Source organism: Lissotriton helveticus, chromosome 3_1 (assembly GCF_964261635.1).
Source record: "Lissotriton helveticus chromosome 3_1, aLisHel1.1, whole genome shotgun sequence".
NCBI classification, from domain to species: domain Eukaryota; kingdom Metazoa; phylum Chordata; class Amphibia; order Caudata; family Salamandridae; genus Lissotriton; species Lissotriton helveticus.
In genome coordinates, this window is record NC_136061.1 from 853907541 (window position 1) to 854051719 (window position 144179).

Consider the following 144179-nt stretch of genomic DNA (forward strand, 5'->3'; position numbering starts at 1 on the left):
TGGGACTTTCTCAGAAGTTTGCTAACTTCCCAATTTGGCTGATGCCATATCCCTGGGCTTCTTGTTGCTATCACCCTCCTAGTCAATAGTTTGTAGGCCTTACTTACTTAGAGTGAGGGGGTGAGACGGCGGGACCTCCTTTTCCACAAAGCTCTGCATGCAGAGATACCCCTTTTCAGTCTAGAATGGGAACCCTGCTGTCGCCCTTCTCACTGCTTTTAGGCATGATGGTACCAGTCTCTCACTTGCATCTTCCTTTATCTTCTTCAGGAGGCCTCGGGTAGCCATCCTGTCTCTAAAAGCTATTTTATAGTAAAAGCCACTCAGTAAAACCCATCTGAGCAAATAGGAGCGGTATATCTACCTGAGTGGCAGACCCAGCTAACCTAGTAAGCCACTTTTTCCCTAGAATTACTTTATGCAACAGCCTGAGGAGCCACTCAAGCCAACCAGGGTAACCCGATGAATCGTATAAGGCCTGTCACATGCGCACCCTAACAGGTCGCCTCACATTCAGATACAAACAGTACCAACATGCCACTGACACAACCCAGAAGAGTTACACTTTTAGGAGTGGCAATAGATCTCAAAACCCCATCTGACATCATCAAACAAATAAAGATTACAGAATGCCTATTGTCTGTGTTTTTTAGCAATGTTCAGTTTTTTTCTGCACACTGGATAGCTGTATTATGTCACAAGCCCCTCCCCTTGAATTCTCGTGTCCATACTAATACACAAACACATACAGACTCAGGCAACCAGAGTCCCACAGCCAGGCACACTCTCACTAACAGACGTTCACTTCCTCACACTCAGTCTCTCAAACGCACACAGACATTTGCTTCTCTCAGCCTATGACTTGACCTCCCTAAACTACCACGCAGCAGAGGTTATCCTGGCTGTGGGCTCTGCAGCTCTGTCATCTGTCCTCTGTTGCTAGGACCAGACAGGCCTTTTATTCCACTGGGCATTTCCCTGGCAGGCAGTGCCAGATTAAACCCTGTGGAGGCCCCTAGGCAGTCAAGATTTCGGTGCCCCCCCTTGCAAATTATCTCCTAAAACTTTTACATTTTGGAGATGACCATCACTACTGTACATTACACGTACATAGTTTGCATAGGATTCATTTTTACAAACTGACAGCTGCCAGAAGATGAGCTTTTAAGAGACAAACTATTCTGTGAATCTTATGCCTCTGGTTTATGTACTTTTAGGGGCCGATTCCGATTCCGGTCGGAAGGGCTCCGAACCTTGTTCGGAGCCCTTCCTACCGAATCGGAACGTGTCGGCCAGATTCCTTTCCGACAGAGCCATTCCAATGGGCTCGGTTGGAATGGAATCCGACTCGGATTTTCGGATGGCAGACGGTCACGGAGAGCCCATCCGCTCGGAATGCATGCTTCCATTGTGAAGTATACGAGTGCGACCGAACCGCATCGTACTTACAGGGCCGTAACCGACCACAGCAGGTCGGTCGGTTACGGCTCCTGACCGATCCGTCCGACATCGGAATTGGGCCCTAAGTTGTTAATGGGTACATTACATTATTACAGTATTTTCTCCATAGAGGGCCCGATGTAGGTAAATCTTTTTTACCACTTCTTAAATACCGATTCATACCGAATCGGTATTTAAGAAGTGGTAAAAAAGAGGAGGAGAGATGTAGGTATTTCAGATTCGGTAAATACTGAATCGTTAAGATTCGGTATTTACCGATTCTGTAAATACCGAATCGGTAATGCCCATTGATTCCTATGAGCATTGAAGCCCATAGGAATCAATGGGCATTACCGAATCGGTATTTACAGATTCGGTAAATACCGATTTCAGCAAGGGAGCAGGGGGTGTCACTTTGACACCCTCTGGCACCCCAAAAATAGGCATGTGCGCCATGTGGCACACAGACATGCCCTAAGGGCATGTCTGTGTGTCACATGGCACAGGTGTGCATGCACACATGTGCATGCACACCTGGATTCGGTATTTTACCACCCAATTGGATTGGGTGGTAAAATACCGATTCTTAAAGCCCTGTGGCACTCTGACATGTGCCAGCTACATCTGTATTTACAGAATCGGTATTTTACCGAGTCTGTATTTACCGATTCGGTAATTTTAACGAATCGGTAAATACAGAATCGGTAAAATACCGATTCTGTAAATGCATGCCCTACATCTGAAAACCCTAATACCGGTCGGAAACGGCCAAAATCGGCCGTTTCCGACCGGTATTAGGGCTCCTACATCTGGCCCAGAGTCTTTAAAGTAAAGTTTTTGTTTCTTTGAGTTGATTCATTTTTTCCTATCTTTTTGGAAACAATTTAAGAAAGCTTAATTGTAATATTCTTTCAAGATCAAACCAATATTATTTTGATCCTTTGTTTCAGGCCCCTAAAAGGAGTGGGGATCATAGGTCAGTGCCTACTTTGCCTATTTGGTAATCTGGAACTGCTGGTGAACAGCAGCCGGCTCGGGCTGTAGGGCCGCTCCTATTGTTGCTGTCACTTTCCCCAGCTCCCCAAGTTAATTGCAACAGAAATGGATTGCTTCAAGAGAGACAGAAAGAGAGGGAGGCACGGGAACACACAGAGAAAACGGTCAGAGAGTAAGAAGGGAGCATCATAGGAGAGAGAGAGAGGATGGATGGATGAAAAGAGAGAGTGCACGAGGAGACGAAAGGGAGTGGAGCTGATTTGAGCAGTTTTGTCAGCCAGGCCCTACCTGTTACACATCCAGGTTGCAGTCTGCAGCTGTGGATCACTGCCTGTGAGAGATGACAGCCCCCTCAAAGTTTCAGTGGGAGCTTGGCCCAGTGGCCATCTCTCCCCTGAACAATAAGAAGCCCAGATGTGCAGGCCATGGGCCACATGGGGTGTATGTGGCTGCAAGGAACAAGCTGGGGCAGCTGGGAATAGAAGGCGGAAGGACGCTGGAAGGGCAGAGACATGTGCAGGAAGCAATGGCTGTCTCTGCCCCTCCTAGATCTCACATCTTTCTCTCATTGGGTAACCCTTTGAAGACTCTTTGAGTAGGAGGAGAAGGCAAGTACCTGGGACGCTGCATAGATGTGCCAGATCTCATGGCAAGATGCTTTCACACCTTGAGGATCACTGACAGAATATCGAGGAGCAAAATATCGACCTGCCAAAATATCGATGGCAAAATATAGAATGCCAGAATATCAAATTCCTATCTACAAACAGGTAAATAAAAAAATATCGAATCCAAAATATCATTGTAAAAAATACAGTTTGCAAAAATATTAAAAAAATTAAATGTCTAAAAAGTAATGTAAAATAATAAAATAATTAATATAATTAGGTAAAACATACTTAAAAATACTTAAATAACCTTAAAATTAATAAATAATTATTGTAATTTAAAAATAAAATAAACATGGATTGTTATTTTTTAATACATATATACATATTAACTTAATATTATTAAAAAATATTAAATAATGTTAGCGTAGGATAGCGGGAGGGTAACATTTACTATTCCCACTCCAGTGAGTGCAACAGTAGGGAAAGCGTTAGACAGCGTAGGGGTCAAAATTACTATTCCCACTCCAGTGAGTGCAACAGTAGGGAAAATTTTGGATAGCATAGGGGTAAAAATTACTATTCCCACTCCAGTGAGAGCAAAAGTAGGGAAAGCATTGGATATCGTAAGGGTAACAATTACTATTCCCACTCCAGTGTGTGCAACAGTAGGGAAAGTGTTGGATAGCGTAGGGGTTAAAATTACTATTCCCAATCCAGTGAGTGCAACAATAGGGAAAGTGTTGGATAGCGGTGGGGTAAAAATTACTGTTCCAACTCCAATGAGTGCAACAGTAGGGAAAGCGTTGGATAGCCTAGGGGTTAAAATTACTATTCCCACTCCAGTGAGTGCAACAGTAGGGAAAGTGTTGGATAGCGTAGGGGTCAAAATTACTAGTCCCACTCCACTGAGTGCAACTGTAGGGAAAGTAATGATGTAATATTGAAATAAAAATAAATTAATTATCAATGCCAATACATTCTTAATTAAAATTAATTACCACATTAAAAAATATTTACTAATTAATTAATTATAAATACCAATACATATTATTTATTAAAAATTAATTACATATTATTAATTAATTAAAAACAAATTCGTTTTCAATACCAAAAATGGATATGTAATAACAAAATACCAATTAATAATTAACAGTAAATTAATTATTAATACACAAAAATAATTGCAATAATTAATAAATTACAATTAAATTACTTCCCACCCTATTCCCCTATAAACCCACAACCTGCTCTGAATAGTTAACTAATACAAGTATCAATTCATCAATTAATAAAAATGAATAACCACTTAATAAAAATGAATTACCAATTACTAATTAATTAACAATAAATTAATTATCAATGCCAATAAATACAAATAAATAATTACTTAATAACAAATACATTACTTCCCACCCTATTCCCCTATAAACCCACAGCCCGCTACAGAACTAAAACGCAAAATTAAATTAAAAATAATTAATAATTCCTAAAAATTAATATTTAATTTACTATAATTAAATTACTTCCCACCCTATTCCCATATAAACCCACAACCCGCTATGAAATTAAATTACGCAAAAATTAAATAACATACACTTCATTACTTTAAAAAAAATCAAACATATATTACAAAAATAATACATACTTTTAACACATATACTAACATTTAAAACACTATAAAAAATCGATATTTTTAACAACTATATTATGACTGTCAATATTACTCACTTCGATATTAAGAACTCGATAGTTCTTAAGTGAATTTCGATATTCTGCACCACTATATTTTGGCAATTCGAAATTCTGTCCATTCTATATAAAAAAATCGATATTCTAGAAATTCGATTTTTTTTCTTCGATATTGTGACTGTGCACCACACCTTGAGCCTCAGAGAAATTGCCACTTTTGGCAGTGCCTGCCTTCCCACACCACTACCTCATTACACTCCTGGGGCATGCATAATTGAGATGTAATTGAAATCTCCCACTGTAATATTCAGTGCGTGTGTGCGCTTGTGCTTGTGTGTGCCTTACCAGTGTGTGTTGCTTGTTGAACAGCAGAACAATTCAGCAAATTCCTCCTCCATTCACAGGAGCTGGTCGGGCTCTGTCCCAAATGCACGCAAGGGTGAATCCTGACAGCATCATAAATGTCAGCCATGTTCCTGGAAGAGCAATGAAAAACGTTGTTATGGAAACACACAGGGGTGCTGCACCAGCAGTGGTGTTGGAATTTGACAGTAGTTTTAGGCAGCTGACTTCATCACTACAAAAGGTAGCTGACCTCTCTGGTTGTATGCGATTCTAAAGGAAAAACATACTTAAGCAAACCTATTTTCGAAAAAATCTATCCCCTACCCTGTCTCCCCAAATCCATCCTGATGAATGCTCTTCATGTAGAAGACATCATTGGAGTCCCTTTTTGCCAAGATAACAGATTCCTCGCTTCACTTACAAGGATCAATCCTACGATATCCCCCTTCTTCCTTTTTTCTGGCCGCCCTCACTTTGACTGATGTCTCCTACTCTGTGACATTTTTCCTCTACCAGAATCATTACCTCTCACTCATTTACCGAGATATTTCCAATCCACCTAAAACCGTGTACCTCTTTCAGCTCCATTCATCATGCCCCTTCTTTGCCTTCATTTGTGCTGTTTTCTTGTCCTACTTTGCTAGTGTTGAATTTTATTACATGTTTCATGTCATGGAAAGCTGTTTTTTTAACAATGTAGAAATGTACAATAGTGTTGGTGCACATATATGTGGGGCACCTCCTTATTGGAGGGATTTGTGTGCGAAAAACAATGTTGACTTGGGCCCGAAAACACCATAAAGGTGTAGGAATTGTGATGTCTTTATTTAGATGCTATTTCTTCCCAGTCGAGCAGATAGAAAGGTACAGGATTCTTGGAGACAGGGGCTGAGGTTGTTAGAGCATTGCAAGGAATGAAAGACCAAAGCACAGGGTCAATCTGCCATGACTTGTGTGGCTACAGATGTGCATTCTGTGAGGCTTCGAGTCAAGGGCAGCCGCGGCCCGAGGAGGGAGTTCCAGTGGGGCAGGGGAGGGGCAAGGTGGGGGGTGATAAAAAGCGGAATATGGATAATTGGAGGTAAGTAAACAATTTAATTAATAAAAACAAATTTCGTAGCGCGCACTGCATCGCATTTTGCGATGCTGGGCCGGAGTCGAAGCATTGGAGGTGTCCGTATTTCCTGGTGTCGGTGGTGCAGACGCCGCATGGCCTCTGAGGTAGTCTAGTACCCACGAACGGCCTGGTATTGTGAAGTCCAGAGCGTCACCGCGTGAAGATGAGGTGTTAATGTCCCAGCGGATGGTGGTGCTGCTACACAGGAGGATTACCCCAAAGAGCAAGTAATTAACCAGGCCTTCCCATTTGCCTCTATTGCATTGCTGCCAAGGTTTCTGATTGCAGTGTGTGACATTTTCATAATTCCAGTATAATTATGAGTGACATTTCAACGCATATGAGTGACACTATCTTGCGGGCAAAAATCTAGCAATGAAGATGAGAGGCACATATAAATATCAGAAATTCTACCCATTAACTCTCTGCTGGTTTTGCTGCAGAGGAGATTGGCCTCAGAGGACAATGATCTGCTCTCTGAGTTAGACCGGCTGCCTGGAACCGAAATTATGTTTGGGGGGGCACAGTCAGGACTTTGGTAATTGCGACTCAGGGGATAAAACATCCTGCCAACTCCACTTAAGTTTAGGGGCAGGGACAGCCTAGGGCAGCTCGGTAAAAAGAACAAAACTGCCCGTTTCCGTCTGGTCTGCACTTCATGAAACATGAAGCGCGTTGCCGTGAAACAGAGAGGTTGTAAGAGAGAGGGGGAGCAGGAGGTGAGCCCGTGAGTGGTGCACGCACGTGTGCTTGGGAGAGCAGGCTTCACTTTTCAAGCACTGCACTCGTGCTTGTGGCGTGCTGCTGCTCGCTTCCACAAGGTGGATGCCGCCACAAGCACGAGTGCAGTGCTTGAAAAGTGAAGACCGAAGGTTAAAGGTCCTCCTAGAGTAGCGCATGTGCACTGCCTAGGCGAGACCTAAAAAGCAAGGAAAAATTAATTATTTCTCCTCCTTGCCCCATTCTTACGCCTGGTATTACATGGCATTAGTTTTTGGTGCTGCCTCAGCCTTGTAAATCTGGGGCAGCGCCAAAAAGCAATGGGTGTTGCAGTGCCCAAAGCAACACCCATTGAACACCCACTTTGCCGCACAGGACTGCAGGGGAAAGGGGCATATTTACAAGATGGAATTAAGCCATGCTAAGTTGCTTAGCACCAACTTGTAAATATGGAAAACAGCAGTGACCTTAATCTCCCTGTGCACATGGACAGCGTCTGGATACCCTCATGGGTGATAAACGTAACCATTAAGGGGTGTGAGTAGGGCTTTATAATTCCTGTAAAACACCTTCTCCAGAAACCAGCATCAACTTAGTTTTGCTCCACCCAACACAACAGAGCAGGCCCTCAGCAGATAGGGATAATAGAGTGAGGGTGACTGATGAGCGCTCATGTTGCCTAGATGTTACAGGCATGAACCTCAGCAAGCAGAGCTATCCCTCAACTATCTTCTGTACACAGCAGGAAATGAGAACATGCACTACAGTTCTCCCCCTGCACACTATTACCACAACAGTGCCTCGTTCAGGTAATACTGACATGGGTGTTTACATGACTGAGGTAGATTTTCCATTATACCTCTATTACTAAGTTAAGAGGATGACAAACCCTCAGCCGCGTTGTGTGGCATGGGTCACCATCAACTTTGCTCCTGTCAGGGCGCAGGTATAATGTGACACAGGGCTCTACACACTGACGCATTGAACCCAATCTGTCAGTTTGTAGATATAGAACAGTGTGGCGCACTGATTGCAACACCACTGCATAAAAAAAAGCGACATAGCGGCAGCGCAAGGGGCTTGCAAATATGCCACTAAATTTCTACCATTATGACTAATTTACTCTGGTAACTAGGCACACTAGGGTCTTATCCCAGGGAGGTCCATACCGTGAGGACCTAGTGCCTCAACTCACTGTTTTTACCACCTATTGTAGGGCTGTACACCTACTGTGTGAAACACCATAACCACGGCCTAATAGTGTGTGCTGTTATCCTCTTTCGGACCTTTCCAGTAAAGTTCTGTAGAACTGAGAAAAAAACTTTTATTAATTCCCCTCTATCCCAAGGAGTAAAACTGTGGGGAAACTCTATGCACCCCTTAACCTCTTCCACGCTCGTGACGGAACCGTTCCGTCACGAGCCACGGGTGGGCTGTGCTGGTGACGGAACGGTTCCGTCACGGCCCTGCCGCCGCGCCTGCGCGGCGCGAATTCTGCGCCTGCGCTAACGTTCTGAAGAACGGGCGGGGCCGTGATGGAACCGTTCCGTCACAAGCACAGCTCACCCGCAAGCCGTGACGGAGCGGTTCCGTCACAAGCACGGAACCGCCGCGCGGCCGCCCCACCCCCTTAGCGCTGTGGCGGAATAGCCGCCGCAGCGAAGGGGTTAATGTCTTCTGGGTTATGTCAACATATATATGCTTACAAGGCCACAATGGGGCATCAGGACTCTTGTCAGGACAGTGTGGAATGTAACGAGTTTTCATAAGGAGTGCTTGTAGCTGCCAAGCACCCAGAAAACAAATCATATGCAAGTTACCTGGAGGGAGCTCAGTTCCTGTCCCAGCTCCACAACATAAAACCTGCATCTGTGAGTGGCCAGATATTTAACAAGCATTGATAATGCATCGGTTTTGCCTATGTAATTAATGAAGAGCTGATTTCATCAATCATCGTCTGGGAGGGGGTGGAGAGGATGTGGCGCAACAGCCAGAACTGGTGAGTTGAGAGCTGGGAATCATGGTTCGAATCTCGGCTGCGCGGCGCAACATGCTGTGATTCTATGCAAATGACTTAATCCCTCTGGGTGATAAATTGTTATATAAATATGTTGCAAGAGTAAAGGCAAAACTTCATGAAATATAGTTCCACCAAAGCAGATGTTAACAGTATTTCGGTGGCGACAAACTGATAAGAGAAGCAGACGAGGAACAAGCATTGGTAAATATGCTACAGTCAATAGAAATGGAGGAAAGGTAAGTGGCAGTCTCAGGAACCAATTAGAAGCCAGGAAAGAGAGGAGGTGGGATATAAGTCCCTTTTCAGTTTATAGTAAAAAGAATAGATTTCTCAAGCACACCTCAAGCGCTGTGCAGGCGAAACCTAAAAAGCACTAAAACACACTCCTCATTATGTCATGATGCTAAGAGGATGTAGCGTAAGAGTCAGAGCTACCGACTTTGGAGCTGGGGAACCAGGTTTGGGTCTCGGTGTCGGCTCAACATCCTGTGATTTTCGGCAATTCACTTAATCTTCCTGTGCCTACTAAAAATGAATGCACCCTTGTGTAACGTAACTGGTGCTCATGTAAAGCGCTTCAGAACCTTCTGGTTGAGTTTGCGCTATTAAAACTGCAAATCTGAAGCATAGGGATTCAGTGGAGGCTACCTCAGAATGGGGGTGTTGACAAAATTAATAAAATGAATGTACCTTCGCCGCCGCACACCTCTCCTACGTCCTCACTCAACACTTGCAGCACCGGAAGCTCCCAGGCTCCCATACTCTCCCAGCTGATGCAGCGTTGTGATTGGTCTGAGAGGCCTCAGACAACTCAGGCAGTTCCTGGGAGCCTGGGCATGCTCTCCACCGGGCTATAACATGCTAAGTGTGCATGACTGTTTGGCTGGCCCAAGAGGGCCGGTCAAACAGTCATGCGCACTTAGCGAGTGCAAACTACTACTCACTCTGCTCTGGCGAGCTCAGCCCCGCCCCAGCCAGACCTGGTTTGAGTCTCAGACAGAAAAAGAAAATGATAATAACGTCTTTTTTTTATGATTTTCTTTTTTGCACTGCTCAGTGCAGTGGGGCAACGTTCCTCTGCCTTAGCGGAGGTGCCACCATTGTACAGATTTTCTGTTTTCCTGCAGAGATAGTGGAAGCACCTTGCACAAAGAGGGAGCATCCATTGAAAAGGTAAACTATGTTTAACAAACGTGGTTTTTCTGATCTCATAATCCTCACACAGATATATCTTTGGAACTTTCTTTGAAAGAACAGAGGACTTATACGCGGAAGGCTTCATAACAATAGCAAAGAGCTTTTAACTTAGTCCATCTCTCAACAGGGAGCCAATGAAGGAACTTAGTGGGACCGCCCTCCGCTTTATTTGAAGCATTGCATTATGGGATATGATGTTTCAAAAACGAGCACTCAGTTTCCCCTCGGTGGGTGCTTTGCGTTATTGTCCAAATTAAACTTGGACAATAACGCAAAGCACCCACAATAACGCAAAGCAACCACTAAGGGTCAGGAGTCAATCAAATGCTAAAAGCAAGAGCCAAAACGAGTCTGCATTTGCCTTTTGTCAAACAAACCCTGGAAGAAGAGGCGGAAAGCCTTGAAACGCGTCGGCTGAATCATGATATTCTGTCCACACGATCATTTTGTCAGTGATCCACAAAAAACATGCAGTCGCATCTGCCTTACCCTCTCATCTGGGGTTTGCAGTTCCTGTTTGGTAGCCACTTGTCTGATTTTCCAGAAAAGTTATTTGTCTTTCAGTTGGTGGTGCTTTTCTATTGGTCCATTTTCTTGTTTTCCGGTTTCATTCCCTATTTTTTTCTTCGAATTAAAGGCCTGCTTGTCATGCCTTTGGAGTTGCGGAATCTTAAGCCTCTGTTTCCTACTCTAAAACCTTCTGTACCCTTGCAACTTTTGTTGTTTGGGTCAGCTAGGCAGTGACGTCTGGTGCATTGTGAATGTGGTGAGCATAAAAGTTGGGGATGAGTGTAATATCGCGAGTGAGCAAAGCAAACAAGCCCAACTGAGAAAATGTGGGCAGTGGGCTGCCCCTAGCCCCAGGTCCCCCAGATACCTTTGAAAATAAAAAGTGATAATAGCGAGATGGGAGGAGACGTTTTGCTGAGAAAAGGGAGGCGTCAGTGTTAGAAGAAGGGGAATATAAAGGGAAGATGACGATGGGAGAAAGCACAAATCTAAGGAGGAGAGGGGTGAGCAGGAAGGAGGAAGAAGTGCAAGTGATAACTTTGCAAGCATCATGGGCCAAACCTTACATGGCAGCTGCTACCAATGGTCTTGTGCGGATTTGCTCCTGTTACCAACTGCCACAAGATGCACCCTCTTACCGCCTTCTGTCTAGACTCCTCAGCCCACAACCTATCCCTCCTGATGTCAAAATGTACTCCCCACGTCCATGCGGTTCTCTGGACTGACCCAGACTGAGCCAGCCCTCTATCCTGAGAAAGGAATGGAGGAGAGAGCAGGATGTAGACAAGACACACGGGCACAGGGCCCTTATGTTAATAGGTCAGGGTTGACAAGGTTTCCTTTCAAACAGGGAGGTATCAAGGTAGGTGTTAACCAGCACAACAAAGCTGACTTCTATATCTGCTGCAGTGCCTCCTGATAGTGCTTCCGTGTCTCTCTTCAGCACTACACAAACATGCTACCGAGCTCTAATCTCAGCATGCTCTCTGAGTTCTGCTGGCAGATTCCAGGACTCCTCATCTCTCCACCTGTGCCTCACTGACCCCTGGCAGGTACGAAAGCACAGAGCAAAGCATCCACAGATGCTCAACTGGCCCAGAGCAATGATATGCCGACAACTGCCTTTGCCACAGAAGGGACACCAAGTGAAAACTGCTGGCATCAGACACAGCCGCGGCCCGAGCAGGTAAGAGCGGTGGGCCGAGTGGAGGGGATTTCTACGGACAAAGATTTTAAATTATTTATTTATTTACTTTTCCCTCGACATCGTCGACATTTGGAGGGGGTGGTTCACCCCCTCCAAATCCCCCCACCCCCGAACCCCCCCTCCCCACCCCACTCCCCCCAACACAACTCTATTGGCAATGGTGCACACTAAAATGCACAGTGAGAATCAGCAGTTCCTGGCACAGTGCAATTTAAGGCAGTTAGTCGAGAAGCAGGTGAGCGGCCCCTCTTACTGAACCTTTGTGCCTGACTGAATATTAATTGCCCTTGTCCATCTTTGTGTCACCATGCCGACTCGGGTACAGCATTTGTGCACACAATCAGCCTCTGTGCAGCTATGTGTTCATGCTCAACCTTGTACAGTAATACCCACACCCGCATGTGCCAAGGAAACGGGTCTAAAGAATTGAGGCCTGATTCACAAAGGGTCTCTGCACTTGTGGCGGACGCACCCAGCCCTGTTTATTCATTCAAGGGAAATACGTGTGCACCCCTGAACAAATGTGGAACCAACATAGGTTCGGGTGAGCAACTGCATACTTTTGTGCGCTACAACTTTCACTCACTCCCTTCTACACTTTTCCATTGGGAGCAATTGTAATAATGGAGGTGTAAAGGTCAACAAACTACTGACACTAGTTAGGTGACATAAGAATAAATCGCATGGTAGCGTTAGACAAAAAAAACTTCCCGCCCAAAAATCCGCACCTCAGCACAACTCCCCGTGCCACACTGCTTAATTTGGGTTCAGCTCGGCCGCTCGGGTGTTTTCAAAGCCCTGTGTTTTTTAGAAACATCTTAACTGATTCATTTCCAAGTGCTTTATTCAGCGTCCACTAAAACCTACTCTCACTGAAAACTTTACTTCACCCCCAAAATGTCCCATTTTCGGATATTTATGTTCCTGTCCTCCATACCCATAAACCGCCTGGGCCGCTGGGGCTGATAGATGGTGGATGCGGGGTGGGGGTGGTGCTGAGTGGCTCAGTCTGGGGTTGGGTTACAGGGAGCGCTCCCGCTGCGCTGCAGTGACTTGGACAGTCTGGACTCAGAGACAAAACTGACTGACCAGGACACTGGGAAGGGAAAGCGCCTAGGAAACAATATAGCGCTCTCCATGAGTCTCGAAGCACTCCAGCGGGGCAGGTAGATGAGGCAAAATGAGCAAAAGATAGCATATACCCCCACACTGGAATACAAGTGAAGATACACGAGAAAAAAAGGACACTCATGCAGTCAGCATAAGCCTGAAATTTGCCATTCTGGTTTCACACGGTCTCATCTTTGTGGTTCTCTTGTTATTCTGGCTGTCGAAATAACTGCTCACACCCTTACGCTGCCTCATGCTCCGCGCGAGACTAGAGGCCTCTGCATGGCTACTGAGCCAATCAAGACGCTGCTCCTCTTTGCAGCCCCGGACGCCATCGGTTCTCTTCGGGACACTCTTTTCGTCGAAGTGTCCTCGTCGGGGTGACATACCTTTAGGCTCTCTGGGAGCTCGTTCAGAGGCCTGGTCTGGCGTCGGGTGCGGTGTATATGCCGTGATGTTCTTTTATTGCGGTGAGTCGGGTGATGGGGTCGTGTACTATTGGTTGTGTGGGGTCACCTGAGCGGGCCCGCGCCTTTTGCTTTGAGTGTGCGTTCGCCTATTCATCTGTGAGGCCAGGCTTGGCGCGAGGGGTTTTTTCCGGCCACCATGAGCGCAGACTTTATGGGTTGTGTCGGGCCGCCGTGGAGGTGAGGGTTGCGACGCGGCGACGAGATTTCCCCCCTCCCGCACTCTCTCGTTGGGTGCGGGCGAGACCGGTTAGCCCACGAGGCCGTCTGGCTGGCCATTGGGGGTGATGTCCCTCCCTCCCCCCCCTCTCTTATATCCTTTGTGAGCCGGGCGGCTCGATGGCCCTCAGTTGGGCCCCCATGGAGGGAGAAGGTCTTCCGCTGGCGGGTTCCCGCCTGTAACCGAGTGCGAGGGGACTAGGTGTCAGCACATGTGCTGGGCGCATACTATTGTCTCGGCCCGGGCCCTGAGCTTGCCGTCTTCGTCACTCAGGCCAGGCAGTGACCGTGAGATGGACTCGGATGGTCCCTAGCAATCCCGTCTCCCTCCCCCCCCCCCCGCATTGCCCCCGTGTGGGCCTCAATTGAACGCCGCGCTTCGTTGAATTGCATCTTATCGACAGTGTCGTGTATCTTTGGTGCTTTGCTATTGTGTCTATTTTGTTAGGAGATGGTTGGTATAGGGGGTCACCGAGCATAATCTTGGCGGGCTTGCAACCGTGCAACGCTAAACATTTCCTGGAACCGCATTGCTCTGTGTAGGTGGGGGATATGTGTGCCGACAGCCATATTGGAAATTGCTGGACATTGTATGCATGTTATCGATTATTTCATTTATGGTTTCGTTTACATGCGATTGCTTATCCTATTGATATATACCACGTGTGGTGGGCGGTAATTTTGTGTGGGGCAGGTATGCTTTGACGTTCTCTGTCCTGTTATGCTTGCTGAAACCGAGTATTTTGTTGCATAACCTAGCACCCCTCCCCTGTTGCTTGCCATGTGGTGGGCGGTCTCGGTGTGTGATGTCGCCATGTCCGGGTTCGCGTGCCGTTTAAGATTTGTTTCGGCAGGGGATTTGTTTATCACGCTTTGCACGTGGCGGACAGCCATTGGGGTCAGTAGTGTATGTTGTCTCCCGTGCTGATGTCACAGGCCGGATATCGGCAATTCCTTTGGTACCTGTGCGACTACCATGCCCCGCTTTATTTACACGTCAGGCTAGCTCAGTCGGTGGAGCATGAGACCCTTAATCTCAGGGTCATAGGTTCGAGCCCCATGTTGGGTGAAAACAAGTAATTTTTCACAGCTACATTTCCACACCCCCATGCTTCGGTGCCACTACGGGACCCGGCGGCATTGAGCATCGGTCCTTCGGAATCGATGGGAGTCGCGGCTATGACGCCGCTATTCATGTTCTCGTGAACACGTCAATGAATGTCTTTAATTTTGTGGTGTGTGGCGCGATGGGTTAAGCCTGGTTCACCTGCCGGGTGCGGCTGGGTGTTCGGCGGCTGGTTGCACGGGCAGCCGGGTGTCGGTAATATCGGTAGCCGGTCGTGTGGGTTGGCTACACTGCAGGTGGTCGCTGCTTCAGGCCTCATGCAGCAGTATCAGTTTGTGGGGACGCTTTCCAATTTTGCCATTTCTTCACGATTGCAGGCTCAGATCGCTTCCTGCTATCCCGTTCCGCACCCCCGGCGCCTCGCGGTTTCAAGCAGCTTCTACCCCCCCTTCCGGGAGGTCGGTATACTGGCGAAGCAGGAGGGGCAGGTTCAGGAGGGAGCCCTGTGCATGAGATTTGAGTGCATTGATGCAATCGCTCGGTGGCCACAAAAAGAGGTGTTTTATGCTGATTTACAAGTGTCATGGCGTTGGCAGCAGGAGGGATATGCCTTTCCGTGCGCCATGGTCTTAATGGGGCCCATATTTAATCCAGTACGATGGATAAGCCTTACGGGCGCAAATTTGTTCATTGCAGGTCTGATTTAATTTACACGTGGCATTAGATGTGAGCGCGAGGGTTCAGCACATTACGCGCGTAAATGTGTGGGAGCATAGTATCATCGGGCCATAATACCTTCGCGGCCCATTTGTGTTAATTCTTCTTGTAACGCGTTGCGTGGCATTTTCAGCGCGAGGGGTAAGCATATTCTGTGCACAGTTTAGTTTGTGTCGTTCATATTTACAAGGAGGTATGGTATGATTGGGCCTTAGTACATCGAGGCCCAATTGTGTGACTGATTTAATTTGCACATGGCATTAGATACTCGAGCGCGAGGGCTCAGCCGACTACGTGCAAATTTGTGGTTTTGACTGTATTTACAATTGGAGTACAGTATTATGTGCCATAGCACCTCGAGGCCCAATCGTGTGATTTATCCAAAAATTTAACGTGACATTGCGCAATGCTGCGAGACGGTTAGACTGTTGCGGGCGCAAATTCGTTGCTTGAGTCCATTCATAAGTAGTAGCATTGGGCCATATTACCTCAGGGCCATCTGAGTGACTTTCATCTTTCACACTTGGTATTGCTTTCGCAGTGTGTTTACTTACCCTAATCCGTGCGCAGTGGCGGACATTAGTATCTCGTAGCACTAACAAGGGACTTATGCAGTTCGAACACGTGGCGACGCATACTTCAGGGAGAGGTAAGCCATTATGGCTGTAACTTTGTTTTGTGTTCGCATCTCCAATTGTTGTTTCCAGCAGCATGGCGCCATGGTATCCTTAAGTCCAATCGGTGTATAATTAATTTTATTCGTGGGCTTACATATCTCAGCGAGTAGGGTAGGCCGATCACGTGCACTAGTTGCTTGTTCATTCTCCCGACATCTCATCTACTAGGGGTCATTCTTATGGTGCAGATGAGGAACTAAACTACTAACGCACCTACGTCCAGTTGCGAACGAATACTTGCCTAACCCACAAACATTATGATAAGTTAGGTACTTCTGGTTGGCTGAAATATCTTTCCTGGTATTTGTTCCCTTGTACGTGTGTTACGAAATTGTCAAGCTATTTATAAGGAAGGCACTTTGCGATTTCGAATGAGTGTCAGCCGTGACGGTGCTCACCTTCAATACCTGTTACTGCATTACAATACCATCCCACATCGGTGGTACCTTCCTCTCACTTCCCTAGGAACAGGTGTGAGCGCACAAGCCTAATGTCACCAGGTTTGTTTATTTGTAGGATGTGCCATTATGAAACTTTTCAAATTTCATTGTCTCGGTACGCCAATTTGCTCCTGTTTGAGAGCCCGACATAGTGGGAATTTGACGTTAATGTGCAACTTCCGGCCACAAGGGTATCTTGCTATAAGTTGTCCAACCATCCCACTACAATGTGAGGCATTTAGGGGACAGATGACAGGCCCTCGATCATTTATCCAAGAAAAACATGGGATATTCTGCCAGCGTCATCAGGAGTTTAATAGGACAGTTACACCGACGTTGGAGGGTGCGAGGGGTTCATTACAGACTCTGGAAGCGATCCCTGCTTCTATGTCTCTACATCCTATCATGCCCCCCTGTTTAGTAATGCCATACCCTCCAGCTTTACAGAGTATTAGTTGATCCTCTGATTGCGAGCCCGCGAGTTAAGGGTGCACTAGCACGGCTCACTTGCGTACTATTGCTAGTCTTCCAATTAGGTACCACATACAGGTCTGACGTAAGCATTATATTCTGTCTGCAAGTTTCCGCATCTGCAGCATAGTGTCAATTTAGATGGGGGGTTAATTTAATCCTGGCTGGTATCCTCAGCTTTACTACACACCAGTAACTCCCCGTACTAAGTGTTCGAGGTCACTGATAGGCATAATGGGCCCTGCGCTATTTGAAGTATAGATGCTTGGTGACCATCAGTATACAGGATTGTCTTCAGCCCAACAATAGAATTAATTCTTAGTTCTCTGCCAGCTGTTGAATCACTTCTTGAGTAATTTTATATGGGAGTCCTCTAGGGACTGCCTCCTTCTAGTACGTCGTTGGCAGTACAGCCTCAGGCTGAGGTTTCAACAGTTCCCTCCTTTCAGCGAAATGAGTGGAACATTGCAGGCTGGTGACCCTACATCCCACGGAGCAGCAGGTGCTCCTAACTGATGGCACAGTATTGCTGTCTGTCAGATCCCGGAGCCGTGGATAAGCAGACAGACAACAGCAGTAGTGTGGAAGAGCATAGATTAGTGGCATGGGACCTCTCCTTCCCATGGGTTAAATTAACATCGCAGGTCCCGGTCTTGTCCATACAAAGAGTTCATCGCTACCTGGGCCTGGCTGCACCTGCACCTGCTTCCACACTGTGTGCTGGGGCATGCCCCACCCCCCCCCCAATTTTCTAGACTAAGAGTAGTCTTTGCATACAAGTTGCTAACTTTCTTAAGCACTTGACCTGGTGGCCACCACTAGTGCATCCACGGCGTTCTGCCACTTGTCTCCCACACTTCTCCAGCCTATAAGCAGCGCTCTGGCCTTTTCCAGTGTCGGCACCCATGAGCTTTATCATCGGTAAGGCACCGAACATTTGCTATTGTTGTGCCCAGGGTGATCAGCCTTTTGATGTTTAAATTTTGTTGGTGGTTGGGTATGTGGGCCACTTCTGATGTTTAATTTCTTATTGGTGGCTGGGTATGTGGGCCACTTCCGAGTGGCCCCGGGGCCTTGTGGTGGTCTCAACCCTCCCTGCTGGTGGACAGGCCTACCCAGGAGTGTTTGGTTACGCAGGCGTTAGTGCCGCTGGTGCGTCAGGTAACCAATCTTTTCTTGAGTAGCACATAGTGGTGCAAGAGGTTAGATAAGTGTATGTGATTACTAGTTATCCCTGGTAGAAGATCACCTGACAGTTGTCCGGTTGCTGGGAAGATACCTCCACACTCGGGGCAAGTAGAATTACTAGAAGTGTAGGTCCGCCTCCAAGGTGGGGAAAGGTCAGGTAGTGTCAGTGGAAGTGTCCCTTGTTGGGAAATCTTGCTTGTCAGCTTGAAGACACACGCCTTCACCTTTCTCATGCAGTAGGCGGCGTAGTCACTCTAAGCTCTCGTCCACTGTGACATAGAGTTATGTGACGCATGCTTATATATGACGCATGCTTATGGTAGAGAGAGTGTATTCTCGGTACCTGGCTGACTCCTTCCTTGGGTTAACAATGTGAGCCCACCCCCCCCCCCCCTTAGTATAGGAGACCTCTTTCATTTTGAGTTCCTCTTCAGACGAGAGAGGGCCCGCAGTGTTGGGAGGTGTCTTTAAGAGAAGAACCTTTTGGGCCCCACCCTATGCCTTCTTCGGGTGGGGGCGCCCTAGGGTTCGGGCCGTACACCAAATCTGACCTCTGTCGTGTGGGGGCGGTATCGGCGGCCTGCGCCCCCGTGTGTTAGTAGACAGGGTGGCCTGTCACCGTGGCACCCTTCCCGGGCTTTGTGATCTCTCCCCCCTGACAGCATTGCAGCGGGTCGGTGCGGGCTTGTACAGTGATTGGGCACTTGCATCCTGGCATCCTGTTGGGCAGCTAGGACACAAAGTTTATTTTAGTATAACGTCAACCCATTACTCCGGGAATCACGCACAGTGTTGTTTAACACCCTGGCTGCCTGAGGGCTATAAATTCCTTTATGCCCCTCCCAAAGTGAGAAGATGGCCTGACTTTCCATGTCACCAACCTGGTGACCACCACCACCCCCCCCCCCCACCTGGGTTCAGTTTATCATATCCCTCATGAGGGTCGTAAGTCATCAGACAGGCTATCCTCGAGGTAGCATGGACTTGCAGCCGTCTGGCTAAACTAGGGGGCTTGTGATCCCGGCTGTTACCTTGGAAATACTATAGATCACATGTCAGTCTACCTCGCAAGTTCTATCCCAATAGATGCTACGCGCACCGCAGGAGACTTATGCATCCTTCGTGACTTTAGTTGCACAGCGTATACTTAGCAGTTTCAGTTGAAGTTTGAGAACTGCGCTGTGGCAATAGTCGTACATCATTGGGTATAGTTTACTGATGCTTTTTACGAATGTTATCAGCAGGGGAGGTCCCCTTATCTCTTGGGCTCTTTCAGGGGTATTCCTTCTGACCTGGGTCAGTCTACACCATTGCTGTAGGGGAATTTGTCCCCTGGGGTCTTTGCTGACTACTCTCAGAGGGCTTGTGGTGTCAGCGGCCGTGTCATGTTGCAGGTCTGGATCTTACGGGAGCACTTTGTTTCTGTCCCAGCAATCCCTTGCGGGGGTCTTAGTCATCCTTCAGACAAGCTATCTACAGGTAGCGTGGCCTAAGCCGCTTCCAGACTAATCCGAGAGGGCAGGGGATGCCTGCTGTTAATACCCGTGTATATATGTTTTATCCCTGCAATGCCCCTGTGCTCTTTCGAGTATAGCTGCACAAGCGTCATTCTAAGCACTCTTTCTCCATGTCTGCGGAGAACGGCGTACAGCAGGAGTTACTTACTGGGTATAGCCTGCTGACGCTTGTGGTGAAAGGATGTGGTTGAGTTGCTGGGCATGTGCTGGAACACCTATTGTCGATTCAAAGCACCTTCAGCAGTTTGGCCCCTCCTCAGCCTTTGTCATTCACCTGGTAGTATGACTTCTGGTAACCAGGTTAGTGGTATGACTTCAGGTAACCGAGTTAGGTTACTCCCTGGTTGCATAGCCTTAAACACCCGGGGTATCGGCAGAGTAGGGGCAGAGGGGCCTGGGTGACTTCAGGCATGTAATGTTCATGTCAGTATCAGGTCGCTTCGAGGTTGACAGGGTCCACCGCTCCCCTGTTGCTGTGGTCTTGTTCTTAGACCGTTTTAATGCTCTGCAGAGCAAGGTTCAGGTTTCCCTAAAATCTAAGTGGTGGGGGCTGTGAAAGGTTTCCCACAACGGAGGGGCCTGGGATCCAGCAAACACAAGATGTTTCGGGACGAGGTCAAAGGTTACCTCGTGGAGGATGGTGTTCTCTCACGCCCGCAGGCTTTGACCTGTTCCTCCTAGATTTTAAGAAGCTTTATGAGCAGAGGTTGCAGGTAATGAGGAGTAGCAGTGGTGGGGGGGCCTGTGCGGCAGCGGGTACCACCGCACAGGCTGTGGCGGAGTTACTGGGCGATCCGGAAGAAGAGAGGTGCAAACGATGTACTTCAGCGGGCACATAGGGGTGCCAGATCCTAACTTGTATCCTCATGGGAGGTGCAGGAATTCGTGTCGGCGCCCCAGTAGTCCTTCGGGCGGTTGTGGGCCTGTGCAACCGGGGGTTTGCCTAGTCACGCCCCACAGGGGGGCGTGTCAGTAGTTATAATTTTATTAATACAGCAGTTGGGTGCTTTGCCACTGTGCTGTTTGGCTCAACAGGCGGGCAGGTGGCGAGAAGGCAGCCTGCCCGGGATCGCCCGTAATCTTCACCCACCATCATTACATATGTTGTATGTAAATAAACCTGCAGCAATTGTTTCCCAAACTAATACGTTGTCTGTGCATTATTTTGCATGTTTGGGGAACCAGGGGGGCGGGAGACTTCATGTGGCCCTGATGTGACTATGCGCCTGCCCGAGGCCACGCAGTGGCCATTGAGAGGGCGGGCCACTAGTCGCGGAGGGCTGTCCCGCCCCCAGCAGGATGTTAGCCTCCCCTCCTCACTGGTTGGAGGAGGCGGCTGGACGCGAGTCTCGTCCGGGGGCGGCGGGGAGGGGCCTCCGTGGGTACTTAGGTTGCCGCACCACGTTGGAGGGCCTCTTTGCCGGCCCATGTCGCCATCGGTTCTCTTCGGGACACTCTTTTCCCTCCCTTACCTCTAACCCAGAGTGTTGGTGTGGGGGGATTTGTGGAGGTTTTTAATGTGTCCATTTATCGTTGCAGGTTGGAGTTAAGCGGAGTTACTGGGCGATCCGGAAGAAGAGAGGTGCAAACGATGTACTTCAGCGGGCACATAGGGGTGCCAGAGCCTAACCTGTATCCTCATGGGAGGTGCAGGAATTCGTGTCGGCGCCCCAGTAGTCCTTCGGGCGGTTGTGGGCCTGTGCAACCGGGGGTTTGCCTAGTCACGCCCCACAGGGGGGCGTGTCAGTAGTTATAATTTTATTAATACAGCAGTTGGGTGCTTTGCCACTGTGCTGTTTGGCTCAACAGGCGGGCAGGTGGCGAGAAGGCAGCCTGCCCGGGATCGCCCGTAATCTTCACCCACCATCATTACATATGTTGTATGTAAATAAACCTGCAGCAATTGTTTCCCAAACTAATACGTTGTCTGTGCATTATTTTGCATGTTTGGGGAACCAGGGGGGCGGGAGACTTCATGTGGCCCTGATGTGACTATGAACAAAAGATAGCATATACCCCCACACTGGAATACAAGTGAAGATACACGAGAAAAAAAGGACACTCATGCAGTCAGCATAAGCCTGAAATTTGCCATTCTGGTTTCACACGGTCTCATCTTTGTGGTTCTCTTGTTATTCTGGCTGTCGAAATAACTGCTCACACCCTTACGCTGCCTCATGCTCCGCGCGAGACTAGAGGCCTCTGCATGGCTACTGAGCCAATCAAGACGCTGCTCCCTTGCTGTTTTTTTTAAAATAGTATGACAGCAGTTCCAAGATTGGCTAGGGCAGGAATGCTCAGCGCTCCTTTAGAGACCAGGTGCATGAGTTGCTGCTGTGATCCTCCCCTCGGCCGGCTCACAGAGAAGCAGTCTCTCAAGTGTGCATGTCGACTTGAATGGTGAAAGGCACCCGTCCAACTCGACATGCGCACTGCTCTGCAGCGAGTGACCCATGTGAGCCTGCAAAGCCCCACCCCGCCCTAATTCAGGCACCTACCGGAGACTGTAATAAAGCACCGCCGCTGCACAACCACAATAAATACATTTTCTTATCAAAATTAAAGAGGGTGTTGGGGGGCAACGCCCTTTACGCTCCCATAGAGGAACCGCCCCTGCAGATAGGCCTACTCTTGTGTTGGTGTACGTGCAGTCCATTTCAACCTGGGCCATTCCTCCTGCTGTACTTGGAAGGTACAGCCTGGGGAACTCAGCTTGTTTTGCAAATTAAATGATCGCATCAAGATTACATTATAGTGTGCTCCAATTTACAGCAAGTCTAGAATTCCAACGCTCTTAGAGGATGCTTCAAAATTCGTTTTATTCTGCAGGGGTCACCTTTGCTGATTTCTGCTTTCATAATCCTCAGAATTCGTTTTATTCTGCAGTGGTCACCTTTGCTGATTTCTGCTTTTATAGCTTTGTGTGTGGCTGCTGGAACCTCATCTTTCCATAAGCATTGATAAGCACCCTCCTTGCCAAGTTCTTTAGTACTGCATTTTTCATCCAGTTAGACGTTATGTGTCTGTTTCAGTCTTTCCTTTTAAGGGTTGCTGTTAAATATTTGCCAAGGCCAAAGTCCATCTGAATGTCACAGGAGATTTGTTTAACTACTTGTACCTGTTTTTAAGCTGTCATCACTTGCACTGTATAGTTTTGTGTCAATTGCAAGCAGCAGATATGATGTCATCCAAGGTTCATCTGGTCTCTGGGGTTAGGAATGTTATAACCGGGCCGACCTTTCGATTAGTTAGAACATTTATTATTGAAATGATGTGTTGATGTGTTAGGTTATGTAGTCGAAATATTTTTTTACGTTTTTTTGAATGATGAACATTGTGAGATGAACATATATATATACATTTATATGTATGGGGGGGGTATTTAAATCCACAATAAGCGCCTGTATCCTTTCAACACCCCTGGCGCTGAAGAAGGCAAACCGATGCCGAAATACATTCACCACGATGTGTGTTACTTGATTAAAGCTGACTCCAACTGTTCCCCTGTTGTGGCCTCTTCCCTTTTTCGAAGGAGTTTGTGGACATTAATTTAGCGCCTTCACCATTGCCGCGCGTAAGAGGCCCCCCGCAGCACCAAGTTGGCCTTGGATTCACTGGCCTCTGCCTCGGCGGAATTTTGGTTGCATCCAGGTTACTGGAATTTCCAAGGCCCACCTTCAAGCCCGGGAGGAGATGGAGTCACTGACTGCACGCTGGGCGAGGTGGATTTCCAGCCTTGCCCCCGCTGTAAAGATCCCTGTGACTCGGAGGTTGCTGCGGTTTGGGGACTCGAGGAGTGAGCGGAATTCATGGGACACACGGACTTTGGGGGTTTTCAACATCATAGCTCTAAACATCACAGCTTTGTTCCACCGCCCCAATACCTGCCAACAAGAATCTTGCATTCTAGGACCCGTAGGCGCCATGCACCAGGCGGCCCACAAAAGGTATTAGCTCAAGGTATTCACCTGGGGGGGCGGAGCGGCTCACGAGCACCTAGGATGGGCGGGGTATTTAAATCCACAATAAGCTCCTGTATCCTTTCAACACCCTGGCGCTGAAATGCATTCGCCATGATGTGTGTTACCTGATTAAAGCTGACTCCAATGGTTCCCCTGTTGTGGCCTCTTCTCTAGCAGTAAACTACCTAGACCAGAATGCATATGGCAATGCACGCCTATTGGGCGGGACTACAATGTAATCGCTGAAAGTGCGGCGCGAGACTTTGATGCTGTGCTTCCCTTATGATACTAGTGAACAAGTGCTAGGAAGCCAGAAACATGTTTGGTCGTTATCTTCAGCTGTGGAGGTAAAGTAAAGTAAAGTCCACATTTGTAAAGCGCACAATCACCCGTAAGGGTCTCTAGGCGCTGGGGGGCCGTCGGGAAGATTAAGCGAGCTATTGCCCAGAGTCACATGGTGCTGGGCTAACCTGCCGCCGGAGCCGGGGATCGAACCCTGGTCCCCAGATTCCAACGTCAGTCGCCCTGGCCGCGGCGCCACACCTCTCCCACTGTGAGCCTGGTCCTCCTGCAACTTGCCAAATAAAAAAGGTTTGAACACGCACGTGTGCGGAGCCTCAATTGTGGTGCAGCTTTCTTCTGGATATATAGCGTCCTCGCCCAGATCGCGAGGCACCCCGCTGCAGACGAGAAGCTCCAGAGCGCTATGAAGTTGTAAGCGCTAATGGAACGGCGTGACCAGTTTTGGTAGGATTACGAGCAGGAACCCAGCCTCGCTTGTCACAACAACCTACTAAAGGTTTTTAAGAAAATTGGGAGACATTGTGGCACTTCATTACGGATTATACGAAGCAGTAAACTACCTAGACCAGAATGCATATGGCAATGCACGCCTATTGGGCGGGACTACAATTTAATCGCTGCAAGTGCGGCGCGAGACTTTGCTGCTGTGCTTCCCTTATGACACTAGTGAACAAGGGCTAGGAAGCCCGAAACATGTTTGGTCGTTATCTCAGCTGTGGAGGTGAGCCTGGTCCTCCTGCAACTTGCCAAATAAAAAAGGTTTGAACAGTCACGTGTGCGGAGCCTCAATTGTGGTGCAGCTTTCTTCTGGATATCCATACTAATATAACAAGCAATAGGTCTCGCAGCATTAAAGTTTGAGTTATTGGCATTGTGTATGACAATGCGCTGCATGAAATTTTTTAGCAAACTTTGAATTGGTGAGCACTGAGAGTGTGTGTAAGAGTATGCTGTTTTTGACAGCAGTGTGGTAGAGAGTGCAGGAATTTGGGTGACCTGAGCAATGTGGATGATGCACCTCACGCGCGGGTCTGACGCAGTTATTATTCATACAGCTCTGATGATGCACCTCACGCACGGGCGCACAGTTGTTATTCACACAGCTCTGATGATGCACCTCACGAACGGGGCTGATGCAGTTATTATTTACACAGCTCTGATGATGCACCTCAGGCACGGGCTCACAGCTGTTATTATTCACACAGCTCTGATGATGCACCTCAGGCACGGGGCTGACGCAGTTATTATTCACACAGCTCTGATGATGCACCTCAGGCACGGGCTGATGCAGTTATTATTCACACAGCTCTGATGATGCACCTCAGGCACGGGCTCACAGCTGTTATTATTCATACAGCTCTGATGATGCACCTCAGGCACAGGGCTGACGCAGTTATTATTTACACAGCTCTGATGATGCACCTCAGGCACGGGCTCACCGCTGTTATTATTCACACAGCTCTGATGATGCACCTCAGGCACGGGGCTGACGCAGTTATTATTCACACAGCTCTGATGATGCACCTCAGGCATGGGCTGACGCAGTTATTATTCACACAACTCTGATGATGCACCTCACGCACGGCATGGAGCTACACACCTTCCTAGCAAATCCCATCACACACACTTGATCAAGAACCCTACACTCAATACGTCAAAACATAAATATGGGCAGATGTTAGAGTACAGGACTATATAGATCATATCAAAAGCAAGTTGTTTCTAGGTGTCAATGCCGTGCCGGGAGATCCCCGCCGCTCGACATGCGTGGCCGATAACACCGGCCAGATGCCAACCCACGGGCACCCCAAAGCTCGGACCTTAAGCCGTCTGGTATGCTCTCCTGCACCTCCACTGGATGTCCCTAGGTGCCGCCGCTATGCCAGTTGAAGTAGAGCCAAAGCGGGATGCAGGGCAGAGAACAGGACCCCCCGAAGCACGAAAAGGAGCAAGGGGCCACGGACAGATCGGTGGCACCGGGAACCCCCCTGCACCTCAGCTGTCGGTAGAAAGTGCACCCACCTCCTCACAGCTTCACGGAGTCTCGGTGGGGGCTGGGCAATAGGAGGTCAGCAGCCGCCTCCAGCTCCCGTCCAGGCCAACCCAGCGGGGAAACAGTGCATCCGGAGATGAGGGGGCCCCAGCAGTGACTTGGCAAGTCCCCGGATGCCAGTGAAATGGGGGGCACCCTCGCAGTCCTGCAGCAGCCAGGCCTCAGAGTGACAAACAGGTCCAGAGGCCCTCAAAGGGGTGTCTCGGAGGTCGATGGTGGAGTGGAATAGCCGTCATCAACCACCACAGGCGGTGCGGCTGCTGTGGTAGCTCGATCAGCTGCGAGGCCGGGTCAGCCAGGGAAGGAATCCCGGGGAGGCCCTGCCCACAAATAGGGCCTCAGGTAGCAGTCACAGCAACACAGGGGGTCAGAAGCGCCTGGGATCCCAGGGCTCAGGCGGCGGCTGCAGGAAGAAAGGAGCCCATGCAACCTGGACCGCCAACCGACCTGGTGGCCGATACGCTTCCTGGGTGGCCGCAGCCCCAAACGCCTCGTTTCGGCACCGTGTGGAGAGCCAGCAGCGACAGCAAGCCCGGCTGGGCAAAGGAGGGGGCCGTTTCACCAGAGATACCTGGGGCGTGTCACAGCAGCAGCAGGACCCTCCGCCGGGAGGGGGCCCGTTGCGGCCGTCAAGGCCCGTGAGTCACAGGAGGCCAGCAGTCAGTCCAAGCACTGGGGCACAGTGGGCCTATGCTAGAAAATACCCGCCTTCCCTTACCAGCAAAGGTGGAAGGTGTGTCCGCAGTGAATCGCCGCCACATCCCTCACGTTATCGAAGTAATCCGAGCAGATGGTGCACAAGGCACGGATAGGCATTTTAAACATGTAGAGCAGGTCTGAGAGAAAACGAAACCTATCGTGGGGCGGGACTTCCGGGAATTGTGGCCTGCTCAATGGAGCGCGCGTTCTCGTGGCCCGTTACAATCGCTTTCTTGGAGAGGAGATGCGCGCAGCCAGGTCCTGTCTCCTGGAAAGCTGAGCCGCTGACTATAGGTCTCTGGCGATACCGCGCTTTCGCGCGGTTAACGCCACGAGACCTAATAAAGAGAGAGCCCAAACCTTTGAGGCGGGTAATCTCAGGAACCACTGCACCAATCACAACACCCAATACAGCGTTGGAAAGGGCAGTTGCAGCAGAAGGACATAGGCTATGCAGACGCCCCCCATATACATTTAAAAGGTAAAAGAACAGTGCCAGCAAAGTAGTCCCTTGTGGGCGTGTCTGCGTTGTGCTGTGGGCGTGTGCTGGGGGCGTGACAAACACTGGGGCGTGTGGTACGTTCCGCCCTCCATGCCATGTCTCATATTGTATGCTAATCCCACCCTGCTCCCTTTAAATACCCCTGCACCCCATAATCATAACCCACCCTTACTCTTTAAAATACCCCAACACCCTTAAACACTAACCCATCTTAACCCTAAAAATAACCCTGTATCCCAAAACCCAAACCTAGCCCTGAACCCTTAAAATACCCCTGTACCCCAAAACCCAAACCTACCACTGAACCCTAAAAATACCCCTGTACCCCAAAACCCAAACCTAGCCCTGAACCCTATAAATACCCCTGTACCTCAAAACTCAAACCTACCCCTGAACCCTAAAAATAACCCTGTACCCCAAAACTCAAACCTAGCCCTGAACCCTAAAAATACCACTGTACCCCAAAACCCAAACCTACCCCTGAACCCTAAAATACCCCTCTACCCCAAAACCCAAACCAAGCCCTGAACCCTTAAAATACCCCTACACCCCAAAACCCGAACCTACCCCATAACCCTAAAAATACCCTGTACCCCACAACCCAAACCTAGCCCTGAACCCTAAAAATAACCATGTACCCCAAAACCCAAACCTACCCCTGAACCCTAAAATACCCCATGTACCCCAAAACCCAAACCTAGCCTTGAACCCTAAAAATAACCCTGTACCCCAAAACCCAAACCTAGCCCCCCCTGTACCCCAAAACCCAAACCTACCACTGAACCCTAAAAATACCCCTATACCCCAAAACCCAAACCTAGCCCTGAACCCTAAAAATACCCCTGTACCCCAAAACCCATACCTATCCCTAAACCCTAAAACTACCCCTGTACCCCATAACCCAAAACTAGATCTGAACCCTTAAAATACCCAAACACCCAAAAACATATACCTCAGTACCCCAAAACATATACCCCTATACCCATACTTACCTTATCCAAACATTTTTAAAAAACATGCTTTTACCATTCATGCATTTACAACGAATTTCGTTGTAAATGTATGCGTGGTAAAAGCATATAAAATGTAATGCCATGCGTTATAATGGCATTGCGGAGTCATGGTACTTTCGTAATGAAAGTATGCGGAGTGATGGTATGCGGAAAGAAAATTGCGGAATAATGGGTGTTTACCCTCCCCCGGTAAGTACATTGGTGGCACGGTGGCCCACATCTCCAGCAACATACTGATATTTTTTCACCACCCATTTGAAAAATGTACAGGTCTCTCTCATTGATGGCCAGCACCGACATACACTTTTAGACACACCTCCCGCCACAAGTTCTAGAATTGCGAACTTTAGAGCTGGGGAGCTACGTTTGAATCTCGGCATCAGCTCAACATCCTGTGATTCCAGGCAAATCGCTTTGTCTCCCTATGCCTACCACAAATGAATGTGTTCTTCTGTAATGTAAATTGTGCTCATGCCATGCTGTCGAGTTCGTGCTATATAATATTGCAAGGAAAAATAAAGTAGGGAAAATCGAGTTCACACACTACTGAACGCGCACTCTTAAGTGCATCAGCAGTGCACTGTGAATCGGAGCGTTTCACAGGCCTGTCACAGATAAGAAATGCAATCTAAACGAAATCCTACAAAACAATATACTACTGGCCGGCAGCAATTCATACCCGCACAACGTCGGGACGGGCTGCTAGTATATATATATATATATATCGCGGTCAAAGGGGACCCGAAGGGGCATCTGAAATTTTAATCACCAGTGGATTTGGAACGCCATACAGAGTGTCCTGCTTCTCGCTCAGTACTCGGACTACTCTGAGCACGACTCCACGTACCACTTACCTGGGAGTTGTCAGGTGCCTCCTGGGATACGCAGTCCTCAAATCATCAAGGGCTGTAAATGCAAAGTGAGTGCATCATCTGAGGGGTGTGGCGGACTATGCACCAATTGTAGTGCGGCAGGACACATTTAAATGCACGGCGTTTCAAGTCCCCTGATACATCTTGGCGCTGATGAAGGCCTAACAAGGCAGAAATGCATTTGACGAACTGTTTGAAATAAAGAAGTTTCCTCTGTTCCCCGATGTGGCCTCTGCTCTTTTCGTCTGGGAAAAGTTGTTTTGGATATATATATATATATATATATATATATATATATATATATATATATCCAAATCAGAAAGCTGCTCGCTTGAGGAAGGGCCCACAGAAGGTAGATATGCTTCAAATTCTTTATTGGAGGTTGCCGTGTGCGAGTGATGTCAAACTGCTTGCCAATTATCCTTTCAGGTCCGACACGTTTCATGCCTCTCTGCATTTCATCAGGGACAAAGGATTTTGTTTCTGCGTGATGGCGCTGTATTTAATACTGACGATTCAAGTCCCGCCTCAGTGGGCGTGGCCAACAGGCATCTTGGTACTTGTAGTGCTAATTGTTTCCCTAGTGGGCCAAGTGCCATCCGCAGTTATTATAGTCTTAACATTTCACCACAGTGGGTTGCCGCATGAGTTCACTTCCTCGTACTGGCACCATAACTCCTCCAATATCGCTCCTGCTCCAAACGCGATCTCGCTGTTATGCGTGACCGCCAGTCTGTGTTCCAACAGTGGGGCCGTTCCGCGACCCAGGCATGGCCGCAAAATATCCAAATCAGAAAGCTGCCCGCTTGAGGAAGGGCCCTCAGCAGGTAGATATGCTTCAAATTCTTTATTGGAGGTTGCCGTGTGCGAGTGATGACAAACTGCTTGCCAATTATCCTTTCAGGTCCGACGCGTTTCATGCCTCTCTGCATTTCATCAGGGACAAAGGATTTTGTTTCTGCGTGATGGCGCTGTATTTAATACTGACGATTCAAGTCCCGCCTCAGTGGGCGTGGCCAACAGGCATCTTGGTACTTGTAGTGCTAATTGTTTCCCTAGTGGGCCAAGTGCCATCCGCAGTTATTATAGTCTTAACATTTCACCACAGTGGGTTGCCGCATGAGTTCACTTCCTCGTACTGGCACCATAACTCCTCCAATATCGCGCCTGCTCCAAACGCGATCTTACTGTTATGCGTGACCGCCGGTCTGTGTTCCAACAGTGGGGCCGTTCCGCGACCCAGGCATGGCTGCAAAATATCCAAATCAGAAAGCTGCCCGCTTGAGGAAGGGCCCACAGCAGGTAGATATGCTTCAAATTCTTTATTGGAGGTTGCCGTGTGCGAGTGATGACAAACTGCTTGCCAATTATCCTTTCAGGTCCGACGCGTTTCATGCCTCTCTGCATTTCATCAGGGACAAAGGATTTTGTTTCTGCGTGATGGCGCTGTATTTAATACTGACGATTCAAGTCCCGCCTCAGTGGGCGTGGCCAACAGGCATCTTGGTACTTGTAGTGCTAATTGTTTCCCTAGTGGGCCAAGTGCCACCCGCAGTTATTATAGTCTTACAATTTCACCACAGTGGGTTGCCGCATGAGTTCACGTCCTCGTACTGGCACCATAACTCCTCCAATATCGCGCCTGCTCCAAACGCGATCTCGCTGTTATGCGTGACCGCCGATCTGTGTTCCAACAGTGGGGCCGTTCCCCGACCCCGGCATGGTTTATTTGCAAATATTTACAATTGGTAAAGGGACTGTGGAAATGGCAACTGTTGAGATGATGACATGAATAATGTTTATTAAAAAAAAAAAAAAAGAAAAAAGCCCACTTGGGCATTATTGCTACAATCACACACCCCTGCATAAAAACCCTGATAGGTAATGATAATTGGGAAGATTCCTAAGAATCATGCTATATTTACAACTTATCACGAAATTAATGGTACATGTAAATTATAATAAGGATGATTGAGAAAGTGATGTGAAATTTTAACAAACACTGCTCAAAAGTTATTATGTTGCAAATGTTTTCCACGAATGATACAATGAAGTCTGTTTTCTCTGGCACTTGAAAACGAATCACATGTTTATTTAAAAACTGCTTGCACTTCACTGACGGTACTCATGACCAAGAGACCGGGTCTCGAAACGCGTCGAGTGAGTTTTGCTTTTCTGAAAATAAAACACTGCTTAATGCATTTGGAGTCCGTGGTGGTTGTTTCCAAGGAGTTTTGGATTAAAGACAACGCTGTGAACGTATATATATATATATATATATATATATATATATATCCCTTACTGACTGGGCTCTACAAAGGTGTGCTGCTTTAAAACACAGGGGGCGGTGCGGACTTGTGACTACAGGTTTAAAAGGGGCGGGACTTACCAGCAGAGTGTTGCATCACTCGTGGATGCTTTGGGCGCTGACGAAGGCTATCATCTGCCAGAAATGCATCCGCCATTTACCGCAATTAAAAGCCTCCAACTGTTTCCCCTTGGGTCTCTGCTCTCTTTTTCTTTGGGAAGGAGTTCTGTTGCATATATATATATAAATTCACTGAAAAAACCATAGGTTATAGACCATATATAGTTAGGAATTAGCATTTACAAAACCTTATTTTACTCACACAAAACCATTGAAATTCCATATATAGTTAGTTGCACTAACTATATATCGCGCACCCGCAATCCACTGCTGATGATGTCACATATTACATCATTCATGACATGGTCAGTGACATCACTGATGACATCACTGATGACATCTCAAATGACATCACTGATGACATCACTGATAACAACATCCAGTGATTTTTTGTTTCTGTAAAGTTTAAATATGTCTTACATATTGAAGATTGAGTGGATGTGTAAGTGTCTGGACGAAGGATTTAGTAGGTGCATGACTAACTGTATGAGTGAGTGATTAAATGTGTCTCACTGAGTGCATGGGTTAGTGACTAAACTGTCTTAATTTGTGCATCATTATGTCTGTTGTTCTGTAAACTGCTGCATGTGTTGATCAGTAGCTGTATGAGTAACTATATGGGTTATTGATTGATTGCCCAAGTATTTGTATGGGAGACTGAGTGTGTGTGTGGCTGGCTGGGAGGTGTGTGACTCTGTGCAGATCAATGTGTACTTGTATCAATGATTGTATAAGAAGGTAAGTATGTGTTAGTATATGTTTGAAAATGTAAGGTGCTCTATGTTTAACTGTATAGACAAGAAAATGGAAGTGTCATTGATTCTTTACATGACTGACTAGGTGAGTGAGTAACTCCATGGATGAGTGGCAGACTGTGACTGTCTGTATAGGTGTATGAGTGCATATGATAGTGTTGTAAAGATGAGTGATTGTATGTATGAATGATTGTATGGGTGAATGAGTGAAGGTGTGTGTAGACGTAGGAATCAGTGAGTGCGTATGTAGTAACTAGTATTGGTGTGTCAATGGTTTCAAAAATTATACTCTGTATTTAACACTGGGTGAAACAGAGGTTATATTAAAATGTGAGGAGATGCATTGTATTGTCACGTGAATGATATCATCAGTGATGTGGTCATTGATGTCAAATGAGATGTCATCAGTGATGTCATCAGTGATGTCATTTGAGATGTCATCAGTGATGTCATCAGTGATGTCACTGACCATGTCATGAATGATGTAATATGTGACATCATCAGCAGTGGATTGCGGGTGCGCGATATATAGTTAGTGCAACTAACTATATATGGAATTTCAATGGTTTTGTGTGAGTAAAATAAGGTTTTGTAAATGCTAATTCCTAACTATATATGGTCTATAACCTATGGTTTTTTCAGTGAATTTTCAAGGTTTTGTAAATGCTAATTCCTAACTATATATGGTCTATAACCTATGGTTTTTTCAGTGAATTTCATTGGTTTTTTAACAGCTAATATCTGTAGCTGTAAAATGTATTCTTCTTTAAATCCAAAAATATATTTTATATGTTTATGAATAATTTTTTTTTTAAATATTTTTTTTTCTTCGTTCCCGCTTCGCGAATCGGGAAGCTTCCCGTTAGCTGACCTTGATGCCGCGAAATAGACCGCGAGCCGGTAAACGTTTCTTTACCGCAACTGCCGCGTTAGAAAACAACATCGTGACGCCTCCCGTCCGCATGACGTTTCGCGTTGTCGCGTGATACGTCATATGACGTGCTACGTTAGCGAACTGGTACGCGAAGCGAGTCGCAAAGCGCAGGTTTCTGGAAGCAAACCGGGAGGCCCTGCAAAGCGCTTAACGTAAACACAGCAGGTCATGTGACTTGGTAATAACACTTTTCATTGGTTCATTTCACTTTTGGTTTCCTAATGATGTAAGACTAGGTCATATAATCTAAAATGAACACTTTTCATTGGTTGAGAACTCTTGTTTTTCCCAAATGATGAAAATCCCTCCTTCTTTCCTCACTCTGACTTTCATCATTGTGAGAGAAAGACCCTTTGTGATCACTGAGCAATGGCTTCTTTAGTAGCTTCAGCTGGTGCTTCCCCACCACCTCCACCACATCCAAGGAAGAGTGGACCACCTGCTCAAGTTATAATTCAACAAGAAGAGGAAGAAGAGGAACAGGACGACGAGCACGAAGAGAGGCAGTTTTTGCCTGAGCAGCCCAGGACGTCTCACCGGAAAGAAAACTTCATTTGGCAATTTTTTAAAATTCCCAAAGGTCAGAAAAAAGTAAATGCAAGATACGTAACTTGCCTTATATGTCAAGATAGACTGTCCAGAGGAACCGAGAAAAAATACAGTTTCGGAAACTACACAATGCATCGCCATATGACTAGGTGGCATCCTAACAACTACAGTGCTGCACAGTTTCGGAACGACCTAGATAATCTCCCTATTATGGCCAGAAGATCTGTTGTACCGGAAGTAACGGGACCAGAGGGCAGGGAGATGGTGCCAAATATACAAATGAAATTTGGTGAAGTAAAACACATCTGCGTATTTTGCGATGGATTCATTTCCTACGGAGAAAGAAGCATCACTCTGATCAACAGAGCTATTGACTATCATATGCAAGTTTGTACGAAACGCCCAAAATAATAAATACTTCTTTTTTTGTTTTGTTGCTCCTGTTGAGCCCTTTACAATGAATCGTTTTCATTGCCCCCTCCAAGAAAACCCCAAAAAAATATAAAACTGTTCAGAAAAATTCAAAAAAAGTAAAAAAATGTTCCGAAAAATAATAAAAAAAATATAAAACAACAAAAACAATAAAAAAAAAGTTCTTTTCAGAACTACCTCCCCGTTATTAAAAAATTGGTACAATATTTGGAACTGTGCCAACCTCTATTTCTCTTAGTTCGCTTCCCAGTTCGCTCGCCGGTACGCGAACCGGAAGCGAACCAAAAACAGTAAGTATAAGGGAAGGAAACAGACACTTATGTTAAAAGAAAGACAGCTATAGGGGAGTAAACTAGAGATACTATTACCCGTAATCCACTGCTGATGATGTCACATATTACATCATTCATGACATGCTCAGTGACATCATCAGCAGAGGATTGCGGGTTTTTTGGCAACGTGCCTTATCCACGGTTTAATAACGCTGCCTTTTGCTTTATATAAGTTTTCAAATTGTATGAAATATATACCAATAGGTCGTTATGAACCTTTAGGTAGTGCTTTTCTTCATGAGGTCTGGTCGCTTCCATACACATACAGATGTTTCAAAGATGATCAAGAAGTTTATCTGAATGGAGAGGAATGCACTGAGACGCCAGATCATTCACTAATGTGTAGGCACATACAGTTACACGGTTCATGCAACAAACACCGACCAAATATGGCTTGCGTGTTGCAAGGCACGCCAGTTCCTGCTATCATCCCCACGTTCAAGTTGTTGGAAAATGGTAGTTATTTGATGCTCAATAATGAAGATTGTTCTGGGTTAATTAAAAGTATTCCTTTTATCGTAACAGTAAGTGAACGGGTTATTTGCTGCAGAAATGTTCTATTTCCTCCCACACATGAACATAGGGAGTTTTCAATCTCGCCACAAATACCAACCTTGGGAGCAGATTTCAACGGCATGGCAAGAATAAGAGCTCTTTTGTCTCAGAGAGAGGTGGCCTTGAGTTCGGCCCGTGAAACTTTCGTGCTTCACATAGCGAACACCCGTACAGAGGTGCAGACCCTTTTCAATTCAGATTTGCCTTTCCATTTCAGCAAGATGGTTCGGACTATCTCTAACGCATCCTCCACAAAGGCCCTGGCGCACTTTTTTAAAGTTGTTACCAGTGGTCTCGTGACTTCATTTGAGAAAATCTTTGGAGTCATCCCTGCTTTCTTTCATTGTATTTTTTCCACTCTGCTTCGTGGATTGCCATTTTTACTTGCATTACCAGCGGACGCTCTTGTGCTTTTTTACATTTTTAAATATGGATGTCCCTCCTATGCAACCTCCCGCCCTGCAGCTGCTGACACTGTTCCGCAATCGCATGCTAGAATATTATGGCACAATGCCGTTGGCGATATTAAGCACGGCATATGGATTATCTTTTCGATTCTCCTACTTCACCTGTGTCCAGCCTGTATTTCACTGCCTGACCTGTGATTTCAATTGGGCCATTGATTTGTGTCTCTGCGGACCGGTTTCTCCTGACGTCGACTTTAATCAGCTGATGACTCCTATCATTACTCACGAGTTGGTTTGTCCTGGCGAAAGGATTATGGCTGTGGCATTGATGCATGGACTAATTGGTCCCTGGAATTTACTGGCGGCAACACAGTCTTTCTTGGAACAGAGCTTTCTTGAAAACCCACCGAGCTGTCCTCTGATGGTGATAGAGGATCCGGTGCTGGGAGAGCACGTATGTTCTTTTCCGCTTTTAAATTGGATGGCTGAACTGTTTTCGGATGAAGACGGTGACTTCCTATTGGAGGCTGTTGCAGCTTATTTTGCATACACAGTTATGTCATAGACCTTTTTCATGTTTGATATGCTGAGTACTAGCATTTCATTGACAATTCATTGACTTATTTGTCAAGTTTTTATTATTTACCTTGCCTATTGGCTTAAGACTCGATAAAGTACTTGGCTGTTTTATTTTTCTTTAGCATTAAATTTTCCTAGTTTTTAATGCTTTACCTTGCGGACCGTCCACATATAAACTTGCAATCTGCTCTCATGAGATGGCACTTCTATTATCTTATTCAGTTCGTTTCCGGATCATGGGGAGGTGTCATCTACGTCCTGGATATCTTTACACCGTGTTAAGTTAGCATAGGCTCATTACCGGTTTCAACGCCATTTTTCCTTTTTTGCAACTTCTGCACACGACACTTAGTTGTTGCTTTAGCTTTCAACCTAGTAGTTCATCGTGGTTTACATGAGAATAATATGTTATTGCTCTACTATCTGCTTTGCTTGTTAAACTATATCTGTACAGCGAGTGCTAAAGTTTCAAGAACAACACGATACAGAATTGTTATGAGGTCTGATCTCCACGACTTCATACTCATAACATAAGTGCAACTTCTGCCAATTCTGGGCATGAGGCGGGTTTTATATTGCTTTGCCGAACACACATACACAACACTTGATGCGGTTCACATGAAGAGAGAGCTGGTGTATGCTGATGTGATTCCTTCAAATCTAAGACACTAAAGTATGGGCACGCCCTAAACCAACACAAAGAGACCTTCTTAGCAAATAATATAATATGTGTATTAGGGAGGGTGAGATATAAGCAGCCGCGGGCCGTGGAGGGAGTTACGGTGAGGCAGGGAGGCGGGGAGGGGGAGAAGCAGGGTGGAGCCATCTCCACCCTGCCCCTCCCCCTCCCCGCCTCCCTGCCCCACCGTAACTCCCTCCACGGCCCGCGGCTGCTTATAAGTGTTGCTAACTCTTATTCATTTACAGCATGTTAACATACTGTCACCATTCGCTTTTTATGTACTAGTAACTATGCTGGTAATTTTGCTACTGATAATATGTGTACTTGTATTATCTAAGATACTACGCCTGAGAAGACGGCATTAGTAAATAAACATTTCAAATACACATGTGTTCTTCTTAACTCCATGTTCTGGTTTCTAAGAAATATATAACGACCGACTGTTCATGAGTTCCACGTATCCTGAGGTACTATAAGTTCATATTCTGGATTGTCTAAACATTGAGAGTTTGTTATATCCAATGTGACACTGTACCTAGCTTGCTAAGGGGTTTTTGATTACTAAGGTGAGTTTTGGGACACCCTAATTCGCCGAGGTTCCAATCCTCTGTCCACAGTTCTGTGTGAGAACAGAAACCCTGCGACAGGGGCACCCCCGACCCTTGCTGGAGCTTCATCACACTTGCGATACAACTCCAGCAATGCGCCACCTTTACGGCACAGATACATCACGCATCTGTGCTGTTTTTGCCCCATGATGCGCCGCATTGTAAATGCAGCACACCATAGGTGACGGAACAGCGGCACAGAATGACTAACACATCCCTGGTGATGCGCCAGTCATCATAAATCTATCCCTATGCTTCTTATCTTGTTAGAGATGAACCGCCATATGTATCATCAAAGTTTTTTGCATTTCCTAAATAGCGAACTTTAAGGAATAAATAGCGATTCTTTACCATTCCTAGTTTGCGATGAGCTATTTGCTAATTACAAATTACCCATTCATTTCCTTCATTTCCATAGGGCGGTTGGACTCACTTTTAGCTCGAACGGCTGAATGGATTTGCACGAAACTTGGCAAAATTGTAGGGACTGGTAGCCCGATGTGCCTTTGCTATGTCTCAAGATATATGCTCCAGTGGTTTTTACGAAAATTAACTTTGAAAAATATATATTGGGCTACATTGGCCTATATATATGTTGGAACCCAAATGTAGCCCAATGTAGCCCAATGAAGCCCAATGAAGCCCAATGTAGCCCAATGTAGCCCAAAGATGGCCGCCAGAGACGAAAAAAAACAAATGTAGCCCAAATATCAGCCAGATGTAGCCCAACTATAGCCCAGTGACAGAATGACCAATCAGCGTCGCAAACCTCCGTTACGCGAAGCGGAGCGCTGTTACAGATATATATCTTTTTTTGAACGTTAATTTCTCAAAATCCACTGGAGCACATATATTGAGACCTAGCAAAGGCACATCGGGCTACCAGTCCCTAATATTTTACCAAGTTTCGTGCAAATCCATTCAGCCGTTCGATTATTATTTTTTTTTTTTTTTTTTGCCCCGCGGGGCCCTTTTAAAACCTCCACATCAAACCTAGGGGGTCAGCGAGGATCCACTATTCCCCCTTATGGTCATTTGCCCCTTCGCTTTCGCCTCCTCTTGTCTCTCGATCCTACCGAGTGCTCGCGTGCTACTCACATGGTGGACAACCTTGGAGCGTGAATATATATATATATATATATATATATATATATATATATATATATATATATATATATATATATATATATATATATATATATATATATATATATATATATATATATATATATATATATATATATACATATATATATATATATATATATATATATAAATATATATATATGTCAAAGAAATCGCCACACTGCAAGCTGACGCTGCCAATTGTCCAAATGACGAGTAGACCCTTCAAATGCTGGTGCAGAAGTGCTTTTTATTAAATTTGTGCCAGCGCGTCCGCCATATATATATATATATATATATATGTATATATATATATATATATATATATTTTAGGATTTCGCTCCTCGAGCGTAGGATTTCGCAAGATCTAGAAAATGCCAAACGTTCTTCTCTTGGGAGCATTATGTTAGTAAGAACCCCAGTTAGCTCCAGAAATGTAGACATTAATTTACACTCAGGTTGTACTCACGAAATCCGAGCTGACCTTCATTCCCTACCTAACGAGGTTAATCTATCGGCAACAAATCCTCTACTTGACTCAGATCTTGATTTAAGCAGTGAACTAGAGAGGACACCAGATTTAAATATAGATTTCACACCAGAGATTGTAGTGGAAAATAATGAGAAACATCCAAGAGACAGGCAAGAGGGTGCCATTCGAAAGCAAACCAAACAATCCAACCCATTCCCCCTGCTGTTAGAAAACGTAATGTAACAAAAGGACAACATAAGAAAGGCACAAACAAGCACTCAAACGCTAACGGATTAAATCCATCCATAGAGACACTAAGTAAAGACACTCAGGAGACCCCCATGTGCGTGCGGACAAGCCTGATGCTATTATGGGAAATGACCAACTAGTGGAAAGAATTGGCGACCTTCTAAGTATCTTTACGTCACCAATTGAATCCAGGCTTGCCCGCATCGAAAAACAGCTAGAAGAACTAACAGCTTATAACAAAAAAGCTGTTAGTGCCGCTCCAAAAACTAATGCTGGCTTGAAGACAAGTATTAGTAAACCTACATCATCCAAATTGAAGGATATCCCAGTTTCTGATACTGTGACAAAATCAAAACCTACGATGTCCTTCAGTAAACAAACTGTCACAAATAAACCTGTACCAATCAGCAGCCCAATCCCTAGAATTGATACGAACACCCATTTCACAAATACGCAGGCAGAGAAGATGCATACAATATCCCAAAGTGGTAGAAAAACACCAAATCAAACTAGCGACACAATGCCAACTTCCCAAAGGCCCCGGAGGCCTCACGATCCACCCTACAACTCAAGGCAGATACCTCCACGCATTAGTCTGCCACCTGACTGTGGGGCCTATGTGTTGGTTTTGGTTAACGTCCCGAAACTCAGGTATGACCAAGATGAAACCTCCACCTCACTGAAAAATAAGACATTACATTGGTTGATAGCTAATTGCAATTTTCCAATGGAATGCTCAGGAGAAATCACTAACACCCAGAGAGTAGGATGGATAGGTCCTCTGAAGAAAAAGTTCGAGGGGGATTGTATAATTGTCAATTTTAAAAAACCATTATGGGCTGAAAAAACTTTGGCTAGGGCCCCCCCCCCATCTACTTGGGAATTTAATACCACTCTTCTCCCTCTGGGCTATTTTTATAGACATCTAATCACCACCCAATCAACCACGGCAACTAATCCGATTACTCCTTTTTACGATCAATATTTGACATCTGAAAGTAATACACCTTTCTTTCATCAAAACTCTAAATTCACTTACCCTAATGGTCCTGCACAATGGCATCAAGGCCAAAATCACTCACATCCGATAATTCATCCTTACTTGTCCACAACGCCACATTATGAGCACAGAGACGTTCGATGGCGCCCAAGTTGACACGGCACCAGGCAATTCTTATAGCATCCCGACCCATAATAGATTCAGTGCATTGTCCGGTCTGGACTTCAATGACTGACTGATTAATGACCAGGCCAAAGGGATAGATGAGCACATTCAAAATAAGGGGGAAATATTAATATATAAGACGCCAGACATAGAGGATAAAAATATAACATTTACTTCTGGCAAATATACCTCTAATGTTCTCTCGCAATGTTGCCCGGGCGATCTGGCTAATCTATCATTAGTCCATTCCAATCTTAGGTCAACTGCTAACTTAAAGAATACACTAATCCCGCCTAATCTTAATCCACCTATTCCTCAAGTACATTTTACGTACTGGAATATAGCCGGTTTGTCTGTTAAACAGACAAACCCTAACTTCCTGAATCAGGTTAATTCAAGTAACATCATCTGCCTTCAGGAAACTTGGGCTACTGACCCTATACATATAATAGGGTATAAGACTTTTTTCTCTGCAGCCAAAAAATCATCTTCTGGAAGAAGTAAGGGTGGTCTAGTCACCTATATTGCAAATACTTTATATAGTGAGGACATTCTCCCCCTAAAACTGGAAGAGAACTATCAGTTAATAGTCCTAAAGAGAACTAAACAAAATGTATATGTTATAGTACATTTTTATAACAATTTGAATACAGACGACCTGACCAACCTTCTCTCAGAGATCTCCCTAGCCCTTCAAGATCTTCAAGTACAGTACATCAAGCAGTCATGTACAATAGTGTGGGGTGGTGACTTCAACCTCCATCTATGTAGAACTAACAACACTGATAGATGTGGAATCAAAGAGGACAACGGCAATGGTATAACACACTTTTTACACTCGACTGAGGGTGAGAAAATGAATGAGATCATGACAGAATTGGAACTGGGCTTCGCTAATGAGATAAAGACCTCCCCAGTAGCCTTTTCGCCAACATTCAACGGCAGAGGTTTGACGAGCTTGATAGATTATGTCCTGATTTCAACATGCAAAGGCCCTAATATCGAATTATTTGAAGTAATCAAAAATCCATTGAGTGATCACTTCCCAAATACCATCGCATTATGCGAATTAAAATCTCATAAAAAGTTCGACTTAATGACTATCTTAGACCAGCAAGAGCTCGAATTAGGATCTTTCAATGGTTACACATTAAAATGGGGAAATATTGACAAAGGAGCTGCAACTGTGAAAATAGTCAGGCAAAATCAGACAGACATAATAAACTGTCTTGACTCAAGGAAAACATCCAGAGAAGTTCTGGCTAGCTTTAATATTATTTCCCAAAATATAAAGAAAGAACTTACTAGATCATGTAAACAAAAAAGTCAGGCGAAAAAAGGTTGGTTTAGCCCGGCTTGTACAAAAGCTTATTCAAAATTGAAGGAAGCCTTAAGTAGGGAAAAGAGAGACAGAGGGGAGGTTATCAGATTAAGAAAAGAATATGCCTTAGCCTTAAAAACCAGGAAACAATGGGAGCGTCTAAGTGGAAGTTCAGAATTAAAAGATAGTGCAACTTTCTGGCAAATAGTTAGATCTCCTTTTTTAACAGACAGAGAGGACTTACCATCCATCGACGTTGCAATTAGCGACAGTGAATGGGTAAGTTATTTTTCTAAAGTTTTTAGTGATGGGAATATACGGGGCATGGATTATATAGATTCCCTGACCGAGGTTATCTACCCAATAAAATTGCATTTTTTACACGACGAGGTACAAAAAGCACTTAAATCCTCGAAAGCAGGTAAAGCCCCAGGCCCAGATGGGGTTCCAGTGGACATTTTTAAACATGCAGCAGATCTTTGGTCCCCGTTATTGACTAATGTCCTAAACGCCACCATAGATGAGGGCTTAATAGAAACTTGGAAAACTTCGATACTGGTCCCTATATTTAAAAAAGGGGACCGAAATAGCCCATCTTGTTATAGACCTATTTCACTCCTGGACTCGCTCAGGAAGATGGCAGGTCGGATTCTTCTCGACCGACTCCAGGAGTGGACAACTACCCGGAACATCATTTCGGTAATATAATACGGGTTCCGAGAGGGGCTAGGTACAGTGGATCAAGCATTAAACCTGTCTTTATTGGCAGGAAAATACGTGGAGGCCAAGGGGACAGCGCTGCATATGGTGTACGTTGATTTATCCGCAGCATTCGATTGTGTAGTACACTCGAGGTTGTGGGAAATCATTTTAACAATGGGTGTCGACCCTCCGGTTGTGGATTTCCTTCGGGAATTATACACTGGAACAACAGGAAGAGTAAGATTCGGGACCAAAGGACAGCTCACGGAAAGCTTTAGGGTGGAAAAGGGGGTCAGACAGGAATGTGTCTTGGCCCCCTTTTTATTTACCCTGTATACAAATGGGCTAGAGGCCGCCATGCTAGAAGGAAGTAAAGATCTCCCCTTAATTGGTCGTCGGCAGATACCAGCTTTGTTATATGCCGACGACGCGGTTATCCTAGCAAGAACTCCTGTCGAGCTGCAGCGAGCACTAGATAGATACTGTGCCTTTATGTCGAGTCTAAACCTGACCCTTAATGTAAAAAAAAATACACTATGCATGCAGGGAAAAAAACGACAAAGACAAGAAGCCTGTATGTAAAAGGCAAGCCACTGGACAGGACTGTAACATACCCATATTTTGGAATTGTAATTGATGAAACATTCAAATGGAAGGCAGCGATTAATGCAAGGAAACTGGCCTTTTTAAGAGCAACAACAGCACTAAAATCGTTTGCACAAAGATTGGGTCAGAGACCACTATTAGAATTGCTAAAAATATATAACGCAAAATGTGTCAGTACTGCCACGTACGGAGCTGGGATATGGGGTCTTGCGAATGTGGACGAATTGCAAAAAATAGAAAATTCTTTTGCAAGATACTTACTTGGAGTACCGAAGAGCTCTTCCACATATGCCTGTCATTTAGAGCTGGGCATAGACCACATATCAGACATCATAAAAATTCAACCAGTAATGTTGTGGCGCCGAATTTGGGTAACCGAACAATGTCATCTAACAAGATCAATTATACAAGACATCCAGACACTCGATCATTGTTGAAAAATAAAATGGTTAGCATATGTCAAAGCTTTATAAACAGATCTAGGATTTGAATTTTTTTTTGCCGAGCCCTTAACAATAACCGAGATCTCAAAGGCGGATTTAAAAAAAGCATGCCTGGCACATTTGGGCCAGGTACGCCTGTTAAAAGAGATAGAGAAACCCTCTGTTCAACAGGGGTTATTAGCTCAGACTGTGTTTTCCATTGAACCCTATTTGATGTACAGATTAACTCAATTTGAAAAATTGTTGCTGACACGTTTCAGATTTAATATGTTTCATTTAATGGTCTCTTTTCCCTTTCAAAATGACTGGTCATCAAAATCAATTCCATGTCCTTGTGACTCTGTCTCGACACAATCGACCATACATACAATTCTCTTCTGCAAATTTTATACAACCCGCTGGTTATTGCCCATACTGAAAAACTGGGGCCTGCGCCACTGTCGTCCAGCATATCTGGCGCTCCAATACCTCGAAGACGAAATAATTGCAAAAATGATGGCCCGTTTCCTTAAATTTTGTATTCGTCATCGTTTAAATCTTTGACAAAGACGAGTCATCTTGTTTGCTTAATAGAGGGCTGATGAATCCACTGTAATGAATGTATGTTGTGGTCATAATTTCATGAATTGTAATTTTATGAACTGTGATTTCTATGAAAACTGTTTTTATTGTATAGTAATAACTACATTTTAACTGATCTTTTTTTAACTGAGATAATTGCACAAAATGCATTTTTATGAACTATTATGGTATTTCTACAATTATGAAAAACCTGAATAAAGTTGGTTTTGATTTGATTTGATTTGATATATATATACATATATATATATATATATATATATATATATATATATATATTACCTACTGGCGGTCGCCAGTAGGTATATATAGTTAGGATTTTTTCTCTATGGGATTTTTGAAAATTCTATGTCTAATAACTTTGGCGTTTGTGGACGGAATTGGCTGAAATTTTCAGGAAAATGGCACATTTTGTTTCTGAGTAGCCCTTGAAAATTTGGGGGGGGTTCGTCAAGGGGGGGCCGAGAAAAAAGGGGGGTCCCAAAACGTGTTTTTAACATTGAGTTTTCCATAGGGCGGTTGGCCTCACTTTTAGCCCGAACGGCTGAATGGATTTGCACGAAACTTGGCAAAATTGTAGGGACTGGTAGCCCGATGTGCCTTTTGTAGGTCTCAATATATGTGCTACAGTGGATTTTGAGAAATTAACGTTTAAAAAAAGATATATATCTGTAACAGTGGACCGGGCAGCGCTCCGCTACGCGTACTTTTCGCGCAACGGAGCTTTGGGAAGCGAAGCTGATTGGTTCTCCGGCGTCTGTCAACATTCCAAACAGTCCGTAGCGGCCGCCATCTTGTCTCTCGGTAGGATCGAGAGACAAGAGGAGGCCAAAGCGAAGGGGCAAATGACCATAAGGGGGCATAGTACATTGTCGCTCACCCCCTAGGTTTGATGTGGAGGTTTTAAAAGGGCCCCGCGGGGCAAAAAAAAATAAAAATAATAATAATCGAACAGCTGAATGGATTTGCACGAAACTTGGCAAAATTGTAGGGACTGGTAGCCCGATGTGCCTTTGCTAGATCTCAATATATGTGCTCCAGTGGATTTTGAGAAATTAACGTTCAAAAAAAGGTATATATCTGTAACAGCGCACCGCTTCGCGTACTTTTCGCGTTACGGAGCTTTGCGAAGCGAAGCTGATTGGCTCTCCGGTGTCTGTAAACATTCCAAACAGTCCGTAGCGGCCGCCATCTTGTCTCTCGGTAGGATCGAACAGCTGAATGGATTTGCACGAAACTTGGCAAAATTGTAGGGACTGGTAGCCCGATGTGCCTTTGCTAGGTCTCAATATATGTGCTTCAGTGCATTTTGAGAAATTAACGTTCAGAAACAAGATATATATCTGTAACAGCGCTCCGCTTCGCGGAGATAAAATTATATGTGTATTACCTAGCTGTTGCTAACACCAGTTAGCGACGGCTAGTAGAAGATAGCGACCATCTTGGGCCCCACTTTGCATGTGAGTGATATTTATCACTAATGACATGCAAAGTGGGCATGCCAAGATGTTAGCGACTGGAAACAGTCGCTAACATCGCTATCTCCTATTATCAACTTTTGGAAATATTCGAGATAAGGGCGAATATCTCCAAAAGCTACCACCTGCCCTGAGCAGTTCTTAGCCATGTTATCCAATGGGAGGTGGATAACATGGCTAAGAGCATTAGCTCGGTAATGCATGAATATCGCTGAGTTTTCAGCGATATTAATGCATTGCGGTCGTTTTTTATCGTATTTCCGATAAACCTTGATAATAGCAAGGTTTATCTGCGATAATTTCTGACGGTAAAAAAATCGTTGCTAAGCATCGTTAGGGATAAATATCGCTTAACTTTGGTAATATGCCCCAACGTCTGTTAACGTTCGATTCGAAGGAAATCAGGAAGTGTTGAAAAACATTGTCTGCGCCATCTTGTCTTTTTTCAAATGCCACACTTTTGTCGTGCACGGCAGCCATTTTAGATGCCTTGACCAGACCCACTCTGTGCACGCTGTCGATCCTTAGCATGGCTCCCCACCCTCGCAAGCATCTCCCCCAGGCAGTGGTCACCCCCGCTCTCTGTCTTATGCATGGGTAATAAACCTCCCCCATCTGCGCTGCTGTTCCCTGAGAATCACACCCTGTGCCCGCCCGACACCTCCCTTTCGCCCTATTCACTACCGCACCCTCTGACACTCCTTTTCCTCTGTGTCCGATTGTCCAGGCTGGTCCTAGGGTATCAGCTAGCCCTGCAGATGTAGTTTATGGCCACAGCTGTAAAGAATCACCCCTCTTCAAAGGAGTTATAGTAGATCAAGGCCCACACTCGATGAGATCCGTCACAGCAGAAGCGTTGCTATTATCTGAAAACCATCCTGTATTGTGATTGGGGAGGGGACCGAGCCTGAAGCGGAAGATTCCAGGGATGACTGTTTGTACATCAAAGTTTTTACAATGATGTGTCACATTAAAAATATATAGCACTCCGACAAAGTAGTAAGATTATAAAACTTTAATAATTTATAAATATATACAAGAAAACAAAAATAGTAATAACATATAAACATTTTTAGGGAAAAACAACGAAGTAGCGGTCGGCTGTGCGAATAGTCCCAACGCAGCACAACGTCCAGATTTCCGGCGTGGGGCGTCGCGGGGGGTGGGTCATCAGTAGCAAACTGTTGTGCGAATAGTTCCAAGGCAGCAGAACGCGCCGAAATCTAGATGACACGAAAGTGATGTCTAGTAAGTTGCCACCCAGCAAATAACGGCATGGGGCGTCGCGGGGGGTGGGTCATCAGTAGCAAACTGTTGCGCGAATAGTTCCAAGGCAGCAGAACGATGGCACCAAGGTGATGTCCAGTAAGTTGCCGCACTGGTTTTGGTATCCTACAATGCTGCTCCGAATAACGGCGTGGAGCGCCCCGGGGGAGGCGGCGTGAACGGGCCTCTCCAGGTGGAGTGTCATCTGTTGTAGTGGGGCGCCCCTTTACCGTTTCAGTTGCCATTCCGTCCGTTTTTGGTCCACTGTGTCAAAAGCCGCAATTCAGCTGAGTTGCCCCCACTCTTGCGGTGCAGCGATAGGCGGCTGTCACAGGACTCTCAAAATGGCGGCAGGCTGTTTCCTTTTTGGGCCTGGTCCACTGAAATGGCCCTGGGACACCTTGGAAATCGGACGCTTGTCTGCTAGGTCTTGGACCCCATTCTCGAAAGCGTCCCCTCCGCCTTGAGAATTCATCAAAAGTTTTGGGGGCTCCGACTCCTGCAGGCTTCTGGTGGGGAGCGGCTGCCATGATTGCTCGCGGAATGACCACGACTGAGCTACGAGATGGTGGTGCTTTCATGCTGACGCCAGCTTCAGTCTGAAACATCCAGAAACAAGGTGGGGCTTTCATCGTTTGGGAAAAAAAAAAGTTTTCATCCTATGAAAAGTGTTGTTTTTAGGTCACATGATCAAGCCTTCCATCATTAGGAAACCAAAAGTAAAATGAACCAATGAAAAGTTTTATAAACAAGTCACATGACCTGTTATGCGGCATAGGGTGTAAAATGCGGAGAAAATACGTTGGCACGTGAGGCGGCGTCAGTAGCGGACCGATGTGCGAATAGGCCGAAGGCAACACAACGCGCCAAGATCTGGATGGCACCGAGGTGGTGTCCAGCAAGTTGCAGCACTGGTGTGGCCATCCTACAATGCTGAAAGTCGGCGTGGGGCGCCCCGTTGGCCTGTGAGTTTGCGTCAGTAGCGGACCGATGTGCGAATAGGCCGAAGGCAGCACAACGCGCCAAGATCCGGATGGCACCGAGGTGGTGTCTAGTAAGTTGCCGCACTGGTGTGGCCATCCTACAATGCTGAAAGTCGGCGTGGGGCGCCCCGTTGGCCTGTGAGATGGCGTCAGTAGCGGACCGATGTGCGAATAGGCCGAAGGCAACACAACGCGCCAAGATCCGGATGGCACCGAGGTGGTGTCCAGCAAGTTGCCGCACTGGTGTGGCCATCCTACAATGCTGAAAGTCGGCGTGGGGCGCCCCGTTGGCCTGTGAGTTTGCGTCAGTAGCGGACCGATGTGCGAATAGGCCGAAGGCAGCACAACGCGCCAAGATCCGGATGGCACCGAGGTGGTGTCTAGTAAGTTGCCGCACTGGTGTGGCCATCCTACAATGCTGAAAGTCGGCGTGGGGCGCCCCGTTGGCCTGTGAGATGGCGTCAGTAGCGGACCGATGTGCGAATAGGCCGAAGGCAGCTCAACGCGCCAAGATCCGGATGGCACCGAGGTGGTGTCTAGTAAGTTGCCGCACTGGTGTGGCCATCCAACAATGCTGAAAGTCGGCGTGGGGCGCCCCGTTGGCCTGTGAGTTTGCGTCAGTAGCGGACCGATGTGCGAATAGGCCGAAGGCAGCTCAACGCGCCAAGATCCGGATGGCACCGAGGTGGTGTCTAGTAAGTTGCCGCACTGGTGTGGCCATCCTACAATGCTGAAAGTCGGCGTGGGGCGCCCCGTTGGCCTGTGAGATGGCGTCAGTAGCGGACCGATGTGCGAATGGGGCCAAAGGCAGCGCAACAATATTTTCTGATTTGAAGACACCACAAGGCGCTGAGATGCCAAGATCCGGATGGCACCGAGGTGGTGTCTAGCAAGTTGTGGCACTGGTGTGGTCATCGTACAATGGTAAAAGTCGGCGTGGGGCGCCCTGTTGGCCTGTGAGATGGTGTCAGTAGCGGACTGATGTGTGAATGGGGCCAAAGGCAGCGCAACAATATTTTCTACTATATTTTCGGAGTAGAAGACACCACAAGGCGCTGAGATGCCAAGATCCGGATGGCACCGAGGTGATGTCTAAGTTGCGGACCGATGTGCGAATGGGGCCAAAGGTAGCGTAACAAGATTTTCTGTATGGAAGATACCACTAGGCGTTGAGATGCCAAGATTCGGATGGCACCGAGGTGATGTCTAGCAAGTTGTGCCACTGGTGTGGCCATCGTACAATGGTAAAAGTCGGCGTGGGGCGCCCTATTGGCCTGTGAGATGGTGTCAGTAGCGGACTGATGTGCGAATGGGGCCAAAGGCAGTGCAACAATATTTTCTGACTGACACCACAAGGCGCTGAGATGCCAAGATCCGGATGGCATCGAGGTGATGTCTAAGTTGCGGACTGATGTGCGAATGGGGCCAAAGGCAGCGTAACAATATTTTCTGTATGGAAGATACCACTAGGCGTTGAGATGCCAAGATTCGGATGGCACCGAGGTGATGTCTAGCAAGTTGGTGTGGTCATCCTACAATGCTGAAACTCGGCGTGGGTCACCCCATTAGCCTGTGAGATGGCGTCAGTAGCGGACCGATGTGCGAATAGGCCGAAGGCAGCACAACGCGCCAAGATCCGGATGTCACCGTGGTGGTTTCATAGTTGAGAGGCACTTCATCTGCAGTGGGGCGCCGAGATCCGGATGGCACCGAGGTGATGTCTAGCAAGTTGCTGTACTGGTGTGGTCATCCTACAATGCTGAAATGTAGTGGGGCGCCCATTTACCGTTTCAGTTGCCATTCAGCTGAGTTTCGGCTGCTCTTGATGCTACAGCGACAGGCGGCTGCAAGAGGACTCTCAAAATGGCGGCCTGTTCTTTGGATTTGGGCCTGGTCCACTAAAATTGTCCTGGGACACCTTAGAACTCGGACGCTCGATTTTTTTTTCCTTTCCTGTACATGCAAAAAAAGGTAAATGCCCGGTATGTTACACGCTTCATCTGCCACGATGAACTCTCCAGAGGAACCGAAAAAAAATATAGTTGTGGTAACTATACCATGCATCGTCATATGGAGAGGTGGCACCAATTAATTATAGTGCTGCATAAAAGAGAGATTTGGAGGAGAACCCCTGACCTGCTAGTACATTCATCAAAGAAGTGGCACTGAGAGCTTCAGAGGCAAGGGAAACGGTCCCAAATATTTAGAAGAACTTTGGAAAGATTAAAATGACATGTTTAGATTGTGGTAAATTAATTTCATGTGGGCAGATGAGTGTTACTCTAATAAATACAGCATATGAACATCATCCTAGTCGATGGTTGGTAGAGACATTTTGACTATATCCTGGACCTGCCCGTCCTCGCCCAAAATGGCGCCGGAATGAATGGGACTCGTAACTCCTTGTTGTGTACTGGTTGCAGAACCTTGAAATCACGAGATACGTATGCAGTTTTGAAGCACATGGCGGGCGGGGACGAGAATTGATTGAATATTTCGACATCCCTATTGATATTAAGTTCTGATGTGTTATTGATTACTGTACTGTTGAAAATTCGAATTAACGTCACCCATGGTACTTGCCCGCAAATGTATATCTAGATAATTTTATTGTAACTGGCCCTGTCGTATTTTAATTATAAAATGTACGTCCACCGATTCCGTAACTGTTAGACACCTTAGTTTTTGCAACCTAATGGCCCGCCCGTTACGTTCCTCTACAGTGTAAATGTCTATTCATCATATACGATTACAGTTTGCTCCGTGGCAGGCCCACGTGGTTATAGGCTCGTATTTGTATAATGAAATTTTCACAATAAAGGTTTTTAAAAGAAAACATGGTAGTAGTGTATACATTGGTAAAGTTTTTAATAATAGTCACTGTTTTAGAATCATTAAAAGGCAAGTGAAATAAAGCAGACCAATTACATGAAGGGTAAAAGGTATAATACGAAGGAACGCAGTAAAGATAAATGGTCAAGGGCTGTTGTGTTTTCTATTCCTGCAACATAAAGTGATCGATAAGAATCTCATATTCAGGCGTATCGGCGACTAAGACAGCAGGTCGACCCTCTTTTGCTCAACGGCTCCGTCATGGGACGAAGAAACGCTCTTTTTCTCGAAAAAAGAATATATTTTACTTGCAGGACAGTTGTAAAATTTCCGGGAAAGTACATTAGCCTGGAACATTATAACATCTATTTAAGAGAAAATAATGTTCGGAAGTAATTAAAAGCGTAATTTTTAGGTCATATGACCAAGCCTTTCATCATTAGAATAAGAAAAGTAAAATGAACCAATGAAAAGTTTTATTAACAAGTCACATGACTTGTTATGCTTACGTTACGCGCTGCGCGCCCCGGATGACTTCCGGATGCGCTAACGCGGCGCGTCATATGACGCATTACGCGACAACGCAGGTCCAGAATATAGTCAAAATGTCTCCACCAACCAGCGGTCGGAACACAACCCCTTTCAGCAGGCTAAATAGTTCTGTTAAATGACAACAGAAGGGACAGGCAACAAGAACCATCAGTCAAAGAGGGGAGGGCTAGTTCTTCTCTACCGGGTTACATTGGGGCGCTACCGGAACTGATCGAATTGGTAGTCTACAGTGTTTCTGGATGTTTCAGACCGAAGCTGGGGTTAGCATGAGAGCAGCACCATTTCGTAGCTCCGTTGTGGCCATTCCGCAACCAATCATGGCAGCCGCTCTTTATCGTTATTTTGGGCGGGGTGGGTGGCGGAGCCGAGCTGTTTTGCAGCCATCATTGTGTGGAGTTCAGTTCATCTCACTAGTTTTGTATTTGTCATGAGGGGTTGTTCCTAATGTTTCTATTTTAGCGAGGTCAAAAAGAGATCCCATTAGTGGCCTACTGATTTTGCTCGATTCTTTTTCTTTTTTTTTTAGACGATTTTTCGTTATCTGCAAAGACTAAACAGAGTATTGCGACTCTGTGTTTGTTTGTAAATAGAGAATGAACCAAAGAGAACTAATTCTAAAACAGTAAATACTTGGATAACAATCAATCAAATGGAGAGAGAAGCAGGCACGACGGATTACAACGGGGGCAAAGGCCTGCGTTAACTACCTTTCACTATCTGCAAAGAGAGAGTACTCCTAATAGAAATGAGGGGGGGGGGGCACCATTCAAAGCAGATCAGTGTGCATAAACACGAAAATGTTTTCACTTACCACGTACTTGACATTCGACAGCTTATGATATTTGGTATTAAAAAACCATTGAAATTCACTGAAAAAAACATAGGTTATAGACCATATATAGTTAGGAATTAGCATTTACAAAACCTTGAAAATTCACTGAAAAAACCATAGGTTATAGACCATATATAGTTAGGAATTAGCATTTGAAAAACCTTATTTTACTCACACAAAACCATTGAAATTCCATATATAGTTAGTTGCACTAACTATATATCGCGCACCCGCAATCCACTGCTGATCATGTCACATATTACATCATTCATGACATGGTCAGTGACATCACTGATGACATCACTGATGACATCTCAAATGACATCACTGATGACATCACTGATGACATCTCATTTGACATCAATGACCACATCACTGATGATATCATTCATGTGACAATACAATGCATCTCCTCACATTTTAATATAACCTCTGTTTCACCCAGTGTTAAATACAGAGTATAATTTTTGAAACCATTGACACACCAATACTAGTTACTACATACGTACTCACTGATTCCTACGTCTACACACACATTCACTCATTCACCCATACAATCATTCATACATACAATCACTCATCTTTACAACACTATCATATGCACTCATACACCTATACAGACACTCACACTCTGCCACTCATCCATGGAGTTACTCACACACCTAGTCAGTCCTGTAAAGAATCAATCACACTTCCATTTTCTTGTCTATACAGTTAAACATAGAGCACCTTACATTTTCAAACATATAGTAACACATACTTACTTTCTTATACAATCATTGATACAAGTACACATTGATCTGCACAGAGTCACACACCTCCCAGCCAGCCACACACACACTCAGTCTCCCATACAAATACTTGGACAATCAATCAATAACCCATATAGTTAATCATATAGCTACTGATCAACACATGCAGTAGTTTACAGAACAACAGACATAATGATGCACAAATTAAGACAGTTTAGTCACTAACCCATGCACTCAGTGAGACACATTTAATCACTCACTCATACATTCAGTCATGCACCTACTAAATCCTTCGTCCAGACAGTTATACATCTACTCATTCTTCAATATCTAAAACATATTTAAACTTTACAGAAACACACAGTCACTGGATGATGTCATCAGTGATGTCATCAGTGATGTCATTTGAGATGTCATCAGTGATGTCATCAGTGATGTCACTGACCATGTCATGAATGATGTAATATGTGACATGATCAGCAGTGGATTGCGGGTGCGCGATATATAGTTAGTGCAACTAACTATATATGGAATTTCAATGGTTTTGTGTGAGTAAAATAAGGTTTTTCAAATGCTAATTCCTAACTATATATGGTCTATAACCTATGGTTTTTTCAGTGAATATATATATATATATATATATATATATATATATATATATATATATATATATATATATATATATATATATATATATATATATATATATATATATATGCAAAAAAGAGAACTCTGGGTAGTTCTGAAGTTTAGATGGAGAGCATCTCCTGTATAGAGCACCTTACAACACCAGCGAAACTCTAAATTTTCTCACCTCAAATGTCTGCTTTTCTGTCAAAGTCTTTAAGCATAGGATTAGCACAGTGCCATCCATGCCGAGCTGTAAAATGGCAAAAGCCTTTTACCACTCCAAGCACTGTATTACAGCTTTGAATTTGTAAAAACCAACCAAGCCATCCTGAAATGAATATAAGCAACCCCTGACATGTGTTTCACTATCATTGTATCTCTAAAGTGCTAATGCTATGAAAGCAGCAAAGTATGGGCCTCATTTACGAGGCCCTAGCGGTACTTTTGCGCCACCAGAGCATATTTACAAGTCCAAGCAAAGCCACTTTGTAAATATATACCCCTTTCACTCATAACACTGCATGAAATGGGCGTTCCAATGGTGTTGCTGTGGGTGTTCCCACGCAACCCTCATGGAATCTGAAGCATCCCCAGATTTATGAGGAATCATAAACCTGGGAATACGTCAGATTCTAACGCCACCCCAGGGGTGAACTTAGGGAGGTGCAATGAGGAGAAATATCTTAATTGTCCTTGTTGTTTCCTCTTTCTATGTGTGCTGCAATCTGCAGAAGAAGGAAATTGCCTCCGTTGATTGATTTTGTGCAGAAGGGTGTCCCTTCCGGTGCAAAATCAATGATTTCTGCAATGCAACAACATGGCACAAGGGTTCTTGCGTTGGCGCTAGGTTGTTTTTCTAGAGGTGTCAGCACAGGAATGCACTATATTCTTGTAAATACGGTGCATTCCTGCACTTTTAGAATGACGCGGTGTAAGACCAGTAAAGAAGCCATCAGCCGACCCCACCGACCTCAAGAACTACCGACCCATCTCTCTGCTCCCCGCTAAAGTCATTGAGAAGACCGTCAACAAGCAGCTGGCCGCCTTCCTCGAGACGAACGGATCCCTCGACCTCTCGCAGTCTGGCTTCCGGGCCAACCACAGCACCGAGACCGCCCTAATCGCAGCCACCGACGACATCCGAGCTCTGCTCGACAACGGAGAAACAGCGGCCCTCATCCTCCTAGACCTCTCCGCGGCCTTCGACACTGTCTGCCACCGTACCCTAGTACAGCGCCTCAGCAACGTCGGAATCCAGGAGAAGGCACTGGGATGGACCATCTCCTTCCTCGCCGGAAGGACACAGAGAGTCCGCCTCCCCCCGTTCAGATCAGAAGCCACAGAAGTCATCTGCGGCGTTCCTCAAGGCTCCTCACTCAGCCCAACCCTCTTCAACGTCTACATGAGTCCCCTCGCAGCCATCGCACGCCAGTACAACCTCAACATCATCTCCTACGCCGACGACACCTAGCTGATCCTCTCCCTCACCAACAACCCCGCCACCGCCAGAGCCAACCTACACGAAGGGATGAAAGAGGTAGCCGAATGGATGAAGAACAGCCGCCTGAAACTGAACTCGGACAAGACGGAAGTCCTCATCCTGGGACCCTCACCCTCCGCCTGGGACGACTCCTGGTGGCCCCCCGCCCTAGGCAGCGCCCCAAACCAACAGACCTCGCACGCAACCTGGGCTTCATCCTGGACTCCTCCCTCTCCATGACCAGACAAGTCAACGCCGTCTCCTCATCGTGCTTCAACATCCTACGCATGCTACGCAAGATCTTCCGGTGGATCCCCACCGAGACCAGGAAGACGGTCACCCAGGCCCTCGTCACCAGCCGACTGGACTACGGCAGCTCCCTCTACGCCGGAACCACCGCCAAACTCCAGAAGAGACTCCAGCGGATCCAGAACGCCTGAGCACGACTCATCCTGGACATCCCCCGTCGCAACCACATCTCCGGACACCTGAGAGACCTGCACTGGCTCCCGGTCAACAAGAGAATCACCTTCCGTCTCCTCACCCACGCACACAAAGCCCTTCACAACCAAGGCCCAGGATACCTCAACAGCTGCCTCAACTTCTACGTTCCCAACCGCCAGCTTCGATCGACCGGCCACGCCCTCGCCGCCGTCCCCCGCATCCGAAGAGCTACCACAGGGGGAAGGTCCTTCTCCTACCTCGCCGCCAAGACCTGGAACTCCCTCCCGACCCATCTCCGCCTGATTCAGGACCACCTCACCTTCAGGAAGCAGCTCAAGACCTGGCTGTTCGAGCAGTAGCGGACCCCCCCCTCCCCAAGCGCCTTGAGACCCTCCGGGTGAGTAGCGCGCTATACAAATGCTTTGATTGATTGATTGATTGATTGGCACTGCAAAAATGCTTGCGGCACAGCGCTGCGCCATTCTATTGTAAATAAGGCCCTATGTGCGTATGGAGGCACACAGTTCTGTGTGTGTCTCTAAACTACACTGGGTCTAATGCAACAACGAGATCCATGATAACATTGCTGCTCAGCCGATAAGTATCATAAATCTGCTCAGTCTGCTGCAATAATGTCACACTGACTCTGAATGTGAGCTCCTGCCTTTGTCTTCTTACCGTCTGGTGTGGAGCAAAACCACCATGTTCATTGTCAAAGCATAGAGCAATCATTGTGAAAAAAGGAGTTTTCTCTCCTTTCATAGTTTGCATCTGATTACCATCTACTCCCCCTTGATGCTACTTTACGAATACGAAAACCTATTTTTGCAACCATTCACAATTTGTCAATGTTTAGTAAATACCATTTAGAAAACACAGTTAAGGAATCGTAAATCGGTAGACGCTATTTCCAGTCACAAAAATAGAGAGTCACTGAGATTTGGTTCCCAGCTTTAGCTTTGCGGATGGAACCAAAAACCACTTTGATGCATTTCATACTTAACTTTTCACAGTTGCAAACCATTGTGTTGCCGATTTAGGAGTCGCAAAGTCCTTTAGTGAAATAACACACAGCATTTTTACATTTTTTTAACCGTGGCCTGTACTCTGAGTCTTTACTAAAAGACTGCAATAATTTCTTTAGGTATTGTGCCAGTTTGAGGGGTTGAATGAAAACACAGCTCTCTGTTCCTGAGCATGTGGATAGAGTATCGTTTTACTTTTCATTTCATCATTTCAATGGCACATTGCACTCTCTTTCTGGGCCTAAAAGTTGTCAATCAAAATAATTTGAGGATTACTTGTATAAGCCAGATTCCAAAAAGCTAGGTTTATGTGATTGATGAGTTTGGCTGTTGGACTAAAACTTGAATGTTGAATTGTAGATTTTAAATAAATGAAAGGAAGAATGTGGGATTTCATTTTCATTATCTGATTGGCAAAGATGAAGCGCTCTCATTTTTTCATGTGTCTGGGCAAGTGATTTAAGCTGATGTTTAGTTTAAGGTTTATTTTAAATTTATTGTGCAGTTAGTTCAAACCTTTACAAACGAATATCTCATTAAAAAAGCACAAGAAACTTTAAAATCATAAAGCCAGAAAATGAACCACCGAAACCCCAGAAAGATTGGGTAAACCGTAAGTAAAATAGAATTAGAATCCTCAAAATAAATCAAGACGATTTAAAAATTGACATAGAGAACGGTGGATAATCCGTTAGAATTTTGGCCTCAGGATACAAAGGGGAGGTGTAAAGTCTCCAGGACAGGGCATTTATTTATTTATTCATTTTTTTATTTATAAAGTTTTATATAGCGCAAACTTGATCCCGAAGGATATCAGAGCGCTTTACAATTTGAGGCAATGGGTGTTATTCCTGTGAGTCCTATCTTTGTGCCTTCTTTATGCATGTGCCCATTTTCAAATATCCAAGTATCATCCCTTGGACCCTCAGGATGCTCAGCTTCTGAAGTATGGTATGGAGATTTCCTTGCACCTTCACAGGTGTACGAGGGTGGCAGGAAGGGGGAAGCGTCAGACTTGGATCTTTTATGTTTTTTGTTTGAATGCGTTCATGGGAAAAAAAACAAAAAGAAACAATTGCGATGCGTCCGAGGTGCCCCATTGGGGTGGAGAGGTCTAGTGGTCCAGGGTGCGCGGTTGAGGTATAGAGGGTTAGAGGTAGTCTCGATACAAGGAAAACTTTTTTTCTTGGAGGATAAGCGTGATCATAAGTGTTCAAAAGAAAACAATTGTGATGAGCGCCCGGGGTGCGTCCTTGAGGTCGAGAAGTCAGGGGGTCCAAGGTGTGCCGTTGGGGTGAAGATGGTTAGAGGTAAGTTCGATACATTGACACAGGGTAGGTCAGTGTTAATCCAGCACTGATAGCACCGGGAAATGTTCAGTGTTAAATAGTTCAGATAGACACAAGTTCGCCCCAGAGTACATCGTTAGGGGAGGCAAAGCTTTCCTCAAGGTGTACATATATTTTTGCCAAGTAAGTGTGAGGAAAAGAAAGGGCAAAAGCAGCAGCCAAGCGACCCCGGTGGCGTCAGGTGTAGGATTCCACATAGTGATCGTATTTAGGCAAACAAGTAGAAGGTGCAAAGTGCAAAGCACAGCAGGAGTACGGACACTGGTGGGTCCCAGAGACGCTTCCGATGAGTTGAGTAGGTGCAAGGTGCACAGCCCAGTGTGAGTACGGACACTGATGGGTCCCAGAGATGCTTCAGATGAGTTGAGTAGGTGCAAGATGCAAAGCACAGTGTGAGTATGGACCCTGGTGGGTCACAGAGACGCTTCCGATGAGTTGAGTAGGTGCAAGGTGCAAAGCACAGTGTGAGTATGGACACTGGTGTGACCCAGAGACACTTCTGATGAGTTGAGTAGGTGCAAGGTGCAAAGCACAGTGTGAGTACGGACACTGGTGGGTCCCAGTGACGCTTCCGATGTGTTGAGTAGGTGCAAGGTGCACACCCCAGGGTGAGTACGGACACTGATGGGTCCCAGAGATGCTTCAGATGAGTTGAGTAGATGCAAGGTGCAAAGCACAGTGTGAGTACGGACACTGGTGGGTCCCAGAGATGCTTCCGATGAGGTGAGTAGATGCAAGGTGCAAAGCACAGTGTGAGTATGTACACTGGTGGGTCCCAGAGACTCTTCCGATGAGTTGAGTAGGTGCAAGGTGCAAGGTGCAAAGCACAGTGTGAGTATGGACACTGGTGTGACCCAGAGACACTTCTGATGAGTTGAGTAGGTGCAAGGTGCAAAGCACAGTGTGAGTATGGACACTGGTGGGTCCCAGAGACGCTTCCAATGAGTTGAGTAGAGGCAAAGTGCAAAGCACAGAGTGAGTATGGACACTGGTGGGTCCCAGAGACGCTTCCGATGAGTTGAGCAGGTGCAAGGTGCACAGCCCAGCGTGAGTACGGACACTGATGGGGCCCAGAGATGCTTCAGATGAGTTGAGTAGGTGCAAGGTGCAATGCACAGTGTGAGTATGGACACTGGTGGGTCCCAGAGAAGCTTCCGATGAGTTGAGTAGGTGCAAGGTGCACAGCCCAGCATGAGTACGGACACTGGTGGGTCCCAGAGATGCTTCCGATGAGTTGAGTAGGTGCAAGATGCAAAGCACGGTGTGAGTATGGACACTGGTGGGTCCCAGAGACGCTTCAGATGAGTTGAGTAGGTGCAAGGTGCACAGCCCAGCATGAGTACGGACACTGATGTGTCCCAGAGATGCTTCAGATGAGTTGAGTAGGTGCAAGGTGCAAAGCACGGTGTGAGTATGGACACTGGTGGGTCCCAGAGATGCTTCCGATGAGTTGAGTAGGTGCAAGGTGCACAGCCCAGCGTGAGTACCGACACTGATGGGTCCCAGAGATGCTTCAGATGAGTTGAGTAGATGCTAGGTGTAAAGCACAGTGTGAGTATGGACACTGGTGGGTCCCAGAGACGCTTCCGATGAGTTGAGTAGGTGCAAGGTGCAAAGCACAGCGTGAGTATGGACACTGGTGTGACCCAGAGATGCTTCTGATGAGTTGAGTAGGTGTAAGGTGCAAAGCTCAGTGTGAGTATGGACACTGGTGGGTCCCAGAGACGCTTCCGATGAGTTGAGTAGATGCAAGGTGCAAAGCACAGTGTGAGTATGGACACTGATGGGTCCCGGAGACGCTTCTGATGAGTTGAGTTTCTGCCGTGTAATGCAATGCCCTAAGCGGCTGAACCTGGTGACTGCAGTCTGTGCATGTTGCAAGAGCAATTCCGAATGAGGTCGCACACTGCTCGTCCCATCAGCGTGTGACCCCGGAGCATGATGGTCGATGTAGTAGGTATCAGCGGGTGCGCTTCTACCCGAGTCTTGAGTCTTGAGGGTATTCACTTGGTGTGCTTGCCATCTCTGGACACGTGTTTCGCGGTTATTACCGCTCGTCAGCAGGGATTAGACGTGTGCACGGGGTTGCTGCGTGGGCTGCCGAAAATATTCATAGGTCCAGATACCTTTTGTGGCGTGCAGGTGCGTAATCTCGAGGTCGTCACCTCCACCGGCTCAAGGGAGCCTGTATAAATAGCAATTCCGAATGAGGTCGCACACTGCTCGTCCCATCAGCGTGTGACCCCGGAGCATGATGGTCGATGTAGTAGGTATCAGCGGGTGCGCTTCTACCCGAGTCTTGAGTCCTGAGGGTATTCACTTGGTGTGCTTGCCATCCCTGGACATGTGTTTCGCGGTTATTACCGCTCGTCAGCAGGGATTAGGCTTGTGCACGGGGTTGCTGCGTGGGCTGCGGAAAATATTCATAGGTCCAGATACCTTTTGTGGCGCGCAGGTGCGTAATCTCGAGGTCATCACCTCCACCGGCTCAAGGGAGCCTGTATAAATAGCAATTCCGAATTAGGTCGCACACTGCTCGTCCCATCAGTGTGTGACCCCGGAGCATGATGGTCGATGTAGTAGGTATCAGCGGGTGCGCTTCTACCCGAGTCTTGAGTCTTGAGGGTATTCACTTGGTGTGCTTGCCATCCCTGGACACGTGTTTCGCGGTTATTACTGCTCGTCAGCAAGGATTAGGCGTGTGCACGGGGTTGCTGCGTGGGATGCAGAAAATATTCATAGGTCCAGATACCTTTTGTGACGCGCAGGTGCGTAATCTCGAGGTCGTCACCTCCACCGGCTCAAGGGAGCCTGTATAAATAGTAATTCCGAATGCGGTCGCACCCTGCTCGTCCCATCAGCGTGTGACCCCGGAGCATGATGGTCGATGTAGTAGGTATCAGCGGGTGCGCTTCTACCCGAGTCTTGAGGCTTGAGGGTATTCACTTGATGTGCTTGCCATCCCTGGACACGTGTTTCGCGGTTATTACCGCTCATCAGCAGGGATTAGGGGTGTGCACGGGGTTGCTGCGTGGGCTGCCGAAAATATTCATAGGTCCAGATACCTTTTGTGGCGCGCAGGTGCGTAATCTCGAGGTCATCACCTCCACCGGCTCAAGGGAGCCTGTATAAATAGTAATTCCGAATGAGGTCGCACACTGCTCGTCCCATCAGCGTGTGACCCCGGAGCATGATGGTCGATGTAGTAGGTATCAGCGGGTAGGCTTCTACCCGAGTCTTGAGTCTTGAGGGTATTCACTTGGTGTGCTTGCCATCCCTGGACACGTGTTTCGCGGTCATTACCGCCTGTCAGCAGGGATTAGGCGTGTGCACGGGGTTGCTGCGTGGGCTGCCGAAAATATTCATAGGTCCAGATACCTTTTGTGGCGCGCAGGTGCGTAATCTCGAGGTTGTCACCTCCACCGGCTCCAGGGAGCCTGTATAAATAGTAATTCAGAATGAGGTCGTACAAAGCTCATCCCATCAGCGTGTGACCCCGGAGCATGATGGTCGATGTAGTAGGTATCAGCGGGTGCGCTTCTACCCGAGTCTTGAGTCTTGAGGGTATTCACTTGGTGTGCTTGTCATCCCTGGACACGTGTTTCGCGGTTATTACCGCTCGTCAGCAGGGATTAGGCGTGTGCACGGGGTTGCTGCGTGGGCTGCCGAAAATATTCATAGGTCCAGATACCTTTTGTGGCGCACAAGTGCGTAATCTCGAGGTCGTCACCTCCACCGGCTCAAGGGAGCCTGTATAAATAGTAATTCCGAATGAGGTCGCACACTGCTCGTCCCATCAGCGTGTGACCCCGGAGCATGATGGTCGATGTAGTAGGTATCAGCGGGTACGCTTCTACCCGAATCTTGAGGGTATTCACTTGGTGTGCTTGCCATCCCTGGACATGTGTTTCGCGGTTATTACCGCTCGTCAGCAGGGATTAGGCTTGTGCACGGGGTTGCTGCGTGGGCTGCCGAAAATATTCATAGGTCCAGATACCTTTTGTGGCGCGCAGGTGCGTAATCTCGAGGTCGTCACCTCCACCGGCTCAAGGGAGCCTGTATAAATAGCAATTCCGAATGAGGTCGCACACTGCTCGTCCCATCAGCGTGTGACCCTGGAGCATGATGGTCGATGTAGTAGGTATCAGCGGGTGCGCTTCTACCCGAGTCTTGAGTCTTGAGGGTATTCACTTGGTGTGCTTGCCATCCCTGGACACGTGTTTCGCGGTTATTACTGCTCGTCAGCAGGGATTAGGCGTGTGCACGGGGTTGCTGCGTGGGCTCCAGAAAATATTCATAGGTCCAGATACCTTTTGTGGCGCGCAGGTGCGTAATCTCGAGGTCGTCACCTCCACCGGCTCAAGGGAGCCTATATAAATAGTAATTCCGAATGCGGTCGCACCCTGCTCGTCCCATCAGCGTGTGACCCCGGAGCATGATGGTCGATGTAGTAGGTATCAGCGGGTGCGCTTCTACCCGAGTCTTGAGGCTTGAGGGTATTCACTTGATGTGCTTGCCATCCCTGGACACGTGTTTCGCAGTTATTACCGCTCGTCAGCAGGGATTAGGCGTGTGCACGGGGTTGCTGCGTGGGCTGCCGAAAATATTCATAGGTCCAGATACTTTTTGTGGCGCGCAGGTGCGTAATCTCGAGGTCGTCACCTCCACCGGCTCAAGGGAGCCTGTATAAATAGTAATTCAGAATGAGGTCGTACACAGCTCATCCCATCAGCGTGTGACCCCGGAGCATGATGGTCGATGTAGTAGGTATCAGCGGCTGCGCTTCTACCCGAGTCTTGAGTCTTGAGGGTATTCACTTGGTGTGCTTGCCATCCCTGGACACGTGTTTCGTGGTTATTACCGCTCGTCAGCAGGGATTAGGCGTGTGCACGGGGTTGCTGCGTGGGCTGCCGAAAATATTCATAGGTCCAGATACATTTTGTGGCGCACAGGTGCGTAATCTCGAGGTCGTCACCTCCACCGGCTCAAGGGAGCCTGTATAAATAGTAATTCCGAATGAGGTCGCACACTGCTCGTCCCATCAGCGTGTGACCCCGGAGCATGATGGTCGAAGTAGTAGGTAGCAGCGGGTGCACTTCTACCCGAGTCTTGAGTCTTAAGGGTATTCACTTGGTGTGTTGGCATCCCTGGACACGTGTTTCGCGGTCATTACCGCTCGTCAGCAGGGATTAGGCGTGTGCACGGGGTTGCTGCGTGGGCTGCCGAAAATATTCATAGGTCCAGATACCTTTTGTGGCGCGCAGGTGCGTAATCTCGAGGTCGTCACCTCCACCGGCTCAAGGGAGCCTGTATAAATAGTTATTCCGAATGAGGTCGCACATTGCTCGTCCCATCAGCGTGTGACCCCGGAGCATGATGGTCGATATAGTGGGTATCAGCGGGTGCGCTTCTACCCGAGTCTTTAGTCTTGAGGGTATTCACTTGGTGTGCTTGCCATCCCTGGACACGTGTTTCGCGGTTATTACCGCTCGTCAGCAGGGATTAGGCGTGTGCACGGGGTTGCTGCGTGGGCTGCCGAAGATTTTCATAGGTCCAGATACCTTTTGTGGCGCGCAGGTGCGTAATCTCGAGGTCGTCACCTCCACCGGCTCAAGGGAGCCTGTATCAATAGTAATTCCGAATGAGGTCGCACACTGCTCGTCCCATCAGCGTGTGACCCCGGAGCATGATGGTTGATGTAGTAGGTATCAGCGGGTGCGCTTCTACCCGAGTCTTGAGTCTTGAGGGTATTCACTTGGTGTGCTTGCCATCCCTGGACACATGTTTCGCGGTTATTACCGCTCGTCAGCAGGGATTAGGCGTGTGCACGGGGTTGCTGCGTGGGCTGTCGAAAATATTCATAGGTCCAGCTACCTTTTGTGGCGTGCAGGTGCGTAATCTGGAGGTCGTCACCTCCACCGGCTCAAGGGAGCCAGTATAAATAGTAATTCCGAATGAGGTCGCACACTGCTCGTCCCATCAGCGTGTGACCCCGGAGCATGATGGTCGATGTAGTAGGTATCAGCGGGTGCGCTTCTACCTGAGTCTTGAGTCTTGAGGGTATTCACTTGGTGTGCTTGCCATCCCTGCCACGCCTAATCCCTGCTGATGAGCGTTAATGAACGCGAAACACGTGTCCAGGGATGGCAAGCACACCAGTGAACACCCTCAAGACTCAACACTCGGGTAGAAGCGCACTCGCTGATACCGACTACATGGACCATCATGCCTCGGGGGTCACACGCTGATGGGACGAGCAGTGTGCGACCTCATTCGGACATACTATTTATACAGGCTCCCTTGAGCCGGTGGAGGTGACGACCTCGAGATAACGTACCTGCGCGCCTTAAGAGGTATCTGGACCTTTGAATATTTTCGGCAGCCCACGCAGCAACCCCGTGCACACGCCTAATCCCTGCTGATGAGCGTTAATGAACGTGAAACACCTGTCCAGGGATGGCAAGCACACCAGTGAACACCCTCAAGACTCAACACTCGGGTAGAAGCGCACCCGCTGATACCGACTACATCGACCATCATGCTCCGGGGTCACACACTGATGGGACGAGCAGTGTGCGACCTCATTCGGACATACTATTTATACAGGCTCCCTTGAGCCGGTGGAGGTGACGACCTCGAGATAACGCTCCTGCGCGCCTTAAGAGGTATCTGGACCTTTGAATATTTTCGGCAGCCCACGCAGCAACCCCGTGCACAAGCCTAATCCCTGCTGATGAGCGTTAATGAACGCGAAACACGTGTCCACGGATGGCAAGCACACCAGTGAACACTCTCAAGACTCAACACTCGGGTAGAAGCGCACCCGCTGATACCGACTACATCGACCATCATGCTCCGGGGTCACACGCTGATGGCACGAGCAGTGTGCGACCTCATTCGGATATACTATTTATACAGGCTCCCTTGAGCCGGTGGAGGTGACGACCTCGAGATAACGCACCTGCGCGCCTTAAGAGGTATCTGGACCTTTGAATATTTTTGGCAGCCCACGCAGCAACCCCGTGCACACGCCTAATCCCTGCTGATGAGCGTTAATGAACGCGAAACACGTGTCCAGGGATGGCAAGCACACCAGTGAACACCCTCAAGACTCAACACTCGGGTAGAAGCGGACCCGCTGATACCGACTACATCGACCATCATGCTCCGGGGTCACACGCTGATGGGACGAGCAGTGTGCGACCTCATTCGGACATACTATTTATACAGGCTCCCTTGAGCCGGTGGAGGTGACGACCTCGAGATAACGCACCTGCGCGCCTTAAGAGGTATCTGGACCTTTGAATATTTTCGGCAGCCCACACAGCAACCCCGTGCACACACCTAATCCCTGCTGATGAGCGTTAATGAACGCGAAACACGTGTCCAGGGATGGCAAGCACACCAGTGAACACCCTAAAGACTCAACACTCGGGTAGAAGCGCACCCGCTGATACCGACTACATCGACCATCATGCTCCGGGGTCACACGCTGATGGGACGAGCAGTGTGCGACCTCATTCGGACATACATGTTGCAAGAGCATACTTGAGGTGTCTATGAAAGTCTCCAGATGTTTGATGGTGATTTTAAAGTGCTGAAGCAAGTGGATGAACACTATTACCCTTAGCATTTAATTAAGGTGAATCCGCCTGCTATCACTACTTGTTGAAGATGTGAAATGTCATGGATTAGAATTGAGATTGCCTAATAAGTGTGTGATTTGTTAAGGTGTATTTACTATCTTTCTAGTTTGCCACATGACTTTCCCTTCTTCACATCTAGACTTTTCTCCTGTTTCCCCTCTTTTGGTTCTGGTTACATCTGTTTAGTTAGGCAGGATGTTGTTCTTCCATCTATTTGCCTCCTCTCTCTACAACTGCTGGCTTCTGCCTCTTTGGCTTCCCCTGGTTGTTAGAAATGGCTCCTGGTGTTCCACAACAATCATCACGTCATTTCACTGCTGCCAAAAGTCAAGGTAAGAGGGATGCACACCGTGAATGATTGTGAATTTGTCTGTTATAAGAGGATTTTATTGATTTGCTATTCCTCTTGATTAAAGGTGTGGGCGACCAGTATTAACTGTTAACTTGGATACCATTTTGCGCCAGAGGGCCTTGTTTTACACAGATGTTATAGGACTCTCAATTAAAATAGCTATCTCTTATATACAATTGATTTTACAGGATGAAATGGACTAAATGCATCTGTGCACCTACAGATCTAACAATCTTAATACGCTTTTGACAACAGAGGTATCCTCAGGTTACCCTGATCTCACAGCCTCGGGTCTCAGACAGGAGCACCATACCAGATAGAGGAAGCTCACGTTTCACAAGAGCTATTTCTAAGCTTGCATAGGCTTTACAGGCTCAGAAGGCAAACTGCCCCGCAGAAAACACAGATCTAACCAGCTACAGGGGTAACAGTCTGCAAAACTATTCCTCGGATGTAACTAGATTCAGTGGGTCTGAATCAGCTGGACTATCCCTCCCAATAACAAGGACAGAAAGCAAAACAACGGGCACACGAAGAGCCTCGGAGGGGCGACAGGCCGGGCGTGTTTTTCTTTCTCCCCTCTTCTACATTGGCTGGAATGTAAACAACGGGCGTGTTTTTGTGTTGTTGTTTACATTCCAGCCAATGGAGAAGAGGAGAGAAAGAAACGAAAAAAACACGTCCCCCAATCCGAAAAAGACGGGGCTTGGAGCGAGAGAATGACGTCATTGAGACCTCTTCTCCAATGGCTGGCCGCCGTTTAGGAGGCCAGCCAATGGAGAAGAAGGGCGGGGTTTAACCTCGCCACTCAGTCATTAAATCTCGCCAGCAAGACTGTGCATGTGCGCAGCCTACGCTAGCCGAGACCTAAAAAGGGTTTACACGAGCCTCATCCATATCGCAGACAGCTGTGCTATGCCTCAGGATGCAAAGATCTAACCAGCTCCAGAGGCCCTCATGATTTAGCACACCTATTGCACAGAGTACAAATGACTTACAGCTACAGCCAGTTATCAGACAGCTGTGCTATCTCTCAGGATACACAGGACTCACAGCCCTAGTCAAGTCTTAATCAACAATCTGAAAAAGTAACAATGTTTGCAAATTGTGTTTGACTCTCAATATACATTGGCTGTATAGTGTAGCAACACTTTTACATTAAGTATTTTAAGGTAAAACAGAAAAAGTCGAAAAATTTTAGGTCTTAATTTCTGGGACACGGTTATCTTGTGCTGCAAACATAGGCAAATGTATATTTATTTCTAACGCTGGGCGATTTTTTTAAAGGAAAAGTAAGTTTGTTTTCGGGTTCAGCCAATATTAATAGCACATCAACCAGCACAGCATTGTTTCTGTAAATAATCTTATTTTTTTGCACGTCAAGAATTAAAAAAGGTAAAGAAAATATAAGGAAAAACAAATCTTGCAACCCCCAGAGAGACAAGACATCTTTAATGTTGCTCATTTTATTTGTACTCCCGTCACAGACAATAGGCCTGTTGAGAAGAATCACTTTACTTATCTGGCTTTGAACAGAGTAGAAAAGAGGCAAACCAGACAGTTTGTAAAAAAAAAAAAAACACTTCACTTTAATGCTGAAATCAAATGGAGATGTTGTTGGCTATTAGAACTGATAACTCGGATAACCAGAAGAAGCTTAAAAGGAAATTGTAAAACAGAAGAATTAAAACACAATAGCGGGCCTCTTCACAAAACCACACAATTAAACTCTTTCCCTCCAATCGTTCTTTCAGATATGAAGCAATAGCTTCAGATAGAACAAAGTTCTGCAGACAGAAGAGAGTATTTCCTACATAAGACGAGTGAGGAAACTGAGTTGGAGTAAATGTAAAGATACAGATTATTTCAGGAGAGATTCTTCATGATTAAGACGAGTAGTGAGAGGACATGGAAAAGAGAGAAGTGAGAGAAAGAATCAAAACATCCTTACTTAATTGTTTGTTTTTTCTTTTGAGGGACAAAGGAAGCAAGACGCAAAGGTGGAAGAACTGAACCATGGTGCCTAAAAGTGGAAAATAAAAAAGCAAAGAATGAAGCCCTCAGAAGCCAAACACTGAGAAGAAGAATGAACTGTTATTCAATGATGATATAAGGACTGTTAGACCTGATAGCTTTGGGAAGGTCTTCCTCCAAACTTTTTTGCCTGCTTGCCTTCAATTTCGCTGGGTTTTTGCTTCTGTTGGCCGTAAGAGTCTGGGCAAATTACCACTGCTAACCAGTGCTAAAGTGCATGTGCCCCCATACCAAAACATGGTTTGATTGGTATACCTCTGGTTGGCATATTTAATGTACCCAGAAGCACGTAATAGAGTGCACTGCATATATACTGGTCCTGTAAATTAAATACTACTAGTGGGTCTGTGGCACTGATTGTGCCACTCACTTAAGTAACCCTTTAAATGTGTCACATGCCTGCTGTTGCAGGGCCTGTGTTTGCAGTTTTAAACTGCCATGTCGACCTGTCACGTTAAAACCTCTTGCCAGGCCCAAACCTTCCTTCTTAATACATATAAGTCCCCCGAGGGTAGACCTTGGACAGCTTGATGGCAGATTGCAATGTATTTAAAAAGCAGCAAACGTGCTTTTACATTTTTACATGTCCTGACAGTGAGAAACTCTTACATTCGTTTTTCATGAATGCAAGGTCTATATATCACATAGGATAATATTGGGATTACCTTATTACATTTTATAAGCATAATTTCCAAATGTGAAGATATAACTGGTTCATGTTTGTGTTTCTGGAATCCTAATGAAAAATCCTAACTTATGGTGAAGTCGGATTTTCAATTACAATTCTAAAAATGCCACTTTAGAAGGTTACATATGTCAAGATGGCCAACCCAATTTACCCTTGTGGGCTTGGGTAGATAAGTATTGGGTAATATTGACAACAAGGGATATATTTAAAGGTATGTTTAAGTAAAATTAATAAATAATTCCTAGACATCTGTTCATGACATCCACAATCAATGAAAGGCACAAGTACTGGACCTCAGACACTACCACTTCAGTAAACTTCTGGACTTGTGGATACTCTGGCAAGAAGAAGGGCTTCTGTGCTGCTGAAATGACTGCTACTCTGCTGGAATGTGGCTCTGGAAGATCAGATGCCCTGCTGCGTTGATATGCTCTCCGCCTTAAGTGGGTGAGAAGGACTAGACCTGTATTTCTTGAACTCAGAACCCAGAGTGACTCCAAGGGCTAGTTGGCTGGCCTTCTGATCTGAAGCCTCAGGGACATACCAGGCTTCCAACCACCTTGCATCTGCACCTCGACTCTGCCATCTGTGAATCTTCTCTGCCAAGTGGTGCCAACCCAGGCCTGGACCCCTGGAAGTGGACCTAAGGCAAATTCTCTACTGAGTGGTGCATCCTAGAGCCGAAACAATGCATCTCCTCGGCTTAGTGGCACATCCTCTAACAGAACTGATGCATTGCTGCTGCTGCATGAATTGAGCCCAGTGCATCAGGCCTGCATCACCCTTGCAGTCCTCAGAACTGATGCATGCTTCTTGGCACTAATTTACCTAAAAAAAAATCAATATCTCCGGTTCTACTGATTGGGTTTTTGTCATTTTCATTGTGTTGTATTTATTACACATTACTCTATTTTTCTAAACGTGGGATCTTTTCTGTGGTGTTTTCACTGTTTTAATGTTTGAAGTGTTGCACAAACAATTTACACATTGCCATCATGTTAAGCCTGACAGCTATATGCCAAGATATCAGATGGTAGGCACAGGTTAATTTAGGGTGTGCTGGTGCCTTACCCTGACTAGGATTGTGGTTGGTGCTTGACCAGGGCTCACACTCCAGTCAACCAGTAATCCAGTTTCTAATACGAAGTACCTTAAGAAAACTCAAATTTAGGAACCAATATTGCAGCCAATGTAACAGCAACACTTTAATTGTGGCTCTGTATGTGTCCTTTACAACAGCTGAACCAACATCAGAGCTCGATTCCCGAAAAAGTATGAAAGTACCAATGAAGAAGCTTCACCTCTGCCTGAATGTGCTTTTCTTCATTTTTGGAATTCACACACATTCTCAGGATTACGCTGGGAAGGATGCTTCAGGCGCTGGTTTCAAGGCGTAACTTTAGGATGGTAATGTAACCTTTCCAGCAGGATCCTATTCTAGCTATGTGAGTTGTCTATAGTGAAAAGGCCTACACAAGATCAATATGATCCACAGCTCAAATAGAGTTTTTTTCTCCGCATAGAATTTTTTTTTTATCCTATGGTGAAAGCCCTTTCTTCTCCACTTCTCAGAAAATCTCTTGGGTGATGTATTCTCCTGCAGACCCTGGAATAAGATTAATAACAAAATTGTTCTGGTGTAACATTTGTGACCCTTTCGAGGTCAGAAAGGGGAAGGACTGTAGTTTGGGAATGGCCAAAAATGTTCAAATGTCTATATGCACCCAAATCTCCACATCAAACCACTTCCTAACCATTGAGGGGTGTTTTCGGAGATGCCGATCTTTGCATTCATAGAGAGATCACTGCACTTGTGAATGGGTTTAAGCGTGACCGGAATCTGTTTCTGAATTTTTGGAAGGCATAAAAAAATTACATTTGATCAGAAACATATGTTTAAAAGGTAGGTTCTATAGAAAAATCAGATGAGGAACATATTCACTTTTGTGACTAGACCGCAATGAGTTATTGCTTGAACGTTAAGAAAAAAAGCATGCACTTCTCTCTTTTATTTTCATTGTGTGTCTTTCATACAGCCTTGCTCAACAAATGCGAACACAAAATGCTCTGCTGTACAGCAACCAAAAGATAACCATATCAGTTTGCTTAGCTGTGCCAGACAAAAGACTGGCCACACGAGCATAAATAATACATATGCATCCGGACACGTTAGTATTTTGCTAACATGTAATGAATATTCATAGATGTCTGGATAACCTCACCAGTTCAATTCATGTTCTTGCTCGCTTCAACATGTAACCACAAAAGTCAGATCAGACAAGGAGAAGTCAGCCATTTTGCAGTATTGTCTGAGAGCCCTATAGTGTATTGTGTACACTTCAAAAGCGATCAAGCCAGTGCTGTGGTCTCTTGGGCGAGGTGGCTTCTCAAGGTGGTGGGGCCATGGCACAGGCTCACCGAGAGAGCATGTCCCTCAGGCCTGAAGAACCACAGGGAACCCGAGTAAGAGAGATGACCTAGCATCCAGAGGACAAAGACACTTCCAGTCTCTCTGTAATGCTAAATGAAAGAGTGAAACAGCAGGGCTGAGATGACAGATACAGTTGCAGGGTTGTCTTCCTCTCAGCCACTTCGGTTCCCAGCAGAGATGACAAGCCCCAGCTCAGGGGAAACTTTACATTTTACCGGCCTTGTCAATTGTAGACCTCTGTAGAATGTAATGAGCCACGGGTCCTTAACAATATGTTAGGACCTCTTCCTCTATATTGCAATAGTTGCACATTTTAACTGAGCGGCTACTGACGCATTGAAAGGCAGCAGATCACTTGATCACTTTGCCTTGTAGAATAATGCATTTCGTCTTTTCCTGGTGCTTCGTTTGAGGCCTCTTCAAGTCAGGGGGGCAGGAGCAGGGCCAGGGCTAGCAAGGAACAAGCCAGTAGTCGCAAATGTACCTCTGCTGGTCGAAAATCACGTCCATGCCCCTGCCCTGGCACAACACAGTGTGGGTGAGAAGCTAGCTCAAAGCACCAGGCATGAACAGAATCAAAAGTGGCCAAGTGACCTATTAAATAGGTCACTTGGCCACTTTCCAGCCACTTCCGGAGTTTTGGAGAGCAAGAATCCCGGATGATGAGCATTCTGTGTCTGAGTCATCCATAGTAACACTTGGTGGTGTGGCTTTGTAAAAACTCTTACCTATCCCCATCACAGCAACCTTTGAAAATGTTAAATATTTTTGTTTAAATAAGAAGAAAAACAAGGCCCAGCTTTTTTGCTTTTAATATCACTGTTGTGTCAGCTTTTCCTGTTATTTGGCCTGTCTGCGCTCAAAAGCACCAGCCAGTGCACGTGCACGGACGCAACCCGAGCTGTGGTCAACAACAGAGATCAGCAGCCAAGGCAACCTGTTGGGAAGGAAGTTGTAAGGAATCGTGTGGTTCACGGGAAGTTGAGCATTCCCATTACTACGGACCACGCACACAAAATGGCGATGCTTGCCGCTGCTAAAAATGTGATACAATGGATTGTAGAAGGTTGACGGCGATATTGTGGGAGAGGTTTTGCGCCGCGGCCAGGGCGACTGACGCTGGAATCTGGGGATCAGGGTTCGATCCCCGGGTCCGGCGGCAAATTAGCCCAGCACCATGCGACTCTGGGCAATAGCTTGCTTAATCTTCCCGACGGCCCCCAGCGCCTAGAGACTCTACGGGTGACTGTGCGCTATACAAATGTGGATTATTATTATTATTATTATTTAATGTTATTTGCGCCTCATATTTGCAATCCTGGGCTACAGTCTTGAAAATCAGCCCAGGTTTTCAACCGCCAACCAAGTGTATGAGTAGTACGCCTTCCTAGGGGAGGTACATGGAGGCACAATGAGGAGAAATCATTTTATTTCTTGTTTTTTCCTCTTTCACACATAGAAAGAGGAAAACACCTCTTGTGATTGTATTTGTGCATGAATGTATCCCTTCCTGCACACAAACAATCATCCCCGCACAAAGACACCCTTGCACCACAGTGCAAGGGAGTTGCATTGGCGCATGGCAGCCAATTGTGCACCAGTGCAGGGGACAACACAGGGATGCGTCATATTGTTGTAAAAATATAGCACTTACTACACCTGACGAGGCGTCAAAGTGCTTTTTCGGCGAGTAGCACACTACTCCGGGACCCATAAAGGATTAGTGTTGAATTATTATAGTGAAATATGAAAGTAATTTCAAGTGGTGGATAGGTTAGTCAGTTATTTGGATTCGGAAGGATAGCAGAAGGATAGAAGAGGAAAAAAGGTGTGTATTTATATTGCACTTTTTACCCCTGATGGGTGTTGAAGCGTTTTTCTGCCGAGTAGCACGATACTCCGGAACCCATAACGGATTAGTGTTGAAAATTAGTATAGTGAAATATGAAGTAATTTGAGTGGTGGATATGTTATTCAGTTATTTTGATAGAGATGGGTAGGCGGCGGGATAGAAGAGGGAAAGAGGTTTGTATTTATGTAGTGCTTGCTACCCCTGATGGGGTTTTGAAGCGCTTTTTTGGCGAGTAGCATGCTACTCTGAAACCCATAAGGATTAGTGTTGAATTAGTATGGTGAAACATGAAAGTAATTTGAGTGGTGGATATGTTAGTCAATTGTTTGGATTGAGAAGGGTTGGGGAGGGGTAAAAAAGGAAAAAAGGTTTACATTTATATAGCACTTATAACCCTGATGGGGTGTTGAAACGCTTTATTGACGAGTAGCATGTTACTCTGGAACCCATAAAGGATTAGTGGTGAATTAGTGTAGTGGAATTTGGAATTTGAGAAGTGAACATATTAGTCTGTTGTTTTGATTGAAAAGGATAGTGGATGGATAGAAGAGGGAAGGATTTGGATATTTTTTTTTGGGATGTCATAGCAGTAAGAGGAGGCTTTTGGATGAGTAAAAAGGTGTTCAATATGATGCATCCCTGTGCTCTGAAAGTGACGAAGTGCTCCGCAGCCAATTGGCTTGCGGAACCGCGCTTTGTTATTTTCTTGTAAATAAGGCCAATAGCACATGTACATCAAAGACAGCAATAGTGCATACTTCCATAGCACACAGACAGTGTATAGCACCGACAGCAGTGGCACACTGCCAACTTTCATCGTGCACACACAGAACCGGTACAGCATGTGCAGAAGCAGTGCACACTTCCATTACCAGTCTGAGGATCTTTGAGTTCTCAAAATGGATAAACCTCAAAGTGGTTAAATAATATAACAAGGTGGTAGTGACAGTAATACTCTTGGAAGACTGCAATGAGAGAGGAATAGGGACATTGTGATACAGCATGGCACACAATACAGTACAAATCACAGGTAATCAAAAATAATGAGAAACCTCCCATGTGACCTTAATTTCTTTGGTACTAGCTGACGTGTAGCATAGGAACGGGCCATTGACTCATGATTTCTCCACACATAAATCAATATTTCATATTTCATTAATTTTATTATTCACATCATTAAAAACAGTTGAATAAAGATCATGATTCTCATTACAACATTTATTTTACATTATTTCTCATTCCCAATATATCAACAAATCTACTTGTACATTTTCTTATGATAATCATGATCCATATCTAATATGTATATGCAAAAAATCATTGACATTTCATCTTTAGACACTAAAACCCATTTCAAAACAAAAAACAAATTCCCCATACTCACAACTCATTCACATAATTCACACTCATATCACTGACACATACTACACGCATTAATACCCCCAGTACAGCACTGCATGCACAGATGGAAAATACTTGGGGTGAGAAAATCAACCCTCAAATGCTCTGCTGGTAACTGGGGCATCACACTAACTGGTCGACGTACGTTTCAATGGACAGAACAAATTGTCTTCATCTTCATCAGGACCTTTTGCTTCTTAATTTTCATTTAGGTGGAAAGTAGGGGATCTGTTGTCCCCAGTCCTCTGGAGTCACACTCCAGTCGGAGTCTAGGGAAATAGTAATGGCGACCCTTGGATCGATAATTGTCACATGATATATGTTTCTGAAATCATGTGCGAAGTTCCCAATGTGGCTATTTTCTATTTTACCATGGAAGATCCTGCAATTTCACATATATGTGATGGAACCTCTAAAAATTCTGACACGGAGACTTTTGGTATACAATTCGCAATGTTTTGAATTATTGTTTCATTTTAGACAAACTCGTAGCATGCCTGGAGAGTCTCTTGAGAACCGAATGGACGGAGAGGCAGAGAGCACCATGCAATATGATCCGCATTCCAGAACATTGATGGGATGAATGGACATCGCTAGGAATTAAAAAGCCTGAACCTTCACTTTTTGCAATTTTTGGTTCTCAGGAGACTCTACAGGCATCCGAATAGTTTGTCTAAAATGAAAGAATACTTCGAAACATTGCGCATTGGATACCAAAAGTCTCTGTGTCCAAATTTTTGGAGGTTACATCGCATATATGTGAAATTGGAGGATCCTCCATGGTAAAAAAGAAAATAGACACATTGGGAACTTCGCATATGACTTCAGAAACATATATCCTGTGACAATTATCGATCCAAGGGTCGCCATCACTATTTCCCTACACTCCGGCCGGAGTGTGACTCCACAAGACTAGCGACAACAGATCCCCTACTTTCCACCTATATGAAAATTAAGAATCAAAAGGTCCTGATGAAGATGGAGACAATTTGTTATGTCCATTGAAATGCACGTCGACCAGATAATGTGATGCCCCAGTTAGCAGCACAGCATTTGAGGGTTGATGTTCTCACTCCAAGTATTTTCCATATGTGCATGCAGTGTTGTAATGGGGGTATGAATGGGTGTAGTATGTGTCAGTGATATGAGTGTGAATTATGTGAATGAGGTGTAAGTTTGGGGAAACTGTTTTTTGTTTGAAAAGTGGTTTTAGTGTCTAAAGATGAAATGTCAATTATTTTTTTTGTATATAAATATTACAGATGGATCATGATTATCACAAGAAAATGTACAATTAGATTTGTTGATATATTGGGAATGAGAAATAATGTAAAAGAAATGTTATGCATGATCTTTATTCAACTGTTTTTAATGATGTGAATAATAAAATTAATGAAATATGAAATATTGATTTATGTGTGGAGAAATCATGAGTCAATGACCCGTTCCTATGCTACACATTTGCTAGTACCAAAGAAATTAAAGTCACGTGGGAGGTTGCTCATTATTTTTTGTTTATTTCCCACTTACTCCCAGACCTACATAGTTTTGTCCTTAGGGGGGCGCCTTTTCTAAATACAAATCACAGGTAATGCCTCATCAAGAGCTCAGTGTCCTGTTCTGAAGTCAGACATCCGATATTGTCTGTGGTGCTCAATACCACACTTTGGAGCTCTGGAGTACTGCTATTACTTTTTTCTTGCCACATCTGGTATAGTGTGCACACATCTGGAGGGCTGTGTCCTGTTCTCATTGGCTGTTCCATCATCTTGTATCAAATCACATGCTTGAAGCCACCTTTAGGATTATAGCTTCCAGTGCTCAAGTCATCACCTGAAGTTTGCTTATACTTGCAGAATCCACCACTGGTGTAGTTTGACTCAACCTGGAACCCAAGTGCTAGCTCCAGGGTAATGTACCAATTCTGGAAGACACATCTGAAGTCCTGTGTTTGTTTCTGAAGGCCACCTCTCAGTTATTGTGTTCTATTCTTGAGGCCTTATTCCATTCTGGAGGCCTTATCTGAAATGTTGTGTTTAGTTCTGGAAAGTCGGGGTTTGACAAGACTTATTGTTTCCAGTTGCAGAAGATAACTTTGGAGTATAACGTGTATTTCTGAAGGGGACACCTTGAAGTGTTGTGTCCTTTCCTATAAGCTTCATCTGCAGAGTTGTGTCCATGTTAGATGAACGTGTTGCAGCACTGATAATCGTGAGTAAGTCGTGCGCTGCAATGGTGGGGAGGGGAGGTAGGGTTGAGAACATGAAGTATGGTTATTAAACGACAGATGAAACCCATCATTTCATACATAAATATTAATATTGTTGTGCTGTTTGCAGTCTGTGCACAGCAACAAACTACCCTTGAGTGTACCAGCTGTTGACGAAGCCAAATATTATGGCTAAGTCGCACTGTGAGGTTGTCTTGGGGTAAGGATGTGGTTGAAGAGATGGTGCAGTGAGGTGCAAAAAGGTGAAGTTTAAGTAAAGTGATACTAAGGTAAGATTGGTGTAAGGTGGAAGGTGGAGGTTAAGGTAATGGTGAAGCTGGGTGGTTGAAGGCAAGTTAATTGCGTTTGAAGTGATGAAAATTGAGCTGAGCTGAGTTTGACTTTAGCTGACGTGCTATTGTGGTACAATTATGTGAGTTTTAGGTGAAAATGACTTTAAGGGAGAGGTGATAGGGATGGGGTGATGTGTGATAGCTTTGAAAGGAGGTTGTAGTTTAAGTGAGTTTGAGGTGCTGGAGAAGTTGGTGCCAGGTAAACATTGAGGTGTGGGTGAGGCAAAGTTGAGGTGAGGTCAAGGGGAGTTTGAGGGAAGTAGAGATGAGTTTGGGGAGAAAAGGGCCTATGGTGCAGGTGCTGTTGAAGTGAAGTAACAATAATGCTGAGTTGAAGTGAAACTGCTGGCAAAAAGCAGGAGGGAGGAAGGCAAGATGATTTTTGTGTTGCTTTAATGAACCCAGAGTTTTGTTTTACCTTTCTCAAATTACTGCCAACTAATGAGGCTAGGGCTAAGGAGTGGAATTCTCCATGGATATCAATTCACCCAAATGCCAGGGGTAGGGGAAGTGATATCACACAAGATCTGGCCTTTACTCCCACCCACACACACACATGCTTACACATACACACATATTAACTCATACACACGCTCTTACATAAGCACACTCTCATTCACAAGCACACACACAACATACATTTAAAAGGATTTTTTGCATACCTCAGCAGCCAGATAGGGTCCTATTGCAGTTAATTGTCCTCCATTTTTTTATCACACTAAAAGTGAAAAATATGCTATTATTTACTAATATTTACTCATTTCATATTATTCACTATTGGTGCAATACAAAAAACAGACTGAAAACAGCGAAAGTGGGAAGTCCATGTTCATCGTTCTATAGGTCGGCCACCAACAAAGCCCTTGATCCCAACTAGGAAATTGCATCATTACTCATAGGCCAGACCTTCAGCCTCCTATCACCAAATTCCAGTAAATTACCACAATGAGTTTCTTGGGTTGGAGGTCATTCTTTCACTGTCCTGGCTTCCTTCCTATGGAACTTTCACATAGACAACCTAAACAGTTGATGACTGTAAGAAAGTGGATTCTTATATTGGAGGGGTAAGTCACCCATCTCAACGAATAATCACACTAACCTGTCAGTGTGAACCTAAAAGTCACTAAATTAACCTTAACTCAACACCCTGTAGCTATGGTACAGAGAAAACAGGCTTAACTTAGGGCAATGAGTTACGTTTTTATTCTGTAGCAAAACAGCAATAAACTCAAAGCTCAAAAAAATTACAATCCCAGACCAAATTAGAAAAAATAGAGTAAAATGTATAAACAAACATTAAATTACAATTTAAAAAATAAAATAAAAACAAAATGAAAAAACTACAATAATCCAATATGAGGAATGTGTTTACATTTTAAGTAAAAATAGTACAAAAATCACTAAGCACCATTGGCAGTCCATGGAAAAGACTGATGGGACCTCGATGTGCATGCAGACCAACTGTGTTGGAGTGCGGATCAAATAACAAGCAAGTTCTTCCCAGTCGAAGACTTTACCTTCTTGCTATTTTGTGGGGCTCATAATTATCCAGCGGTGAAAGCCTGAAGCTGTATCAGTGGAATGTGCATCAAAATCTGACACCTTTGCCACAAGGTCCTCCTTGGATCCGTACATCCTAGAAGTCCACAAAGTCCACAAAGTGTCTAACTTCATACTTTTCAGAGTTTCTGGGGCAACTCCTTTGAGTCAATTCTTAGGCTCCCAGATCTTCTGGGACAGCACTTAGTGGCAAGGATTCACTCCACCATACGTAAAAAGCAAGATCTGGTCCAGATCAAGTTGTTTTGGTCAGTTGGTCGCTTCAGGAAAACAGGCCTCTTGCAGCTAGTTTTGTGCCTGTCCCAACACAGGAGGTCAGCTGACTATTGGAGTCCTCTTCTTTGTCCTCGATACTAGTGGGAACATGTCCAATCCTTCAAACTCCTTTCAGGTTACAGCAACCAGGGTCCAGTTCTCCTCTCAATTTTTGCAGGTCCAGAAATCTTCTGAGGAGTGCCTTAAGTTACCATGTTTATGGTTGTGGGTAAGGGTAACACTTGGCCCTCCCAAGCCAATTGGGTAAACGTTTTCAGGCACAACCCTACCCACTTTTACAGCAGTTCCTGTTAGTCCTACTGTTAGACCTGGCGTGGGTCTCCCTTCCATTTTTTGCTGTTGCCTCCTATATTTTTGCTGGTCTAGATGCTTTGAGCACTTTGTTACTGCTATTCAGTGCCAAAGTGCAGGTGTTCCCTATTGTAAATTGTTGTAATGGAGTAGTGACTCCTTGATTGGATATTGGATTTACTTGTCAGACTGTAGTACAGTGCACTATGTGTGCCCAGGGCCTGTAAATCAAATGCTGCTGGTGGGCTAGCTGCACTGATTGTGACACTCACAGGAGCAGCTTGTAAAGTGTGGCTCAGGCCTGCCATTGCAGAGCCTGTGTTCTGTCTGGGACTGCCATGTCGACTTGGCAAGTGCACCCACTTGCCAGTCCCTAAACCTTCCCTTTTCTACATGTTAGTCACCAATATGGGCAGGGTGCATTGTATGTGAAAGATAGGACATGCCGTGGTGTGTGTGGCATGTCCTGATAGTGAATTACAACCAATTTCGTTTTTCGTTATTGCAAGGTTACCTGTTCCCATAGGCTAGATTGGGCAGTTTGATTATAACATTTTATAATCCCAACTGACCCAAGGAACAAGGTAGATAAATAAGTTTAGTATGCCTGAACTCAGACTGTTAAAATACATATTTTAGTGGGGGTGCTTTTTACATTCTGTGTTTGAAAATACCACTTTCAGAAAGTAGGTATTTTCTTGCCTAACCAGCCAGTTTGCCTCTGTTAGGTTTGTGTATTCCATGTCTGGTTTGTGAGTGACAGGGGGATGGAGAGGGCCTTGGCTCCAGCAGTCGGATGGTCAGGGCTGGGCTGAATAGGACCTCCATTGAATAGAGAATAGGGGGAGGAGATTTCCTTTTACTTGCCTGAGCCTTCATAGAATAGAGAGTAGGGGGAGGAGATTTCCTTTCAGTTACCTGGGCCAGGTCTGCTTTCAAGGATGCTGTCTCCACCTCCAGCCAGGAAGCTGCACCAGTGAGGACAGAACTGGTTTTGGTTGGGTACAGAAACTCTCTGACCTCACAGAACCAAGGATTTTGTAGTTTAAATAATGGGGACCAGACCCCAAAACTTTAGATCACTACTGGGAATCAACACATACCTTTGCCAAGGAGAGAAACCAAGAAAGCTGAAGGAGACTGCCACTGTGCTGGGTGCTGTTCAAGGGTTGGCCTGCAGTGTTTACTTATTGCCAAGAAAGGAGAAAAAAACGTTGTGTGTACTTTGTCATCTTGAGATAGATCTCCAAGGGCTTGAAGCTGAGCTTGCCTCCTATTCTGAAGTCTCAGGGACACAAAGACTTCAACACCAGCTCCCCTGAATTTCCTTGCTGGGAATTCTACCTGCAGAGAGGTGCCTGTTGCTGTTTTTGGGACCTCTAGAGACTGCGTGTCGCTGGAAGCTGGAAGCGCGATGCAACAACGAAGAAGCGTGTTGCCGCCGCAGCTGTTTGCCGACGCAACGCCGAAGAAGCGCGTCGCATCACCGGAGAAGCATGTCCCTGCCGCAGAGGTTGCCATTGCATCTCCGGAGAAGCGTGACGCAGGGCCTGCCGCGGCTCAAGAGTCCACCGAGTGATCTGCACGGCCGTCAGGCATGCACGCACGCATGCACGCAGCCAAGTTGTCGCATCTCATCAAGGATGCCATTTTGTCGCATCGCACCGGATCTCAGTAAGAAACCGATGCATCACCTCCTCTACAGTAAGGAACCAACACATCAACTCCCCTGCGCTGCAGTAAAGAACCGACACATCACCTTCCCCGAAGCAAGGAACCGACGCATCACCTTCCCTGCGACTCTGTTTGTTTTACATTACGCATGCAAGGTACTTTGAGAGTAAAGTGTTGCATTTACCATCTACATTGGATTAAGCTATTTTTACCATTTTAAAGTCATATTGTTGAAACTGGTGTGGTATCCATTTGTAGTGTTTTCACTGTATTACTGTATGTCTTCACAAATGCTTTACACACTGCCTCTGAGATAAGCCTGTCTGCTCGTGTCAAGCTACCAAGGAGGTGAGCAGGGGTTATTTTAGGAGTGTACCTCCCTTTTCCTGACTAGAAGCATGGGTCCCTTTTTGGACAAAGGTGCAAACTATTGCCAACTAGAGACCCCCATTTCTAACACCTACTGCAAAGAATCCCACAGTGTACCTTATTCCTAAAGTTGAAAATGGAGAAACTGTTCCTCCTTGTACAGAGCCTGTGTGCCCACCAATGGTGTAGCCTGGGAAATGGTCCACTTCTCCTCTATGGTCACTAATAAAAACTGGCTCTGGGGGAGTAGCTTTCCATCCACTGGGGTTGGCACCGGTCTGGCTCGGGGGCAAATTGTGCTTTCTCCAGGTCTCCCCTTACATTTACTTGTGAAAGGGTAGGTCCCATTATAAATAATGAAGTTTGTGAGCCCACCCTAAGAGGTCTTCCTGCAAGGGGGTGAAAAACACCTCCCACACCCAGGCCACTGTTCTGCTCTGGGAACAGTTTTTGCACCTCATTAAGGTGAAGCACTTGCACAACAACAGACAGTAGGCTGATGCTATTTGGCCCTCAGGAGGTTCTGGCAGGTAAATAGTAAAATTCTAAAAGTTACTTTTTCTAAATATTTATTAAAAATGGTATTTTGCCATTGAATTGGATTTTCACCAAATATTAGAAATAGTTTTTGAATGACTTTTGTAGCTGCCAAAAGTTAGAGACCGAAGTTTATTTCTGTAAGTTAACCTTTTCTGTGATTCAGCTACAGATCTGCCAATGAAAATAGCTTTTGGGGTGTCGCTAGAGGAAAATTGCTATTTTAATTTTGCACATGTTGCACTTTTAAATACAGGCACCCTACCTAGCAGGCAACAGGATGCACTTAAGGTGACTTATTAATATTTAAAATCAGGCTTTCCTGCTTGTGAAAAGGGCTTATCTTGACATGACTGTACAGCAGGTGGTAGGCTGCTGCAGTTGGGCTACAAAGGGAAGGCCTAAAGCAATGTTTTCTTTGTCACTGTTGTGGATGTCACAATCAGGGCTTTAGTCCACAAGTGACATTTAACTTTTCATGTCATGAGTATATTTCTGCACCATGTACTTTGGACTTATATGAAAGTTAAATATGTCAGTTAGGGCTAAGCCAATTTCTGAGTTTAAAGGGAGAGCACATGTACCTTTACTCCTATTTAGCAGGGGTAAAGTTAGCAGAGTTCTAAGACCAGCAAAAATAGGGTCCCGAAAAAGACAAAAAATCTAGGGTGGCCATGCAGAAAAATCAGATTTACTACAATGACCATCTGCCCATTTATAACTGGCTCTTCACAAGGCACCCTCGCTTGTTCCCCACTCTTTAGCCCGTCCTCTGGTATTAGCACCAGGTGGCCACCTTTATGGAGTACATTACATTCTACAAATGTACTAAATAAATGAATTAATAATTCTTCATCTGATAAAAATGTAATAACTTTGTTTAGCTTTGTGCAAATCTAAAGTATGCAGCTCATTGCATAACCAATAATGTTTTATTATTCGTTAGAAACCAACTAAAATAAGCTTTAGGCCTATGTCTAATCTGTGAATAAGTTACTACTTATGTGTTCGGCCAGTGACCAAACATTAAACTCCAGTGTACAAAAACACTATGGGGCAGATTTACAAGCCCCTTGCGCCTCTTTTATGCCGCTGTTGCGTCACTTTTGTGACGCAGCGGTGGTGCAAAAGATGCGCAATGCTGCGGGGTATTTACAACGTGACGCATCTGGGAGATGCGTGACATTGTAAAGCTCTGCGCCAGAAGTAGGCGTTCCTCCACGGGGGGGGGCATTCCGTCACAGGAATGCCTTCCAAAAGTGGCTGAGTGAAATTTACGAGATTTCACTCAGTCACTTTTGAGCCCATGCTGCGTCAAAACTCTGCGCCTGCTTGAAGCAGGCGTAAGGATTGACGCAAGAGCATTGCGACACAACTCCAGCAATGCGCCGCCTTTACGGCACAGATGCGTCACGCATCTGTGCCGTTTTTGCCCCATGGTGCGCCGCATTCAAATGCGGCACATCCATGGTGGCGGAGCCGTGGCGCTCAATAACTGCCGCATCCTTGCTGATATGCAGGGATGCGCCAGTTATTGTAAATCTGCCCCTACAACAGACCCTACTCTTTATTCAAATGGACAACCCTATAGCGAGACCAGATATACCTCGAAGGTGCGCTTTTGGAAGTGGACTGTCTGTCCTGTTGTCTGTGTAAAATAAGATTCGCTTGAGCAAATTTCAAGAAAAAAAACCGAGAGCTAAAAAAATAATAATAATAATCATGTAAACGTCATCATGCAGAGCTCTGACATGCTGCCTGGCGTCCATCAGAACGGTCCCCAGTGCAAGAGGAGTTATTGTTAAAAATTATACGATCGCCGAGCGCAGTGATCCCGACATGAACCGCTAAAGGATTAACTGGTTCCCAGGGAGCACTTTATTTAGCGCGTTCGGAGCGCGAGGCTCTGGAACTCGTCAAAGATGGAGCCCACAGCTCTCCGACTCGCTGACGGGCCTGGCTCGTTTCAGCTTAGACCGCGCTGCTTTCTCCATGAAATCCATGAACAACAGCGCCGGACTGTCTTAAAGCGCTTTTAATAACAGGTTTTAGTAGCACCCAGTTCATTTAATCTACCTTGGAAGTAGGATTACACCTTCAATAATTTCTTCTCATTTGGCTGCTCAGTCCCAATATGTCTTGGCACCTGGCCTTTCATGTAAGTGACGTCATAGAAAGTGGTGCACAAGAAAATACTGCAGGAAGTACATCACAGGAAGTGACACAAAATAATATGGAGCACTGAGAAAGAGACACAGACTAGAAAGAAATGGGAGACTGTGGGCAAAACTAAGTGTGGTAGATGTGAATGAACAGAAACTGGTAATTCAGGACTGACTCTTGGCATATGGGTATTTACATAGGCTATTAGTGGGAATTGATAGTTTGAGATGTAGCAAATCAGAGCCTTGCAGTGAGACAGGAGAAGAGATGTGTAGATTGGTAAACTGCCCACCTCTATTTTACTGTGTGGACACAATAGAAAAGAATACCCTGCTTAACCCAGGCCAACACCCCCATATAAATGAGGGAATGCCTTCTTGAGAAAGCGGTGATGCACCTTTACTGCCAGCATCATCTGTGCTACGGAGGGGTCACACAAGAGTCTGCGGCCTCTTCTGTTTTACCAATGTGCCTTGCGAGCAGAAAAAGCAGGTTCGCGCCCATGTTTTGTATTGTATAATAATTGCATTTATATAGCGCTTACTACCACTGATGAGGTGTTGAATCGCTTTTTCGGCAAGTAGCACTCTACTCCGGAATCCATAAAGGATTAGTGTTGAATTAGTATAGTGAAATATGAAAGTAATTTGAGTGGTGTATATTAGTCAGTAATTTGGATTGAACAGGATAGCGGAGGGATAGAAGAGGGAAAAAGGTTTACATTTATATAGCGCTTGTTAACCCTGATGGGGTGTTGAAGCACTTTTTTGGCGAGTAGCACGCTACTCCTGAACCCATAAGGATTAGTGGTGAATTAGTATAGTGAAATATGAAAGTAAATTGAGTGGTGTATTTTAGTCAGTTATTTGGATTGAAAAGGATAGCAGAGGGATAGAAGAGGGGAAAAGGATTACATTTATATAGCGCTTGTTACCCCCGATGGGGTGTTGAAGCGCTTTTGCGGAGAGTAGCACGCTACTCCAGAACCCATAAAAGATTAGTGATGAATTAGTATAGTGAAATATGAAAGTAATTTGAGTGGTGGATATTGAGAAGGATAGCATAGGGAAACAAGGTTTGTATTTATATAGTGCTTGCTACCCGTGATGAGGTGTTGAAGCACTTTTTTTGGCGAGTAGCACGCTACTCTGGAACCCATAAAGGATTAGTGGTGAATTAGTATAGTGAAATATGAAATTTGATAAGTGGACATGTTAGCCTGTTATTTTGATTGAAAAGGATAGTGGAGTGATAGAAGAGTGAAGGATTTAGAGTTTTTTTGGAGGTCAAAGCAGTAGTAGGAGGCTTGGGATGAGTAAAAAGGGATGTGAAGGGGAAGAGTCAGAGGGAAGAGTTTAGAAATGCTTATTTTGGGGATCAGTATAGTAAGAGAGGTTTCTTTTTTTTTTTTTTTTTTTAAACCTTTATTGTACAAAGAAAGCTCACAAATACGGGCCTACAACCCCACGGGCTGGCCACCACACGGTAAAAAACGTAGCAAAGGAGAATAGGTTCTTCACAGGATATGGCACCAGGAGCACAGGAGAAACCACAAAGGCCATCGAGCAATCAGCACAAACAGGATAACAAAAGGTTAATTTTCTAATACGGGGCGGGGGAACAGAAGAATAACGGGCCGTGGAAGAAACAACAAGGGAGGGGCCGCGGCAAGCCGCCATTTTATGAACACAGGATGAAACAATAAGCCATACAAACATAGCTACCAAAGAATATACACATAATCGGAGTACAAAGAAGCTACAATGGCATCAGTCAAACCGCGCTCACCCGTCACCGCCCCCACCCAAATTGAGGAGACAGAACCAAAAAGGCCCCCATTGCAAAATACAATACGATACGCACCCCAACGGAAATAAAGAGACCCCCATAAAGGAGGAAGGGGAAGAGGGGAAAAGGGGACAAAAGAAGGGACTCCCACCAAATCACGCACCCCCAGGAGACAAGACAGAACAACATGACCCGGCAAGTGATATACCAAAAAGTCGATACCAAAATAACCAGCGGGCCACAATCAGACACACACCGGAATACGAACGCCACAGAAACTCCCCAGGGGGACACATGAGGAGACAGAGTCCCGAAAAGGTGAATACACAAGAGCCATAGAACAAAAAAAGGAAGAAATAAGGGGGGAAAAAGACCCCCCAATAGAGACAGACCCCCCCCACCCACCCCTAAGCCCACCCTGCACCCCTGCAGAAGGCTACGGCCTACCCCCCCGCAGCGTGCCTGTCACCCTAATTAGAACCCGAAATATAGCGGAGCAAAGTGAAGTCGGAAACAGAAGACAAAAACGGGAACGGGAAGGGAAGGGAACACGGGATGGGAGACACATACATACACATACACGGGGGAGGGCCGGGAAACAGGAGGAAACACACCCGGCCACCCGCCTGAGTCGAAGGTCCGAGACCCCGGGAAGCCAAAGATTATCAGGTTACAGTCCAAGAGCACCAAACAGTCACACATAACCATACCAGGACACGTTGACCATCCAAACCAGTACAAGACTACCGCACGCAGATGCCAGTGCACATCAGCCCTGTCCCTGTTTGTCCAAAGTGGGAACAGTCCGGTTCAGCGAGGTCCAGGCCACGAAGAACAGAAGGCAGACAGCAGGAAAATCCAACGGCAGTCCAGAAAATACACGTGAAGGACAACACGGAAGATCCAGGAAAGTCACGAAGTGTAGCAAACGATGCAGGCACAGGTCCAAGGATATGTCCAAAGAAACCGACCCATCTGGGCCAGCACAGGAGAGATCGCCGGGCAGCGGCGGCAAAAAGGAACCGGGAGAGTCATGAAGGTCAGGCCGAGCAAAATCCAGTTCCCGGGCCAGAGGCAAAGGAGGCAGAGCCGGAGGAGGAGGCACCATCAAGTTCCGCACACCCACGGACGTGGTCGTAGCCGGGGCCAATTCTGCCAGGATAATTCCAGCCGCACCCCGCAACGGCAAAGCCACATCCGGCCGTGGGGGCCCGGGAGGCCCGTAGCGAGGAACCATCTCCGAAGTAATGACAGGCGCGGCCACCAAGAGTCGCCAGGAGAGCAGGGCATCCAGGACCTCTTTAAGTGTAGGAAAACCTTTACAGTATTCGTCACCCGGGCCATGCGGCGGGCCTCCAGCGCTCGTCCAGGCCCGGCCAAGACAATTGGGGTCGGTCGCCATTTGAGAGCCCAACAAGGCCGCGCGGCCGCCAACCTTTGCCGGGGCGACGGCAAGGCAAGTGTAGTCGCGCCGACCAGCGGCAGAGCACCCCGGGCAGGAAGGGGGGCCACCAGAAGAAAGGGACCTCACCGGCCACCCAACGCCGCCGGTCCCGTTCACCGAGTCCGGGCGGCAAAATCAAAATGGCCGGACCGGAGAACAAAGGGGGAGCAAGCCGGATACACGAGGAGCTCCGGCAATGGAAGGCAGCGCCTCCACCAAAGGCCTCCTCCCCACGGGAATCAGCCAGGAAGGACCTCCGGCCCACACGAACAACGGCCTTCCGACCACCTCCACCGCGCCCCGAAGGGCAGCACCGCGGGCTCCGTCCGGGCCGGGAGCCAGCAAGAAGATTCAGGCCAGTCCGCCTCCGACTCCCCAAAATTATCGTGGGCACCGCACCGGATCCACAGCAGCCAGGACAACCGGAACAAGAGGTAAGTGCCTGCAGGGCGTCGTAGCACTACGACACAGCAAAGAGGGCTTCCCGGGGCAGGATAACAGCAGGATAAATGTGAAAATACAGGCGGGCGAACGGAGCCGAGCTAAAGCGCGGCCATCTCGGTCGCGAGCTAGGCTCCTCCCCCGTAAGAGAGGTTTCAGATGGTGCAAGGAGGAGTACAGTAGATGAGAGTCTAGAAAGGGCTATTTTGGGGATCCCAGTAGTGGTATGGTGCTTGAGATGAATGAGAGAGTGGGTGTAGAGGATATATTGATAGAGGTATAAGGTAAGAAATAGGGTAGTGCATTGGAAAGAGTAGTAGAAAGAGGTTTGAGATGAGAAAGAGAGTTGAGGTAGAAGATATATTGAGAGAGGTATAAGGCGAGAAATAGGGTAGTGCATTGGATATGCTGAATTAGAGGAAATTAATAACTATATAGATCCAAGTACATGGAAGGTATATAGATGCATAAAGGAAGTAAGTGTTGTACTTAAAAATTTATTTTATTTATTTAAAAAAACATCATTGTTGTATATGTTTATACAAAGCAAAACACATATATAGGTACATATCTATAGTACAAATAAATGCTTATATACAGAGGGATATACTGTATATTTTTGTTTGCGTATGGTTCTTATGTGGGGAAGAGCCAATTCTTGAGTAGTTTTCTGAAGATAAGGTGGTTAACAGTGGATCTTATATTGGGGGTAAAGAGTACCATATCTTGGCTGCTTGAACAGAGAAGGATGTGCTACCCATGGTTTTTTTCTTGTATCTTGGGATTTTGAAGCGAGGTGGCACTCTAGAGCGGAGGTTCCTATGTTGAATGTGTTTGGGGATTTTATTCCTGATAAAGAGCGGTTGCAATCCACGTATCGCTTTGCGGGTGATACAAAGCAGCTTGAACGTGGATCTTCTGGCAACCGGTAACAAATGCAGGCCTTTCAAGGCAGGGGAGATGTGGTCTCATGTTTTGATATGCAAGAGTAGTCTGGCAGCCGAGTTCTGAATCTGGTGTAGTCTTTTCATAGTCATTAAAGGTGATCCGTGGTAGAGGCTATTAGTGTAATCGAGTTTGGACGGAACAAGGGAGATGGTAGCTTGAACCTTGTATGGAAATCCCAAATGGGGGAAGAGTTGTCACAGAGTTTTTATAGTAACAAAGCTTGATCTTGCTAGTTTGTCCACTTGGGCATTCATCGATAGCTTGGAGTCCATGGTCATGCCAAGGTTTCTTACTTCCTTCAATACTTTAGGCGGTGATCCCAGTTCATCAGGCCAGGCAGCAAGCGGGTCATAATGTTTCCAATCATCACACATGTGCATTTCCATTTTGGAAGCATTCAATTTGAGATGGCTCCAAGTCATCCATTGATCCACGGCTCTGAGACGTCTGAAAATTGGCGAGTTTCCAATGTCTTTGGAGCATTCCAGTTGAAAGGGTATTTGTGTGTCATCTGCATAGTTATAGCATGTGAGGTGAAATTGATTGATCAGTACCGGTAATGACTTCATGTAGATGTTGAAAAGAATGGACAAAATGATAGAGCTTTGAGGGAACCCAGCTTTTGTGGAGTACGCTTTGGATGAGAAAGGTGGGGTATGGATGACATTAGTTCTGTTTCAAAGGTAGGACGCGATCTAGTCTAGAGCAGTCCTCTCTATGCCGGCTTCATAAAGTCTTCGTATCAGTGTGTCATGGTCAACTGTGTCAAAGGCAGCCGAGAGGTCCAAGAGGAGTAGCGCAGCAACCCCGTTGCAGTCAACTGTGTTCTTCAGGTCATCCCAGATGGCAAGGAGGGCAGATTCTGTGCCTCTACCCGGACGGAATCCTGTTTGGAAGTCTGAAAGTATGGCATTGTCTTCAATGAATTGTGAAATCTGGGCGAACGCTGCTCTTTCCATCAGTTTGCCCAGGAAAGGTCCATTTGTAATGGGTCTGTAGTTGTGAGGGTTCAGCGGGTCCAAGTTTGTTTTCTTCAGTAAAGGGCTTATGTATGACCTTTTGAGTTCTTCTGGAAATATTCCGGTAGTTAAGGAATTGTTGATGATTCTTCTTACTGGAGTGGCAGCAGAGGTTGTTAGAAGGATTGTCTTGAAAGTTTGTGGTGGACACAGGTCAGAAGGGCTGCCAGCAGGCCTGCTTGCTCTGACCAGGTCCACAAGTTCATTGTGTGAAAGGTTTAGGAAGGAACGGAGAGGCTGAGTTAGAGTATTCTTGGATTGTTGTTTTGTATCCGTTGTTTTGTACATGTTGCACCCGTAGGGCACTTTTTATATTTGTATAATACCGACCATGGTATCTTTCAGCCAGAGACTTTAGCTGCTGACAGGAGTCAAAATCTCTGGGTGAAATTCTGGGGAAAACTAAGAATTTCAAGTTCAATTAGAATATGAATTACTGATTTCTGTCATAAACTAAGCTGGGTGCAGGTCTCGTAGCTCATTCTTGTTCCAGTGGGTGTGCCAGTGATATGGGTGACTCCTATTAGCCATAGTGCCTTCCAGTACTAGTAACTCACTGCACAACTGGTGCCTTACAAAATAAGCCCCAAATGAAGGAAAAGGCCCAGAAGAGCAGAAAAAAGTACAAGGCTGAAAATTGAGAATAGAGAAGATTAAGTTCAAGCTGGAGCTGCAGATGGCTGGGTCCGGTCATACAAAATTTCCAAAGGAATACAGCGACAAATGAGGGCAAGGGAGTGGTCAACGTGAAGAAAAAATGCATTAGCAGTGTTGTGGCATACCTTCTTTCGCCAGACTTCTGCTTATATATCCTTCTTACAGGAAGCTATCTCACAATGTCTTCCATCGGTCATCTTGAATTGAGATAGACAAACTGGCATTACTGGTTCTTCTGCAATCTTATATTGTTCTATGGTAAAGGAGGCTCCACCCCCAATTCATGTGGATAATTTTGTGAATAACAAAAAGACTATGGGTCTCCAGATCCATTAAGGAAGTGCAAAATGTTTAGGTAAGCGAATAAGCCCAAGATCAGAGATACTACTAGGCCGATGCAGAGCTCAAATCCGGTGAAGCATGGCTTCAATGCTGACATACTGATGTAGGAACTGTTGCTGTAGAGACTGGGAAGGCATAACTATCTGCTGCTACGAGAGCAGAGAGAAGCTTCTAACTCGCTGAGATCCACTCCAGGCCACGCAAAAATAAACATGTGCCGTGGGTTTCGAACAAGTAGTGCAAGCAGGCATGACAAATTCACCAAACTAATCATAGGGAGAAGAGGTTCTATTCCTCAGACAATTCCTCCCTCAAATAAGTGTGCAGAATTCAGGAAGTTGGCTCTCTATATATTGTACCAAAATGAGGTACACTGTGAAAAGAGTCCAGGCAACAATTATTGGTTTACAGAGGCAAACATAATAACACTAAATGCTCTCTTTTGTGGTAGTGTGTGCGATCAGTTTAGGCTTATCAGAGGGTAGTGCTAAGCATTTGTTGTACTCACAGAGGCAATAAATGAGACACACACTCAAGAATAAATCTGAGACTAATTTAGAAAAATAAGTCATATTTATATTTACATTTTGATACCAAGAGCTTCATTATCAAATATGTACTTTATTAAATTTCGATTTTACCGGTAAGCAAATGTTTACTTAAATGCGTCTTTACGGGGCAATGCTTTCCTATAGGGAAAAAGGCATATCTTCAATATGGTTATTTACGGTTTCTTGGGGTGCATAGCTGCGGGTCGGTTGGTGGCTTTGTGCGATATGACAGGGGAGAGAAGGGGGGGCCCACCTAAAAAACAGTCTGCAGAGGGGTTCCCAGTGGGGGCCTCTGGTCACAAGGGTCCTAGGAGAAAGGGGCCACAGCTGGTTCTCAGATACCCGGGCTGGGGTGCTTGGGTGCAAAGTAGATAGGCTGGCTGGGCTCAGTGCATTAAAAACCCTTGTGGTTGTCGGTCTCGCCGGTTTAGGGTACAGAAATCAGGACAGCTGGGCTAGATTGTAAGTGGGTTTCTGTGGTGCTGATATCCCTCAATGACTGCTCAGGCTCTGTGCTGTTAGAGTCCTGACAGGACTTAAAAAGGCCTTGGGTGCCACGAAGGGTCCGGTACCTCAGGTATTGGTGCTGTGCGGCTCCTGTCAGTCATCATGTTCTCTTACTCAGTGGGGGGGGGGGCAGATCTGACCTTTGGGAGCACAGATACCTCTTCCTGGGTGGTGCTTCATCAAGCTAGCTGGGGAGCGTCAAAGGGGTGAAGTGGACTCTGCTTCGTCAGTGTCTGCGGACTGCTCCTCTACTCTAAGGTAGTTTTCTGGCAATTTGTGGAGGGCTGGCAGCCTACCAGGGTTCTTGGCAGAGGCTCAGCTGCAGGTTGAGTCACTGGGTCACGATTGTCAAGATTGGTGCAGGCAGGCAGGGCTTGGTCCCAAAAGGCCACAGCAGACTTCAGTTCTGTTTCTCGTGGCTCTTCCCAATGGGAAGTGGGCATAACCCTGACCCAGTGAGCCTAATTTCACCAAAAACCAAAATGATGGAACTCTAATTTTGGTGTTTATATCAGGTAGCCCACCTTAGGGGTGGAAATAGGTGCTAGTGGACACGCCTCCTGACAAGCTAGTCTTCCCACCTGTCTTGGTGCCAAGTGGGCTTCAAGGCACGGGGTGGCATCTCCCAAGCCTGCAGAAAGCTGGGTCGCATATCAAACGCGTCAGAGGCCTTTGAAGACTTCTGCCTTGATATGCTGATTACTTAGCCATCCTGCTTGGAGGAGGTGACAATACCTCCAACCAGCCCAGGCATTGTTTCTGTCCAGGCAGAGCATGAGCTCTCACCTGCAAGGGGCTAGAAACCTGTCCGTGGTGGCAGGCTGGTTTACACTAGTCAACCAGTACATGAATGGTTGGTAGGTTTTCAGGGGGTACCTCTAAGGTACACTCTGGGTGCATGTATTAACAAATCCATCACTGGAATCAGTGTGGGCTTATTAACACGAGATGTTTGATTCAAAACATCTTTAGTTTCAGTGAAGCCATCATGTAGCTGGAGAACTGGTAATCACCATTGCCTAGTACATACGCTCAAGATGTCTTCCCTGTTCACTGGCAATGTCCAAGAATCGACATAGACATCACAGGGGCATGTCTGCTCAAACAGATAAGTCCTTACATGTAATATAATGCACCCTGCCTTAGGGCTGTAAGGTCAACTGTAGGGGTGACATACTTAAACAATACATGCAGGGTCTGTAGGCATGGGTCTGCACTATGTCACACAGTCTACGAACTCAGTTTGAATGAGCATGGTGAGAGGTCCCTTAGGGTGGCACAATACATGCTGCAGCCCTTAGGGACCCTCTTTAGCCTCTCTGCCCTAGGTGCCAGTGGTACCATTTACTAGGGACTTACAGGGGGGGGGGGGCTAAAGAGGTTCCCAATTGGGGCAACAATTGTACAATTTTAGGAAACAAGATCTGGAACTAGGGACCCAGATAGCAACAACCCAGTGCACTTCTGTGAAAATTACATCAAATATCAGGCAAAAAGTGGGAGTGACCATGTCAAAATAGAGCACTTTCCTACAATTTATCCAGTTCAACTACGACATTATACCTATGGATTTACATGTGCATAGAATTGTGATATTGAAGTCACTTCTTGTATGATTTTAGGAGATTCATTATTCTGATGCTTATCAATCTTTTTCACTTACTATAAGTGTATAATTGACCACTTTAAAGATTAGGTCCTTCTTTGCACCAATTACCTTTTTGGTCCTGATGAAGCAACATCATAAGTCACAAAACATGTGTTGGCCTATTGTCTCCGGGATAAAAATATTAGACGTGATGTGAATACATTTTAAATAAATCAATTAAGATATTTCAGACTTGAAAAGCTATTTGAGTGGTATTTACTATGAAAAGAACATCCTAATTGAATACAATATAGAAATATCTGCTTTAGCTCTAGATCTCAAACCCTGTCTGTTTATATAACAATTCCACTGTTCACTTCCTTAATTCGAAGGCGCCCTATGGTTCCCCTTGCTATTCCCAGTACATTCTGCCTCTAACCACAAAGTTGTTAGTTTCCCAGGAAAGGGTAAGTTACCTGTGTACTCATAAATAGGCCCTTTAGAGGAAACACAGTTTGTGGGAAGCAATACTGCCAAGGAGTGCAATGTTGCTTTACAATGGTCAGACCCATGAGCTACACTTGCATTTGGTCTAAAGAGAATGCATTTACATATACATTGTGGTTACCTTAAAAATTAGTCATGGCTCTAGCATAATTTTAAAAGTTGGACACCCCTCTTCCACTTTGTTATTCCATTTGCTGCCCATTCAATCATCTTTGAGGCAGAGGATGGTGATACAGAGGCAGGGTCTATTGAAAGGTCTTTCATCTGTGCGGTAACTGGCCTTTTTCTGTCTGATAATCCAAGTGTGTTTTATTGGGATCTTTTTGCATTTGATCTTATCAAGTGGTCAATTTTCTGTTGAAGCATCGGTGCAGCCTCATTCGCAGTCGCTGCCAGATCTTAGAACACTATAGTGCTGCCATTACATCACTTTTTGCGAGGCACAGGCGGCATAAAAAAGGCACCATGTTGCGACCTATTTACAAAGTGATGCATCTAAGCAGATGCGTCATTTTATGCAGCCCTGCGATACATTATACCTGCTTCAGGTATAATTTAAGCAGGGTGGGCGTTCTCACTTAAAAAACCTCATAGAAGTGGCGCAGTAAATCTACCAGATTTCAATGCGCCACTTCTAGGATGCCACTGCGTCAAAATCTTACACCTGCCTCACAGCAGGCAGAAGACTGACGTAGGCCCTTTCACATGGGGTTTGCCCCGTGTGAAAGGCCATATTGCTGCAGTTGCGTCACTTTTGTGCACACTCCAGCAATGCGGCATAACTGTGCCTACAGATACGCCAGAAATAATGACGTATCTGTAACTCCTTGCGGCATGATGGTCATACAGTAAATATGACACATCCATCATGCCACAAGTAGGGCCCAGTGAAAACTGTTGCATCGCTGTTTTCACGTAGTGATGCAACAGTTTTCATAAATAAGGCCCTGAAATTATAGGAAGGTGTGAGGTTGCCTTTGGTGAAAACATATTGGAAATAAACTATGTGGTGCATCAAGCTTGCCTAAAATCACTGTAATGAGCTTGAAGAAAGAGTAGCAGACAAAAGAGAATTTCTAGTCCAAGGTCCTCATTATATAAACTTTGTGCTGGTGAAAATCTGAAGCATGTGTACTTTTGCCACCATTTTTCTTTCTTCCATTATATGGCCTGGAGGAAACAGGTTTTGCTCTAGTCCATAGAACAGAAATGTTTCTACACAAGGGCCAAATGGTGAAAACAGATTGTGAAACAACTGCAAATATATGTGACACATATTCTTCCCATAAATCGTTTTACGTGTGAAGTAAAGTTTTATGCAAAAACGTGATACATGAATAACCTTTGTTAATACATTCAAAATAAACAGATTTTGTTTGCTATTTCTGGTAGATTCATAATAGCTGAAGATACAAACTGAATTTTCAGGAAACTCCGATGTATCTTTCAGGTTGAGTCGAGAATACCTTACTATCTAGACACAGAAAAACAATTGCAATTTGTTTCTATTTGGTTCTGGCTCAAAAATCTTTATGTGATGTCGGTGTTAACAATATCTTCGCAATAACTTTTAGTACACGTTTTGTTAAATTAATTTATATAGCGCAACGTATACTCGAGGTTATCTTGGCGCTACGCAGTCTTTTTAAAGATATTTTCCATATATAAGGGCTGGTGTTAGAATTTTTCAGTGACCAATCGTGCTATGGGGCCTATCTTACCTCACAGTTGGAGATGAGGCTGGTGTAGGGGTAAGGTACCCTGGTCTTTTAAAAACAACTGGTTGTGGCTGTTTGTTTCTTGGCTTGAAAAGCATATCACCTCTCTTCTTGGCTTGAAAAGCATATCACCTCTCTGTTCGGTGGCACCGAGCTGGTTAAGAAGCAATATCTGTACATCTATCAGTCCAAATCTGCATTTTCTTGTTCTCCATAGGTATCTCCGCTTCTTGACACTTCACTGTCAAGATTAGATGCACAATTGAACCTGGAAAGAGTCCCTAAATCTAATATTTGTTGTCATTATATTTCACAGCAGGATTTCAACTGTTCCTTGACCTATTCTGAAGAAGGTGTGAATTTGTTTTACTCTTCTGTGCTGATTTTATGTTCTATTAGAGTTTGCCCTGTTGTTTACCCCACTGCCAATTTGTATATCTGTGTTACACATAGTTATTCAGGCCTTTTTGCTTTCGACAAGCATAGGTACTGTGGGGCAGATTTATGAGTTCTGGTGCATCTCTGCAAATCATTAGGGATGCGCCAGAACAGATGTGACACACAATTGCCTCCCTGCACCACCATGAATGTGTCGCATTTACAATGCGGCGCACCATGGTGCAAGGATAGGGCGATGCGTGTCGCATCCTGTGGCGTAAGGGCCGAGCATTGCTGGAGGGGTGTCCTATACCTAACATGCTGTGTCACTCCTTACGCCTGCTTCAAGCAGGTGCAGTGTTTTGACGCAGAATGGATGTAAAAGTGACTCAGTGAAATCTTTTAGATTACACTGCGTCACTTTTAAGAGGTATTCCTGCGACGGAACGCCCACCCTGTGCTGGAACGCCCACATGAAACCTGACGCAGGTTTCATGTGGCGCAGGGCTTTACAACGTGAAGCATCTCCCTAAATGTGTCACATTGTAAATAATTCAGAAAAGGGGGTGGTGATGAACAGAGTGCCTGAATTAAGCAGACCACTCTTACCCAGTCCAAAGATCAGGGCTTGATCCATCACCGTTTTTTAGCTCACTGCACCATCCCAGCTCAGAACTTGGCTATATGCAAATTAGTCTGTTCCTGTCCCAGTGCATGATGGGAACAGGGCAAACCAAACTACCAAGCCAATTCTTGTACTGGGAAGGAAACAAGCTTCCGGGGACCGGTTTCTGCCATTTCAGGCGTCGTCGGCCCGGCTTGCTTGAATCCTGATGGTGCAATGAGCAAGGGACTCACATCTGAGTATACCCTTCCACGCTTATGGTGGACAAAATGATTCAGAAAAGGGGGTGGTGATGAACAGAGTGCCTGAATTAAGCAGACCACTCTTACCCAGTCCAAAGATCAGGGCTTGATCCATCACCGTTTTTTTAGCTCACTGCACCATCCCAGCTCAGAACTTGGCTATATGCAAATTAGTCTGTTCCTGTCCCAGTGCATGATGGGAACAGGGCAAACCAAACTACCAAGCCAATTCTTGTACTGGGAAGGAAACAAGCTTCCGGGGACCGGTTTCTGCCATTTCAGGCGTCGTCGGCCCGGCTTGCTTGAATCCTGATGGTGCAATGAGCAAGGGACTCACATCTGAGTATACCCTTCCACGCTTATGGTGGACAAAATGATTCAGAAAAGGGGGTGGTGATGAACAGAGTGCCTGAATTAAGCAGACCACTCTTACCCAGTCCAAAGATCAGGGCTTGATCCATCACCGTTTTTTAGCTCACTGCACCATCCCAGCTCAGAACTTGGCTATATGCAAATTAGTCTGTTCCTGTCCCAGTGCATGATGGGATGGTGCAGTGAGCTAAAAAACGGTGATGGATCAAGCCCTGATCTGTTGACTGGGTAGGAGTGTTCTGATTAACTCAGATACTCTGTCCATCACCACCCCCTTTTTGTAATTACATTGTAAATAAGGCACAACGTGGCGCATGGTTTATGCCGGCTCTGCGTCACAGAAGTGACACAACGGCGGTGTAAATGTGGCGCATGTGGCTTGTAAATCTGCCCCTGTGCATTTATACTTGGCATCATAAAGCAACAATTCAGAATGGAGTTAGCTTAGCAGATGGTGCCTCCTCATGTATTTTAGCTTCAAGATCTTTTGCATGCTTCTCATGAGAAGTCCCGCACCTGCTTACTTCCACTAAGCTTCCGTTTCTTTCCTGTGTATTCTCCTCCCGTTGCTTATGTGAAGAAAATGCATTAAAGTGTTAAAATGGGGAAGAGTTAGCATTATATGCTCTCTAGCTTTGAGGGGGGGCGAATCTTTCTGTTTTCTGTGATGTCGCTATTTTGCTTCGTGAAACATATTTTAGACTTCAAGAAGGTCAGACCTGCTGTTTTCTCTCACAAAGGTTAGGAAACTTCGGTGTCGAGCGAACCATTGATTTTAAAAGGACCAGTCCAAGGCTGCAGTTTCACCGTCCAGCACAGGGGCTCCCAATTGCCATATGTCAACGCCACATAAAGTAAGAGAAGGTTTTGCTTCAAGAGGGCCACATTTTTGGGTGATCGCTAGGCAGAGTCACTACACGCGGCTTCTGCGGCACACTTGGCATTGTCTTGTACGTCTGGTCAGCCTCCAACGTGACTGGTCTCATCTCAGATCTTTAGGCAGCTTTACAACCTCAGCAGGCAGGAATGCTTGTCCTGCACTTCACTGAGGTCCTCCTCGTGCCAGGGTCCACAGACCAGCACTTCAGACACTTACAATCAGGTTTGAGTGCTTGGTTTTAGTTGGGTGAAATGGGCAGCGGGCAGCTCGAGGATACGCAGAGTACTCCTCAGGCCCACACAGGTGTTCAGGATGTTGCTCCTCCAGGCCCTGGCTGCCTTGAAGCAGTTCGTATTTATTTCAGGTGAGCTGAACAGGGGTCCAGCTGCCAGAAAGGATACTTATGTGATTTTTTTTTTTTTTAAACATTTTTATTGTTTTGCAGCAAAGAAACGTCATATACAACAGACATGTCATCATCAAGCAACAACTCTACTTCCCCCCACCCCTTATCCCGCCCGCCTCCCTCTTGGTCTAGGACCTCAATGTCCCCCATCAAGTGTTCCATCCATATAGTTCCCAGGGTCACTGGTTGCCGGGGGCGAGTGGCCCCTTCATTCACCCCTTTTATGTCGGCCGTGCAGCAGAGTGTCCGTGTCCCTTTAGAGACCTCCATCCATACCATGATAGTTCCGCCATTTACCCCACACTCTTCGGAATTTCTTCGGGCACCCTCGTGCTTTGTATGTAACCCTTTCGGCCGCCATGTAGAGGTCCATTCCCCTCCTCCATTCCTCTAGTTTCGGTACGTCTGGTGCCCCCCATTTCCTGGCTATGTCCCTCTTGGCCACCACCAGGGCTAGCACCAGAAAAATCAGCTGCGGCCTGGGTACATCCACATCATTAGTCATTCCCAGAAGTGCAAGCCTTGGGTCTGTCGGTATGTCCACCCCTAGCACCTCTCCCAGTTCAGCAAGGACCCCCCCAGTATGTTTGGATGTTTGGGCATGACCAGAGAGTGTGCAAAAAATCTCCCCTGTCATGACCACATCGCAGGCAACAGGGGTCTGGTATTCTCCCCATTTTCCATAGTCTTACTCTATCAAAATATGCCCTGTGCAGGATTTTGAACTGGATCAGACGGAGACGCGATTTAATTGCCTCCTCCCTGGGGTGCATCAGCACCACACCCCAGTCCACGTCATCCATGTCTCCCACCTCCTGTTCCCATGTGGCTCGGAGACCCACCAACCTATTAGGTCTGTTGTTCATTATAGTCTTATACGTGAGGGACACTGCTTTGCCAGGGATCTTGTCCTGTAACAGGCGACCCTCCAAGGGAGCGTATTCAGGGAGTGCTTCCATCTGTGCCCCCTCCGCTCTCCACGCATGTCTCAGTTGCATGTACTTAAAAAAATGGTCCCGATGGAGCCCAAATTCTGCTTGTAGTGACGGGAAGGATTGCAGAGCCCCCTTTTTGACCACGTCACCTAAAGTAGAGATGCCTATGGCGTCCCAACCCTGAAACCCTTGTAGCTTGCTGATTTCTTTTAGCCATGCGTAGTCCCACAGAGGCGTCTGTTTAGTTGGTTTATGGTCCCACTGAATGGCTTTCGTCGCCCTTTTCCATGACCCCAGTGTGATTTTAGTAGCCGGCAGCAGCCTAGCCTGCCCTTTCCCTCCGTAAATGTAATAGAGACAAGTGTGGGTGCCCATAGTGTGTCTCTCCAGTGCGTAAGTGGAGTGTGTGGCCGGTGCGTGTATCCACTCGTTTATGGGGGGCCAGGTGTTCCGCCCAGTAGTAGGCCTCCAGGTCTGGCAGTGAAATACCCCCATCGTATTGGTGTCTCTGCAGGGTCGCCAGTGCCATCCTCGGATGCTTACCCAACCAGGGTATGTCCGCAAGTCTGCATGTATGTCTCTAAATATTGTATTCTTTATGGGGAAATATTCATTATGAAAGGTGTATAGAAATCTCGGTAGCGAAATCATTTTAAACATGGCTGCCCTACCAAGAATCGTCAGGGGGAGCGTCTGCCACCTACTAGCATCTGTCTTGAAATTACATTGAACCCGAGCAAGGTTACGGTCATAGGAGAGGTCTCCGTTCGTTGTAATAAATATCCCTAAGTACATGAATCCCTCTCCAGTTGTCTGCAGTCTTTCAGGCAGGGTGGGCCCGCTGTCTCTATCCCTAGGATCGTAAAGAGTCGACTTATGCCAGTTGATCTGGTAGCCAGACCTGGCGCCATAGTGGTCCACCTCCGTGAACAATGCTGGGATCGTGGTCCCCGGCCGTGTGATATACATCAGGATATTGTCCGCATATAAGGACAGCTTTTCCTCCTGAGCTCCCTCGGCCCCAATCTGGAATCCCGTAATTCCCACGTTCTGCCTGACCGCGCACGCCATCACTTCAATAGTGAGGGCGAACAACAGGGTGGAGAGGGGGCATCCCTGCCTCGTACCCCTTTCTATTGGGAAGGCCTTCAACAGTGTTGCATTGATTCTAACCCTAGCACTTGGGAGTGTGCATAGCAGTTTAATTTTGCGTCGATATTTAGGACCGAAACCCATACGTTCCAGTACCCCCTCCATAAAAGGCCAGTGGACCGCATCAAATGCCTTCTCGGCGTCTAGCGACAGGAACCAATGAGGTTCCTTCCTGTTTTCTACCTCTCAAAGCCAATTATGTGTCCTCCTCAAGTTATACCTGGTTTCCCTTTCCAGGATAAACCCCGTCTGGTCAGGATGGACCAGTCCCGGTATAACCCGCCGAAGGCGGAGAGCCAGGATCGTGGCAAACAGTTTCACCTCCACATTCAAGAGGGAGATCGGGCGGTAGGACGAACAGTCCTCAGCGGGCTTCCCCGGCTTGTGGATTGAGACAATTGTGGCCTTTCTAAGGTCTAGCGGGAATTGTCCCTCCTTCTCAGCGTCCCGAAAGAGGCCCAGCAAGTGGCGCATCAGGAGATCCGCCATTTTCTTGAAGAGCTCCGCGGGGGAACCCATTCGGGCCAGGCACCTTCCTAGCACGAAGCTTAGTTATTGCGATTCTCACTTCCTCCTCGGTTATGTCTCCCTCTAGGTCTTCACGATCCGCCTCTTCTAGAGTCGGGATATCAATAGGCGCCATATATTGCAGTGCCTCCTCTCTCGACCCTAGGTCACGTGCTTGGTAAAAGGTGCTATAGCTCTCGGCAAATGCATCCGCTATCGTGCTATCCATTTGCGCCCATCCACCTTGACCATCTCGCACCTTCTCCACCCATCTATCATCTCTCTCTCTTCTGCTTAGCCACGCCAGCAACCTGCCAGATTTATCTCCTACATCGTACACCCTATGTAGGGTCGCCAGTGCCTGCGATCTTGCTTCCCCTGTCACTTAGGGGCAGATTTATGAGTTCTGGCGCATCTCTGCAAATCAGCAGGGATGCGCCAGAACTGATGCGTCACGCAGTTCCCTCCTTGCGGCACCACAGATGCGCCGCATTTACAATGCGGCGCACCATGGTGCAAGGAAGGGCAGATGCGTGACGCATCTTGTGGTGTACGGGCGGCGCATTGCTGGAGTAGCGTCGCAAGTGCGACGCAACTCCTGCAATGTACAGAGGCCACCCATACATAACATGGTGCGTCACTCCTTACGCCTGCTTCAAGCAGGCGTAAGGATTTGACCCAGCAGCGTCGTAAAACTGACTCAGTGAAATCTTGTAGATTTCACTGCGTCAGTTTTACGGGGCTTTCCTATGAGGGAACACCCACCCTGCGACAGAACGCCCACATGAAACCTGACGCAGGTTTCATGTGGCGCAGGGCTTTACAACGTGACGCATCTGCCTAGATGCGTCACGTTGTAAATAGGTCGTAGGGATGCGCCACGTTTCCGCGCCGTTGCGTGACGCAACGGCGGCGTAAACGTGGCGCAAGTCCGACATAAATCTGCCCCTAAGTGTCTATATTGAGTCTGTAGGTCTACCAAGTGTCTAAGGTTCCTTGGATCCCTTGTACTTAGGTGTTCTTTTCCCACCTTCAGTATGCTCGCTTCCAGTCCCTGTATCTCATTCAAGACTTTTTTTCTATCTTCCGCCAGCCTACACTGTGCCCTATCCCTCAGTACCACTTTAAGAGCCTCCCAGAGGACTACCGTAGAGTCCACCGAGCCTTCGTCTTCTGCCAAGTATACCTTCACGTCTGCCCGTAGTCCTTTTAGGATGTCTGGGTTTTGTAGGTCCCATGCCGACAATCTAAGTACCTTAGGCCCCTCCCTCGGTCTCCCTCCTACCGTCAGGAGCAATGGCGAGTGGTCTGACACCCCTCAGGCACAGTACTCCGCTGAGTCCGATACCTGCAATGCCTGCCGTGCCATAAAGACATAGTCCAGGCGGGAGTACACTTTGTGTGCTCCTGAGAAAAATGAGAAAGCCTTGGCCTCTGGGTGAAGCCATCGCCAGACATCAAGGAGACCGAGCGCATTCACGGTTTTGGCCAACGGTGTCACCATCTGCGACCTGTCGCGGTCACCAGTCCTGTCTATCTCAAGGTTCATGATGTCGTTAAAGTCTCCCCCGAGTATTTGTGTCGTGTCAGAAGTATTAATGATGATGTCTGAAACTCCCTTCAAGGTGTCTGTCTGCAGTTTAGGTGGTGCGTATGCCGAAACGAAAGTGTACTCCCGCCTTCCCCATCTGCAGCGTACCCCGACATATGTGCCCTGTGGATCCGTCCAGGTCTGCGCTACTCTCATAGGTGTTTTCTTTTTAATCAAGATTGCCACTCCTCGTGAGCCTGTAGTAAACCCTGCGTGTGCTAGTACTCTATATTGTCCTCTCGCCAGGAATGCATATTTTGTGCCCTGCAGGTGTGTCTCCTGGAGGAGCACCACATCGGCCCCTGACCTCTTCACATAATTATTGACCAGGCCCCTCTTAATCTTACATCCTAGCCCATTAACATTCCATGTCAGGACCTTAAATCCCCCTCTGTGTACGGGCTCTCGTTCTGGGCTACCCATAGGCGTAATCTTGCAATGAGAACTGCTGGGCCCCTGCGGTCCGGGGTGGGATATGCCGTGTTGCGCTTGTGTGTGCTTGACATGCCATGATTGCAAACATTGTTATACCCCCCCTAAAACATCGTAAACATCCCCAACTGTCCCTCGCTCCCCCCACCCTACCTTCCTCCCCCTTCGGTCCCACCATCTACCCCCTCCTGTGGCAGGACTTATCGGCAGGAAAAGGTCTGTCGCCCTCCCTTATCTCTTCCCCTCCCCTAGCCTACCCCAACTTGAAGAGCAAAATGCTGTCAGTAAGGATAATATCCCACCGTATCCAAAGTTCTATTTGACAGTTCTTATAACAAAAGCGATTAGGTACAAAAATAACCAAGTTCTAAAATAGAAAAATAACATTTAGGAGGCGTGTAAGCCACTTGCGTGTCTCCAATCAGTCCAGCCGGTATCTCATCCACCCAGTCGCCATCTCGCTCAGGCGATATGGTCTATGCCTTCGCCCTGCCCCGGGGTGCTGTTCGTATCTTGATCCTTTTCCAGTTCATTGATTGAGGCCACCAACGGATGGAGTGATTGTTCTTACTCCTCCTCACTCCCTGACGTAGCTTTTCCCTGTGACGTCCTCTTCGTCCACGTGCCTCTCGGGCTCCAGGGCCCGGAATCTAGAGCCAGCCTGGGCGTTCTGGCGTGAAGTGGCAGAGTCCTGGGTCCCCCTGGGGGTCCCATGCTGCGATGGGTAAGGTGTCGTTTGTGATGTCCTCATCCCCCTCATTCTACGTCTGTGTTGTGGTTTCACCATCTCCCTTTAGTTACCATTCAGCGGGCCTTCCGACTCCGTGTTCCTCCCATCCTCCTCTCTCCTTCGCGTATGTGGACGTTCCTCCAGCCACTGCCACGCGTCCTCCGGGTGAGTGAAGAAGTGCATCTTGTCCTTGTATATTACTTTTAGTTTGGCCGGGAAGAGGAGCATATACTGTATCTTCAAGTCTCTAAGCTTGGCTTTCACCGCATCGAAGGATCATCTCATCCTCTGCACCTCCTGACTGTAGTCCGGAAAGATCATTATCTGAGAGTTCTCGATTCGTATTTCTCCCTTCTTCCTGGCTTCTCGTAATATCGCATCCCTGTCGGCGAAGTTGAGGAATCTCGCTATTATCGGTCGCGGCCTACCTCCCGCCAATGGTTTGGCCATGAGTGCTCTGTGCGCTCTTTCAATGATAAAGCAGTTGGAGAATGACGCTTGGGACAAGGTTTCAATCAGCCATGTGCGCAGAAACTCCGCCACATTAGATCCTTCGATTCCTTCCCTAAATCCCACAAAGCGGAGGTTATTGCGTCTTGCCCTATTTTTCGCGTCATCGACCTTCCATTGGAGCTGCTTATGTGAAGCTATTAGGTCTTTGACATCCTTCTGCAGGGCATGAATAACGTCTTCTGCTTCACCGATCCTTGTTTCGGCCGTGGTAACTTTTTCCGTGAGGTTCCGGAAGTCCTGCCGCAGTAAATTAACCTCTACTCCCACGTCACCAATTTTCACCTCCAGGGCTGCCTGCGAAGCTTGAATGTCTTCCCTGGACGCCTGGATCGCCCCCATCAGGAGGGCCATGTCTGAGCTCGCTCCGACTCTTTCCCTAGCGTTGGAGGTCCGCGCAGTCGCAAATTTGTCAATGGTGCCTTGCTTCTGGGCCTTAGCGGCCGTGTCCTTCTTCCCCATTCCTGTACGGTCCCGCAGCCTGTGGGGAGAGAGTGTAGGGTCTATATTCTTCTTGACGGTCCGATCCCGTCTTTGGCCCTCCACCGCGTCGCCCCCACTGGATCTCGTTACACTGTCCAACAGATCGCCCCTCTCTTCCTTTCTGCGTATCCCCGGGCGGTTAGCGCTGCCCCCAGAGTGGGAGCCCTCCACAGGCCCAGTCTTCTGTCTGCGTCCTGAGCATATAATACGCTGCATCCGTCCCGTCTGCAGGGCTCTACCAATCAATGATGGAAAGGATGATGCCCCGGCTGCCCCTTGCCTCCGAGCCCGTATCACCGTAGGCGCCGCTCTCCCTCAGGCCGAGGTTGTTGCAGGCCGGCTACTCTCAGTCCATGCGCATTGCACCGTTCCATTCCTCATGGGCCTACCTCATGCACATGCGGCGGTGCGACTCCTGCGATCTTTTCCGAAGAGATGGCCCAAACTCCAACCTCCCAATCCTTCCCCTCACTCCCCAGAGAAGCGGGCGACCAGTTTTTGAGACTGCGGACCTCTCTGCGCAGCCTCCGCCGGTGCGTTCAGGCGTCCCCCTGTGTCCTGTCCCCCTATGTACCTTGGTGGCACTTTGTGGTGGGGGGGAGGTGGGGGAGCAGCTCCAAGGATCGCCGCCTTCCTCCCGTCACTCTGTCCCACTGTGGACCGCCAACCGCCAACGTCTTCCTTAGATGCCCATTTACAGGCTGCCTTCTGCCTGTGCTCCTCCCCGCTCCGTGTCTCCGAGCCGGCAGGCGGCCCTCTCCTATGCAGTGAGCTGGATGGACGGTGCTCACGTCTCACGTCCCTGCCGCGCGGCCAGTAGCGTACCTGCCTCGCGCCTCCCTGCCGTGCGGTCCTTAAGTCTCTGGGGGGCCCTCACTCAGATCCTTCGGGCTGCGGCACTGTCTCGTGGTCCGTTCTGTACCCCCACCGGATCCCGGGCGCTCCGGTGCACAACGCCGATCTAGGCCATATTGGGTGCCGCCATCTTGGGTCCGGCTCCGACTTAGCATGCCGCTGGCTTTTCCGTCCGCTTTTCGGGCCAATTCGTCCCCGAGTGCCGTATCGGGCAGTCTCTAGGGGTCTGAGCACCTTCCGCCACTCTCTTATTTTAAAACGTCGAACACTTGGGAAGACAACAATTTGTGGGCTGTCTTCCTGGGTAAACTTGAGCAATTGGACTTAGGCTAGCAGGATTTGTATTTAAGTCACAAGCCAGGGCGCTAGAGGGCGCGTAAACAGAATGGCCGCCTTGCGGTGAGGCTCCTGTTCCCTGGAACAGTTATCCTGCCTTTATCCTGTCCAACTGGGAGGTAGACGGTCCCAAAATACATTTTCCAGTAGCTTGTGGGTCCCCCCAGACTCGGTCTAAATTTGGTAATGCTGCAACCATTTCAGCCTTCGTGAGCGGTCACGACAGGATCCCCCGGGGCTGGCACTGGAGCTACTGGAGCGAGGAGGTGCGGCTGCCAGCGCTGGGTTAGCCCGGGGATCGCCACGAGGAGGTAGGCCTGACCTAACGGCCTGCACCACAGACACTGAGACGCCCGACCCTCGTGCACCGGGGCGAGTGAGGCACCCCCTACCCCCCCGCCCACCCTCCACAAGACACAGCACAAGGGAGAATGGCTGGGAACGAAGGGCACGGACCTGATCTGGTGTGCTTGCAGGGCTGAACCGACGGGCTCCCGATTGCCCGTCTTGCTGGTGTCTGCCCGGAGGAATAGACATACCGCTATTAAAGCCCTGGAGGTGGAAGCGGCCTCCTATCGGCGGACTGCAGCGCGCTGTGGGTACTCCGGACGCTGGTGCAGAGCCTTTACCAACAACGGGCTATCTGGCGGGCGCGGAGACACGGCTGCCTGAAGCGCGAGGTGACGGCGAGGGCAGTAAGCGCAGAGCCTGCAAAAAAACTTACGGAGCGCCAGGGGTCCGGAGAGGATTCCTTAGGTGGCTGCATACAGCAAAGTGCAGAACTGAGGCGCTTGGTGACTGGCGGCGGTGGCGGTGGCGATAATCGACGCAGGCTCACGCAATATACCGCCATCTGCATTAATCTGCGCTGCTGTTTTCGGCAGCTCCCCGGGGCGAAGGAGTTATCGGGCAGCGCTGTGGGGCTCCCCAGGCCTTCCCTCCTAGGCGCTGGACATTGCAATACATGACGAGGCGGAGGGGGTGACCATATGGTGTGCTGGGCCTGTCGGTAAGGAGAGGTGGACAGACTAGGGGCGCGATTTCCTCCCCCTCCTGATACTGTGCTACCGGGAGGAGAGGTGCTGGATGCGGGTGGCATGAGGCCCTGAACGGTGCTGCGGCGATTCCTGAGTACATAATGCGAAGAGAGCGAAAATATTAACCAAATTGAGTATAGGCCTGCCGTTGCTGTCCTGAGACCGGAACGTGCCGGGCTGGTGCGAGAGCCTGTGTGGGCTAGGGAGGACCTACGATTATTGGTGGCCCGTTTCGTGACAACATTGCATGAGCTGCCGCCTCTGATGTCGGCCTGATCTGAGTGTTGATGTGTCTCCATTGCGGGACCTGGGTGCAATTGAGTGACATTGGATATTAAAGTACTGGGGGCTTATTGCGAAGTGGACTACAAGCACCACAGGTGCTGGACATATCCTGGTTGACCATTGGTGTGACGGGTGCACGTTCACTTACCGATCCCTGCTGTGCTAGTTGGAGAGTGACACAATGGGGAAACCAGCCCCCCCCTGCAGGATTGGACATGCAACAAATACTACAGGAGATGCGACAGGGGTTTGCCACGGTGGTGGATAAAGTCGACTGAATGTCCTCCAGAATGGACGCGCTGGTGCATAAGGTAGACCAACACGAGGAACGTATAAAGGCAACCGAGCAACGCATATCAGACAAAGATGATACTACTGCATCTCACACGACCCAGCTGGCCCGGATGGATAATTTGCTACTGGTAATAGTGGCGAAAAATGAAGATTTGGAGGCCCGTAGCAGACGCAATAACATCCGCGTTACGGGCATCCCGGAGTCCACAGACACGGGCAGGATGGAGATCTATATAGAGAAACTACTCCAAACATCCATCGGGCAGAGGCCTTTTTGGCACAGTTCATAGTCGAACGGGCACATAGATCCCTGGGCCCCATGCCCAAGCCTGGTACTCCACCGAGGCCCATTATAGCGCGCCTATTGAATTATCGCGACCGCGACGTGGCCCTGAGGGCAGCCCGCACCAAGCAGCATCTGACATACAATGGCGTATCCTTCTCAATCTACCCAGATTTCACCCCACTTGTGCAGGAGGAGACGCGCAAGTTCTTGGAAGTTAAGAAGAAACTACGTGTTGCTCAAATAGACTATGCATTGTTATACCCAGCGAAGCTTCGAGTAACGCACCAGGGGAAGCAGCGATTTTTCACAAATCCGCAACACGTGGAGGACTATCTAAAATCTGTGAGGAGAGTGCAGAGAGGGGGAAACAGCCGAGAGCCTGCACACAGAGATGATCCGCCAGAAGCTGACGAAGACGCTTGAGCAGATACACGGACGGAATGCCTAATACCCTGATGGAACGCAAGGCTGTTGAACTCTGAGGGGGACTATGGACTGAGAACACGAGACACTCCATGGCTGGGACCCATGTGCCATCCCAGTGGTAATGTATTCCAGGGACCACTATCCCTCCTCTGCCGAATCCAAGGGCGGTACAGGAACCAAGGCTAGGGGAGGAAGAAGTGACTGCGCGCTCCCTATATGACTTCCCATATGGGCATACTCCCACGATGGAACATGCTTCTTGGGTACTGTTAGACTTTAAGGGAGGGCAGTGTTAGGAATTAACATTGGCAAGTGTGCGTCATTCCGGTTTGTGCATTTGTATTTGACCCCTTAGCGCCTAAACCCGTACTTTCCTGACGCTCCCTAAGGGGGATAAGGAGGAGCTGGGCCCTCCCATCATTGCTTGGCTTACTTTCTGTGACCACGCCCCCTTCCCACTTCCTGGTTCCTGTTCGAGTTGTTGTGCTGCCGTCTAGAGCTCTGCTGGGCTCTGTCTTCTAGTCGCCTGATACCAGACTCTCCTGACCCTCTGCTATTCGCTTTTCTGCCCTGTGAGTGTGCGTGTGGTGTCTGGTTGTGAAAGCGGTATTCTTTTCCGCTTCGTTTTCAGTGAACGCGACGCCCTGCTATTCCTCACGCATTTTGCGGGCGTTATCGGTTCACTCTTTGCTATATACTGGTTTTGCTACCACTGTTACCTCTTTGGTTTGCTCCTTTACTTAAGTGGTTTTTTCCTCTTGAGAGTGAGCGCTCCGCCCTATCCTCCTAGGGGCCGGGTGTCTCACCTCCTGAGTGGGTACTGCTCCGCTGTACTCGCCCCCTGTGCAGCCGGTTGGTGCCCCTCACTCCTTTTCTGTTTTGTGTTTGTTTTGTATGGTGTTTTGGTGTTACTGCTCCGCTGGCCTGATCCTCTTTAGTCAGCCGGCCAGTTCACCTCACCTGCCCTTCCCATTTACGTTGCGTCAGAGGTGTGTTGAGTCCTTCGTGAGTCCTGTTGGACCCCTCCCTGATTGCCTGGACTCATCGTTGACGCTGGCCCGATCTACATTTGGGGTAAGAACCAAGAGTGATCACACTTGTCAATGTTTTAGGGTGTTTCATGTAAGCATAGGGATTGTGTTTATTCCTAACTTGATCTTTGTTTCCTAGCCTGGACCACCCCTCCCGGAGACGCCTTATCTACTATTCTGTTACCCCACGTATGAGGAGAGTGGTGGACACTCCTTGGGTAAATTCCCTCATACTTTTAGGATACAGCAGATAGGAGTGTGGTCTACCTTGTTAGCGCATTCCTGCTGCTGTGTCTTGGAGGTGTGGGGATTTGTCTTCGCTCCCGTGGAAGTTGGCTCTTCCCCTAACAGAAAGCCAAGCCCACGAATTTTCCTTCCCCTGAGCGAGGATGAATTCCGACACATCTATGGAGGCGTCAGGCACTGTCCCACAGAACCTTTCCATGGAAGACTTGATGGCAGCTTTTGTGGCCCTACAGACAGAAGTAGGAAGATTAGGTATAGAAAATCAGAGGCTAGTTACGGAAGTCCATCAATTGAGAACAGGCACCATCCCTAAAGTCCGCAAAAGTTATATCCAGCCTGCCAAATTTACACTTTCCCCAACAGAACAAGACCCACGAGCTAGCACTGATCCTCAGGCCTCCCCTGTGCAAGTCACGGTAAACACCCCTAACCCTGTGCCCCTAGCCATGCCCGAAAGATTTACAGGGGATAGCTCTAAATACGAAGTTTTCATGAACCAGTGCCAACTCCAGTTCTTGTGCAAAGCCGCGTCCTTTCCGGACGATTCTGCCAAGGTAGCGTTTATCATATCCTATCTAGTCGGGAATGCGGCAGAATGGGCGGTGCCACTGGTACGGAACAACGATCCCCTGTTATATGATCTAGACCTATTCAAAGAAAAAATGAGAAGCCTTTTTGCTAAGCACGCCTACATGCAAGCCAGTGACACTGAGTTACTAAACCTTCGACAAGGGTCGAAGGATTTGCTCTCGTACATAACGCAATTTAATCGCCTAGTAGCCGAAACCCACTGGCCTGAAGACAAGAGAACTTCCTTGTTTTACAGGGGGTTGGGTGAAGAACTTAAAGACCTACTCTCCCAGATAGTAGATCCACCAGAGGATTGTGCTTCCTTTATTGACCTGGTTGTTAAATTAGACAATAGATTGCATGAGCGAAAAGGAGAAAGGCCTCGCACTGTTGGGCCCAAAATGGTTTTCCACAGAACTGAGAAACCCATAACCAGAGACACCCCTGAGCCCATGCAAATTGGGGGAATACGCGGGCCTCTATCCTCGGAGGAAAAAGAGAAAAGAAGGAAGCTCAATCTGTGTCTATACTGTGGCAAGGGAGGGCACTTTGCTCGAGAATGTCCTGTGCGTCCAAAAAATCCAAGGCAATCAGTAAGCAGTCTTACTAGTTCGGAAAACTCGAAAGCTTGAGGAACAGAGAGATCGATTCCTTAAGCTCCAAACCTCCACAGATCTCCTCTAAACCCGTCCTAATGATTAAACATTTCATTGTACCTATTACTCTCACTTATTTAGAGAACAAACCATACACCATGTCAGTTCTCTTAGATTCCGGTGCTACCGGTAATTTTTTTGACATCCACCTAGCCAAACAATTGGGGCTTGCCTTTGTGGCTAAGCCTCAGCCTGAAGCCATCTGGGCCGTAGACGGTTCAGAATTATCCTCTGGAATGATTAGTTACCAAACATCTCCACTGACCATTGTGTTCAATAACGGACATTCTGAGTCCCTTGTATTTGACCTGATCGATGCTCCCAATTTTGGTGTTATCTTGGGTGTCCCTTGGTTGCAGATTCACAACCCTGCGATTGATTGGGAAAAACGAACGGTTACATTGGGTTCTTCTTTCTGTAGGAAACACTGCTACCAAGAAGCCCAGGAACCAGATTTGCCACTATGTTGTGCAGTACAAGCAGGGGTGGATGCATGCTTACCTGACCAGTATGCTGAATTCTCTAACGTATTCAGTGAGCAGGAAGCCACCAAATTGCCTCCACACAGGAGTTATGATTGCAGGATTGACCTGATACCCGGTGCTGACTTACCCTGCAGTCGCATTTATGCCTTGACTCCCTCAGAAAACGACTATCTAAAAAATTATCTGGAGGAAATGCTTGCTAAAGGCTTCATCCGTCCTTCCTCGTCGCCTGTTTCTTCCCCTTTGTTTTTTATTGATAAGAAGGAAGGAGGGCTCAGGGCATGCCTGGATTATAGAGCCCTGAACAAAATCACCATAAAGAACAAGTATCCCCTTCCTCTTATACCTGTCCTTCTAGACCAGATAAAAGGGGCGAAAATATTCACTAAAATCGATCTCAGGGGTGCCTACCATTTGATCAGGATAAAACCGGGCGACGAGTGGAAAACTGCCTTTCGAACAAAATATGGTCTCTATGAATATTGTGTAATGCCGTTCGGGTTATGCAATGCCCCGGCGGCATTCCAATATTTTATTAACGACATTCTGAGGGAGTACATCGATGTTTTCGTTATAGTTTATATCGATGACATACTTATATTCTCTCAAAACGAAGCAGAGCACATAGAGCATGTCCGGAAAATCTTACAGAAGTTGCAGGAGAACCAGTTATATGCCAAACTGGACAAAAGCACCTTTCATACCTCTGAAGTTGATTTCTTGGGTTTCACCATCAAACCTGGTGGCCTTCAGATGGACCCTAAAAAGGTAGAGGCATTGACACTGTGGAAAAGCCCCACTTCAGTTCGAGAAATACAATCCTTTCTAGGATTCGCCAATTTTTATCGGCGCTTTATCGATCGGTTTTCTGACACAGTTTCCCCCATCACAAGACTGTTGAAAAAAGGTGTACCGTTTGTATGGACATTGGAGGCAGAACAAGCATTTTGTGCCTTAAAAGAGAAGTTCACTTCTGCTCCTATTCTCCGTCACGCAGACAACTCTCAACCTTTTTATGTGGAGGCTGACGCATCACAATATGCTGTAGGAGGGATTCTATCCCAGCGAGACACAAATACAGGTCAAATGCACCCCATAGCTTATTTTTCCAAGACCTTGCTGCCTGCTGAAAGAAACTACACCATAGGGGAGCGTGAACTGTTGGCCATCAAATTGTCCTTCCAAGAATGGCGACATCATTTGTTAGGGTCTCCTCATGTGGTCACCATTTATTCGGATCATAAAAATCTGCAATTTTTCAAATCCGCCAGAGCACTCACGCCCAGACAAATGAGGTGGTTATTGTTTTTTAGTGAATATGATTTTGTGATCACTTACAGGCCCGGCACACAACAAGGGAAAGCAGATGCGTTATCCCGGCTAGGACTAGCTGACCAATCCAACAGAGAACAACCGCTTCCCATCATCCCAGAAAATAAGATACTTGGGGTGGGAGAGAAAGATCACACACTTCTAGAAGACCTCAAAAGCCTACTACCCACCATCCCATCGGATGAATGGTTACAAAATCCTCTTCACACCATCAAGGAAGGGATTTATTACCATGATAACAAGATGTTTGTTCCTGCTTCACCTTTGAGACAAAAGATCATTGTATGGTGTCATAGTAGCCCTTTGGCCGGCCATACAGGTGGGCGGAAGACTCTTGAGTTATGTCGCCGATGGTTTTGGTGGGAGTCATTGTCTCAAGACGTCTGGGAATATGTACACGCTTGCGCCATATGCGCCCGCCAAAAGGCTTCACATTGTGCTCCTACAGGGCTGTTAAAGCATATAGCCATACCCCCTGCACCCTGGCATACTATCAGTATGGACTTTATGACTGATTTACCACCGTGTCAGGGCTATACCACCATTTACGTAGTAGTAGATCTCTTGTCTAAAATGAGTCATTTCATCCCTCTAAAGAAAGTGCCTTCCTCTAAAGAACTGGTGGCTGTTTTCTTGGACTCTGTGGTGAAACTACATGGGTTGCCCACAGTTATCATTTCCGACCGCGGTCCCCAATTTGTCTCTAAGTTCTGGAGAGGAATGTGTGAGGTGTTGGGAATTGATCACAGGCTTTCTACCGCATATCACCCTCAAACAGATGGGCAAACCGAAAGAACCAACCAAACTTTAGAACAGTTTCTGAGGTGTTTGTTAACTACTATTCCATCTACCTGGGTTCAAGCACTCCCTTTAGCTGAATTTGCTTATAATAATTCCAGTCATGCAGCCACCAAGGTCTCTCCCTTTTACTTTGTTCAAGCCCAACACCCTAGAATGCTCCCCATTGTGTTACCCCCTGATGACACAGTACCCGCTTTAGAGGAACAACATGCCCGCATACAGAGCACATGGGAAGCAGCCAAGACAGAGCTAGAAAAGGCTAAAGAAGCAATGAAGAGACAAGCAGATAAACATCGTAGAACGGAACCAGTATACGTGATAGGAGAGAAGGTGTGGCTGTCCACAAAAAACCTTAGAATGGAAGGGTCAAAAAAGTTCCAACCCCGCTTCATAGGACCCTACCCAATAGAGAAAATTCTCTCTCCTGTCACACTTAAACTCCAGCTCCCCCCATGTATGAAGATCCATCCTGTGTTCCACAGTTCCTTGATCAAAAAATACATACCTTCCCTTGTCCCTGAAATCCCTCCCCCTCCAGTACAGATAGACGGAGAAACAGAATATGAAGTCAGCAAAATATTGAATTCCAGACGAATCCGAGGCAAACTCCAGTACTTCATTGATTGGGTGGGATATCCCCCGGAAGAAAGGTCTTGGGAACCTGCTGAAAACATACATGCAGTGCGGTTGATCCGACAGTTCCACAGATTGCACCCCACAAAGCCAGGTCCTGTGAATAGATCTTTAAGGAGGGGTACTGTTAGGAATTAACATTGGCAAGTGTGCGTCATTCCGGTTTGTGCATTTGTATTTGACCCCTTAGCGCCTAAACCCGTACTTTCCTGACGCTCCCTAAGGGGGATAAGGAGGAGCTGGGCCCTCCCATCATTGCTTGGCTTACTTTCTGTGACCACGCCCCCTTCCCACTTCCTGGTTCCTGTTCGAGTTGTTGTGCTGCCGTCTAGAGCTCTGCTGGGCTCTGTCTTCTAGTCGCCTGATACCAGACTCTCCTGACCCTCTGCTATTCGCTTTTCTGCCCTGTGAGTGTGCGTGTGGTGTCTGGTTGTGAAAGCGGTATTCTTTTCCGCTTCGTTTTCAGTGAACGCGACGCCCTGCTATTCCTCACACATTTTGCGGGCGTTATCGGTTCACTCTTTGCTATATACTGGTTTTGCTACCACTGTTACCTCTTTGGTTTGCTCCTTTACTTAAGTGGTTTTTTCCTCTTGAGAGTGAGCGCTCCGCCCTATCCTCCTAGGGGCCGGGTGTCTCACCTCCTGAGTGGGTACTGCTCCGCTGTACTCGCCCCCTGTGCAGCCGGTTGGTGCCCCTCACTCCTTTTCTGTTTTGTGTTTGTTTTGTATGGTGTTTTGGTGTTACTGCTCCGCTGGCCTGATCCTCTTTAGTCAGCCGGCCAGTTCACCTCACCTGCCCTTCCCATTTACGTTGCGTCAGAGGTGTGTTGAGTCCTTCGTGAGTCCTGTTGGACCCCTCCCTGATTGCCTGGACTCATCGTTGACGCTGGCCCGATCTACATTTGGGGTAAGAACCAAGAGTGATCACACTTGTCAATGTTTTAGGGTGTTTCATGTAAGCATAGGGATTGTGTTTATTCCTAACTTGATCTTTGTTTCCTAGCCTGGACCACCCCTCCCGGAGACGCCTTATCTACTATTCTGTTACCCCACGTATGAGGAGAGTGGTGGACACTCCTTGGGTAAATTCCCTCATACTTTTAGGATACAGCAGATAGGAGTGTGGTCTACCTTGTTAGCGCATTCCTGCTGCTGTGTCTTGGAGGTGTGGGGATTTGTCTTCGCTCCCGTGGAAGTTGGCTCTTCCCCTAACAGGCAGGAGGGAGTGGGGTGGGTAGATTTCTCTGGCAAGTTTGGGTTGCTCCAGTGGGCGGGGTGGGGGGCATGGGGAAAGTTTACGATGGTTTAGCGCTCCTCGGGTATGCACTGTGAGCTGGGACAGGGTTGGGGTGGACGGGGTGGGCTTGCCTGACAGAGTTAGGGAATGTCAGTGGGAGGGGAGTGGGGCGGGAGAGGTCAGCTACTATAAAGCACGGAGCATAGCACAGGTCCGGATCCACAGACAGTTACAGATCTATACTGGTATGTTGGAGACAGAATCCTTAGCGGAGACAACTAAAGAAGCTGTAATCAGACATGGCTGAGGACAGGAGAATGTATCACTTGACAGTACTTTCCTGGAATATACGGGGTCTTAATAACGCTAGGAAGGGCAGGAATGTCATGGCTTACTTAGATCGTCCATTAATTCAATGGGGTGTTGCCCATAGAGTCAAAGGACCTGGGTGCATCGGATTATAAAGAAAAACAGTGGTCCTTAACTATTGATCGACAAAGATACTCTGTCCAAAATTATTTTCTATTTGAAAATGCCATTAACTCTGCATGTTTTAACTTAAGTAAATGGGAGATATATTCATTTTCACACTGGATTCAAATACATTGAATGTGAAACTTAAAATAGTACCCAAAATAAAAGGAAAAGAGATTTTAGTTACCACACTTCAAATTTTGTACTTAGTCAAATTTACATATTTATTTACAATTCTACAAGGTAGTTTCAGATATAAACGGCGCAAGTGCAGAAAGAGAAAGGGTGCTCAAGTGATTAGGGAAAGAAAGGAGAGACGTGTTGTACTGTACAATTCCAATATGTTACAACAATCAAAACAGAAATAGATAGTTTTCAACTATTCAAAAAAAACCTGTCCACACAATTGAAAAAGGGGGTTTTTGGACAATGTCGGTACAGGCACATGAATTGGAGGGCGTCGACGTTTCGACCCTGATGCTCTAGGGCTGTTTAAGGCCTCGGCTGCGGGTCTTCATCAGGACTGGGGGGTTGAAGGGGAGGGGGCCTTGGCCGTGTTCAGGCCCGTACTCTGGTTAGGGACACCAGTGAAGCTGGTGCTGGGGAAGGAAATCGTCCCGGCTTCCAATGGGTAGATAACCTAATATTTAGAAGGTGATCACTTAGCTTTTAAGATGATTCTTGGAGTTAAATTTCCACTAAGTTGGTTGATTTGGAAAGTCCAACCGGTGCCTCCGCGGGCAACCGGTGCCTCCGCGGTCGTGATGTTTCAAACATCACGACCCTTTCCCCAGGTAACTGCAGTAGCGGACCTTAATGGGAAAACGATAGACATACAGAGGGAACCCTTGGCTAATTCACTTTGCCTTCTCACCGGGTTGCCCGCGGAGGCACCGGTTGTTTTTTTTGAATAGTTGAAAACTATCTATTTCTGTTTTGATTGTTGTAACATATTGGAATTGTACAGTACAACACATCTCTCCTTTCTTTCCCTAATCACTTGAGCACCCTTTCTCTTTCTGCACTTGCGCCGTTTATATCTAAAACTACCTTGTAGAATTGTAAATAAATATGTAAATTTGACTAAGTACAAAATTTGAAGTGTGGTAACTAAAATCTCTTTTCCTTTTATTTTGGGTACTATTTTAAGTTTCACATTCAATGTATTTGAATCCAGTGTGAAAATGAATATATCTCCCATTTACTTAAGTTAAAACATGCAGAGTTAATGGCATTTACTCAGATCGTCAGCAGATTCATGTAGCACTATTGCAAGAGACTCCCTTGTCACCATGTCCGACTCACACATTTGCAAATAGATGGGCAGTGGTTAGAGTGTTCTCTTCATATTCATCGTACCCCTGGGGCACTGCCATTTTGATCAAAAAGTCACTCCCCTTTACGTTAATTGGGGATATTTGCGACACAGAAGGTAGATATGTTATAGTGTGGGGCAGGCTTGGCACCGACACGGTCACCATTGTCAATTGCTATGCGCCAAACGTAGACATGCCGGAATTCTTCACAGTGCTGTGGGGAAAAATTGTCAACATTGGCTCCATGCACATAATCTGGGGCGGAGATTTCAATGTGGCTATGACACCTACATTGGATAGAGCGGATGGATGTACACAGTACAATAAAAAAAATCTAGAGATGTGCTGCAAGGTATTATAGAAGAGGGTAGTCTAATAGATAGCTGGCGATTCTTGAACCCTGCACGAAGAGAGGGAACACATTTCATTTCCTACACTAACACTTGGGCTTGTCTCGATTACTGTCTTCTGTCTAGAGGACTATGCACAGATATAGGTAAAGTTTTACACTTGGCTAGAACATACTCAGATCATTGTCCTGTGTTGGTGCAATTAAGAATGCCAGGTTATGATGGAGCTAGGCCCCCATGGCGGTTGCAGCCCACAGCATTGTTTGATGAAGTGTTCAGGACGGATTTGGCGAAGAAATAGCTGTATTCTTCCCACGCAACAAAGGCTCGGTGTGGAGGTAATATGGGAAGCGTTTAAAGTCACGGTTAGAGGTTATTGCATTTCCAAAAGTTTTGGGGTACTTCGCGACATAAGAGGCTCCATACGCAAATTAAAGCAAGAACTGAAAGATATGGAAGCGCAGATGATTGGAAGCAGTGATGGGAGGTTACATAAAGAATTCAGGGCTAAGCTATCGGAGTTTGAAGAAGAGGCGGCAAGAGAGGCGAAATTCAGAGGAAAACACTGGGTGGCCCGAAGGTACTGTGAGGGGGAGAGACCGGGTCGTGTATTGGCAGAAATTATTAGGAACCCCCGCTTCGGAACTAATATATTGGAGATAAACACAAGGGATGGCAGGTTCTACTAGGACACCGAAGGGATTCTACGAGCATTTCAGACATATTACGACACGCTATACACGACACAGGGGCAGACAGAGGAAGGTTTTGGGATGTTCTTGGACGACATAGCATTATGTTGGCTAAGCGATGTGCACAGAACATTTCTTGGGGCTCCTCTCGAGCTGGATGAGATCAAGGAGGCAATAATGTCCCTGAAAAATGGCAAGGCATCCGGAAGTGATGGGCTGCCTGCTGAGTTCTATAAGCAGTACATTGCCATTATGTCCCCCGTCCTCAAGGAAGTCTTTGAGGAATCGCTAGAGATAGGAATATTACCCGGCTCGATGCGGGAAGTGGTTATTACCTCCCTTCTAAAGCCAGTGAAAGATCCCACAGACTGTGATTCCTATCGTCCACTATCCCTCATTAACTGCGATGCCAAAATATTGGCTACGGTGCTAGCCACGCGTCTCTCGCTACTTATGACCAAGATAGTGCTCCCTGACCAGGCTGGATTCGTTCCTGTAAGAGCCACAAATCACAATTTGCGTACCCTTTTTTCACTGATTCAGACTATAGCGCCCGGATTCCCGGTGGCTGCAGTGTTTCTGAATGCTACTAAAGCATTCGATTCGGTCGAATGGCAATATTTATTCTCCATTTTGTACAGAATGGGGTTTCACAAACTATTTATATCGTGTATTCAACTGCTTTACACACAACCCACCGCCAGGGTCCTAATTAATGGGCGCCTGTCACCACAGATATCGATCACGAGAGGTACCCGTCAGGGGTGTCCACTTTCCCCCCTTCTGTTTGCTATTGCGATAGAACCTCTGGCTTGTCGCATAAGACAACTCCACATGGCAAGTGCGTTCAAGTGCTTTCAGCGACAAATAGGGGTGTCACTGTATGCAGACGACATGACGCTATATGTAACTGACCCTCAAACGAATCTTAACCCCTTATTGCGTGAATTTTTGGTGTTTGGTAGGATATTGGGTATACAGATAAATTGGGGCAAATCGCAGTTTTTCCCACTCACTGCGGCAGTAAAAGAGTTCCAGCTGCATTACCCTTTAGAATGGTGCAGCTCGGACCTCCGATATTTGGGAATACAAGTCCCTACGGATAGGGAAGAGACGCTTAGGCTGAACTATGGCACAGCTATTACCAAATTGGTAGACAATGTAACACGCTGGATATCGTTGCCACTCTCTATGGCAGGTAGAGCGTCGCTTATTAAGATGGTGATATTACCCTGTTTGTTGTACCTGTTCCTCAATATACCTTACTTCCCAGGTGCCTTTTTTTTAAACGCTGAGGTCGGAATTGTTGCGTCTGTTTTGGGGTGGCAAACAACCACGCCTAAAATGGACTCTCATAACGCAGCCTTATGAGGAGGAGTGTGGCTCACTGATTAGAGCGGCAGACCCTGATGCAGAGGTCTGGCCCGGGACCAGGGTTCAATTCCCGACGCAGCAGGGTCCTGAGCCCAAAATGTCCACGGACTCGATAATTCTCGCCTCGGTGCCTATTCTAATCATGGGGTCCCACGCTGCAACTCTGGGCAATAGTTGCTTAATCTCCACTACAGCGGCCCACCCCGCTGCGGGATGCCTGGCTTTCATCCTGGGGATACCCAGTAGGGGTTATCTCACAGGGAAATCTCACAGGGAAAAAGCCAGGACGGGTTCCCAAGGCAAGCGCCTTGATGCCTTCGGGTGATACGTGCGCTATATAAGTCGCAATACATACATACATACATGATAAGGGCGGTTTTGATGTGCCAGACTTTGAGGTGTATTATATGAGCGCACAGGCGCATTACGCTTATCATTGGATGGCACCGACGCCATACATGCCACAGCTAGCAGTGGAAGACTGGGTAGCTCGACCACTCCCCCTGGCTGGCCTCATACATGGCCCTGTCGAGGCCATTGATACACAGCTCACCACAGTGTCATGCATGATCGATGCCTGGAAACAGTTAATGAAAAAATTGCAATTAAAGTTCTTGTACTCTCCGCGGATGCCACTGAAATACCATCCTAAGATGCCTTTGCTGCAAGAGCCAGGATTCCAGGCTATATGCAGGCGACTCAAAATTGCCAGATGGGGGGGACCTGTTCACAGACGGGCAACTTTGCAGCAAAGAACAACTATTCCGAGAACTCCAACCCACACCTCTGAATATATTTTACTATTTACGCTTGACTCAAGGGCTGAAGGGGGTACTACCAGATTACCCGAACGAACCGGAAATTGCCATCCCACTACATGGGATGCTGTGCTCAACAACTGGTAGACATATAGTATCATGCATTTATGGGGGCGTTAGGGCGCAAAGGCAGGGGACCGATAGCACTGCTTGTAGACGATGGAGTGTGGACATGGGATGCGACATATCGGAGGCGCAATGGAACTACTGTGTGACATGACAGCTAACATTTCAGCAAGCTGCCGACTTAAGATAATTCACTATAAGTTTCTACATCGACTTTATTATACACCAGTAATGAAACTCCAATTTCACTTGTCGGAAGATGATAGGTGTGCACGGTGTAAAGCGAAAGGAGCGGGATTCATGCATTTAGCATGGGAATGTCCTGGAGTGTGGGAATACTGGACACACGTACACACGGCCCTTCAGGCAATGACAAACCACACATTTGACAGGGATCCGCTTATTATGCTACTGGGATACACCAGACAGATACCAAAACAACACCGGAAGCTACTAGACGTAGCACTGCTGCTAGCCAAGCGTAGAGTAGCATGCCGCTGGGGACGAGGTAGGGCACCGAAATTCAAAGATTGGCTTACAGATATCACACATTGCCAGGAGCAACATGCAGTATATGCGGAAATATTGCCAACGATGTGCAGACCTAGGGATATCTGGGGGTCCTCTACGGGCATACCTCTTAGACCATGCAGTCACCGGACACTGCAGAGATAGATGGGAACAAGGAGAATGATGTTCCTTGACCATGATTACATTTTGCGGCACCGATGGCAGAGGTTGGCGTGAACATGTACGATATGTATTATGTTGAGGTTATGTAATAACTACTGAACCATTATTATTGGCTTAACCCAATATAATAGTAGTTGCAGGGATGACACTTCCCCCTGCTTGACCCTATCAATGTATATGTAATGTATTTCGGAATATGATTTGGTGATTTGATGACGGGATGCTTACTGATGTCGATTCTTCCCTGCTGAGAGATATAAGCTATTATGACACGGTTCTTGCGTCAATTCTGCTGTTTATTGCTGATAATGGGATGAAGACTCAATATGTAATAGATCATACGGACTTGTGCCTATGTGTGTGCTTTTCTTGCTCTGGTTTTTTTTCTGTACTGAAAAAGTATAAATAAAGTTTACAAAAAAAAACGCCCCAAGCCAGACACAACAACACACCATGGTGCATATTTGCAAATAAATGTGGCAACACTAAGCTATGCTAGATTTGGCAGCGCTGCTCTCCGACATTTTTAAAATGCAGGGATGCACCGTATTCACAAGATTACAGTGCAGCCCTGTGTTTCCCCCAGTGGTGCGAAAAAAGCTGCCTAGCACCAGCGCAGGCATCTTTCTGCCATGTAGCAAGGGTGCCTGCGTTGCAGGGGCGATTGTTTATGTGCAGGAATGAATCAATCAATCAGGGAATTGTAAGCGTGCTACTCACCCCTGAGGGTCTCAAGGCGCTAAAGGAAGGCACACCGTCCTGCACATAAACAATCAATAATGGTGATTTGCTCTTTCTATGTGTGCTGCAGGAAAGAGCAAAAAACAAGGAGAAATGAAAAATTGATCCTCGTATTGCCATTCTAGCACCTGGAAGTCCATGGCGTTCGTTTTTGGGGCTGCCTTAGCCTTGTAAAGCTGGTACAGCTTCCAAAAGCAATGGGTATTGCAGTGGAACACCCACAGCAACACCTATTGGACGCCCCTTTGTCACAGAGGACTGCGGCGGAAAGGGGCATATTTACGAGGTGGCTTTAAGTCACGCAAGTCCCATCGAACCACCTTGTAAATATGGGAAATGGCACTATGCCACCGCAGTGTCAAAAAAAGTGATGCTTCGGCGGCGATAGGGGCTTGTATATATGCCCTCTTATGTCTAAAGGCTGGCTCTTTAGTGTTTAGTCACAACACTGCAAGCTAGTTCCCCATGGTGTTACCATCCATGTGCTAAAGAAAACTTAAAACACACTTGTTTTTGTGAAGACGATTCAGTTGTGGAGGACTTCTTTGAATGTACCCTTAAGAGTCAGTAGAAGTCACTCCTTGCATACAGAAAAAAGCTATGATGGACTGCCACACCGGGAGGCCTTTCAGCATTAAATAAAGTGCTTCCTGTGTCCCCACAGTCAGCTAGAGCCTAGAGTTCAACTCCCAAGAACAGGGGTCCCCTGATGGTTTCTCTTGTCAGAGTCTACCTGGTGAAAATACACTGGGACATCTTCACTGGAGAGTAATGAAAATACTGGCCATGGAGCGGTTATGAGTACGTCTATGGACTTTTGACCTCAAACTTATAGGTAGAAAGAAATTGTGAAGGCGCTTTAAAAGAGTTGACCTTGTTTTCCTGAAATGCCAACTAAACATGTGGTCTGTTTTATTGTGTGGCAATAACGTAAAAATGCTGTTTAATTGCAGTGCATTTTTATCAGGTTATATTAACTTTGAGTTTTATGCTGATTTAAGTGTATAAATACAAAAGGTTTATTTTATATATATATATATATATATGAATACGTATAGATTAATATATAGACACATCTATGTATTTAAATGATGAGCATGCGTATTATACACAGACAGACTGATGGATGGACTGATAGATGGATGTGGGCATAATTGATAATGTGGCGCTTCATTAACTGTAACTTGCTGCAGACCTTCCCATGTTCCTGCTACAGAACTCATCCTGGGTTGCTTTGCTGTTCCATGGTGCCGATGTGTGTTTGTGTATGTGTGTGTGTGTGTGTGTGTGTGTTTTTACCAGGCTACATCTGAACCACACGAGAGACAGGCCTTCTCTCTCTTCATTCCTGGACAGGAGGAGCAGTCACACAGGTGCACTTGTTGATTTACAGGTGTTTAAAAGGCACGCGCAGACAGTGCATAAAAAGGAACGTGCAAAATCCTGTCCGCCAGAACGTTCACGCATCACGCACGGCTGTATACATGTTTCTAGACACATAATTAATCACGCTAAGCCTCTCCTATTTTTTTTTAGGAATTTTGACAATTCACAGGACAGGACATAAAAATATTGAAACTGCAGAAAAAAGAAACCCTTTGCCAAGAAATCCATTTCCTCGACCCCATTACTAAAAACTCTGACCACATTTTATTTATTATGTCTGTTTGTCATTATTACTACTTTTATTTAGGGGGAAAATCGTTCAGAACCCATTCTAAGCCCTTGCCTTCTTCCTATGAAGGTCATGTCTCACCCATTAATTCCCTCTCTAATTCCGAGTTATGTTTTTTCTGGTCATATTTCCATGACATTTTTTTTTAGGTCCAGATTTTCACATAATGCCAAAAATAGAAACTTTTTTTTATAAATGGTGCATTCCCACTGTCCTGCATCTTCATAATGCTGCAAATAGCTGTCCTTGTCACTGCCTACTTCGACTTGATTTATGTTATGTTATGTTGCCATTTCCATAGCAGGCATTATGCCATTGGTATGGCCTTGAAGCATTTTCAGTAGTCCGGTGACCTTAGACAACGTTCCAGGGTTCTTTATCACTATAGAGAGCGAGAGAACATCAAATCAGTTGCACTCTCCCACTACACATACTTTCACACACAAAAGCAACTGATGCAATACAAGTTTTACTAGGAAACTTCAGATTTGCGCTCCCAGAGAGGGCCGAAACATGTTGGCACAGGAACAAGGGTATAATTGAATTCAATAGAACCCGATGATGAAGCATGTCACGACAAGTGAATGAGGCGTCTACTCCAACACCTTTGGACATTCCACATGTGTAGGACAGAGCAGAGGCAATATCTTACATCCACACTCTACAAGAAATCTGAAGTTTCCTAGTAGAATTTTATTGCATCAGTTGCTTTTGTGTGTGTATGGTTCCAAGGTTACCATGGCAGACCTGGGTGTGAGTGGCATGATATGCTGTGTTACTGGTGCTGTGTTCTTGCTTCTTCATTTCTTTGTTAGGAGACTTTGTCTTACTCTTTGAGCAGTGGGTCTGTGATTTTGGTGTCCCACAGCTGAGACCCAAGAGCTTTACCAAAGATAGACTCCGCATTGTGCAGCAGATGGAGATGTGTGTGTGGCGTTTTGTGCTAGGCCAGGCAACCAGCGAGGTGAAATATGTGGACTGTGTGTGTGTACAATAGGAGTTGTGTCCAACATGATGTGTTGAATGTTTTCACCTTCAGAAGGATGAAAGACAGTTCCAGCATCAGCTACCATCTTAATCTGTGACATGCAAGTTGCAAAGCAGGTTCCTGAATTGTGTATGTTAACTCATTGATCTACGGTGGGAGTTGTGTTTACGACAGAAGTGAGCAAGAAAAGTACAGTCAACACAAATGAATGCTGGCCTTTACACACACCGCTTGAATCGCCTGCACTGGCAGCCCTCGTGGGGCAACACATGCAGCACGTGTTGCATCTGTTCAAGGCATATCGCCACAGATAGGTGCTGTAGGTGCCACATCTAAATCAACTTTGGGGTGAGGTCAGAAAGACCGGTGCCAGCACATTTTTTTTCTTTTCTTCTGTCTCTTCAGACACATTCAGTCCTTGCTGCTACAGATTAATCTCAAGAGGTGTGGGGATCCTGGTGATGCTCGCTTGGAGCATCCACAACACATGTAGGTTCTCATGTCTTGGCTCTATTAACCCCATTGGGCGCGGCCGCGATTCTGCACCTGTGCGGCACATTCCGATTGCGGGTGCGGTCATGACGGCCGGGAGCCGTCATCAGCACACGAGCACTGTGTGCCTTGACGGCTCCCGGACGTTATCAGCATAGAAGGGGTCAAGTCTTTTCAGTGGGCCCTTTGCTTTTAGAGAAATGGTAATGTTTTCCATTGGCAGTGGATGTTCACATTTGCACCTAAAATGCCATATCCTCACTTTCCCACTGGACTGCTTAACCCTTGATTGCTTTTAAAAATACAGAAAATCACAAAATAAATTATATTTAGCTTTTTTACAAAGCCCTCACATGGCTTAACCACATGTGATACCGTTAGCCAGTCCTGTCTGTTCAGACATCAGCGAGTTGCATGCTGTGGTCGTTGTTCTGCTTTTTAAAAATCTCAACTTGTGAGAGGGGCGTGGTCTAAGGGTCCGACATGGTGGACGTACTCTAGACGAGCTCCACCAGCCCGCCACAAAATCCGTCTGAAACTGAGGTGGCTACTTTTTTTTTTCTTCTTTTTGTTGCATATTTATATAGCGCCAACTCGACCCGAAGGTATTGGAGCGCTTTACATGAGCACCGTATTTACATTACACATTCAGGCATGGGGAGATTAAGTGATTTGGCCAGAATGGCCACAAGACTTCAAATCCTCCCTGCTAATGCTGCTTTGATGAAGGCGCGCTCACCGGTGCTTCGTGAGGTGCTACTGCAGTGCCCCGGGGCCAAATACTCCGTCACAGAGGACGCCTGCGCAGTTGCGACATATACGTACACCAGCAGACGGTGCCTGTGATCGGCGGCCTAGGAGCGGCCTCGAGTGGCGAGCGAGCCAGGCAACGGTGCCAACAGAACAAGAGATCCTTACCACGTGAGGGGACTGTGATGACATCCGCACACAACGGGGGCTGTGGCCGGGCGGTTAGTCCAGCCCACGGGCCATTGATTTGAGTCTCAATTACAGCAGATGGTCGCATCGCTCTGGCGGTGCTGCCTGGGAGTCCAAGATAGCTCCTATTGCACCCGGAGTGAGCTGCGGTCGGACAATGGCACGTCTGGCTAGGGAGATAGCAGGGGGCGCCAAAAGGAACTGTTTGATTAATCCAGCTCCCACCTGCACTATGATGTGGCCACTGCTGCCTGTTCCGGGGAGCTGAGGCCTGCATTTGGCTTAGCTATACACGAGGACCTGCCCACGCCCAGAGCTGAAGTAACGTGCAGTGGATCCATTGTCTGGGGAACCCTCCATCTGGGATCTGGCCGGGCACACTCACAAGCCTGTGACAATGCAGTGGCGCATGACAGCCCCCCCTGGCCTGGTTGAAGCTGGTCTGGATAAACGCTTCCCCTCGAGATACCATCTTCTGAGGCGGGGATGCGGCGGTGAATGGGTGCCCAACAGTGGTAGGGGTGCCGTCCTGTGATCACAGAAACGGCCGGACTACTGTTGGCTGCGGCTTGTGGCGTGGGGGACGGCCCCCTGCCTACCATTGGCTGTAGTTTCTGTCTGGAACAGACAGACTTCATCGCCTAACAAGGGGGTGAGACATCTGGCCTACCCATAGCTCATCAGGGGATACATGGACCCCACATGACTTAAGATAAAACATCTGGGGGTGCTGCCAAGCAGAGCACTATGGACCGATACACTGGGGCTGGAGCCAGGTCAGGAGACGCTGAGGGAGATTCTGGCAATTTACAAGATAATGCTGCACTACTAGCAGCAATTGCTCAGACGAAAGTGACGATGTAGACCCGGGTGGGCACAGTGGGTTCGGAGGTGTCGCTATTATGCCAAGACCTCTGGGGAGTGGCAGAGTGCATAACAGAGGCAGAAATGAAGATCTCAGGAGTAGAAGACACCATCTCCGTACTACAGACCAAGGTCTCCTCCCTGGAGAAACTCACTAAGGGCCTCACAGTAGGAGTAGAAGACGCAGAAGGCCGGGCCCCCAGAAACAATCTCCGTTTGGTGGGATTCCATGAACAATGCGAAGGCAAGGACACGGAAAAGTTCATATCGGAATGGCTCCCCTCGTGGATGCCAGTGGATGCTCTATCCCCCTGCTTCATTGTGAAGCTCACGCATAGGGCCCTGCAGCAGCACCCACCTCCATGAAGCAGTCGTGATCTGTAATCGCTCGCATTTTGAACAATCGCAATTTAATACTTAAACACGCCAGGATGAAAGGGGACCTTTTCTATGACTCCCATAGAATCATGATATTTCCAGATTACACAAGAATGGTCCTAAAGCTGCGGAAATCCTTCCAATCAGCCAAGGCATGCCTGAGGGAGATTACAATCATATACTCACTTCAGTTCCCTGCTCGGTTGCGGGTCGTATGCAACTCACGCACTCTGTTCTTTTGCACACCAGCAGCTGTTTTTAGCTGGACGGTTGAACAGGTATGACCTTAGCCACACACCCGCCTCGTCGCGACTAAGAATCCCATTGTATATGAACACAGCAAAAGAGAAAACAGCTAGATCGTTCCAGGTCTACATGACATTCTAAGTACCGGGATGAACAACAAAGGAAGGTGTTAGCAGCTGATACCTCGACGCAGCATCAATGAACCTAAACGCTGCCCAAAAATAAGGAACTGAAATACAATCACCATGCCTTATGCATATAACTGCTACTCATTAGCAGGCTGGAAAATTAGAACTTGATTCTTTTCTTTTAAAAGTTGCCATTTTGGCTCTGGGGTGTTCGGGGATCCATTGGAGGGATATGCTGTCTAACCCCGTTGGGGTCGATATGGTGTCTCATCCGAGCCAGATGCTTCAATCGTTCTGAGGGGGGGAGGGGGATGGGGGAGGTTTAGGTTGTGGATTGGTTTAGATATTGCTGTTACCAAATGCTTAGGTGCTGCAATGCTAGATAGATGTCCACCATGATTTTGCATATATATAATCGTTTCATACATGCCAATGTCATCACATACAAATGAGGCCGCACAGGGTCAACTACGGATTATGAGTTGGAATGTGAGGGGTCTACTGGACAAAATCAAGCGAGGTGTGATACTCTGTCAGGCAAAACGCTCTAAAGCAGACATATTACTATTGCAAGAGACACACCTCATGGGCATCAAGACTGGTCCGATATGGCTATGACCAAGTATTTCACGCTGGGTTTACAAGTGGCTCCAGGGGGGTTGCTCTTCTAATACATCATCGAGTCCCGTTTATAGTTTCACACCATTGGGTTGATCCACACGGGAGATATGTTGTCGTTCAGGGGACTAGTTATGGAGAACAAATTTTAATAGGTAGTTTCTATGCCCCCGACTTTCTTAAACCTTCATTGACCGCTTGGTAGACGTGTGGGAGTGTCTTGAAATCATGGGTGGTGATTGGAATGATGTAATGCATACATCCACCTACCAGGGACGGCCCCCAAGGACCATGGAGAGGTCTAAGGAGTCAAAGCGCCACTCACTCACAAACATGGTGGGTTGAATTGATACTTGGAGAATGCTTCACTCACGTGACACAACTTATACATACTACTCCTCAGTGCACTACACCTTCTCCAGGCTCGACTATATATTTATTTCAGAAACTTATCTCCAAAGATTAGCTGAGGCCTCAATTCCGCCCCGGGGGTTATCGGACCACTCCCCAATCATGATAAGACTCTCAATTGGCCCACATCGAAGACCTTTCCGGTGGAGACTCTCTCCCTGGCATACACAAAACCAGAAATATAGGGCTTACATGCACAAAGCAGTAGCAGAGTATTTTACTTTCAATGCTGATTCAGTCTCCTCCCCAGAAACACTGTGGGAGGCCATGACACTCACAATACATTGGATAGACATTAGCTACACCACAGCAGAACGTAAACGTCAGATACGTCAACTCATACACTTAGAAACTCGCATAATAATGCTTTGAGGGCAGGGTCATGACAGCAACGTGCAGGCTACCCATAGGAACTTACGGCTTACCCAACAACAGTACCAAAACCAGTTAATGGACGAGGCTCGACCTACATGGGCGGCTTCCCAGAGCAGAATATATCAATGGGGAGATAAATCTGGCAAGCTTCTATATCGAATATGTAGGCAGGCCGTGGCATCAACCCCTCTTCCTCCTGCCTGCAATGACCTGACTGGAATTGCTGATAGCTTCGGACACTTCTATAGAGAACTCTACAGGTCAAGAAAAGTGGTATGCAGACAAAATATCGATATACAATTATATCGAAGTTTAAATATCGAAGGGACATAATATAGAAGGTAAGTAATATCGATAGATTTAATATCGATATTAGTAATATCGAAGTTTGAAATATCAATGTCAGTAATATCGATGTTAATAATTTCGATGTTACTAATATCGATTTTTAAATTATTTTTGTGTATATTATTATGTATTTATTATCTTTTTAATGTATTTTTATGTAATTTAATTAAATTTTGTATTTTAGTACTGTAGCGGGTTGTGGGTTTATAGGGAAATAGGGTGGGAAGTAATTTAATTATATTAAATTAATTATTAATTAGTAGGAATTATAAATTAATTTTAATTAATTGGTAATTCATTTTAATTAATTGGTAATTCATTTTAATTAATTGATTAATTGATAAATATGTTCTGTAGCGGGTTGTGGGTTTATAGGGGAATAGGGTGGGAAGTCATTTAATTATGTTAAATTAATTATTAATTAGTAGGAATTATAAATTAATTTTAATTAATTGGTAATTATTTATAATTAATTGGTAATTCATTTTAAATAATTGATTAATGATAAATATGTTCTGTAGCGGGTTGTGGGTTTATAGGGGAATAGGGTGGGAAGTAATTTAATTATGTTAAATTAATTATTAATTAGTAAGAATTATAAATTAATTTTAATTAATTGATAACTATTCTTAATTAATTGGTAATTAATTTTAATTGATTGATTAATTGATAATTATGTTCTGTAGCGGGTTGTGGGTTTATAGGGAAATACGGTGGGAAGTAATTTAAATGTAATTAAGTAATAATGTTCTTTAATTAATTGTTTTGTTAATTATATAATTGTTAATTAATTATCAATTGATAATTAAATATTATTATATGGTATTTTATATTAATTTGTTTGGTTAAAATATTTTGCTAATCATGTTTTTAATAATTATGTATTGGTATTTGTAAATGGTTTATATTTATTTAGTAGTTAATATTTTTATTATTTAAAAAAATACATTTATTTATAAGTTTGTTATTTTTACCCATACGCTATCCAACACTTTCCCTACTGTTGCACTCTCTGGAGTTGGAATAGTAATTGCTACCCCTATGCTATCCAACACTTTCCCTACTGTTGCACTCTCCAGAGTGGGAATAGTAATTTTTACCTCTACGCTATCCAACACTTTCTCTACTGTTGCACTCCCTGGAGTGGGAATAGTAATTTTTACCCCTACGCTATCCAACACTTTCCCTACAGTTGCACTCTCTGGAGTGGAAATAGTCATTTTTACCCTTACGCTATCCAACACTTCCCCTACTGTTGCACTCTATGGAGTGGGAATAGTAATTTTTACCCCTACGCTATCCAACACTTTCCCTACTGTTGCACTCTCTGGAGTGGGAATAGTAATTTTTACCCCTACGCTATCCAACACTTTCCCTACTGTTGCACTCTCTGGAGTGGGAATAGTAATTGTTACCCCTACGCTATCCAACACTTTTCCTACTGTTGCACTCTCTGGAGTGAGAATAGTAAATTTTACCCATACGCTATCCAACACTTTCCCTACTGTTGCACTCTCTGGAGTGGGAATAGTAATTGTTACCCCTACGCTATCCAACACTTTCCCTACTGTTGCACTCTCTGGAGAGGGAATAGTAATTGTTACCCCTACGCTATCCAACACTTTCCCTACTGTTGCACCATCTGGAGTGGGAATAGTAATTTTACCCCTACGCTATCCAACACTTTCCCTACTGCTGCACTCTCTGGAGTGGGAATAGTAATTTTTACCCCTACGCTATCCAAAATGTATTTAATTTTTTTTATTAGTTTTCCATTGTTATTATTTGTTATTTATATTATTATTTGATGTATATAAATTTATTTGTAATTTATTATATTTTCATTTATTTATAAGTTATTAAAATAATTAGTTTAGAGTTATTATTAATGGAGTATATACTATGTATTATATCTTTATTATTATTCTTTTTTATTACATTATTTATTAATTTTAAATATTATAATTTATTTTTAACTATGCTAATTACATTTATAAGTATTATTTTGTTAATATTACATTGTTTTTTTATTATAATAAAACGATATTTTCTAAAAAACGATATTTTTGACATGGATATATTTTTGTCGATATTTTTGTACTTACCTTGTTAGACCCATACGCTATCCAACACTTTCCCTACTGTTGCACTCTCTGGAGTTGGTATAGTAATTGTTACCCCTACGCTATCCAACACTTTCCCTACTGTTGCACTCTCTGGAATTGGAATAGTAATTGTTACCCCTACGCTATCCAACACTTTCCCTATTGTTGCACTCTCTGGAGTTGGAATAGTAATTGCTACCCCTACGCTATCCAACACTTTCCCTACTGTTGCACTCTCCAGAGTGGGAATAGTAATTTTTACCTCTACGCTATCCAACACTTCCCCTACTGTTGCACTCTATGGAGTGGGAATAGTAATTTTTACCCCTACGCTATCCAACACTTTCCCTACTGTTGCACTCTCCGGAGTGGGAATAGTAATTTTTACCCCTACGCTATCCAACATTTTCCCTACTGTTGCACTCTCTGGAGTGAGAATAGTAAATTTTACCCCTACGCTATCCAACACTTTCCCTACTGTTGCACTCTCTGGAGTGGGAATAGTAATTGTTACCCCTACACTATCCAACACTTTCCCTACTGTTGCACTCTCTGGAGTGGGAATAGTAATTTTTACCCGTACGCTATCCAAAATGTATTTAATTTCTTTTATTCGTTTTCCATTGTTATTAATTGTTATTTATATTATTATTTTATGTATATAAATTTATTTGTAATTTATTATATTTTCATTTATTTATAAGTTATTAAAATAATTAGTTTAGAGTTATTATTAATGGAGTATATACTATGTATTATATCTTTATTATTATTCTTTTTTATTACATTATTTATTAATTTTAAATATTATAATTTATTTTTAACTATGCTAATTACATTTATAAGTATTATTTTGTTAATATTACATTGTTTTTTTATTAAAATAAAACGATATTTTCTAAAAAACGATATTTTTGACATGGATATATTTTTGTCGATATTTTTGTACTTACCTTGTTAGACCCATACGCTATCCAACACTTTCCCTACTGTTGCACTCTCTGGAGTTGGTATAGTAATTGTTACCCCTACGCTATCCAACACTTTCCCTACTGTTGCACTCTCTGGAATTGGAATAGTAATTGTTACCCCTACGCTATCCAACACTTTCCCTATTGTTGCACTCTCTGGAGTTGGAATAGTAATTGCTACCCCTACGCTATCCAACACTTTCCCTACTGTTGCACTCTCCAGAGTGGGAATAGTAATTTTTACCTCTACGCTATCCAACACTTTCTCTACTGTTGCACTCCCTGGTGTGGGAATAGTAATTTTTACCCCTACGCTATCCAACACTTTCCCTACAGTTGCACTCTCTGGAGTGGAAATAGTAATTTTTACCCTTACGCTATCCAACACTTCCCCTACTATTGCACTCTATGGAGTGGGAATAGTAATTTTTACCCCTACGCTATCCAACACTTTCCCTACTGTTGCACTCTCCGGAGTGGGAATAGTAATTTTTACCCCTACGCTATCCAACATTTTCCCTACTGTTGCACTCTCTGGAGTGAGAATAGTAAATTTTACCCCTACGCTATCCAACACTTTCCCTACTGTTGCACTCTCTGGAGTGGGAATAGTAATTGTTACCCCTACGCTATCCAACACTTTCCCTACTGTTGCACTCTCTGGAGTGGGAATAGTAATTTTTACCCGTACGCTATCCAAAATGTATTTAATTTCTTTTATTCGTTTTCCATTGTTATTAATTGTTATTTATATTATTATTTTATGTATATAAATTTATTTGTAATTTATTATATTTTCATTTATTTATAAGTTATTAAAATAATTAGTTTAGAGTTATTATTAATGAAGTATATACTATGTATTATATCTTTATTATTATTATTATTTTTTATTACATTATTTATTAATTTTAAATATTATAATTTATTTTTAACTATGCTAATTACATTTATAAGTATTATTTTGTTAATATTACATTGTTTTTTTATTAAAATAAAACGATATTTTCTAAAAAACGATATTTTTGACATGGATATATTTTTTTCGATATTTTTGTACTTACCTTGTTAGAGATAGGATCTTGATATTATTGTCATCAATATTTTTGTTGCGATATTTTGGTAGGTAGATATTTTTGTAGTTGATATTTTGTCATAGAATCAAGAAAAGTTATACATTCCTCATTAATAGAGAGCTTTCTTGATGATATACCACCGCAAGTCATTTTTGAGGACACACGAAAATCCCTAGATACGTCCATTACATAAGAAGAATTAACAAAAGCTGTGTCGGAGCTGCGGACGAGCCGAGCCCCTTGCCCCAATGGCTACCACAGTGAATTCTACAAGGCATATATAGCCCAATTAGGCCCCCATCCTCTCAGTGTAATCCAGGATACTGCTAAGACGGCACAGCTGCCACTATATTGGCGATGCGCCGAGGTGGTAGTATTTCCCAAACCGGCTAGACCACCAGAACAACACACCTCCTACCGCCCGATATCTCTCTTGAATACCAAAGCGAAAATATTAGCCAAAATTCTTGCGAATAAACTAATACCACACATGGCAGACATAGTCCACTTAGACCAAACAGGCGTTATGCCTCATTGTTCCACCCGTTATAACATTAGAAGAGCCCACAATGCAATACCCACCCGGCCCTCTGAACAGCCTCATTACCCCCTATAGACCAGAGCCGATGCTTAGATCCTCTGGCATGGGCCTGGCTGTTGTCCCCAAAATCCGTAAAGCTCGGATGGGGGGCAGATCATTCAGGCTTCTTGCAGCCAAGAATTGGAACCTGCTCCCCACTGAATTGCGCCTTGAACCTTCTGAGACCAAATTTCGCAGAGCCCTCAAAACTCATTTTTTCCGCCTAGCACTGCTGTAGCCTCATGACTCTCTCACAGGTTTACTCACAGCGTGGGGACACGCCGGAGCGCGTAACCATGCGCTTTATAAAATTCCAAAATAAATAAATAATAAATAAATAAATAAATAAATACAGCAGTAGACTGCTTAGGCAGACCTGCCTCTCTGTTACTGGTGGACATGGATAAAGCTTTTGATTCCATTAGCTGGATCTATTTATTCATGCTTTTACCACGCCATCATTTTGGCCCACAGTACATGGCATATATTAAGTTCCTATATAATGACTGACGACCGCAGTTCGAGTTGCAAACAGTGTCTCAGATCCCTTCCCTATGGGACATGGGACGCGGCAGGGAGTTCCCCTCTCCCCTCTCCTCTTTTCACTGGCCATTGAGCCTTTGGCCAATGGGTCTGAAAAGATGCATTGATCAGGGATTTTCAATGGACGGCGGACATATCAGACCGCATAGCACTTTATGCGGAAGATATACTATTCTTCCTCACAGACCTATATAAAAGTGGCCCTAGAATACTGCAGATAATGCAGATCTTCGGGGAAATGACGCGCCTCCACATGAATCTCTGGAAGGCAACCATCTGGCCGTTACGTGGTACTTTGGGGCGCAACAACTGGGCAGAGAATTTGAGGCAAACACCAGACCCGGCTGTTATACCTAGGGGTATTTCTGTCAGAGGACCCTAAAATCTCCTGGGACCAGAACCTAGTCGCAGTCACCTGAAAGGTGCGAACCAGCATACAACTATGGACAGAGCTGCCATTATCTCTATATAGGAGATCCGCAATTATCAAAATACCATATGCAGAATCACCCACATCAAACCCCATCATCCTGTTCAAACAGATCAATACGATTTTGGGGCAATTCCTATGGGGGGTGTCTCCCGGGTGGCACTTCATACCTGCTTCCAGTAAACGTATTGCGGCTGCAGATGTGTAGGCTTATTACGCGGCCTCACACCTTCAAGTGCTAAATGAATGGTGATATGGTCCCACTGACGATCCAGCATATGCAGTGGAAAGCTGGATAATGAATGATCCAACCCTCACACTCTACCTATACAGTAGGTTGAATCTCCACTCCTTGCCCCCTGCCACCAAATTAGTAATTTTCTGATGGCGGCAATCCATCTGAAGAATGGGTTGGTGGCAGGCTGCAGCGTCTTACCCGCGAGACACCACTATGGCATAACCAACTATTACCCAGATGGCAGGGCTTCAGGTTTCCACGGATGGAACAATATTGGAATCTCTACAATTGGGAACATCATGCATGGCATGGTCTTTAAATCATTCCAAGATCTAAAAGATGAGTTCTCCATGCACAACTCCCAGTTTAAATAAATATCTACAGCTCTGTCACGCTATTACACGCTACATAAATAAACTGGAGTCACTCCCAGAATTCAACCCACTGGAGGGCAAACTCCTAATGGGAGACCTAGGTGAACATAAGATATCCAAAATATACCAATCCCTCATTACACACAGCATCACAACACTTGAGACACTCAAAGACACCTGGCAAACGGATATATGTCCTCTAGACAAGGATGACTGGACCGAGGCCCTGGAGTCCCCCCGTGGGGCGGCCATTTCTTCCCGTCTACGACTTATCCAGTTTAAGTACCTCCATAAGGCCTATTACATAAGGCCTATTATACACGCCACAGTCTTGGGGAGCTGAACTGATCAACGCACCAATATGAATACGATGTCAGAATGATGAGGGTACATTCTTCCACACAGTGTGGTCATGTATAGCCTTAGATAGGTTCTGGTCCAGTGTACTGGTGTGCTTAGCTGATAGCCTTGGGTGGGAACTTCCTCGATCTCCTAGACTCACGTTCCTCCACATAACAGATGAGATTGGTGACAATAGGTGTAAACGTCATCTCCAATGGCTAGGCTTTACCTTCGCCAAGCGAGACATAGCTAGACTATGAAAATCAGAAATACCCCCAACCGTTAGTGCATTGAAAAACGGAATGGACTGCTGCATGGGACTAGAGATTCTGGTCTTCCTGGCATATGGATGCCCACAGAAATGCTCTAAAATATTGCAGAGATTGGCAGATTACTGTGGTCTCACTATACCACAGCATACAACACTGTTGAATACAGTTGACTCTGAAATCCAGACATATGATGCACAGATGTGATACACATGGCGCGACATGAGCACTGAACAATGGCCTCTATCTAGACATAACAAAGGCCATTGATAAAGGCTAATGCATTGGGGTTAGTTTGTTGTAAAGTTATCTTGTTACAATTCAAAGATATGATATTCTGTGTAACTATCCGCAAGCAAAGAAGTAGTCCATTGGACAACCGGGTCGCAGAAAATAATTAAATAAAACATATTTTGAAAATAAAAATCTCAGCTTGCAAAGTGATGTTGCCTAAAGGGGCAGAATTGGCTGAATGACATGGAACCATCTTGTAGCCAAGTTAAAAATGTTATCAAGTCGACCTAATTCTTTAGGAAAACTGTGAAGGTTTCACTGGCGAAACCAAAAGTAATTTCTGTTTACAAATGTTATGATAGCTTATTTCATCATTCACATCTTGCATTAAAATAAGCAATGGCAAGTGCAATACATTTTAGCCTTTGTATAGTGAAAATGTTTATTTTAAGCTTCATTTACACACACTCACTACGGATACTACATGGGCAGCAGCAGTTCACCTTTCCCTATTCCTAGTGAAGAATAGGTAAAGGACAGATTACAGAAGCAGAAGAAGCCGCATGAGATTCTGTCCCACACAAAGAAGAACTATACACAAAGAACAGGTACGAAAACAGGCAAGAAGTTTCTTTCCATCCAGACTGGCACAACAGTAAAATAAACAGCGCAAGCCTCCAGGCCTCATAGACCAGTCCCACAAAGGATGTGGAAGCTTCCATTGGCCACAGAATCTGCACAGGATGTGACCCACACACAGATATCTAAAGCAGGTGACTAATCCACAAGGATGAGTGTATAGGTGGATGAGTGAGAGAAAATGTGAATATCCTTTCCCAGCTTCTGTTTTCCACTCTCCCTCCTTTCCCCTTTCTTTAGCAAAAACACTTTCATTTGTTTGTCTCCACATTTTGCTCAACCTTCTCTTGCATGCCATAACCTCCCTAACACTGTACTTCTCTCTTTCATGTCTCTCTCTTACTCACCCCGTTTCTCACATATATGTTCACTTTATCTCTCTCTTACATAGACGCATAGGTGCCATGGGTGGCTGTGTTTCTATGCTCAGCATCACTAGTGCAAATGTGTAATGCCTAGATTACTTCCCGGTAATCATCATGTCTCCAAAATTCCATGAAGGAAGGACTAACCAAAAATAAATAGAAAGTTTATTAACACTTAATTTCAAATGGAAGTTTCCCAGCAGGTTTAAAATTTAACAGAGAAGTAGCAACCCTGAGGAGGCCATGAATATAAAACAGGAATCAGAGTTGGGAGCAGTAGAGGTTGTAAGTGTGGAATGAATGTCTTGCTTCATGGAGAGGGAAAACAGCTTGGGGAAGTAGTGATCGTTTATGAGGGTTGAGGAAGAACCTCAGGATAGTAAGCCCTGGGACGAGAAAGGAGATGAGGAGTTAACGATAATTTTCAAACTGACACTTGTAAAAACAACGCTTTGTTACCTAATCAGACAATATTAACTTAGAGGAAATCCTATGCAGAATTGTAGGCTTGCATTAATGCAGTGATGGTTTCAAGATGAAACATAGATACTTATTTGTGAAAAAGAAGCACAATAAACATTTTGGAGCACTTACAAACTGTAGATGTGTTGATTCATGGATTTTACTGTTACTAAGGAAGGCATATTTAGGCACTTCTCTTGCTCTTGGCTTTTTGACATATTTTGTTTATTTCAATACTGCAATAAAAAGAAATCTGTGAACAGACACGAGAGCCTGGCAGCCATTTGACTCACACTTGGTACAAAGCAGAATATTTCAATCATTGAGGGAGCATCCCCATGCACGAGGGCCTTTGACGGGCCAAAATGCAAATCATCCTCAAGGAGATATATGGGGCAAATGAGGTAACAATTGATTTTCAATAATGCTTTATACCATACTTGTCAACTCACCTGTATTTGGCGTGACTCAAAACTTTTATGGAGTCACTTTCCAAACCTACTTCACCCTCCAAAATAGTGTTCATAGACTTCAACAAAATCAACTTCTTAAATGCCTGAATTTGGTTGTATGTGTTTTCATGCAAAAACAATTTAGTGGAATACCATTGCAGACAAATCATAACATCTAAACCATTTAATGTACATTTTCAGGATGAATGGCATTTACCATTTCATAGAAACCAATTCATAGAATGTTTTAAGTTCAAAATTGGCTTCTGCATACCAATGTTTAAGGTGTAAGTGAAATGGTTGCAGGTCTCACTTTCAGAAACATTTTTGTCTAAGGTATTTATTTTAATTCTTTATGTCTGGAGTAAATTTTTCAGATATATATATTTTACATTGCCAAACAATTGCCTTGGATGCTTTTAATTTGCTGAACCCTCACCACCCTCAAAACTCCATATATCTCTGCCTTCTAAAAATTCATTCCCTCTTAAGCTACACCCATTACTGACCCCTAAGCTCTACCGATCCCTGTACCTAAAAGACTTTTCTAACCATAAACTCCACTCATCCCTGAGCCCTAAAAAACCCTCACCACACTTAAATTCCACCCATCTCTGACCCCCAAAACTTCCCTCTTCCCATACCCCATAAAGCCCCTTCTATTCTAAACTCTATTCATCGCTTAACCTAAAACTCCTGCACTTCCTCTAAACTTCACCGTTTCCTTAACCATAAAAAACATTTTATGCCTAAACCCCACCCATCCCATATCCCTTAACATCCCACACCACCCCCAAACTGAACTCATCCCTGAACGCTACAAACCCTCACTACCCTAAACTCCACCCATTCCTGAACACTAAAATCCTTTCACCACCCCAAAACTCTACCCATCACTGTATCAGAAAAACACTCACAACCCGAAACTCCACCCATCTGTAAAACCTAACACTAATCAACTCCCCTACACACCACCCATTTATAAACTCTGAAACCCTTCACCATCCCTAAACTTCACTTTTCCGTGAACCCAAAAAATCCTCACCACCCCTAAACTCCACCAAGCCTGAACACTAAAAATTCCTCTTTGCCCCCAAACATCACCCATCCCTGACCCTAAAAAACATTCACTACTCCTAACTTTCACCCAGGTAATTGATTTTGGATGTTTCCTTAAAATGTTCTTTCTCTTAACGTTTCCTTTTTGATGCTTTTTGATGATCCACAAGGATCATCACTCAGTCCCACCCTCTTCAATGTTTACATGAGTCCACTCGCATCCATCGCGCGTCAACACAACCTTAACATCATCTCCTATGCTGACGACACCCAGCTGATCCTTTCCCTCACCAAAGACCCCAACACCGCCAAAACCAATCTTCACGAAGGCATGAAAGAAGTAGCCACATGGATGAAAAACAGCCGCCTTAAACTTAACTCAGACAAAACGGAAGTGCTCATCCTAGGCTCATCCCCCTCTGCCTGGGACGACTCATGGTGGCCTTCGGATCTGGGCTCAGCACCCATACCCACAGACCACGCACGCAACCTTGGCTTCATCCTAGACTCCTCACTCTCGATGACCAAACAAGTAAACGCCGTCTCATCTTCCTGCTTCTACGTACTTCGTATGCTCAAAAAAATCTTCCACTGGATCCCCACCGAGACAAAAAAGATGGTCACCCACGCACTGGTTACGAGTCGACTAGACTACGGAAACACCCTCTACGCCAGAATCACAGCCACATTACGGAAAAAACTCCAACGCATCTAAAACGCATCAGCGAGACTCATTTTGGACATCCCTCGCCAAGATCACATTACCGGCCACCTGAAAGACCTTCACTGGCTTCCCGTCAACAAGAGAATAACATTCCGCCTCCTCACCCACGCACACAAGGCCCTCTACAAACTAGGGCCCGAATGCCTCAATACTCGACTATCCTTCTACACACCCACCCGCCAACTAAGATCCTCCAATCAAGGCCTCGCCTCAGTCCCGCGTATCCAAAGATCCACCATGGGAGGCAGATCCTTCTCCTACTTGGCAGCCAAGACATGGAACTCACTCCCCACTCACCTCCGCCTTACACAGAACCACATCTCCTTCAGAAAAGAACTTAAAACCTGGCTATTCGATAAATAATGAACCCACTCCCCAAGCGCCTTGAGACCCTCTGGGTGAGTAGCGCGCTATATAAATTCTTGAACTTGAACTTGAACTTTTTGAATTATCTGTATTTCCTTAAAATTATCTTTCCTTGAAATTGGTTTTCCATGATTTGGTCCCCTCCAACGTGGTTTCTCAGTTTTCATTTTTCCATCAATTCACACATCACCCAACTTCACCCATATGTCTTAGGCAGTAATCCCAGGCAGAGTTCACATAGAGGAAGGGGGTTTTGTTGGGGGGAACTGTCAGGACTGAGCAAACATTATTTAAAGTACCTTCATTAGCCCCTACATTTAAGATTAAGTCAGGTTACTCTGTAATTCACTCCTTATTTACTTGGAGTCAAAGGGTTGCCAAAGCACTACACCGCACTACATTCAAAGAGGTCAACTTACTGTAAGAACGCTTTTAGAAAGGTTAGCATTCTAGTGTTTCAATGTTTTCTGTCACATTCCGCTATATCATGCGTGAGCATTTAGAATGCTGTGCACTTCAACTGTTGAATTTCCAGAGGGGGACGTTTATCTCCAGACAGCTCATCGAAGAAAAATCAATTGAAGGCCAAAAGAATCTGCAGGAGTTTTCATCCTGAAAACATTTTCCTGATTTATCATTCTGCACTTCAGTTCTTAGTTGAGAGAGAAAGCTGAGATATTTTCCAGAAGATTTATCAGGTACCCTCTTGACCTTTTCATTACCGGAGTTCAGAGAATAAGAAGATTGAACTTAGACCAGTAAGCTTATTTTTCTGACAGTTTATTTTGAACTTTCACCTGTGTTAAAAAATAGCCTGCTCATTGGAAAGTCTCTCTTCTGAATCCGTGTTTACAGAGAGAATTCGTTCTGGCTTTTTGAAGAGTAGCTTCATTTTAAAAAGATTTACAAAGACTTTTGGGAGTAAAGACGTGTTTATTGAACGGATCTCTGACAGAATATCGAGGCTGAAAATATCGACAGACAAAATATCGACGTTGGAATATCGAAGGCAAGTATATCGACACCCTATCTACAACATGGTAAGTACAAAAATATCGAAACAAAAATATCGATGTTAAAAATATCGTAATTAAAAATATTGTTTTTTTAAAACAAAGGTAAAATTAAGTAAATAGTACTTATAAATATTTTAAACTTATGTTAAAATGTGTTATCATGTTTAAAATGATTAAATAATACATATTTACTATTAAACATTTAATTAAAATTAATAATTAAATATATAATATATACTTAAATAATTATAATATATACATTATTTGTTAAATAATTATAAAATATTAACAAATACTACAATTTAAAAATCCATCAACACTCATAAAATAATACCATAAATAATAATAAATAATTATATTTAATAAATAACAACAATTAAATATACTTTCAATATTTTTAAAATTAATTAAATACAACATTATGTAACATCTTAAATACATAAATAAATATAAATAATATTGAATAGCATAAGGGTAAAAATTACTATTCAAACTCCAGAGGGTGCAACAGTAGATAAAGCGTTGGATAGCGTAAGTGTAAAAATTACTATTCCCACTCCAGAGAGTGCAACAGTAGGGAAAGCATTGGATAGCGGGTGGGTAAAAATTACTATTCCAACTCCAGTGAGTGGAACAGTAGAGAAAGCATTGGATAGCGGGTATGTAAAAATGACTATACCCACTCCAATGAGTGCAACATTAGGGAAAATATTGGATAGCGTAAGAGTAACAATTACTATTCCCACTCCAGAGAGTGCAACAGTAGGGAAAACGTTGGATAACGGGTGGGTAAAAATTACTATTCCCACTCCAGTTAGTGGAACAGTAGGGAAAGCGTTGGATAGCATATGGGTAAAAAATTACTATTCCAACTCCAGTGAGTGGAACAGTAGGGAAAGCGTTGGATAGCGGGTATGTAAAAATGACTATTCCCACTCCAATGAGTGCAACATTAGGGAAAACATTGGATAGCGTAAGAGTAACAATTACTATTCCCACTCCAGAGAGTGCAACAGTAGGGAAAATGTTGGATAACGGGTGGGTAAAAATTACTATTCCCACTCCAGTTAGTGGAACAGTAGGGAAAGCGTTGGATAGCGTTAATTAAGTACAACATTATGTAACATCTTAAATACATAAATAAATATAAATAATATTTAATAGCATAAGGGTAAAAATTACTATTCAAACTCCAGAGGGTGCAACAGTAGATAAAGCGTTGGATAGCGTAAGTGTAAAAATTACTATTCCCACTCCAGAGAGTGCAACAGTAGGGAAAGCATTGGATAGCGGGTGGGTAAAAATTACTATTCCAACTCCAGTGAGTGGAACAGTAGAGAAAGCATTGGATAGCGGGTATGTAAAAATGACTATACCCACTCCAATGAGTGCAACATTAGGGGAAATATTGGATAGCGTAAGAGTACCAATTACTATTCCCACTCCAGAGAGTGCAACAGTAGGGAAAACGTTGGATAACGGGTGGGTAAAAATTACTATTCCCACTCCAGTTAGTGGAACAGTAGGGAAAGCGTTGGATAGCATATGGGTAAAAAATTACTATTCCAACTCCAGTGAGTGGAACAGTAGGGAAAGGGTTGGATAGCGGGTATGTAAAAATGACTATTCCCACTCCAATGAGTGCAACATTAGGGAAAACATTGGATAGCGTAAGAGTAACAATTACTATTCCCACTCCAGAGAGTGCAACAGTAGGGAAAATGTTGGATAACGGGTGGGTAAAAATTACTATTCCCACTCCAGTTAGTGGAACAGTAGGAAAAGCGTTGGATAGCGTATGGGTAAAAATTACTATTCCAACTCCAGTGAGTGGAACAGTAGGGAAAGCGTTGGATAGCATATGGGTAAAAATTACTATTCCAACTGCAGAGGTTGCAACAGTAGGGAAAGCGTTGGATAGCGTAGGGAGAAAAATTACTATTCCAACTCCAAAGGGCTCAACAGTAGGGAATGCCAATTAATAAATATTTACAAAATATATTACACATAAAAAATGTAAATTATTTACAATTAAATTACTTCCCACACTATTCCCCTATAAACCCACAACCCGCTCTGGTACTAAAACATAACATTTAATAAAAATTAACATTATTTGCCAATTAAATAATTAATTTATCAAATAAAATAATTAATTGCCAATTAATCATTACTATTAAATTACTTCCCACCCTATTCCCCTATAAACCCACAACCCACTCTTGTACTAAAACATAACATTTAATAATAATTAACATTAATTACCTATTAAATAATTAATTTATCAATTAAAATAATTAATTGCCAATTAATAATTAAATAAAAAAAATAATTAATTACAATTAAATTATTTCCCACCCTATTCCCCTATAAACCCACAACCCACAACCCGCTCTGGTACGGAAACATAACATTTAATAAAAATTAACATTAATTACCAATTAAATAATTAATTTATCAATTAAAATAATTAATTGATAATTACTAATTACAATTAAATTACTTCCCACCCTATTCCCCCATAAACCCACAACCCGCTCTGGTACTAAAACATAACATTTAATAAAAATTAACATTAATTACCAATTAAATAATTAATTTATCAATTAAAATAATTAATTACCAATTAATTATTACAATTAAATTACTTCCCACCCTATTCCCCTATAAACCCACAACCCGCTCCAGTACTAAAACATATAATTTACTTAAAAATAAATTTATTAATATATATAAATAATACACATATAATATAAATTAATTTAAATACTTTACAAAAACATATAACACATACATAATAAAAATCTAAAAAATAATACAAATATCGATATTAATAACATCGAAATTAGTTACATCGATATATATGCTATCGATATTACTAACTTCGATATTACTTACATCGATATAAATGAATTCGATATTACTTACCTCAGGGTCGATATTCTGTCCTACGATATTCTTGACATCGATATTCTGTACCTTCGAAATTTTAAACACGATATTTTGGTAGGTCGAAATTTTCAACTCGATATTTTGACTGTGTACCTTATTGAACACAGCAGAATACATATTCATTTATTTAATTTTCCCTTCAGTAACCATTTGGCATGTATCATTAAACAGCCTTTTGGTCTACTAATCATTAAGAGCATGGTAGTCATGACCGAATATAA